The 144,179-nt window shown below is 37.8% G+C and overlaps 3 protein-coding genes across 4 annotated transcripts; 2 read left to right on the forward strand and 1 right to left on the reverse strand.

Moving 5' to 3' along the window:
- The first annotated feature begins 14,477 nt into the window (after positions 1–14,477).
- Positions 14,478–83,811, forward strand: LOC149238178 (putative lysine-specific demethylase JMJ16). Of its 2 annotated transcripts, XM_089372930.1 has the most exons (13): positions 14,691–15,079; positions 15,398–15,485; positions 20,913–21,228; positions 21,503–21,574; positions 21,660–21,737; positions 21,905–22,435; positions 22,536–22,760; positions 23,114–23,275; positions 53,201–53,569; positions 53,741–55,715; positions 55,871–55,974; positions 82,768–82,965; positions 83,137–83,811. In XM_089372930.1, the coding sequence occupies exons 3-13, from the start codon at positions 20,923–20,925 to the stop codon at positions 83,539–83,541; spliced, it is 4,425 nt and encodes a 1,474-aa protein (XP_089229056.1). In that variant the 5' UTR covers positions 14,691–15,079; positions 15,398–15,485; positions 20,913–20,922; the 3' UTR covers positions 83,542–83,811. The 2 variants fall into 2 exon arrangements, with proteins under 2 accessions (XP_089229057.1, XP_089229056.1); XM_089372931.1 differs by lacking the exons at positions 14,691–15,079; positions 15,398–15,485 and adding an exon at positions 14,478–14,665.
- A 10,377-nt stretch (positions 83,812–94,188) lies between these two features.
- Positions 94,189–112,036, reverse strand: TIF3H1 (translation initiation factor 3 subunit H1). The gene is made up of 12 exons (XM_089372932.1): positions 111,880–112,036; positions 111,615–111,694; positions 111,409–111,525; positions 111,180–111,289; positions 110,071–110,137; positions 96,243–96,376; positions 96,090–96,138; positions 95,810–95,881; positions 95,585–95,686; positions 95,398–95,465; positions 95,047–95,199; positions 94,189–94,756 (listed from the first exon to the last, which is right to left on the reverse strand). Exons 1-12 carry the CDS (start codon positions 111,899–111,901, stop codon positions 94,699–94,701), a joined length of 1,032 nt encoding a protein of 343 aa, XP_089229058.1. The 5' UTR covers positions 111,902–112,036; the 3' UTR covers positions 94,189–94,698.
- A 16,170-nt stretch (positions 112,037–128,206) lies between these two features.
- LOC149238180 (uncharacterized) lies at positions 128,207–129,478 on the forward strand. The gene has a single exon (XM_089369496.1). It carries the CDS (start codon positions 128,207–128,209, stop codon positions 129,476–129,478), a length of 1,272 nt encoding a protein of 423 aa, XP_089225622.1.
- The last annotated feature ends 14,701 nt before the right edge of the window (positions 129,479–144,179 follow it).

The following is a 144,179-nucleotide window of genomic DNA, read 5'->3' on the forward strand; positions in this document are numbered from 1 at the left end:
TGCATGCACACTAGTGAGCATAGAGTTTAGGGAGCAAATTAAGGGCATAGGCTTGGAGAACTCACTGATGTACTCCAGTTCTATGCAAGAGCTATAGTAATAAATATTCTCCCCATTTTCATCTCTCATGTTCGATGATATTTTACATGATTGATGTATTATGTTTTACACTAATATTGTTTTGTAGGAAGATCAAATTGGTTTCTTTCTCCGTGTGCAAGTTATCTAGGAGATCCAGGAGCAAGATCTCTAGCAAATATTCCTAGAGTTGGCATCGTTGTATAGAATTAAGGATCTAGGGTTAAGAGGTATGTTCTCTACTTTCTTCTTGCAATCAAGAGTGCTTGGGATTTTCTTGCTTGCTTACCTCCACTTCATCATTCACACACATCGTCTGGGCAAGGCTTGCAAGGTTTAAAGTAACCTGTTACTGCATGTGAAATTTTCCCTTAAATTTTTTATCTAAAGTCCTTTACAATATTTAGTTTGTGTTATAATATTCATTTTCAATGGATTTGAATTCTTAAGGAAATTTGGAGTTAAAATTGTTGAAAAATTAGTCTTTTCGTATATATATATATATATATATATATATATATATATATATATATATATATATATATATAATAGAATCTTGAATTTTTTTTAAACTATGATGAGAATATCATATTAAATCAAAATATTCATTTGGATTGTAACCTGTATAGAAGATGATTGCAATGAAAATACTTCAAGCCAAACTATACATGTAACCTCATAATGATCATTATTATCAATACTCATTAGTTATTTTACTATCCTAGAGGACATAAGGTATTTGGAGGTGTAGATTCTCTAAAACACTGATATATACAGACAAAATTTACAATGCATTAAACCCACTATTAAGGAATAGTTGCAAGGGAAGGAATACCATTTCTCATTAGGACTCTTGTGTCCAAGTTTACACCTTTATTGGTGAGATCATCTACAACATAATTGTTCATTCTCAACACATGAAAGAAGCTAATAGTAGAGAAGGCTAGTTTCAGATTCTTGATTCAATCAATAATGCTTCACAACTTGTAATCCTTAGGCAAAGATCCATGAACAAGGTGATGGATAACCAATTGTAAATCTCCCAACACTGCCAAATATTTGATGTTTGATTCGTTGGCCAAAAGGATCCATTGTAGTAATCCATATGCCTCTGCCACATTATTTGCACAATTACCTAACCCCAAGTATACTCAATTTCAATTTTTCCATTGGGGTTGAGAATAACCTCTCTTGCTCCTTCCACCTCCAACTTTGATTTTTCAAATTTAAGCAAAGAAATCTATAAAAGTTATGTAGAAATAGTTTTGTATTGTTAATTTTATTTATTTATTTAAAATTTATAATGAGAAGTTCTTCAAATGCACCTCGAACATATCTTGTTTCATATTTACATTTCAATGAAACAATATAATACACCCTTGAAATTTAAACAATTGCTTTTACAGTTATTCCCCAAAATTCAATAGTTAAGATTTCAACTTTTCCTTCTTCTCACCCTTCTAGTGTTTTGACAATGAACATACTTAAAAATAATTTAATACATCTCTCATTTGTGGTTCTCTTCATTGACCAATACATATTTAATATATCTTAAATAAGAATCCATGGTACAAGGATAAAGCGATAAAAAATATCAGAGAGTTAAAATTTTCTCTCTCTCTTTCTTAGAGTTGGTTGATAGGTTAAATATTGTTAGCACAATAGGTTTGAAGGGCCTAATTCTACATGGTGACCTAGGTTCAAAACCCTATGATAACCTAGAGGAGACACCTAGAATCCAACCATGTTAATGTTTGGTTGTAACAACCCTAGGTTAAAATTTGATGTAATAAAAGTTAATAAAGGCAAAATAAGACCAAGGTCAAGGGACACTTATTCCAAGTTGAATGTTGGGAAAAATATCCTAGTGGCATCACTTGCAATGTTTATGGCTAAGGGGAAATTGGCAAAGGAAATGACAAAGGCTTTAAAAAGGCAAAGAGACATTATTGGCATTTTATTTATGAAAATAAAGGAAATTAGGAGAAAAGGGAGGTGAAAGGTCACATGTTGCATGTAAGGAGGAAATTGAAGGAAAATAATGGAAAATGAAGGAATTAGAGGCATCAATAATAAAAATACATCAAAGCATCAGTTGGGGGCCTTTTGTCAGTTCAATTTTGGAATTAGTCTTAGAGAGGAGAAGAGCACCAAGAGGAGAAGGAAAGCAAGCAAGTAAATGAAGGACAAGGAAAGCAAAGGAAAGCAAGGAAAAGTTGGATGAAGCAGCTTCAACATGAATACTTGCAAGTAACAGGTTGCATGTATGATTTCCTAGCTGGTTTTGACATGTATGGTATGTGCATGTTGGTATTTGGTTCTTTTGTTGTTACTGGCATGGATTTTTCCTGGTTTCGATAGTGGATTTTAGCCTTGCCATTTCTAGATAGCCATGGTGTGATGGGATTTTTCTCAGATTGAGCTTTGGATTGTCGGAAGATTTTGGATCTGAGTGAGGTGGTATCAGGAAAATTCCTGAACGCCTAGGAATCCCTTGACCGGTAATGGTGAGATACACGGTAGAGCCTGAGGGTGGAGACAAGAAAATTCCTCAAGGTATTGGAGAAGAAATTATGAGGCATCCATGCTCGATTTGGTTTTGTGATCTCGACACTAGTTTAGGTGAGATCATAGTATGGTGAGGGTGGAGGTGGTTTAACCTCTAGATTCACTTAGTTGTTTATGGATTGGTTTAGCCCATGAGATCCCACATTCATGCTTGGAATATGGCATAGGGGTGATTGGCTAGAAAAAGAATAAAAAGTAAAAACAATAATAATAATAATAATAAATAAATAAAAGTTGGTTCAGCCAATCTATGTTCGGGTGGTACGTGGAAGTCCCGAACCTGGTTAACTTTTGCCTATGTTTAATAAGAGCTAGTTTTCTCTTGATTTTGATGAGTAAATGTACTTGTTATTATGTGGCTCTAGTGGTTGTTCTCTCAATGTTATTTATCCGGTTATATGTTGGTTATAAGCATGGTTGTTTAACGATTCTTAATCATGGCTCTTTCCATGTTTTTACTTGTAATTAAATGAATAATGAATGAAAGACCTAATTGATGTTATGACAACTGATGTGAGAAGGCAATGATCCTTCTTGTTAAACCTCAAATAATTTTTCATCTCCTTATGTTCAAACTTGCATTCAGGACCTGTAGGTTGCATGTTTACCAAGTGTTTGGCATAATGTTAGTCCCGGTTTGGGAAGTTCCATTCAAGTCCTTGATCAATTTTGTTATCAAAAGCATTGCCTTCGTGTATTTTATGAGTTTTGGAAGTTTCATGGAGTTCTGGACAGTGACTAGGTCCTGGCCCTGGAAAATAGCCTTAAATGTCATTGTCACTGGCATAACACTGGCAGAAAAAGGCTACAGTCCCACTCAGGTAGTCTCATCAGTGCGACTAGAGGGATATAGTCGTTAGCATGCCTTGGCAAGGGAGCGACTGGGGATTTTGGTCAGTGTAAAAGAGAGTTATCTCAGGGATTGGACTCTTGGAGGGGTTGGGTTGCTCTTGGAGGTCCTATAGACCCTGAGGGAAGTCGGTAAGGTCTCAAGTGGTTGACTCCATTTCCTTAAGGTCATATAGGAGGTTGAGTCTTATCATAGTGACCCTAAGCTCATGTTTACCCTGGGTAAACCAATGAAAGTGGGTAAATGTGGGAGGAGGCATTACAGGGTGGTATTAGAGCGGGTTGTGCTCTCTTTGGGTAAAGTATGATGTTGTCAAGGTTATGGTTGCCATGCATGGGGTCATGGTATACAATTGGTATGTTCATGCATGATGTTGTTAGGTTGTTATGATGTTGATGTGTTGATATGATTATATGGACATGCTTATGGTTATACATTTACATGTTAATGTGGATTGATCTTGTAGATGAGGTAAGCCTCCCATGAACATCACTAAGGTATGTATTTGGTTTTGGTATCTATTTGGTTTATCTAACATGGCCTACTTGCAGGAAGAAGAGAATCAAAGATGATGAGTAAAATGGTAGACTACAGTTCTCGTGACTCTCCCTATAGGTCAATTGGTCAGCAATGAGAAGAGTATTCTCTTGGTATGGCAGATACATTAAGGAGCTTGAGGGCAAAGATTAAAAGTTGCAAAGAAAACAATGACATGTTGGTTGAGGTTGAGGAAAGATTTGTAAAGGCTCAAGAGAAGCAGGTAGAAGTTAATGCAACGATCCTTTAGAGCTTGTCAGAGTTGTAGAAACATGGACATATGGGAATAACTCAAGAACAGGAAGAGAAAACTAATGGAGCCTATGGTAGCAGGTCTAAGTCCAGATACAGGTTGGATAGAGCGGACACAGTTAGCGGTGGCAGATCACTGGATACACCTGACAAGAGGATTGGTATGTATGGGCATCACTCTAGTTTCTCATCCAAGAGACATCATCACAGTCATCACTGTCACCACTGTCATCATCCTTATAGGAGGGGTGAATACTTACCTGTGGAGTTCAAGAAAGTGAAGCCTCCTACATTTGATGGAGAGATGAAGAAGGTTGAAGATGCAGAGGCACGGTTGCTTGGGATGAAGAAATTATTTAGATTGCACAATTATTTAGAGAACATGAAAGCCAAGATAACCATCTTCAGTCTCAAAGGGAAATCATATATTTGGTGGGAAGATGTGAAGAATGTCAAGGGAATTCGAGAAGACGGGTTGACTTGGGATGAGTTCGAAAGAATCTTCAAAAGACTAGTACTTGTCAGAGAGGTATTATGATGATGGAGCCAAGGAATTTGATGAGCTACATATGGGTTCTATGACATATGATGAGTATACCAATGGTTCTTGGATCTGTTGAGATATGTGCCATATCTCACTTAGGAGAAGGCTAAGATCCAAAGGTTCATCAGTGGGTTTCTAACAACATATAAAGACCAGGTTGAGTTTGATGAGCCTATTTAACGCTAGAGGAAGCCAAACAGAAATTGAAGCATCGTTATGAGTAGTCAAAGCGCAAAGTTGAGCCTAAACGGGACTTGGAGGGAAATGAGAATGTTAAAGGGAAGTGGACACCGAAGCGGGGAAGACCTCAAGATGCAGGTGAGAAAGAAAATGTGGTTCCTTACAAGAAGTTCAATGTAGTTGAGAAGGGACATGGGTAACAACTTGGAGAGCAGTAGACTAGAGGTGATGGTAGAAGACCATTGCAATGTTGGATATGTGGCAAAGATCATCATAAGAAGGATTGTACATTGTACCAGTTAGGCAAGCCTCAAATCTTTAGTGCTCAGGAGGCGCAAACAATTGGGGATGTTGGTCATAATATTCCTCAGATTTACGCAGTTGTGGACAATAGGTAGGTGGATCACCAAGTATCTATTATTGAGATGGGCGGTAAGATTTGTGATCCCTTTATTTCTATTTTGATTGATCTTGGATCTAATTATAGTTATGTTATTCTTGACCTAGTGGATAAGTGTGACTTGAGAAAAGAAGTGCATGTATTGTCTTAGTTGGTGCAGTTGGCTATAGGTACTAAGAAGAGAGTTCATCACTGGGTAAGAGCTCGTGCATTCGAGTTGAATGGTATGCCTACAACAACACATCTGAATATACTTCCACTGGGATCATATAGTATGCTTTTGGGTATGGATTGGTTGTATCTTCACAAGATCAAAGTAGATTGCTACGACAAGGCTACTAAGTGCCTGGATGATAATGGCGAAAAGAGAATTTTGCAGGGAAAGAAGAATCCTTCATCAGTGAGGATGGACACAACTATGCAGGCCAAGCGCAGTTGTAGGAAGGGATGTTTGTTATTCGCAGTGCATATTTCTAGTGACAAAGGTAAGGATGTTGAGGATGTAGAAATATTCAAGAGGTACACTGTATTGCAACAATTTCAAGATGTGTTTCCAACAGATTTTCGAGAGTTGCCTCCTTGCAGGGAAGTGGACTTTTCTATTGAGTTGGTACTAGGGGAAACACCAACATCAAAGGCACCTTACAGAATGAGCACACCAGAGTTAGTGGAGTTGAAGTTGCAACTGAAAGAAATGCTTGATAAGGGATACATTAGCCAAGTGTATCGCCTTGAGGTGCACCAATATTGTTCGTGAAGAAGAAGGATGGCACTCTCAGGTTGTGCATTGATTACATGCAACTGAACAAGGTGATGATCAAGAACAGGTACCCATTGTTGAGGATTGATGACTTGTTTGATTAGTTGAAAGGAGCAACCATGTTCTGGAAGATTGATCTGAGATCATGATATCATCAGGTACACATCAAGGAAGAGAAAATTTACAAGACTTCCTTTAGGACCAGGTACATGCATTATGAGTTTGTTGTAGTTCCATTCAGTTTGACTAATGCTCCAACTACTTGTATGTGCTTGATGGATAGCGTGTTGCGTCCTTATCTCGACAAGTTTGTTATTGTATTCATTGATGGAATCTTGATATATTATAAGAATGAGGAAGAACATGTCGAGCATTTAGCACCAGCATTGACGTTGCTAAGAGAGCCTCAATTGTATGCCAAGCTTAGCAAATGCAGTTTCTTTAAGACAAAGGTGCATTACTTTTGACATGTTGTCTCCAAGGAAGGCATAACAGTAGATCCAAAAAGGTAAGAGCTATGATGGAGTGGGAAGTTCCTAAGAATGTGGATGAAATCAGATCATTCACGGGGTTAGCAGGTTACCATAGGAGATTCATATGGAACTTCTCAAGTATTGCCTATCCTATTACATCATTGTAGAGGAAAGGTAAGAAGTTTGAATGGATAGAGGAGTGTGCAACCAGTTTTGAATAATTAAAGTAGTTGTTGATGAATGCTCCAATTCTTAAGATTGCAAATCTGGATAAAGAGTTCGTAGTGTGTATAGATGCTTGCAAGAGAGGGCTTGGTGGAGTCTTTATGCAAGAGGGATAAGTGATATGATATGAGTCTAGGAAACCGAATGAGCACGAGCATAACTGCGTGACTCATGATATTGAGTTGGCAGCTATTATTCATGCCTTGAAGATGTGGAGACATTATCTTCTTGGCAAGAGGTTTGTGTTAATGAGCGATCACAGTGGGTTGAGATATCTATTTTACCAACCAAATTTGAATGCTAGGCAAGCTAGATGGTTGGCTACCCTTAGTGAATTTGACTTCGAGATTAGATACATCAAGGGTAAGGAGAACAGGGTTGCAGATGCTCTTAGTAGGAAAGTGCAATTGAACCATGTTGCAATAATGAGCTCATATGGGACAGATTTACATGATCAGATCTTACAAGTAGTACAACAAGATGATAGGTACAGGGAACTTACGCACAAGTTGCAACAAGGTACATGTGATCAGGATGCAGACTATCGTCTCACAACAGATGGCTTGGTGAGATTCAGGGACAAGATCTATGTGTTGGATGATAGAGAACTCAAGAAGATTATCTTGAGGGAGTTTCATGTAAAGCCATATTCAGGTCACCCAGGATATCAAAAGATATTGACAATAGTGAAGAAGTTCTACTATTGGCCGAATATAAAGAAGGACGTGGCAAAGTTTGTGGCTAGATGCTTGGACTGTTAGTAGGTGAAATTAGAGTGTAAGCATCTAGGTGGATTGCTTCAGCCTATTCCAGTTCTAGAATGAAAATGGGAGGTCATTTCCATGGACTTCTTTACAGGTCTTTCGATGACATCGAGGGAGCATGATTCTATCATGGTTGTGGTATACAGGTTGAGCAATGTAGCTCACTTCATTCCAGTGAAGACTACTTATTCAACTAGTGAGGTAGCACAGGTCTTCATCGGGGAGATCATGAGATTGCATGGTGTTTCGAAGAAGATTGTGTCAGAAAGGGATACTAAGTTCACTTCCAAGTTTTGGAAGGAGTTGTTTGCAAGTTTGGGGACAAAGTTGGCATTCAGTACATCTTATCATCCACGAACATATGGACAGATAGGGAGGGCCAACATGATTACATAGGATATGTTGAGGATGTACGTGATGCATCAACCAAGGAGATGGGAGGAGTACCTTCCATTGGTTGAGTTTGCTTACAACAACGGTTATCATGAGTCACTGAGCATGAGTTTGTTTGAGGCACTGTATGGGTAGATTTGTAACACTCCCATTAGTTGGAGTGATCCAGAGAATAGGGTACTTATTGGACCAGACATGTTGGCATACATGGAAAAAGAAATGTAGGTTATAAAGAATAATCTAAAGGAAACACAGGACAAGCAGAAGATTTATGCAGATCAACATAGAGAATTTAAGGAGTTTCGATTTGGGGAGCATGTGTATTTCCACATTAAGAAGAGCTCCTTGAGGATTGGATCATGTTCCAAGTTGGCACCATGATATTGCGGGCTTTTCAAGATCCTTGAGAGGATTGAATAGTGGCCTACAAACTTGCATTGCCTCCGACAATGAAAGTCCATGATGTTTTCCATGTTTCATTACTTAAAATATATGTAAAGGATGTTAATCATTATATTGACTGGTTTGTATTGCAAGTGGAACCAGAAGGAGAATTCCAGTCGAACAACTCATGCTCCGGAAAAGAGCAATTGAGCAAGTTAAAGTGCAGTGGAAGCACTTTGGGTCTGATGAAGCTACATGGGAGATGGTTGACCAGACGCGGGCTATGTATCCTTCATTGTTTCTCGGTTGATGAAAAGTAGTTTTGGTATTTGTACATATTAATGTATGGTTGTTACTGTAAATACCACCATGAGTTGTGTTATAAAGGTCCAATAAGCGGTATGGTTGTCATGTTGTCATGATGGTTTTGCTTTGAGCAAGTTGTTCATTGTAAATACTGCAATGAGATGGATTATAAAGCTCCATGGGCAATATGTTTTGTTTTTCAATGATTTTACTGGTTGTAGGTGTCATAGAACGCCAAGGATGGTGTTCCCCTAAGGGAGAGGGGTCTGTAACAACCCCGGGTTAAAATTTCGTGTAATAAAAGTTAATAAAGGAAAAATAAAACAAAGGTTAAGGGACAATTATTTCAAGTTGAATGTTAGGCAAAATATCCTAGTGGGCATCACTTGTTGTGTTTATGGCTAAGGGGAAATTGGCAAAGAGGCATTATTGGCATTATATTTATGAAAATAAAGGAAATTGGGAGAAAAGGGAGGTGAAAGGTCATATGTTGTATGTGAGGAGGAAATTGAAGGAAAATAATGGAAAATGAAGGAATTAGAGGCATCAATAATAAAAAGACATTAGAGCATCAGTTGGGGGCCTTTTGTCAGTTATGTTTTGGAATTAGTCTCAGAGAGGATAAGAGCACCAAGAGGAGAAGGAAAGAAAGCAAACAAAGGAAGGACAAGGAAAGCAAGGATCAAGCAAGGAAAAGTTGGATCAAGCAGCTTGAACAGGAATACTTGCAGGTAACAGGTTGCATGTATGATTTCCTAGCTGGTTTTGACATGCATGGTATGCGCATGTTGGTATTTGGTTCTTTTGTTGTTATTGACATAGATTTTGTCGGGTCTCGACAGTGGATTTTAGCCTTACCTTGCCATTTTCAAATAGCCATGGTGTGATAGGACTTTTCTCAGTTTGAGTTTTGGATTTCTAGAAGATTTTGGATCCAGGTGAGGTGGTCTCTGGAAAATTCCCAAAGGCCTAAGAATCCCTTAATCGGTAATGGTGGGATACATGGTAAAGCCTGAGGGTGTAGATGGGAAAATTGCTCAAGGTATTAGAGAAGAAATTTTGAGGCATCTAAGCTCGGTTTGGTTTTGTGATCTCGACACTGGTTTAGGTGAGATCATGATATGGTGAGGGTGGAGGTGGTTTAACCTCTGGATTCCCTTGGTTGTTTATGGATTGGTTTATCCTATGAGATCCCACATTCATGCTTGGAATATGGCACGGGGGTGATTGGCTGAAAGAAAGATTTGGTTCAGCCAATCTATGGTCGGGTGGTACATGGAAGGCCCGAACCTGGTTGGCTTTTGCTTATGTTTAATAAAAGCTAAGTTTCTATTGCTTTTGATGAACAAATGTAATTGTTATTATGTGGCTCTAATGGTTGTTCTCTCATTGTTATTTATCTGGTTATATGTTGGTTATAAACATGGTTTTTTTACAGTTCATAGTCATGGCTCTTTCCATGTTTTTACTTGTAACTGAATGAATAATGAATGCAAGACCTAATTGATGTTATGACAACTACTGTGAGAAGGCAATGACCCTTCTTATTAAACCTCAGATAAATTTTCTACTCCTTATGTTCAGACTTACATTTAGGACCTGTAGGGTGCATGTTTACCAAATGTTTAACATAATGTCAGTCCCGGTTGGGGAAGGTCCAATCAAGTCCTTGTTCAAGTTTGTTATCAAAAGCATTGTCTTTATGTCTTTTATGAGTTATGGAAGTTTCATGGAGTTATGAGCGGTGATTGGGTACTAGCCCTGGAAAATAGCCTTAAGTCTTACAGTCGCAGGCATAACACTAGTAGAAAAAGGTTACAATTGCACTCAAGTAGGCCCATCAGTGAGACTGGAGGGTTATAGTCATTGGCATGCCTTGGCAAGGGAGCGATTGGGGCTTTAGGTCAATGTAAAAGAGATTTATCTCAGGGGTTGGACCACTGGAGGGTTTGGGTTTCTTCTGGAGGTCATGTAGCACCTGAGGGAAGTCAGTAAGGTCTTAAGTGACCAAATCCATTTCCTTAAGGTCATATAGGAGGTTGAGTCTTATCATAGTGACCCTCAGCTCATGTTTTCCCTGGGTAAACTAACAAAATTGGGTAAATGTGGGAGGAGGCATTACATTGGTATAGGCTAACATAAGTGTAATCCTCAGGTGATTTTGATGACTTAAGTGCCTCCAGGTCATGGTTTCTTAGACCACAAGGTAGTCCTGCAAGTCATGGATACACTAGTAAATAAAAAAGTAAATAAGTCTCCTCGTGGGACAACATGGTGGTTGGCACAATGGGATGTTATCCCCTTCACTTAGTTTCAAATCCCACTGTGGGACATCTTTGGCTCATTGTGATAAGGCTCAAGGAGTAGGCTCCCCAACCCTCATGGAGTCTTGGCTCCTGATAAGTCATAAATTCCTGTTATATTTGGCTTATGGGTTGTTGGATATACTCCTAGTGTTATAGTAGTAGTGGCTAGGTTTGATCTTGGGCCTCGTCCAAATGACTCCAACCAGTTTACCAATTCACCATGGTAAAAAAAAAGAAAAAAAAAACGTTAGTTGCTATAATACTCAAAAGAAGAAAATGATAGATAATTTTTTAAAAATTTTAAACTAATAGTTTTGGTAAACTAGTGGGTTAGTTCTATTAAGTGGAAAAAAATCATAGAAAAATTCCTAATGTTGCTGGCCTACTACTAGGAAAGCCAAACCAACAACATTGGAATAATTCATTTGTTAGAGAGTCTAAGTTAAGTTATTTATCAAGAAAAAAACCACAAAAGTCTATTGATAGGTGGAAATGTTTGAAAGATCATAATTGACAAAACTAAGATGTCTAAGCAAAAGAAACAGAGTAGCGAAAGACCTATACACACTAAAGATTAGTCGAGGGAATTGAAATCAACACCTACATGGGTTCGTGGCAATTTTGCTAAGTGACAATAGGTTGATGGACATGAGGTTGTCGAGGTGTGGCTAGTAGCGTGGAGCTCATGTTCTTGAGATACAACTAGACTTCATCTGACTGCTACAAGATCTCCTCCTTAGCTTCATTAAGATCCTACAAAAACTTCCCCATAACTATTTTGAGATGCCAATAAAGGTCAACCATTTTCTCCCAGTGTCCTTGGCTCTTGAACTTCAGGTATTTGAGATCTAATTACTTATTTCTACATTGGTATCCCAATCGTGAATGATGCCCATCTCAAGAAGAACCTTGACCTCCATGGACTCATTTTCCTCACAAATAAGAGGCAGAGTCTGCTCTTAGTATTCATTCACAACAACCTAAGCTTCTTACTGAACCCTCGTGTTGGAGGAGCTAGATGAGCACCTCGGGAGTGAGATATACTTGATCCACCCTTGTGACCATGATGAGAAGCTTTGCCTCAAGGCATTGTGAAAATTGCACTCACTAGGCTCAATGGTGTTCACTTCACAACAGACAATAAACAGGAAGGAACACTGACCCTAGAGGCAATTAAAACTCCAAGGACTTGGAGAGCCCATCCTTTTGACATATGGACAACCCATGACTTCAATGAGAGCTCATGAAGCAATACTATTTGGATTAACAAGTTGCCCATTCAATGCCATGAAGTCTAAAACCTACATATAGTACCCCAAAATCCTTGCCACTCAAGTGAATGATGCTGAAATCCATTATGAGAAGAGGGTGCTATTACAACATACTCTAATTATAGGTATGACAATATGCCAAAGCAATTGAACCAATAAACACAATCTATCTCAAACCACGAATCATAACTTGTCCAGGAGAGTGCATTTGCCGAAGGGGTTCCATCTATTCGAACATGAGATCAACAGATGAGAGGTGGCAATGTTTGGTGACTATCATGATGAGGGATGTGCATCCCTTTTCACCACATCCTAAAGTTTAAATTGAAAATTTTAGTTCACATTTTTGTTAGTAGTTGTTTTACACAATCATACAAAAAAATTTCAATATTCTTCTTTTACCCAATAAAATATAAAAAGTTCAAATTAAAATATAAAAATTTAATATTAATAACATTTATCTCTTAACACCCATGGGACGTAGAATAGAGGGTGAGGGGGTGTATTGTTAAGTCACTCCATGATGTGAAAGGTCATGGATTTGAAACTTCGTGAGCAAAAATCCAATCTTGTTAAGGGTTAGTGTTGCCTAGGCCGAGTGTGATCCTCAAGTGATTTGAATAATATAAACTTAAATAATATATATATATATATATATATATATATATATATATATATATATATATATATATATATATATATATATATATATATATATATATTATTACATTGGGATAAAGTTTCTAGTTTCCTAACAACTAGTTTTCTAATTGGTCAACCTCTAACAATAAAATGATATAATTTATTAATAAATAACTTCTTTTCATTATTAAAATTCAATATTTTATTTTTGATTATTTTAAATTATTCCTCAATAGCTATTTTTAACTGAACATAGAATATTCTAATGGAATAAGTCCTTACCACTAACTCCCTAATAATTAATTTCTTTACATTTTAATTGATTCACCAACACCTAGTTTTTAAGGGCTACAACTAGTTTTTAAGGGCTATTTCTGGGCAATGTTGCATCCTTACTATTTATTCCTTATGATTTCTCACCTAGTCCTGAGGATGAACCACATTAGCTGGTTCAAAACGTCGACCAAATCCTATCAATGTGATTAATCCCAAACACTTTCTTCTAACTTAAATACCCTTGGCTCACAGTTTTTCAACCCAAATCTCTAAAAAACAAAGATATATATATATATATATATATATATATATATATATATATATATATATTATTACATTGGGATAAAGTTTCTAGTTTCCAAACAACTAGTTTTCTAATTGGTCAACCTCTAACAATAAAATGATATAATTTATTAATAAATAACTTCTTTTCATTATTAAAATTCAATATTTTATTTTTGATTATTCCTCAATAGCTATTTTTAACTAAACATAGAATATTCTAATGGAATAAGTCCTTACCACTAACTCCCTAATATTTAATTTCTTTACATTTTAAATGATTCACCAACAGCTATTTCTGGGCAATGTTGCATCCTTACTATTTATTCCTTATGATTTCTCACCTAGTCCTAAAGATGAACCACATTAGTTGGTTCGAAATGTCGACCAAATCCTATCAATGTGATTAATCCGAAAGACTTTCTTCTAACTTATATACCCTTGGTTCACATTTCTCAAGCCAAAAATTATACTTATAGTCATCTCTAAAAAAACAAAGATAATTTCACACCCAATTTTTTTAAAATAAAAATAAAAATTTATCTCTTAACACTTTTAAATCAGAACCAATAAACATTTCAACCCTTAATGCATTTAAAAAGCTCCATATAAATATCAAACACTTCATTATATTTACAACTTTCCATAATATAAATTTCAACACTTACTATATCTACAAATTTCCATAATATAAGTTATGAATGGGCAGTTGATTCCACCCATAAATTTATACCAATGTTCTCATTTTCATCGAACATGCTCAAATTGTTTATATTATTTTTGTATTAATAATGAATTAGATAACTTATTTTTACAAGTCGCTCACATGCGCACGATAACTCAAGAAGTCCACACACCCTGAACTTGGGGAATTAGAGGGGTAGAAAAAGGCAACTTAAAACATTATGAGTACTTCTGCTGTTGCCGGTATAAATGCTGGCGGTAGTTAAAAACTTTGTACTAAAAATATAAATATAAAAATAGGTTTGTGCGAGGCCTACCTCCCCCGTGGGTTTGGTTGTCAGTTACCGTGAACGATAAAGCCTAATTTTAGGTACCAGCGATCCTCAACCACGGGATCGATGAAGCCCCGCCCAATATAGCTAGCACTGACTGCTACACAACATAAGAGTGCATGAATTAGGAGCAGTTAAGGGTTAGTTATCAGGATCTGGTAAATGTGCTTGTCCTTTATATTTGTTAATTTTTTGTAAGACTTGATTTTTTAACTAGAGGGTTTAAACCCAACTGGTCAGAAATAATTGACTTTAAAGGACTTACACGTAAGCGGAAAGCCACCTGTACATCTCTATATAATCTAGATGGTGGCAATTTCGCTGGATTTGAGGTAAGTCTGTGGGCTCTTAGGCATTTTTTTTTAAGGGCACACACCCTTAGGTAGGGTTAGGTTATATTACTCCGTTTCACTCATTAATTGGGCTGCTTTGGTTTGCATTTTCTTTAATTTCCCTTTTATTAGGTTCCTGATTGGCTTTTCCTTGCCGTTATTTTGGTCGTTGATCTGGATTTTTCCCATTCTGCAATTTTGAGAATTGGGTTTTCAACAGGATTGATTTTTTTTGGTGGGGTAAGTCCATGCTCTCAGAATTCATTCTTTAATGGGCTTCAAATTTCTAATTTTAGGATTTGGGCGTTTATAATTGTGAGAAAATATTCTTTAAAAACAGAATTGAAATGCCTTCCCTGTAATTTTATTTAATTGATTTCCCAAGGCCCTGGAGGGACAGAATTAATTCTTTTGGTTTTTCCCTGATTTTTTACAAACGATCATCTGCGTTGCAACACCACCCTTATTGAGATTTGATCTGCCAAAACCCAATTAGGGTTGGATCCCCTGCCTGCCAGCATAATACATTCGTGAAGGGTATTCATATGATTTTTGCAGAGGTTGCAGAGGGTTATAGAACACCATTCTTTGAAGGTTAGAGACTAGGACGGAGTTCTTTATAAGACCAATCGGACATTTTAAAGAGGTATGCTGACAATATTGGGCTCAAATTTGTGTTGTATGAGATGTAAATGGTGCAACCTTTCTATGCTTTTTTTCATCTGTACTTTGAACCATCTCAATCTGTGATTTGTTTCCTAAATTATGTGGTGTTTGCTTTTATTCTCTCTTTATTCTTGATCTTGTAATTCCAGTCAATTTTGCATAATTTGAAACTGTTGAGACCACCAGGATTGCTATCTTGATTGTAGAGCTGATCTATCAATTTTTCTAACTAGTTAGATGCTTTTGCAATTTGTAAATTGACCTTAATAAGTTCTTGAGTATAATGGATCAATCAGAATTAGGGTTTCTTGCACAGATTATATCTTCAAAAAAATTGTCATGAATAATTTCTGATAAACAAATTAGATGAACCAGTAGCATGTATGAAATTCTTCAAGTGGCTAATACGTTTCGTAGGAGAGTGGAAAAGCATGCATTTTAGTCAACTTTCCGAATGGGATTAGTTGAATAAATCCCGTGTAAATAAACAACAAACCAAAGAATACTCATCTTAATTCAACAAGGATTGGACAATGGCTCTTGCTTTAGGACTAGTACACAGATTATCATGTCTGGAATCCAATATAATTGTTTTTAGGGTTTATTGTTGTTTGGCAAACATTTCTGCTTTTATTATCTTTGCAATGTGCTGTAGGGAACGTAGGTATTAATTTTGATTTGCTGCCTCTTTGAAGGACTATTGTGTTTATGGCTATTTATATATATCTGACCATGGAGGCTAGTCAAACAGCTCAAACAGTACGTGAAAGATTATAGCTTCAAATAACCCAAATGCGACATCTCAATGGAGTAATCTAATCACTTGTGAGTAAATGATGGATGGTCAGGCTAATCCGTATTTACCTTGCTCATGTAGGTGCTAGCCTGGGCTCACTTACATCCCATATATCTGGGCACCTACACACCACTGCCTCCCCCCTTTAGTTGCTTTGTCCTTAAGTATAAGATGTGATCCATTTGTAAGATCTGTGGAATTTAGACTGGATTTATTGTTGTTCTTGATGATGGATCCATTAAGAACAAATCTTTATTGGTCTGCTTCTTTGGTACATTCATAATACATCTTTGCTGGTGTTGTCCTTTGAGTGTCTGTCATATATTTACTTTGATTTTGTTCCCATGTATGTTACTCAGCATCCTATCAGACAGTTGCCTTTCATTTTATTCCTTGTGTATCCATGATTCTGCCATTTGATTCCTTGGAAATTTGGGTGTCAATATATGTTTGCAGATTTTTCTGAAAATTAGGATGTTGATATGTTTTGCCCTTTTGCCAGTTTTTCTCATTATCCTTAAGATTTATCTGCAGTCTTCCTTTCTGGTTTAATATTATATTGTACCTTTTCTTCTATGATCTGATAGGGTCTGCTAGTTTACCACCTATAGGGGTTGGAGACCGAGATACACCTCATTTTTTTGGTGCCCCATATACTATGAGATCAGAGGAGGATATCATTGCCTATATAGAGATTCCAGAGGATCCCTCTCTACTTTCTCTCGATATCCTGACTAGAGATGCCTAGCCCTCTTCATTAGGGAGATATTTAGGCACAAATCTCAGATCCTACATACCCCACCTCATTCAGGTAGGATTTGGACGATCACATCATACTTTCAGGTCGATCTGGCTAATTAGAGCAACAAGTGACGAGCTGAGTTTTGGGGTATTTTAGATAGTAGAGCAGTGAGACCTTGGGTCTCCCCTCAGCCCCCACACCCCCCCAGTTTGGGAGGCCAACTGGTACCCTCAAGAAAGTTGCGAAGGTGTCGTACAACACATCTGTTTACTCACGTCAAGAGCATCAAAGAGTTTAGTACTAGACGATTACTGAATGGGCCCCCTCCACCTTCCCATGGGTTCCTCTCCAGCTTCAATGAAGCAGCTAGAGACTTATCTAGAGCTTCTTTCCTTTGGTGTCGGATGTTAGGAGTATTCCTCACTCCTACATCCCCTCTAGGGTCATGTAGCTAGACTCCTTTTTGGATCCAAGGGATTCTGATAGCGAGCCAGCGCCACTGTCTCCCCCCTTGCTGTCGGCTATTAGACTCGGGCATTCTTGACATCATCAACCTCCAACCCTGGACTTATTCACTTAGTCCGGTTATATACATGTTTATGAGGCTGTCCTATTATTATATCCCCTTTTTTACTTCGTTTCATCCTAGATTTAGCTTTGGCATTTTCTAGGAGTTGCGTTTCCACTCCCACACTGTACTCGTACTGGCTGTATACTTCAGTTCGGACTCCGGTTGACCTTTTCATGGTAATTTGTTGGACATTAATAAAATTATCTTATCTTATCTTTATCTGCTTTGTCTTGTATGTGTTTTGGAGAGAATATCTTTGAGTATTATCTTTTGGCTTTCAATTTTGGTTTTTACCTTCTAAAGTTGAGGCTTATCTACTTCAAGCATTTTCTGATCACCTTTATCTTTTCTTTCTTTTCCTTTTGAAGTTGAAATGAGATACTCCATGCATTTTGACTCTTATATATATATTTTCCAAGGGAACAATGTGGGATCTCCTCTATTATATTTAATTGAGGAGAGGCTTCCATTATGAGCTTATAGGTATAACGTCAAGGGCAACAAGGCTGCTAAGATGAATGTGGCTGTACCACTACAACAATGAGCCAACACCATGTATTCATGGGTGGAGCATGCCCTCCCAGGTTTTGGTTTCACTGTAGGTTGTTGTGACAACTGCTCCAAGTTGCTACTAGATGAAACTTGATGAACACACACACAGCAAGGGGACCTGTTCCCACCCTTGAAACACACCTTTTGTGGGTCTATCATTCCAGGGGACTTTGGTACTCGTTTGGAACATTCCAATAAGGGTAGGAACTTCATTGGGACTTTAAGAATGTTCTCCTGTACACACCCTACCCAATGACCAAACTGGGAACTTCCTAGGAACTGCCCCCCTGTCCCTTGACTAGTTTGCGGACAAAAATATAGGCATGAAAAGTGGGTCCCCCTCTCCAAAAGCCTAAATCCTAAATAAAGCACTTGATGAAACTCTAAGTCATCTCATTGTCATTCATTTTTCATTTGGAAATTGCCAAATTGAAAGCTGTTTACAGTGACACTGTCATTAGCTGTCATATTGTGTCTGTTGGAGCTAACATTAGCTGTTTATAGGGGCAGAGTTTCATATTTCTGATCAGCTATTTGAATGGCTATTAGTTTTGGATTCTGCTGCACTCATCATTCGACTGTTCAAGTGTTGCAAACTTGGCCATCCAGTTTCTTGTTTATTCTGATTTTGTTGGTTAAATTGTGAAAGAGCATATCATTATCTTTTGGGCACACCTAGGTCTGTAATTAAGTTATGCCAATGTTCAAATGAATAAAAATTTGAAATTATCTAGGATTACAAAGCTCATGTCTTGACTCTTTAGAATCTAATCTGCAATTTCATAAATTCGGACTATGTATGATGACTCTCGAGTATCAAACTTATCATGTTATAGTATCATAACTTGTAATTTTTTTGAAGTTTTGAACCTTGGGCATATGAATATGCATATTATGATATCTTGTTTTGTAAATGGTCCTTGCCACTTGGACTATGTACTTGGCACTTGCTTATTCTTGTAAGCTAATAGTTATGCAGTCAATCAGTTTTATTTCATCATTCATGTCTTTTGAAAATTTAATTATCTTTAACATATTTTAAAATTATTTTTGCTCTCTCTCTCCATATATATATATATATAATGCCGTCCAACCTGCCATCCCCTGAAAAACTTAGAGTTGTGCTCTAGCTGAAATAGACACTGCCTCTCTGTTCCCCATTATAGAGACTGGATGTGGCCCACAGCCTGGGCTGAGTTACATCGTGTATCTCAAGTCAGGTGCACACCAATGTCTTGCCATAGTGGTCACTAGAATAAACTTACATTTTTAATTTTTTGCAGGGTTGTTAAGGTTGTGACTATATATATATATTTTTCTAGATTCTATGCAGTCATTTTATTTCATCACTCATGTCTTTTGATTTTTTTTTTAATATCTATATATATATATATATATATATATATATTTGATATATCTATATTTATCTATCTACCAATCTATTTATCTATCTATCCATATGTGTGTGTGTCTGTGCAATGTAGAGATGGCGTCCAACCTGCCATCCTCTGAAAAAACTTAGGGTTGTGCTCTAGTTGAATCAGACACTGTCTTCCTGTTCCCCATTCCAGAATCTGATGGAATAAGAAGTCAAATGTGCTGGAATCTGCATCTTTTTAAAGCATAGTATTCTTGTATTGTAAACAATTGAGTGGGTGAAGTTTTTGCAATTGTATAGGTGAAAGAGTATGGTTGCCTAAAGCATCTGACTGAAAAAATTACTATACAAGTATTGAAGTGTAAATATTTAAGTAGTGATTATTTTTCTATGTTAGTGCACAAGTTAGTCATCTTATAATCAACAGAATGGGCAAAATCTTCATAAAGATGTAGGTAGAAGTTTCTGTGCGAAATATACCTTGGTTGAGTGCAAAATATATTATGTTTGCATTGTGCAATGCCAGAGTGAAGAAGTATCATCCATTGAAGATAATATTTCTAGTGGGTGAGCACAAAGTGATTAGCATTATTGCATTTGATCCTGTTAGAGATCCACAATGGAGCATGTTTGGGATAGAGAAATACTAGAGTGGTTGACTTCATGATATAGATGGGAAGAATTCTCTTAAAGCCTAAAGGTATTGACACAGGTCAATGTTTGATAATAGCAGAGATGCTTAGTAGAGCTTTAAAGAGAGGTAGAATGGCAAAGGCATTAGTATAATCTTTTGACAGGGCAGAATGACAAATGTATCAGTGTAGGTCGAAAATAGATGAAATTGATAAAGCCACTAATAAACACCAACATTTTTTTTTTGAATTATTCTTATTCAATTTTATTAAGAGATGATTTATTATCTTCATGAAGTAGCAGTGCATATGCATTCTTTTTTATTATACTTCCAGGGCTAAATTTTTTTGTAGTTTCTGGTCATGAAGGTGACAAATGCTGGCAGTTTCATGTTTAAATCCTGTTGAGTGCTTGCTGATTTATGCTTGAGGTAGCTTGTGGCTCTGTCTCTAAGGATAGTTCAAGATTATTGTGACACACTGAAAAACTTATTCAAGCTCAGACCATATGTACATATTTTGCTGTCTTACACATTTGAGGCATATTCTGAGATGCCTATGTAGAGTTCAGTTATTTTGACATTTAAATTCCTTGCTATGAGAACTGTTTGGTATGGCAGCCTTGTTATCTTGGCATTTTTAATGCCAATCAAAAATTTGTAAATTGGTATATGTTATCCATGATCATCTTTGGTAAATATGTACACTTAATGAACTTGTTTTCCATGCTTTGCAGCTAAGTTACAATGGGGAGTGAATGTCTTGAAGCCTGCATAAAGGAGGAACAAATGCATAGACTGCATACACTACCAGAATCTGCTAGTTCCTTGTCTCGAGCAGCATTTACTTTGAAAAAAGTTCGAAATGATCCAGATTCGAATCATGATCGCACTCCAGGGAATGGCCCTGCACAGCAGAATCAAACAGATGCAAATTGCGGCAGTGATGATGAAAAGAGGTTTGCGAGGGCTCTCAGACGGAGGCCATGGATTAACTATGGAAAATTTGATATGAGCTCAGATGATGAATCAGATTGTGAGCAATCTTATCAGGTAAAGATTCTTTTCTGCATTTACTAATTCCATTTTCTTTTAGACTGTTGATGCCTATTGCTTCTGTTTTATCAAGATAAGAATAAGCTTTTAGCATTCCCTTTCAAAAAATAGAATTTTTTGAATGCAGTGTTCTGTTTAGGAGTATTTGTATAATCTGTAAAGTAGAGATGATCTATAATTAGTTTGTTTTGTGATTTCTTGTGTCTAAGAATACTTGTATAAGCTTTTTCAGCATGGCTTTACTAATTGAACATATTTGATATTACTGTAGGGTCGCTTTTCTAAGCCATCTCTACCAAGAGGAGTCATCCGTGGGTGCTCAAGATGTGATGACTGCCAGAAGGTGAAGATGAATATATATCTTTTATATATTCTTGTGTATTGTTATGCACACATTGCATCTATAATCCTCCTGTTTGGTTATGCAGGTGATCGCAAGATGGCATCCAGATGATGGATGCAGGCCTATGCTAGATGCAGCACCTGTGTTTTATCCCAATGAGGAGGTTAGTGAGCTGACTTACAAATGCAAGGATCCATACATTATTTGGGCAATCCTTTTTCCATGTCTTGTTACAATTATTATCTTTTTGAATGCTGATTGGTTTAATGCTTTTATTTTCTTCAACTTTAACATATTTGGATGTTTTTATCACGACGGCATGGTTTTCAGGAGTTCAAAGACACCTTAAAATACATTACTGGCATACGTGCAGCAGCTGAACCATATGGAATTTGTCGCATAGTCCCTCCTCCTTCTTGGCAGCCACCATGCCCCCTTAAAGATAAGACTACATGGCAAACTGCCAAGTTTCCCACTCGAGTTCAACAAGTTCACAAGCTTCAAGTTAGGGAACAAATGAAGAAATATAGGAATGCTAATGGTGGAAGACGGAAGAGAAGAAAGCATTCGAGGATGGAGAGGTCTTCTGGACGGGGTCATTATCTTTCAGAAGCTGATTCTGAAGTTTCAGTCCCTGATGACGAAGCGAGATTTGGATTTGATTCTGGGTCAGAGTTTACATTGGAAGGCTTCCAAAAGTATGCAAATGACTTTAAGGAGCAGTACTTTGGTTTACATGAGATTAAAACAGATTTAATTGGCATGGTATCTGGTGAATCCAAGTCAAAGTGGGAACCATCTGTAGAGACTGTTGAAGGTGAATATTGGCGCGTGATTGAGAAGCCAACAGAAGAAATAGAGGTATGATCACAACAATGAACAAAGTAGATTGGTTGCTTTAGTGAAATCATGTTTAATATTCTTTTAAATCTTATACAGATTCCACGGTTATCTTTCACAGGTTTTATATGGGGCAGATGTTGAAACTGGGGTTTTTGGGAGTGGGTTTCCAAAATCTATACCTGGAACACAATCTAGTGAAGCTGATCCATATGTAAGATCAGGTTGGAACTTAAACAACTTTGCTCGGCTTCCAGGGTCAGTGCTATCATATGAAGGAGGAGACATATCGGGGGTGTTAGTCCCATGGCTTTACCTTGGAATGTGTTTCTCATCATTTTGCTGGGTGAGTGGAGCTCATATCAAGTCAGTCTGAGTCATAGTATTTTCTCTGCAACATTCTTACTAGCTGGATGCTACTGTTTGCTGCACTGCATTTATAGCATTTACCATTGTTCTTTTGTCGAACTATATATGTATTTTGTGGACAAACCAATATAAGGAACTTGAAATCGTGGATCTTTTGCAGCTTTTATCTTTTGTACAAACCAATATAAGGAACTGGAAATCGTGGAACTTTTGCAACATTTATCTTTAACACTGGATCATATCATTTTCATGCAGTATTGTTAGAATGATTGTGTATTTATTGAAATCTCTTGTATATTAAAACCTTGATTACACTATTTATGATTGCAGCATGTGGAGGATCATCACTTCTACTCATTGAATTATATGCATTGGGGTGCTCCCAAGGTGTGGTATGGGGTTCCAGGTTGTGCAGCTGTGCAGTTGGAGCAAGCAATGAGAAAGCATTTGCCACATTTGTTCGAAGAACAGCCGGACTTGTTACATAAGTTGGTGAGTGATGTTTCTCTATCATTATGGATTGCGTTTTACTTTCTGATGCAATTGATTTTTTTGTGATAGATAGCTTTGAGGCTTCTATATACATAGAGGTGTGTCTTGATGTGATTCTAGAATATCTTAGGATAGTTGACTTATTGATAGCTATCAGGTCTAGATTTTTTCAAGATAATTTGAAGAACAATTTTTAGCATTTGCAAGAATATGCAAATATCTGCTTTGGTGTTCTGGTCCAACATTTTGAACCTGCTGCAAATTAGCTCTTGAAATAGAGTTTTATATCTGTTATAAATTCTTTTGTGTATCTATAAATAGTTTATGTAAACACAGACTATCTTGGGAAAAAATGAGATATATGGGAGGAAAAAATATGTATATATAATGCTTGTTGCATATTTATTTATTTGTCATAAACATTCTGAGGGAATAACATACTCATAGATGCCTGATAGTACTATTCAAGGTCTGAATGCATATTAATTAACATCTTACTCAAAAGTTATTACTGGTAAAGACAAATGAGTCAATGAGGTCACAATAAATTATAAATTCTATGTATACATACTAGTGACTATATTATGTTAAGCACATACATGCAAAGGTCACACAATGTTAATATGATGTAAAAGTTCAAAAGCATGATGTGCACACAGAGACACACTAAAACTACATTAGGGTAAGAAGATACAACATGTAAAGGTCACACCATGTCAATATGGTGTAAATGTACAAAGCCTGATTAATTTATACCTTCAATTGGTATAGATATTGGGTAAATTGAACTTCTATAAAGTAATACTATTATCATCATAAATTGAAAATGGAGCGGGGGGGGGGACATGACAACTCTCAACAACAACATTTGATGCAATAGGTAATGTATAATGTACTAGGAAATTCAACTTTTACTGGTGATTTTAGTGAAGGAAGTTCAAACAAGATAAATAATTATCTGCAAAATGATTAAGGACATGGATGTGGTCTAAATTTCTAATGTTGAACTGCTTCAAGGGCTTGGTTGCATGTTATAAGTTTCATTCTCGTAACATTTAAGACCTGTTGTGGGTTGCTTGTCAAAACAAGGTTACTGTCAGAATCTTTTGCCTAGCTGCTGATCCTTTATACTTGGCTGGTTTGGTCTCTTGTATTTACAGCAAGTGGTTCAATGAGAAAATAATAGTAATCGAACAGTTTTCCAGCAACATAAAAAAGCTGGGAAATACGGAAGGTGATAAAAAAGCTTACAAAACGTAGCAACTTTGCGTCCTAAATATATTGCATCCATTGTTTGTTTTTTTTTATTAAATTATTTTTTGGGGGGACTTACAACCCATGGGGTTTCGAACCAGTTATCTGTTAGAGAATATAACTACTAACTAGTTTTAGTCTTCATAATTTGTACCATTATGGATTTTATGTAAAAAGCAAAAGAAAAGAAAAAGAAAATTTATTATTATTTTTCTAGAAAAGCATGTTCTTCATGCTTCTAGGTTTTGAGTCAAAGAGTCAAAGTCCTATTTTGGACCTATTGTAAAAGAAAATATTTTTTTTTTCCTAAAGTAATTTTGGGACAAAAACCCCTCTAGATACCAAGTCAGCCCTGCCCCAATGGACATGTCTGTTCACAGCCCCTCTGAACTATATAAATAGAGGGAAGATGGAGCTCATTTGGACATGCACACTTGATGATTTGTGGTCTGAAATATCGCAGAAAGGACAGAGAAGAAATGGAGGGCTGAAGTTTGAAAGAAAGAAGTTCCTCTTGAGTTGGGGTTTGTGGAAGATCTGCCTTGGTACATCACTTGTTGCTGGTCTCTTGCTGATGGATCTGCTGGAAAGAAAGAAGTCTTGAATTGGCATCTAGAGGTGGAAGTTTTGTGGCTATGGATCTTGGATATCTCATTTGATCTGATTCTATAAGAAGATAAGCTTTTGGGTTTTCCCCTTGGAAGGGTTTTGCCTTGGCTTGGAGCCTATATCTTGTGTTCTTTTGTTTTTGTGATCGTCATGTTCATGTTATGGTAATTGTCTGATGAAAGAATCAGAATAAAAATTTAATAAGAAGCCAACTAAATTCAGAAGCAACTATTGTGGAAACAGAAATCTAAGTTAAACTATAAAGTCTTCCGATTTCTAACATGGTATCAAAGCTAAGGTGGCTTGAAGTTGGAGGCCTGAAGATCACACTTTGTTGGCTTTTGATCGCAGTCTTTTCTCTATATGGATTTCTTTGATGAATTGCATTGGAGATCAAGTTTCTAGGTATATAAATCTTGGCTCATTGGTTTTCCTGTGGCATACTCTATAATGGACTATAGCTCAGTATTCACACCTGTAATTGCTCGCACTACTCTGTGACCTGACAGGGATATTGCATATAATTTCCGCATCTATTACAGAGGCTGTGACCTCCAATCTTTGTGGCACATCAGCTCATTCTTATGGTTAAAGGCCCACATAGCTCTGCGATAATCCTAATAGTTTTGATCATGTGGAAAATTAGGACTATGTGGAAAAAGTACAATACAAGAAACTTACATATGCTATGCGGTCATTACTCTAACAAAAGGCGCATTGTGTACACCATGGTTCAGATAGGTACAAAGATTTGGTAATCATGGATCTCGCGAATTGCATTACTCAATTCTGGGATGACTCGCTAGGGTGCCTTTTCGTGGAAGGGCATGATCTTCTTATCATGACCTTTCCCTAATTAGATTATAGTTACATATTAACATTTTAACATAACATTGCCTTCCTCTTGAAAATATGCTTTGTCCTCAAAGCATACGTAATGACGGGTGTTGTTGACGAAATGCTTTCGTCTCCTAGGAAGTTTCTTCTTCTGGTAAGTCTTTCCACTTAATCAAGTATTCTTTGATTACTCGTGATCACAATTTATTTCCCTTGGTGGAGATGATACCTTCTGGTTCTAAAATGATCTTCCCTTTGTCATCTAATGTCAGAAGTGTTGTTTGTGCTACTTGGTGTTTGCCAAGTGCTTTTTTAAGGCAAGATACATGGAAGATGTTGTGAATCTGACTTTTATTAGGAAGGTTTAAACTCTATGCTACTTGGTTGATCTTTTTGTTAATCTAGAATGGTCCATATAACTTTGGTGCCAATTTGTTTTTTCCCTTTTGTTTTAAGGACAATTGCTTGTACGACTGAAGTTAACAAATACCCATTCTCCAACATCAAATTGTCTCTCTTATGTTTCGGTCAACCTGTTGCTTCATATTATTTCTTGCAATATTTAGATTTCCTTTAGTGCTTGGAAGACTTTTTGGGTTTCTTCTAACCGATCTTTAATTGCTAGAAGTTTGTTCTCGATAATGGCAAGGTCCTTCCATTTAGGAGGTTCATAATCATACAGAGCTTGAATGGAGTCATCTTCGCTGAAGTGTGGTAAGTGGAATTGTACCACCATTCGGTTAGATGTAACCATTGAACCCACTTATTTTGTTTGTTTGTTGCATAACAATGTAGGTAGGCTTCTAAACATTTATTGACAACTTTTGTTTGATTGTTTGTTTGAAGATGGTATGTTGAACTCATATTGAGGTGGCTCCTATATGTTTGAAAAATTTGTTCCAGAAATTGCCTGTGAATTTGGCATCTTTATCGCTAACAATGACTTTGGGAAATCCATGTAGTTTGTAGACATTCTTGCAACATATCTTAGCGATTTGTTTTGTTGAGTCTGATTTCTTCATTTCTATAAAGTGTGCATACTTGGTGCGTCTATTAACTACTACGGGAATTTTGTCTTTGTCGTCAGACACAGGTTGCCCTTTGATAAAATCCATTGATATTTCTTCCCACTTTTGGTTAGGAATATTTAAGGGATGGAGCAGACTGAGTATCATAATGTTCTCATTCTTATTTCTCTTGCATTGATCACACTCTACTGCATATCTTTGAATGTCATCACTCATTCCTTTGCAGAAAAATGATTGGCGTGCATAATAGTAGGTTATAAAGAAACCTACATGTCTTGCTGACAGTGAATCATGGGATTCTATGAGAACTTTGGTTTTAAACTTGGAATTTGGGCTTAGGTAAATTCTTCCCTTGTACCATAGAATATTGTTTTTCCATTCAAATTTTGAATTCTAAGGAAGATTATTGATTATAGCACTTGTTTCTGGGTCTTTTGCATACTCACTTCGAATTTCATTAACCCATTTTGGAACTACAATCGAAATTGCAAGTATTGATGACTCTTTGTCTTTCCTAGAAAAAGCATCTGCTACTACGTTGTCTTTCCCTTTCTTATGTAAAATATCCATTTGGAAGGCGACAAATTTTTTGATCCATTTTTGTTGTTCTACAGAGAGTGTTTTTTGTTGGAGGAGGTGCTGAAGGCTATTATGGTTTGTTCGTATTAAGAATTTACTTTCCAAAAGATATTGACTCCATTTAGCTAATATTAGCATGCATAATGGCGAGCATTTCTTTGTTGTATGTAGACTTGAGACATGCTCGCTTGTTGAGCTTCCCGCTTTCAAATGCTATTGGATGACCATCCTTCTTCAAAATTGCTCCTATGCCAAAACTTGAAGCGTCACATACAATTACAAAAGGCTTTGAGAAATATGGGGTTGCTAATTCTGGTGCCTTGGACATAATTTCCTTTAAGTCTTCAAAACACGTTTATGCTTTATCATCCCATTGAAAGGAGTTATTTTTCAACAGATTTGTTAGGGGTGCGGATACATGAGCATAATTTTGAATAAACCTTCTATAGTATCCAATCAACCCTAAGAATCCTCTTAATTTGGAGATGTTAATTGGTCTGGGCCATTCTTTTATAGCTTTGATCTTATTAGGATCTACTTTTACTCCTTCCTTGGATATTATGTGTTCGAGGTACTTTATGTCTTCTTTTCCAAAGGTGCTCTTGGACATCTTTGCATAGAACTGATGTTCTTCTAATATAGTGAGAACTTGCTCCAGATGTTGTAGATGCTCCTTCCATGTTTTACTATAGATTAGAATATCATCAAAGAACACTAACACAAACTTCCTTAGATATGGACGAAATATCTCATTCATGGTCGCTTGGAAGGTTATTGGAGCATTAGTTAATCCGAAGGGCATCACCTTAAATTCATAATGACCTTGTTCGAAAGGCGGTCTTCGCTATGTCCTCTAACCTTATTCTGGTTTGGTAGTATCTCGATCTCAAGTCTAATTTTGAAAAATATTGGGCTCCATGCAGTTCATCTAGCATTTCATCTATAAGGGGAATCAAAAACTTGTTCTTAATCGTTACCTTGTTTAGTCCTCGATAATCTACACAGTCTAAAGGATCCATCCTTTTTTCCGACTAGAACCATTGGAGCATCATAAGGGCTTCTACTCTTTGAGATGATTCCACACTTCAAAAGATCTTGGAATAATATATCAGTTTCAATTTTTTGATGATGTGGATATCTATACAAATGACTCCCAATTTGGTTCTAGGAAGATGAAAGCTCAATTTGATGAGATGCGAAGAAAAGGAGGAACCATGCAGCGACTTGAAGATCTTCATGAAGGACTAGAAACTGATATATTGATGAAGACCACTAAAAGAACTTGTGGTTATGACTCCCAATTAAAAGGAAGTAAGGAATCTCCTCTATGCTTAAGAGGGAGTAAGAAGTCTCCTTAAATGTTTAAAAAGGAGCAAGGATCTATTCCCTGATCAAGAGGGAATGAGGATCTCCTCTCTGGTTGAGAGTGAGATGGACATTATATTCTCTTCTTCATGTGTCATGCACTAGGCTAGGACTAATAGTCGTATGTCTAGTGAAGGCCATGGACGGAGAATGGGGTCCGAATGATTGGATAAGCATCTAAGATTGGTACTCCTTGAGGATAAAGAATCCAAGATACTAAGTGGATCGACACTCTTTGAGAATTGGACAGGCATCCAAGATAAGCGTGCTCGAAGAGGACTGGAATTCTTTTAGGGTGGGTAATCCAAAATAAGAATAGTCCTAAAAGGACATGTCACATACCTAGTGAACATTTGGATGGGGTATGTGCCTTAAGAGGTAGCGTGGTGTCTCATGTAAAGCTTCTCAACATTATGCTCTTATTTAAATAGAGCTTGTCAATTAAAGGCCTTACTATGTTGACAATGTTGGTTATGATATTGTTGCTTAAATATGGCTTCTCAATCTGATTCTTCTTATGAGAATATTTCAGTTTGAGAGTATCCATATACTGTGTGTACAATTATGAATACCTCCCTGTTGAAATATGTAACTAGGTTCAGTCTTCATAAATGTATTTGAGATATACTTATCAAAAGAATGAAGAAAATCTTTTTATTATTATTGTTATGACTTATTAAAGCATGGGTTTCATGCCTGGGTCATCATTTTTTAGGTCAAAGTCCCCATTGAGGACTTCTAGAATTTATTTTGAGTCATTAGAGCCATTGTACTTTAAAAGAGACCCTTCTTGGGCTTTCGAATCATGTAAAAAGAATTATTTTTGAGTCAAAAATGAATTTAGTCTCCTCCACACAAAGTCGGCCTCAAGAAAGGTAATTCGACGACATCATTGGAAGGCTATATATACAAGGCAGTTTGAATTCATTTGGAGCATCTCACTCTCTCACACATAGTTTGATATCTGAAGCTGGAAAAGTGCGAAGTTGGTAATGGGCTAGAAAAAGAGCTGGAAAGGAGTGCAAGTTTCTGGAGGAGGATAGAAGGCCTCAAGATTGAAATTTTGGGACAACTCTCTTACTTCTAAGGTGTATCAAGGGAGATTGAAGTTTTTCTAGTTTGGTTGAAGTTGCTACTGCTATTGTTATTAGGTCAACGCTGCCACTAGGTCGAAGTTGTTGTTGATGCTGCTAGGTCAAAGTTGTTTTTGAAGGACTATCATTTGCAAGAAGGATTGAAGGTTGACTTGGTGTGGAGGAAGTCTCTGTCTGGGTCTAGAGTCTTGGATATTATCTTGAGAAACTATTGAAGGAAGAATTGTTCATTGGGTTTTCCTGTAGATAGGGGTTTTGCCCTGGTTGTCCGCCTACATCTGTTGTCCTTGTGTTATTGTTTTGGTAATTGATTGATGAACTAAAAGATAAAAGACATAAAGATAAAAGAATCACAAGTAATTATCTATATAAGAAAATCTTTCCGCCTTTCTGATTTTCTAACATGGTATTAGAGCTAAGGTGGAGGAGAAAGGCAGTTTTGAATATCCACTAGAAGGAATCTAAAGGATTGATCTAGGGATCATATAAGGAGCTCTTACAAGAAAAAAAGCTCACCATCTTCAAGGACAATGTCGAACACAATAAAGAGTGAGAACAAATTGGAAGGAACATCAAACTACAGATCTTGGAAGAAGAGAATTGACCTCATCCTTGAAAAGAACAAGGTCCTAGATTTGGTCAAAGGAAAGGTGAAGAAACCTACCTAAGAACCCAGTGATGCAAACAAGGTGAAGTATAAAGAATTGGAGATATTGGCTAAGACACTGTGGTAGAAAGCATAAAGAACAATCTTGTCCTGTACATTTCCAATATAGACCATGCTCAAGAAATGTATGAAGCATTGTCAAAATTATTCATTATCAAAAATATTGGTCAGGTAGCAAGCTTGAAGAATGAGTTAAGGACTACTAAGATGACAAAGGATGATATCGTGGACTCTTCCTTCGTGAGGATATCTAGAATTAGAGATGAACTTCAAGCCATAGATGAAATTGTACCGGAGAAGGAGCTAGTAATCACTGCACTATTGGGATTACCACCTACTTGGAGTTCTTTTGCTTTAGGTCTCAATAGTTGGAAAGAAGCCCCTACCTTTGAACAATTGTGGAATGCTTGCACCCAAGAAGAAATGAGAATTTCATTAATATCCAACAATGAAGAAGAAAAGGTGTCAACTGCATACTCCACCTCTCACAATAAAGGACACTCCAAGAAGTCAAGAGGACCAAGAAGGAAAGTTGATATGTCCAAGATAGAATGCTACTAATGCCACAAGATGGGTCACTATAGAAGTGATTGTCCTGACAATTCGAAGAACAAGAAAAGAAGCAGAGACCAAGCCAATGTTGCTGAAGAAGGATCTCCAAAGAAGACTAAGTCCGAAGAACTGAATATAAGGAAAACTTGTTGAAGACTCAAGGAAGAACGCGTCACAAAAACAAAGCATTGGAATTACAAGGTTTGTTAAGAAACAAGAGGTATGTTTTGAATTACAAGTTTTGCTCTCTCCATATTCATTCTTGATAAACTATTACTAATTTATTTTTGTCTAGCTTTCTTGAATCTTATAGATTCTTGACTGGGTGATTCATCATTAGATAAATCTATCCTCGTGTCTTTGATTACTTTTGTGGAACCCTAGAAAGGTTCCTTGTGAAAACCCTAACTTAAGGGTATGTCGATGATTATGTGTGAAACCCTAACCTACTTAGGGTTATTATTGAAAGAAAATGTCTGATGTTTTGATGAAGTCATGTTTGGGGTTTTGGTATGGTTATGGAAACCCTAACTTGTTAGGGTTGAATGGTAATGTCTGAAATCTTGAACCTTTGAAGTATTGGTAATTTAGGGTTTGCTATGTTTTGTATTGAAACCCTAGATCATTAGGGTTTGGTAGGGTGTATAAGCAAGACCCTTATAATGTCCTAGAAATGAAATCCTTGGTATGTGTGTGTTTGTTCGATCAAACCTTTAATCAAGTTTGTTATATGTCTAACTTTTATTGATATTTGTATCTTTGGGTTTGACTAACACATGTTATGATATGCTTGTGCATGATGATGGAATCCTAGATATATGAGTTGACCTAATTGTTGATGGTCATGAGTCCTAGGGTTTGGAACTAAGCCTTAGTCGAAGTTTGATTCTCTACGATGATAATATTTCTGAATTCTAGGGTTTTGTAAACAAACCTTAGTAGAAGTTAAAATCTATGATATATGATGACAATGAGATAATCTGGGATTTATGTAAAGTTGAATCTGAATTTTTATTGTGGTTGTTGAGAATTAGTAAAATCTAGAGTTTACAACAAACCCTAGTGGAAGGTAGTCATGTTGTTACTTTGAGTTGTAATTAGTTTTGATTGTTAAAAATCATGAAATCTAGGGTTTCCCACTAAATCCTAGTAGGAAGTCTAACATATGAATTCTAAAGTTAGATGCATTATAGATCTATATTTGTTTGAATTGCTTCTAGGGTTTGCAACAATTTGTAGTAGGGTATGTCATATGTCTAGAAGAAACACTGAAACCCTAGATGTAATGAAGGTTGTTATGAAATTCTCGAAGTCTTGATGATATAGTCTAGGGTTTATGACAAAAACCCTAGCAAGAAGTTGAAGAGTATGTATTTGTTGTTTGTAACTAAGTTTGGGTATTTGATGTATAAAGTTGAATGCTTCCATTATTATATGATTATGATATGGTTAACTTCATGCTTCTATAGATTTGGTTATACTTGCTCTCTAAGTTGTGCAGGTACATAATCTTGAAGATGGTGAAGATGCTCGTAAAGTAAAGTTGATATGATAAGCATGATGAAGAAAGTTATAATGGTCATGATAACTTTTATAAGAAGGATGAAAGCCATGAAAGATTCTCCGATGTTGTAAGAAAATAAGTGAAAATCCCGAAGTTAAGTGGGAGCCTGGATGAAATCTCCCTAGATTAAGAGGGAGCTTGGATAAAAGGAATCTCCCTAGTTGAGAGGGAGGTCATATCATAGTCATGATGGACACCTTGAAATTGGAGAATGTATTTTGAAGGGTTTTTGAGATATGAAAAACTGGATCAATTTGTGGAATGTTTCTGCATGAGAAGTAGGAAATGATGTTGTATGGTTGAGGAATCTTATGTCAAGATTTGTTGGTAAAGCTCTAAGTCCTACTATAAAAAGTTGAGCAACATCAAGTTCTCTGGAAGACCCCGGAGATTTGTATCTATTTATGTACATTTGAAAGCTTATTACTAATTGGGGTTGTGTTTGAACAGGTAAATCTCTCGAAGGATGGATAACATGTTTTACATGCTTAGGGTTTGATTGGAGAGATTTGTTGTAGATCTGTTTAATCTCGGAGGATTTGTTACCGATCGGAGTAATCAAGAAGTTGAGGCTTTGTGTGTGAAACATTGCCTCAGAGGACATTTGGACGACACTATGTGTTGATGTCTAGTTCCCGAAGTAGGGGGGTGGCGTTGGTCATGGAGCTTTGACCTCGGATACGCACCTAGATCCCTGGGTTGATGGTTAGTAAGTAAGACTGATGGTACCTAGAGAGGTTGAAAGCTTTATTCCATTTTAGTCCCACTTGGATAGATTGCCCTGGTCAGGAATCTAGTCCATGGCATTGCGGTGCCTAAAATTCTTCATGGTTCATGTGTTCTGAGATCTTCCTTGTACTTGTACTGATGAATACCTTCCTTGTTAAGAGGAAGTGTTGAAATATGTAACTAGGTTTGATCTTCATAAATGTATTTGAGATATACTTATCAAAAGAATGAAGAAAATTTTATTATTATTATTATTGACTTATTAAAGCATGGGTTTCATGCTTGGGTCATCATGTTTTAGGTCAAAGCCCCCATTGAGGACTTCCAGGATTTATTCTGAGTCATTAGAGTCATTGTACTTTAAAAGAGACCTTTCTTGGGCTTTCGAATCATGTAAAAAGAATTATTTTCGAGTAAAAAATGAATTTAGTCTCCACACCAAGTCGGCCTCAAGAAAGGTAATTTGACCTCATTGGAAGGTTATATATACAAGGTAGTTCGAATTCATTTGGAGCATCTCACTCTCACACATAGTTCGATATTTGAAGCTAGAAGCTGGAAAAGTGCGAAGTTGGTAAAGGGCTAGAAAAAGTGCTGGAAAGGAGTGTGAGTTTTTGCCATCTAGAGGAAGATAGAAGGCCTCAAGATCGAAATTTTGGGACAACTCTCACTCACTTCTGAGGTGTATCAAGGGAGATCGAAGTTTTTCTAGTTTGGTCGAAGTTGCTGCTGCAATTGCTACTGGGTCGACGCTGCTACTAGGTCGAATTTGTAGCTTATGCTGCTAGGTTGAAGTTGTTTTTGAAGGACTATCATTTGCAAGAAGGATTGAGGGCTGACTTGGTGTGGAGGAAGTCTTTGTCTGGGTCTAGAGTCGTGGATTATCTCGAGAAACTATTGAAGGGAGAATTGTTGATTGCGTTTTCCCCTAGATATGGTTTTTGCCCAAGCTGTTCGCCTACATCTGTTGTCCTTGTGTTATTGTTTTGGTAATTGCTTGATGAACTAAAAGATAAAAGAAGAACATAAAGATAAAAGAATCACAAGTAATTATTTATATAAGAAAATCTTCCTGCCTTTATTATTTTCTAACACTCCCTAGTTAAGAGGAAGTGTTAGAGAATGTAACTAGTTTCGGTCTTCGTAATTTGTACCATTATGTATTTTATGTAAAAAGCAAAAGAAAAGTTATTATTAATTTTCTAGAAAAACATGTTCTTCATGTTTCTATGTTTTGAATCAAAGAGTCAAAGTCCTATTTTGGACCTATTGTAAAAGAAAAGTATTTAAAAAAAAATGTAATTTTGGGACAAAAACCCCTCTAGATGCCAAGTCAGCCTACATGTCAAGTTGGCCCTGCCCCAATGGATGTGTCTATTCACACCTCCTCTGAACTATATTTATAGAGGGAAGATGGAGCTCATTTCGACATACACACTTGATGATTTGTGGTCTGAAAAATTGCAGAAAGGACAGAGAGGAAATGGAGGGCCGAAGTCTGAAAGAAAGAAGTTCTGGAGCTAGGGTTTGTGGAAGATATGCCTTGGTACATCTCTTGTTGCTGTTCTCTTGCTGATGGATCTGCTGGAAAGAAAGAAGGCTTGAATTGGCATCTAGAGGTGGACATTTCTGTGGTTATGGGTCTTGGATATCTTATTTGATCTGATTCTATAAGAAGAGAAGTTTCTGGGTTTTCCCCTTGGAGGGGTTTTTCCCTGGCTTGGAGCCTATATCTTGTGTTCTTTTATTTCTGTGATCTTCATGTTCATGTTATGGTAATTATTTGATGAAAGAATCAAAATAAAAATTTAATAAGAAGCCAACTAAATTCACAAGCAATTACTATGGAAAAGGAAATCTAAATTAAACTATAAAGCCTCCCGATTTCCAACATGATCATCATGCAAGGAGTTTCTTAACAGTGAACCCATTCACCAATTGTTCTATGCCCGTGGGCTGCATCCATTGATGTTATAGTAAAGGATAAAAGTAAATAAAGATTAATGTTGTGAATATTAAAAATAACTTATACAAGTAATGAAGGTTTGTCTTTTATAATATGGAGTTCTTACGAAGATTTCTCAGAGAGATCATGTATTGATTAGAAGATGTTGAAAAGTATTTTGCCTCATGTAATGTATTTAAAGCTATGTTTCAGATGACATGTCCTCAGGTGTTGTACATCGTAACTGTGCACATTTTTTGAGTCTCTTGGGATAAGCTATGTGTCTGGCACCTACTAGGTGATTCATTATAGCATCCAATAAAGAGTATATAATTCATACACATCAAATAGCCTTTTTTCCAAGGAGAATGTCATAATTTCCTTTATTTCAATTAGAAACACTGGAATCATATTTAACAATCTGTCTGTGGACACTGTGTAATCAGTGGAGATAAGTATGGTTATTAATCATGCCGAAAAAACTTGTCTTTCTCCGCCCAACAGTTGAAACCAACTAAGATCCGGTAGCACAGGCTATGACAGTCAAATAGTGTTTCAACAAGGAAACTAACATAATAGTAACCAGGCTATCACTGACAATGACTAACTAGAGCTTATCAACCAAAGCACTAGGTGTCCACTTAAAATGACAGAACATCATCTAGACAAAAATCTCTCTGAAATCAGAGAGTGACTGGTCTCCCTAACACACGTGGTCTACAGTAAGCCTATTATAATTAGAGCATGGGCATCTCTTTTGGAGATACTATCAGCAGTAACATTTAATTCTCGATCTATGTGACTGCAAGAGACATGACCCACACCACTTAGATGTTCGAAGACTTGCCTGATGAGATGCCCAAAGCCCAGGTTGGACTGCATGGAAAGTCCCAGAAATCCAATTGATGACTAGATGAGAATGCCCAAAAATTTTTAGATCACTAAACTGTCCCTCCACTGCTAATTCCACCAGTAACAAGACAGCCTTCACTTCAGCAACATTGTTGGATCCATACTTGAGACTACAGGAAAAGGAGACAGTGCTGGTGTGAAAGATGTAAAATGCCACTGACCCTAGAGAAACCAGGATTCCCCTCAGAGATCTCATTGAGGAAACCCCATGGTCTGGAATCATCAATAGACATAATCTCTATTTGCCTGCAGTTTAGCAATATTCCCCTTTTGAAAACCCTCAAAAGCATATCCAAGTTGGAAAACACTTGAATAGTGTTAAAATTTTCTCCAAACCCTAGGTGAATAACCTCCTTATGATCTCAAGCAAAATTACTTGCTGAAATTTAATTTTTAAACAGAAAATTTCTGACCATAGAATTATCACACAATTGCTGAAAAATAAATCACCGGAAACAAAATAAATTTCCAAATACACGGCTATTTTTCTGCCCTTAAAATCAGTTTTTCATTAAATTTTTTCCAAACTTGCAAGGTCTTCCCACACTGGGAAAACTCACCCACTGATAAAGAAAACCCACAGCAAAAATATGGCCCGCTGATCTGTATCATGTGGCCTCCTACCTGAAATCGCATGGCTGAGTTGGTTGCTGGATCGTATGGCTGAGTTTGTTAGGTTGCACTTTTGCTGTAGTTGTTGTGCCCTATTTGTACAATCCTCTCCACTCTTGGATCTTATGATCTTCCCAAATGTTGAAGTTGATTTCCTAGCTGCAAACATGTTTCCCTTCTCTCCTCATTTGCACACTGAGCAAAATCTTATGTTTGTGCAAATTGAGTTACTGTGTCTTTTCCTTTCACTTGTTCTTCCTTTATAATTTTGAGTTGATGACTAAATCTCCAAAACCCTAATCACTCATTGAGATCAATGGTTGAGATTAAATCTCAATCTCACTAGCGATCAACGGTGGAGATTTATCTAAATCACTAGTGTAATTAAATTACACTTTATTAGACTTTTCATAACTTAAAATGAAAAGACATTTATATTTTGTAATTCACTTTATTAATTTACTATAATAAAGTGAATTACAAAATATAAATGTCTTTGGATAAATTCATGCATGGTTGACACAAAACCTGTGCAGAAGTTCCTGGCTTAGCTACAATCATCAACAAATAGGAGTCATCACCTTGTTTCTGAACATGTCATTCCTAGAAGACCAGATAGCCCAAAAGACCAATGTTCCACCATATTTCTGGGATGGGGGGACGTGGAAACTGGGAGATGCGCTGGGGGGACATGTGGAAGTACCCCCAAATTTTAGGGAAATTTAAAGGGAAGGGGGACATGTCGGGTATATATCTATATATAAACATGATTAAAATTCAAATTCAATAATAAAATAATTTGTTCATACATCATATTTGTTTTGATGAAATAGAAAAGTAAAATAGTGTATACATTGACTTAAATCTATCATTCATCATTTTAGAATCTACATTGATTGAAATTCATCATTCGTTATTTTATAATCTGATTAGTACTAAGCAAAATCATAGATACTAAAGTTTGAAGACTGCAATAGTAAACTGAGATTACTCAATCTCAAAATAGTAAAAAGTGACAAGTCAAAGGCTCGATCCGAGGTCATCAATATCTAGAGTTGACTCAAAATTTAAAACCGAAAATGAACAATGGACAATGAACCAATGTTATCAGAACCTAGTTGGTCGACCCCAAAATTGGGAACAAGAAAAAAACTGATTGACTGGAAAATACATAAAGACAGAAATTTTGAAGAAAAAATGTAAATTTTCATGTGCATCCATATGAATCCAAACCATTATACGTAAATATGTGAAGTTTCTGATATATATATATATATATATATATATATATATATAGCAAGCAAAGGTGCAGATAACCAAAATAGCATTGAGTGCAATCCATATTTGAACCAAAAATACATCAACAAAGAGGTTGTAGATGTCCACTTTAGTCCAAAAGAAAATCATTCTACAACAAATACCTACATATCGTAAAAATCATTGCCTATATTTGGATCATCATTATCAATATAACCCTCTAAATATTAAAATAAGATAGAAAAAACTTAATATGTCAAATTGAGGTTATGTTTGAGTGACAGGAAGATTTTTAAAAGGCTCACGACAGAGGATTTCAACAACCAATGCCACCAAAATTGAGGTACATAGAGGGCTTTTCAGTGATCTTGATTAAATGCTAGTTCGATATGCTCATTCATGATAGAATCTGATGAAAATTTTGCAATCCCCTAATCCTGATACCCTGAAAACTATTAAGTCTGTTGGATTTTGTGTGGGATCTAAACTTTTTACTTTCTCCATATGAAATCCAATGAAATTGGAACCACTCTCAAACAATCTGAAATAATTAATGTGAATGTTAAAAATTTAAGTAAAAGTGACATCAATTTTATTTTAAGAATTTAACATTACCAATAATTACATAACATTAGTAGGGCCCTAGGGTTGAATATTAGGCTTCCTCTCATATATTATTGTTTTTAGGGAAAATTCAGGGGGGATGCCCAAATGCACCTCTCTTGGGGAAAAATATCCCCCCACATTGGGGAAATGCATCCCCCATACTGGGGAAACATTTAATTCGACTTTTTCTCGAGTTTCCCCGAAAGAGGGATGTGGCGAAATGTTTCGCCAAGCATCTCCTTGCCCCAGGGGTGCGGGGAAACATTCCCCCAGGCGTCCCTCCATCTTGGTGGCATGGAAAACATGGGGAGCACGTTCCCTAGTGTGGAACATTGCAGAGGGATAAGAGAGGAAGAGCTTTAAAAGCCTCCAATCTCTTGTTTTGCCATCAATGTTTCAGATACTATTCCAAAGGATCCCCTCTCCAACAATGAACCTGCAGAGTGAGAGTAATAACATCATCCCATACTTCCAATGTAAAATAAAAGCCAACAAGCATGTGGAAGATTGTTTCTATAACACATCTACACATTACACACGTGGTTGGGCCCTCGAAGGAGCACTTCAATGGATTGTCCCAAGTCAAAATTCGGTTTGAAAATGCCATCCATTAAAAAGGCTCTACAATGCTCTACACTTGAGGGGGGTCGTAACCTTCCAAAGTTTTGATCACCACCACTAAGTAACATGTTCTAACTTCATTGAGAACATAACCTGATAACTGAGCTTCAACATGTAGAAACCTCTTGCAGTGCTTTTGGCCCACTCTAGAGAGCCATCGTCTCTTAAGACAATTTAGTTGGCAAACAATGCTTCAACATAAACATCCCATTTTATGGTTTCTGTGTTTGCCAAACCCAAATCCTCCGAGGATAACGATTTGCCTCTTGAAATGCCATCATCCACTCCTCTCTTTATATTGGACAAATAGAACATCTTGAGCTCCTTGAAGGGGGACTTGAAGACTCACTGAAAGTAAACATAATTTTTTCTCCTCTAATCCACCAATCCACCCTTGAATGAATATTTTAACCATTTCCTATTTTCCAAGCAAGCCATCTTCCAACCATAGTGGAATGCCTGGGCTAATGCTTTTCATATGATAGAAACATTAGAACAAGTTTTATTAGGTCTGCTACTCCACTCCAAAATCGAGAGGGGATGAAGTAGAGAATGACCTCTCTCGAAAGATCGTCCCTTGAAATGATTTTCTACATGCTCTTTGTAGCAAGGTATTTTTGTCCTTCAAGAAAATCTCGTGCTTGGAAAGGAAGGAGAGCTAAGACAGCTCTTTCTCGATCCTAACCAATGTATGGAACATAATGCAAGATGTCAATTGATTGATCTCCATGCCTCTAATATCACAATAAAGCTTTAAATATTTTTGGATTGCTTTTGCATCCCTTAAGGTTCCATCCCCAAATAACAACATTTCATCCACAAATAAGAGTTGAGTGATAGCAATGAGGGCTTCCATTGTAATACCCTTTAGCCTGCTTGCTCCTCTTTTAGTGATAAGAGATATGCTCAAACCTTCAACAATCATTAAGAAAAATAAAACGTACATGGGGAAACCTTGCTTTAGAACTTGGAAAAAAGGATGAAGTAAAACCATTGATCAGTGATGAGAAAGATACAAAGGAAAAAAACGTTCCACCCAATTAAGAAACTCACAAGAGAAATTGACATGGAGCATCATCAGTTGAAGAGAAGCCCAACATATCATATCAAAAGCTTTGTATGAGTCTAATTTGATTACAAAGAACAAAATTTCATTTACCTTTATTGTGCAAAAACCTTTTGAGTAATTCCTTTGGCCTCATGGATGAGGTGTGCATTTAGAAATCCAAATTCAAAATCTTGGGTTCCTTCAGAACTAATAATAAGTTCTTTCTAATAAGCTCCAAAACACCATCATAAAACTCAATGGGGATATTGTCAAGGCTTGGGCTCTTATCATTGTGAAAAGGATTGATGACCCATTGTAACTCCTTTCAAGTGACCTCCATTAGTAGATATTTGTTATGGTCTTGGTTCACAAAGTTAGGTAAAAAGGCAACCAGTTTTACAACCTCAATGTTTTTGCTAGGATGCTTCTTGAATAGATTGCTAAGATGATTTATTCCCACTTTTGATGTATCCTTAAAGATGTGCACTTAAGCTCCTTGTTTATCCTTGATATTCCATATCCATGTTGTAGGAAACACCTAGTTTGGCTACATCTTAGTGTCTGAAATGCTTGTAAATGTTGAAACGAGCACAAAATGCCTTGGAAATGTCGTTGGTTGTATCATATGGCATTTCCAAATTTGTAAATGCCATGTGGTACATCTAATAGCATTTCTAAAGCATTTCGACCATTTCTAGTTATGTTTTGGGCACTTTGACGCATGTTTTTGGCCCACCCAAGTGCGCATGAGGCATGGGAAAATATTTCCTTGTCTGTGCCAATGATTGTTTAAGGCAAAATAGAGTAGTGGATTGAGCTCTGAGAAGTTTATCATCTTGGTAATCAATGGTAATATCAAATTCTCAAAATTCTAATATTACCATTTATTTTTTCAAACTTCATATGGGGAAAGTGTAATTTTATGAGTTCCTAAGAATTTTGTTTTGAAGGTACTCTTCAGGTCTCTGATATTGTAACAGTACAATCATTTTTTTTTAACCTCAAAGGAAGCTTTGCTTGCTCCAACGATCCCATGAAATGTATTTGCCTGAATGAACTTCGCTTGGTTCTTTGCATGGGAAAGGAAGGATTTCCTACTAGGATGAGTCAAGCCTTTTAAGGAATCGAAACCTAACCCTCCTTCCATATCCCTCTTTTTCAACATAACCTCCTTTTTTTGGATTATCTAATAACATATTTCCTTTGTGTGTGTGTGTAATATTCATTGCACGAGGACCTTCAGTGCTATATGTTGCATTGGGTGTTGCGGGGGGGGGGGGGTGCGAAACCCTCCCTTTTCAGGGGTAGGGAATAGTGCCCCTGAAAAATTGTTTTTGGGTTGTTTTTTGTGTCTGTTTTTGGTAGTTTTCGAGACATGGTTTTTGACTTTAGTGGTTTTGTGGTGGTTTAGCCCATGGTTTTGTAGTTTTGGTGTTAAGGAACTACAATTGTATTCTAATCTAGGTTGAATGGATTGTTGGTTTATGCATGCCATGTGATATATATATATATATATATAGATACACACACACATTAAATAAGAATAATTGAAAATCCTTTTGGATTTTAGGGTAAAATCTTTATGTTAATGTGCGTGTTTGCCATTGCATCTTTTCTGTTTTATTACTAATCTACTTGCAACAATTAATTGTACATGTTTAAAACCTACATTTGGTATCAAAGCAATTTTGGATTTAAGTGGACGCTTTTGTGGCTAAAGGGTTTTGCTTGGGCTTGTGGTAGACGTTGTTACAGTGGGAAAGGGCATTGTGGAACAAGCTAGGGACTTTGTATCAGTTTAATTCCTTGGTGAACAAATTGTTCCTACAAAGAAAATTGTATTACTTGAGGATGAAGGATGGAGATTCGATGACGGAGAATCTAAATGCCTTCAATACTGTGATATGTCAGCTATCATCTATTGATATTAAGATTTCATATGAAGATAAGTGTATTTGTTTGTTGTGTTCTTTACCAAACTATGGGATAGTTTGTTTGTTGCCCTAGGTAGTAGTGCAACTACTTTAAGTTTCAATGATATAGTCTAATTCGTGTTATTAGAGGAGATAAGACAAAAAAATATGGAAAGTCAGGACATAGATGCCTTGTTTGTAAGAGGACACTCCTAAAATAGAAATAAAAATAAGTCCTCAAACAAGAGATCTAAATGTAGAGGAAGATCTAAATCTCTAGGAAAATTTGTAAAGGTATGTTGGAGATGTGGAGAATAAGGGCATTATGAGAAGCACTATAAATCCAAAATTGTTGAGAAAGGGAAGGGATCTAATATTGCTCCTACAAAAACAAAAATCTCCACAAATGGAGTGGATGCGTATTTGAATTCTTCAAGTACACATGTAGATTATGAGGCATGGTAGGTTGACTTAGGCATATCCATAGTTTTAAAAACCGGAATTGGTGACCGGACCAGTCCACCTGTCAAACCGGGTTTCAAACTGGAACCAGTCAAACCAAGACTGGTTAGATCTTAATGAACTGGTCTTTAAAAAAATACAGGAAATAATTAGTTTTTTTTTTCATTTTTAATGAAAAAAACTATCGTTAAGATTTAAAACCATGATTCGAAACCAATAGAGATAAAATATGCAAAGTTTGCTCATTTATATACTAGGTAAAGGTGAATATATCAAATTGGCACTGAGTGCAATAAATATCAACAACATAATACATAGTCAATGAGGCTCTAAATGGTCTCTAGAGTCCAAAAACAATGTTATAAGCTATGGGATCACTAGCGTACTACAAGTCTACATATCAATGATCAAAATGATCACTCCTCATCATGATCAAACTCATCACCACTACTAGACAAGGGATCATCAACATGAACTACATAAATAATCTGGTTGAGTGTTTGAGGACTCCTAAAACTCCTTTGCAACCTTAGCAGTAGTGGTAGTAGTAGCAACAGAAATAGACATCAAAACTACAAATCACTGATCAACATGATCACTCGCGAAACTCATCATTGATTCAGTGCTACTAAAAATGGGATCATCAACAAGAGATATATTAACATCATCTCGCTCAAAGTCTTCAGACTTGGATTGCTCAACCTTATAATATGACAGAAATTAAAAAAGTTTAACATGCCTAACTAGTGATTTTGGTTTCAGTGAAGGGTTCATCTCCTCAACCTTATAATGTTGTAGAAAAAGCTGAGTGTCCCTAACCAATTATTTTCCTTTGAGTGAAGGGTACATTCTTATTAAGGTCATGGTAGAGGAGTTCAACAATCAATACCACCAACATCAACAAAGTTCAAAAATCAATGCCACCCACATCAAGGTTCTTAAAGGGCTTGATGCTCTTGATCAAATGCCAACCTCATACCCTCATGCATGATAGAATCAAATGGAAACAATGTAAACCCCCAAGCCATGAAATCCTGAAAACCATTAAGTCTGTTGAATTTGGAGTGAACTCTAAAATTCTAGTTTCTCCATATGAAATCCAATGAGGTAGAAACCACTCTCAAACATCCGGAGTCATTTCAGGGTAATGTTATAAATTTAAGTAAAAGGATGTCCTTTTACTTTAAGAATTTAACATTACCATTGATTGCTAGTGTTGCTAGGGTTGATATGCTTGGGGAAAATGAGAGGGGAGGCATGTTTTTCTTAAAGGGGTTGTTTTTGAGGGAAACAACTGCAAATTTCCCTCAAAACGACATTAAAACTCACAAAATTGCGTTATGTGGGTTCATAGCTGGCCTGGCAATAAACCTGTCGGTTTATGAGGAACTGACCAGTTATTGAAGGAAGCGACCAGTTTATGGGAGAACCAACCAATTTATGGGAAAGCCGATTGGTTCCTTCATAAACCGACCGGTTTATGGTCGGTCAGACCAGAAAATTGGGGTTTTCAACCGGTTTGATGGCCAGGGCTAATGAACTAGCTAGTTTGATCGGTTTCCGGTTCAGACCAACCGGTTTTGAAAACTATGGGCATATCCCTTTCACTGTTTCACATGATGCTTCATAGAGAGTGGTTCTATGAGTACGAAAGATATGATGGTGGTGATGTTCTCTTTGGAGATGACTTGATAGCCAGAATCTTAGGATGAGGGAAAGTCAAGTTGAAGCTCATGGGTGGAAGGATTCAAACAATCCTTGGTGTTACTGCTTTGTGTTTTGCACATCTCGGGATTGGCTAGAAATTTTGTCTCTGTAAGCAAGATGAGCAATGCAGGTGTAAAAATCGTGCTTGAAAAGGATACATGCAGGATGGTTCAAGGAGCAATGATATTGCCAAGGGGAGTTCAGATTGGAACTTTGTATAAGTTGTTGTGAAGCATTGTTAGTGATAGGTGAAACAATTTCATTGTTCCTGAGAGTGAAGTGGAAGGAAAAACTCCTACTATCTTTGGAGATAAGACTATGCTGTGGCATTAAATACTGGGACAAATCAGAGAGAAGGGCCTTCAAGTAGTACATGGTAATGGTATAGAAGGTACGTCTTATAGCTCTTTGGATTTTGATTTTTGTGAACATTGTTTATATGGGAGGATAAATCAAGTAAGATTCTCCTCTCATGCTACAAGGGAAGAGAGAATGTTATAGTTGGTGCACAATGATGTGCTTGGAACTGTATCAGTTCCATCATTGGGTAAATTTATGTAGTGTGCCTCATTTATAGATGCCTTCTCGAGAATACACAAATTTATTTCCTCAAGAAGAAATATTAAGTCTTTGACAAATTCAAAGAGTTTAAGGCTCTTGTGGAAAATTAGATAGAGAAGAAAATTAAGGTGTTGAGGATAGATTATGGTGAAAATTTTGTGGGAATGAATTTGAAGAATTCTGTAAGAAGTGTGGTATAGCAAGGCATGTGACTACTACATACACACCTCAGTAGACTAGAGTTGTAGAAAGGATGAACAAGACGTTGATGGAGAAAGGAAGGAGCATGTTGAGTGGTATTGTGTTAGGATAAAAATTATAGGCACAGAGGCAATGGATCAATTGGTGGCTGTGAATAAGGATTAAGGATGTTGATTTGATAGGCTCCCTTTTTGTCGATGACTTACAATGTCGAGGCATGATGGACCATGGATTGAAATCACCCCCCCTCAGACTCAAAGTATGGAGTGATAAGACAGTTTGTCACCCTAATACCAAATTGCAATTCCATGGGAAAAATAGAAAAGAACAATTGAAAATACAAACCATGTTACAAAAAGGGACTAACATGAATTATGTTTGTGCATACCTCTTGCCTTCAGAGACAAACTAGAAGATTGGGCCATCTGCCATGAAACCTTCTTAAAAACCCGTATGTGTCAAATTGTCACCAATGACTATCTACAGTGTCTTGTAAATTTCTCTTATGAGGCCATCCTAGTGGATTTGTATGATTTCATTAGTCATACCCTAGGCTAGTTTAAAGATCTCATATGCCTCTAGCATCTTTGGCATTATGTTTGGTCCATTTATCATAGTTCGCTACATGGACAATCTTCATTACTACCAAGTTCTGATCTTTATCAACTAGTAGCTATCCTTAAATTCTCTATATAAACTAGTTGATTGTTTCCTAAGTTTTTAGGGAAAGTACCATTGAGGTGATTTTATCACTTGGACCTCTTTCATCATGTGGAGCTCCCCTTATAGAGGTTGTAACCCACTTTAATTGCATACCTAGAGCACATTATGAGATATTATAGCTATAACAACGTACTTTTTCCCTATATTAGCCTCATCATTGAGTTGTTTAGCGTGCCCATAACTTGAAAAAGAGTTTGAGCAGGAGCTACCCTTGTAGAGATGCACATTCTGGTAATGCTCATGATAGTCTAAGGTAGTTCATATGGTTTCCTTATGAAATGGCCAAAATAAGTAGGTCAACAGGACTAATTTTTTTATCTTGTATACATATATAGTGGGAGGGTGAAAGGAGCTCCTGTTGCTACTTTATTAATAGCAACATAAAGAGCAACTCCTATTGCTACTCTTTTAAAAGAAGAAAAAGAGCATAAAATATTAGGTCCTAGGTTAGCTAAAAGTAGTTCTCTATGGGAACACATCCCCTAGGGTGGGGTGCACACACTTTCCATGCACATGGGACTGGGGGGGGGTGCTTGGGGAACACATCCACCTTTTGTGGAGACGTGGGGAAACACAGGGGGAAACGTTTGGTGCACACACACTTTCCATGCACATGGGATGGGGCGGGTGCTTGGGTAACACATCCCCCTTTTGTGGAGACGCGGGGAAACATTTCCCCTAGTCATTATTTTTCCCTTTGTAAATAAGTTGTAATTAAATTAAGGCTGAGAGAAGGGACACAAATTCTAATTACTTGAGGAATTGGCAAAATTAAATGCATCAACCATGGGTTGGCAAAAGCTTAAATGAGTTGATTGTGCGTTAAGTTTAACTGAAAGGAAAAGGACAAGCCCAGGTGTCCTTTAAATCCAACAACAAGCAAGAAGAGGACAAAATATTAAAGGCAACATGGGTTGCACTGTCCAAGGTAGTTTTGACTACGTGGAGCATTGGAAAGAGACAGACGGTTGGGTTGTGGGCAGGCATGAAAATAGGTCTACGAGGGGGAGAATAGAGCTTTTTTATTCACATTTGCACAGTGGGGAGGCAGAGAACAGGTGCTCATGCATACACAAAGTAAGAGAGTTAACAGAATAGCAATAAAAAATTGATAGTAATCGAACTTTGGAGAAAGTGAACTAGCTGATGAACCTTCAAAGAGGCTTGCTGGGTGAAACACATTATCGAGAGTGGTGCCCTAATTGAAGGTTGAAGAACCATTGTAAGCTTGTGGATTGATGAACCGCTTGCTAGGAGAGGAGCACCCGAGTACTTGGGAGTTGACAAACCACTAGGTGTTGAGGGAATTGGTGCATGCTCTCACTGATGAATTATCTTGTGAAAATGGCTTCTATGCTCCTACAATGACTTATCCACTGATGAACCTTCCTCAATCTGGACTCCTCTTGAATGTGAGCCAAAATCTCTTTGCACTGTGCTATCCTGGCATGGATGTTAATTGTGTCTAAAGGGACTGGGTGAAAACTTGTGTAGTTGGAGTATGAAGGTAGTGTGGCCTTGTGGCATCCTGTTTCAACTGTTTTGTTGGTTGAATTTCCTCTTGAGAAGCACTCCACCTCAAGCACTGGAATCTGGCTCGAGGGTGGCAGTGACAAGTAACAGTGGTTGTAGCTCGTCTATGGATGGGTGGAGAGTTAGAGTCCCACTCTCAATTGCCACATCTCGTAAAAGATAAGTATGTATAACCATGTTCATTGTCTATGCCTCTCATGTCTCTATTTATGGCATTGAAACAATGCAATGTTAATGATAGGGATACTGTTTCTCGTATGAGCAAGAATGCCACTAGTGTATGTACAGGCTTTATGGAATGCTTCATTTTCCTGTGAAGAGGTTAATTCCTTGTTGTTGTGTTGATCTAGAATAATCTAAGCCTACCTGAATATGAAAAGATTGAACTCTCTACAAAGGGGTAAATCATTGTTATCCACTTGTTGGTATATCTGCTTTATAAACGTCTTGGCTACTAGACAAGTTTCCATCCATAAGCTCATGAGGAACAATGTTGGTCATATATATATATATATATATTTGTTATGCAGGTTGTAGGCCATGGGGGCCTTATAAAAATATACGTATGCTAGGCCATTATGTGATTAGAACCACTGTAGCCAAGCCTTGGATTAATTTCCTAGCCTATTATATATATATATATATATATATATGAAACAGGCGCTAAGGGAAAGGTCCCTTGAAAATCACTAGATTCAAGCTATAGTGCATGGGGATCAAGTAGTGTTGCGAACATCTCGATAGCATCCCGATTTTATCTCGAAATCATGTTTTTTTAGCCTAGCCGATGTTTGTCGATTTTTACCGATATTTTGATGGTATCTTGATTTTGCTGATTTTTACTGATATTTTCCCAATTTTCCCGATTTTTTTTGTTTTACGGACTCGTGCCGATTTTATCTCAGTGCTGATGTTCGCAACATTGGGATCAAGTGAGGTTGAGTCATGACACTTTAAGTGCTGGGCGCTAAGTCTCGATAGGCCCAGGTGCCATAGAATCGTTGTTTTCGAGCTTGAGTGCGAGAATAGCCCCAAACCATTTATATTTCACGTATGCCATGAGATGGAGTCAAGGCTTGGAGGAGCCAAGGGGATTGAAATGCATAAGCCAAGTGATTGGGCACAACGACCATAGGCGAAATCGAAGAAATCTGGACTGTTGAGAGTAGAGAGCTCTTAGTTGCACATGTAGCCCGGAAGATTGTCCTTGGAAGATCTAGAGGTTAATATCTGTAAACCCAAGAGCCACGGTGGCTTGGGGCTTCATGATCCGGAAACCATCAGCAAGGTCTCGGGAGCCAAACTTTGGTGGAGATGGATCAAGGAATCGGCTACTCCCTGGGCTAAGCTATGGAAGGAAAAATATGCAAAGAATTGGTAGGAGAAAGATCACATCAGAATGTCCAGGCACATAAAGGGCTCCCACATTTGGAACCTTGCCTGGGACAATAAAAGTATTGTTCAGCAACATAGTTTCTGGGAAATTCAAGCTGGGAACCTAGCACGATTTTGGGAGGATAACTGGCAGCAGGAACCCAACTTGTACAAGGATGAATTAGCAGCTCTCAAGAATGACACAGATAACAAAGGTCTACTTATGGTAAAAGACTTCTGGGACCAAGAAAGGAACAATGGAAAATGGAGAACTTGGAAGGATCTAGGCCACAATGAAGAGAGTCCTATGAGGGCCCAGGCAGACTCTCTTACCCAGGATCTAGAGCATAGGAGAATTCTGGTATCCTCCTTGCCTGACCAACTAAGATGGGGAAAGAACAATGAAGGAAACTTTAATCTCAAAGAAGCTAAACAGGTAGTAATAGGATTTAACTATCCTAATCTTGATCAAGTTTGGAAGAATCTTTGGCAGAGCCCCCACTGGATGAAAATAAAACTATTTATTTGGCTAGTTCATCATAGGAAAATCTTAACTTGGGAGAATCTTCTGAAAAAAGGATTCATTGGACCTTCCAAATGCTACCTTTGTGACTCACAAGAGGAGATGATGGATCACCTTCTTAACCTCTGCCTGTTCACCTCCATCGTGTGGGAATGGGTGGCCTCAATCTTTAAGCAAACTGATAGGGACAGACTCAGCATCTCCAAAATATTAAATTATTAATAGAGCCTGGACCCTAGTTCCAGGCTTTGTCATCTGGAATGTCTGGAAAGAGCGCAATAGTCGAATCTTCAAGAACAAAGCAAGCAAGCCACAACACATATTTGACCAAATTTTAAGGGAGCTCAAAGACATAGTCAACAACTTGTTGAGGACACTTCCTAAGGACCCTCCTCTACCCCAAGATGCAAGTATTCTTCTACATTTGGGTCTTCAATCCATAAGCCCACATGGCATTATCAAGGGAGTGAGCCAAATAAATTCAGATATAAACATTTGTCCTCCATATGGTTTCTTAAAGGTCAATATAGATGGAGCATCTAAGGGCAACCCAAGGTTAGCTAGTTTTGGGGGTGTTAGAAGAAGATGAACATGGTCAAATTAAGAAAATCTTTCATGGCCACTTGGGAAAGGCAACTAATAACATGGCAGAACTCATGGCCCTAGAGCAATGCTTGGAAATATTGGTGGATTCAGATTCTCATAATATCATCATTGAAGCAGATTCAGAACTGATTATCAGAGCAGCCAAGAAAATATGTAATGGTACATCACCGAATAAAGTGTCGAAACACTGGAGGCTCTCGCAAATATTTCACCTTATCTACTTCCACCTACAAGTCCTAAAAACTGTAAGCTTTGTCCATGTGAAAAGAAAAGCTAACATGGTAGCAGATCGTTTGGTGAACGAAGGTGTGATTAAAAAGGAAAGGGATACCCGGTACTTCTGGGAGATGATACCCCCAAGAAAACTGTTAGAGGACTGTCTAGGTCACGCTGCCAAAGATATGGAACAATGGGAAAGGTCGAGATCAGAGGAGGAAAACGAAGGAAGCAAGGGCGTAAGGACAAATTCTGGAAGTGTGGCAGGTTCGTCACAGTGATTCAATGGATCAATGGATACACAGTGATTCAGCGAAAAGCAGAGAAAATGGGGTTTAAGCATAAATCCATCGTAAATCCATCCAAGGAGCGGGAAGCGTCTGAAGGGTGGATCGACGGTCATCACTTGGCGGTAAAGCGCGAAATTCCTTTAGCGAGGAAGTGGTTTCTTATACCACAAGTGGTATTTCGGAAGGGGCATAAGCGGGAATTGGTATTCAGAGGATGGCTTCTGATTCCACTTGGCAAGCGACACGTAGCAACGAGAAGGAAGAGGATACCGCTTTTTGGGCGGGTATTCCTCAAGCTACATGTCCACCCGAAATATATGTAGACCGTTGGATCCACAAAGGGATGATCAACGGTGGAGGGTCAGATGCATCGGGAATGCGGACCCGCCTTTTTATGGTCGCGAATCTAATTATTTTGAATTCCGAACTTTCAGGTAGTGTGGTCGGGTGTTTTTTTATATTATTTTACCTGGGTTAGCCATATATACCGATTGTGGGGTTGGTTCCAAGTGTTAAAGGTTCAAGCCAATTCTGCTTTAGTTAGGTCATGTGGGTCATTTTTTGGTAAATGCAAGGAAGTTTGGTTTACCTTGTAAAATATGTAATGTAACTGTTTCAGTTAATAGAAAGATCGACTCTTATTTGACCAAAAAAAAGAAGTCAAGATACAGGAATGTCTGAAATTAAATATCGCCTGGAAAGAGAGGCACATATTAGCATAGATAATGAATAACTCTCACAGGTTCAGATATGAGACAGTTGGATTGGATGAACCCAAAGAAGAGTGTTATTGCAGTATTTGTCAAGCATGCAGAAGAGATGGTTAAAACAGGAGCATTTCCTGGTCAACTGTGAGGCATACAGACACATCAGAAAGGGGTTGGTGTCGCAGGAAGTTAGTTGGTTAGCAGTATTCCAGGATGGGCATCTAAAAAACATCACATGAAAGCGGCTTCAAGGATGATGTATCTAGGGGACAAGTTGACAAGGTCATGCCAGATTGGAACAGTTGACCCACCCCAAAGGTTTATCCAGATACATAGTTCAATGACTAATGAAGGCGTGCCTCTTGGGGGGGATTTTTATTTCATCTTCTTTCCTCATTCTTCCATTTTTGCACTAAGGCTTCCTTACTTTTCTAAATGCTCAGTCTCACAAGGATGTAACTTTTCTGCCCCATAGAACAATTGGCCTCATGGATGTTTATTAAAATCATATTCTTTTCTATTCCCCTTGTCTTTATATCTTAAGATATGTCTAACTGCATGTCTCTGTGTACTTTTTGGAGCCTGCTATTTGTGGATGACATCTATTCAGTAAAAGAGCCTAGAAAATAGATGAATACAGCAACCCTTTGTCACATATGACTGACAACCTCTCTTAAATTTAGGATGTTCACCAGACATCGTGCTGATATAGATGTTTAGCAGAAGTCGCCTTCCAGAATCCTCTTGTTAGGAGAGGTCTTTTATGGGTTGTGAGTCATGACTAACAACACTAGGACATGGTGATGCCATACTCAATGACTTTCTTCTTTGTGAGTTGACACTGGGCATAGTTACCACACAGCAAGACAAGTTTTTATTCTACATTATTCTGCATGGAGTGGATTACTTGCACTCGATAATAAGATAAAACTCCTTGGGGCTAGCTACCAAATGCCACACCAGCATTCCACGTTGTAGTCATAATGCTGAATCTGTAGAAGAAGGAATTTGATAGGCCATAGGTGGCTTCTCAGAAATTGATGATGGGCAAGAGATTTCGTTGGTTGTGTTGATTTGCAACATCCTTGATTCCCTTACATAATATATTATATTCAGTATATTTCCAGTTTGTTCATTGATTTTTTATTTTTTTTTACCTTATCCTAAGGGACATTGTGCATACCATAGTTATGGCATGTCAAGACATAAGTATTTATTCGGGCTGTAGTGGATTTCTTGCACTTGATGATAAGATAGAATTCACTGGGGATAGCTACCAATTGCCACACCAGCATTACACATTACAGTCACTAATAATGAATCCATAGAAGAGGTCATTTGATAGGCCATAGGTGGCTTCTCAGACATTGATGACAGGGAAGATATTTCTGGTCTGCAACATCCTTTATTTCCTTATATAATATATTCTATTCATTATATTTCCAGTTTATTCATTGATTTATTTTTAGGTTATTCTATTTTGATGTTTTTTAGACTTAGGATGGAGATGCGTTATGCACACCTCCTTTGGCTCTTATTCATGATGTACTTTATATTATTATAAACCCTTATATTGCTGTCTGCCATTTAAGGTTATTGATATAGATTTTTTATTTACTTTATTTCTTAGAAATGTCAAATGCCTATTTATCTGAATTGTTTCAATTAGATTACTCTTTGAAAAGAAATATTAGCTTCTTTGAAAAAAATACTAGCTAGTGTGACTTTGCAAAGTGTTTAATACATTTGAAATGAACTAGAATTAAAATGTCCCGTTAAAGAATCCTTAAAATATACAGTTCTAATATTTTTAAAATGATGTTGAAACAGGTCACTCAGTTATCTCCCTCAGTTTTAAATTCAGAGGGTGTACCAGTTTACAGGTGTGTACAAAATGCTGGAGAATTCGTACTTACCTTCCCCCGAGCATACCATGCTGGCTTTAACTGTGGTTTCAATTGTGCCGAAGCTGTAAATGTGGCACCAATTGACTGGTTGCCACATGGGCAGAGTGCTGTAGAGCTGTATCGAGAACAGTCTCGCAAGACATCTGTATCACATGATAAGTTACTATTAGGGGCATCAAGAGTGGCTGTGAAATCTCTTTGTGAGATCTTAATATTGGGAAAAATGAACTCTGCAAATTATGAATGGCAGGGATTTTGTGGACAAGATGGCTTATTGACAAAGGCTGTCAAGGTAAGAGTGTTATTAGAACATGTATAACAACCGTCTGGTGTTTTTTCTTTGTACCTTTGAGTCCTGAATGATTCTTATAGAAGGTTTAAACGTCTTACTGTGGGATCTTCATTATTTGACTTTGCAAGATATATTGATTTAGTTTCTAATCATTTTATTTGGGTTCCTTAGACACGTGTTGAGATGGAGCGTGATAGAAGAGGCTATCTCTCAAATCCTTCAAGGGAAAGGAAAATGGACCGTAACTTTGATGCAACAAATGAAAGAGAATGCTTTTCATGTTACTATGATCTGCATCTTTCTGCTGTAGGCTGTGAGTGCTGCTCAGAGAGGTTTGCATGTTTGCAACACGGAAAACAAATTTGTGCGTGTCCTTGGAACAGGAAATTTTTCCTTTATCGGTATGATATTACTGAGTTGGATATACTCGTTGAAGCTCTAGAAGGAAAGCTGGATTCTATTTCCAGATGGGTCACTATGGATTTGGGATTGGCTCCAAGTTCTTATATAACCAGTCCAAACACGCAAGCAGGGGTTGAATCAAAAGCAATGTCTCTCTGTGTGAATTCTCAGAAAAACAATAAGGATATAAATGTTTTGGTGGGAGAATCTAAGACCTCATTTACTAGTATGTTAAACTTGGCATGCAGAGCTAATGTTGGAGACCTGATGGTATCTTCAGCCTTGCAACGTCAGGAAAGTAAATTAATTGACCATGCACCTACATTAGTTGTGGGAAATGATGGTTTACAAACACAGATTTCTGCAGCTTCTCCATGGAAAGATACAATTATGCCATTGGCTTTGCAAACTAGTTCTGTAACTGTGACCGTATTTTCTGCTATGCAACAACAGGATAGTAAATTACCTGGCTGTGTGCCATTGCTCATTAAAGAAAATGATGTCTCTCAGACAACACATAAATGCTCGACATCTATGGGTTCTCCTAGGAAAGTTGCAATTCCAGATATGAACATGCCTTGCAGAATTGAAGAGAACTATCTGTCCAAGGAATCTGAAGTGTTGCGGGCAAAGACTATGCTTGTCAGTGAAGATTTTCCTGATGAATACTTGTCTCATGAATCAAGTAATAGGCAGCATTGTTCAAAGCTCAGTGAAGTGGGGCCCATTCTAAATGAAAAAGTTAAAAGTGCATCATGTAGTCAATCCTTGCAAGAAGGTGCACCTCATTTTGTTCATTCCAAAATGACATCTGCCTGTCAGAAGAAATTTGTTGCAGGTTTACCTGCAGTTAGAACTGCAGATGATCAAAGCAAGTTGAAACATGAATCTAGCATCAGTGTAAGGGATTCGGCATCAGCAAATGATTATATCCTTCTCAGTGATGATGAAGAGAACACTGAAAGGGATATTGTCTCGGCAACAAAGTCGGAAGTCATGCTTGAGCATCGGAATGAAGGAATTCCTGTAAATGCACACAGCTCTGGTAGGATATCTATTAGTAATCTACCAGCAGAAAAGGTTTATCAAGCAACTGTACATCATTCATCCAGAATGATAGGACAGAAGGTTGAAAGAATGGAGGTCTCCATGCATGGTAGAGAACAGCTTACTGTTCTAGAGCCAGAAAACACAAAAGTATGTACAATGGGTGAAAGCCATACTAAACACTTTGACTTCATGAGTGGGAAAGATTTCTCTGTTGGATCAGGCTGGAAAAGTAATGCAAGTATACATCCAACCTTTTCAGAAAATGTTTCAACTCAGGTGGGCTCTTCTCAAACATTTTCGGCAACACAGCTGCAAGGTTTATTACCTGAAGGAAGTGATATGTCTCCAGGAGATTCCATCGATTTAAGATCTGCAGGCAACACTGCTGTCACTGTGAATTTCCATCCTTCCAAGGCATATACCAGCATGGCAACTGACACTCTGGATATGAACATGATTAATGGATCAGACTTTTCTTTCAATCACATGAGCAATGAAAGAAAAGCCCAATCTGTATTTGTATCAAGTTCTTCAGCTGGAACAGTCAATTCAGCAAAGTTAATCCAGAACAAGGGTCCTCGCGTTGCTAAGGTTGCCCATGTTCAGAAAAGCAGTTATGATGTTGAACTCATAGCTATTGGAGTTATGTGTCCTGACAAGCCCTGGCACAACAACCAGACAATATTTCCCAAAGGTGCTGTGCATTATGTATTTTATTTTGGAGTTTAGGATCTATATGCAAGGATTTGGTGACTCTGAAACATATTAATATGCTTTATTGGTTAAAGTCACTCAGTTTTCACAATTTAAACTTTTGTGGACATCTAATGGTTTTGCATCCTTGAGCAGGGTTTAAAAGCCGGGTGAAATTCTACAGTGTTGTAGATCCAACACAGATGTGCTATTATGTTTCGGAAGTTCTGGATGCTTGTCATGTTGGACCTCTGTTCAAGGTACTGCCCACTGCTACTTTATTCTCATTGAAAATATAACTTCCTTTTGGTTAGATGTATAACAAACTGTGGGGTCCTTTTCTAGTTGTAATTTCAACTCTATAAGCACGCAGTTCAGTGTAGGCATATGTAAAGAGCTTTAGTATTCCTTAAAGCCTTGATCAACATCCTGTAATTCTAGAGGCCTCTCCAGCCATACCCCTATCTCATCATACGAATTTTCCAAACTAGGCATATCTTTTTCAAAATAGCAGATCATTTGCAAATCTAGCTGAGAAAATGCAAGTAGGCAGTCCACTCTAGCCCAGTCAGCGTCATCAAGATTGAGTCTCTTGCAGCTTGGCACTGCCTTGGAAGTCCAAACATTGCTAATGACCATCTAAGAACTCTTTGACCTATGGAAACCTCCTCGAGATAATATTATGGGAGAAACAAGTTTCAATAATCTGAAACTTTTCAGAATCTTATTTAAAAATAAATAAATAAATGATCTAAAATATATCTAAGGAATTTGGAAAATAATCTTTTTAGAGATTAACATTTAGGTATGTCTAGTGGAATTGCTGGGGATATATACTCATCATAAATCCTCCTAATATAGTCAATTTTCCCCATATTGATGATCATGATCACGAGGCTGATAAAATATACAAGGGGTCCAAAAATATGACGATATTTTCCCTTCACAATTAGGCTTGCCACTCTGAACACCTTTGTCTTGTTCATGATAAACTGGACAACGTTTTATGCCTCCATCAATTCAGATGTTTCAATCAAAATGTCAGCAATAAATAAGGCATCCTTCTCCTCTCTGTTGCAATTCACAACCCTGAAAAGCATTGCCCCTTTGGGGCATATTCAGTTACAATAATTGGTGATCAGTTCCTCTAATCTTTCTATCCACTTGAAATAAAGAGAAGACAAAACTCCAGAGATTATTGACAAATGATGGATTTCGGATGTCCCTTACTTTCTGAATGGGAGGGCCTTGATTTGACTTGTGTAACAAAGTGTACACAGGAAAGTATTTTAATGGCTCTTATCGGATGGATGCCACAAAGCTTGAATCAACACTAATGGGTGCTCAACATTTTCTGTTTCCATTGTCAAAGGTGTAGTGTAGATCTTTCTATAACCATGGCCTTTGTATCCATTTGGGGTTTGGGTAGTCCTCTTAAGACTCTTGTACCCATTTGGGGCCTTCATCAATTTTTCTAATCATCTCAAACCGAAAACATTATTGCATCAAAATTAATGGAAGCCGATTTACATATCATAAATACACTGTGCTATAAGCTTGTTTGTCTCCTCTAACCCTTGGGTATTAACCCCTTTTCGAGGGGTCACAAATTTGACCTCTTAGGAGGCTAATTGGAGTTACCTAGGGATAATGGAATCTTTGATGTGGTAACCCTTGATTGTCATTTAATTTAAAAGGGGAGGCTATTTTTTAACACTTAAACCTTCTTCCTTCTGAAAGTCTTCATGACATCTTGGTGCTAGTTTTTGGGATGGACCCTTTGTATTCTTTGCTATACTCATTGCAAATTGATGATACTAGATATGCTAGGGACGAGGGGGTGCGATCAGATACATATCCTTTTGGATATAGGTTTAGATACAACTAGGATTTGCTATACGACTAGGTTGTGCCTGATATAGATTCCCAACTATATCTAAAACAAAAATTTAAAAAGGAACAAGAAAGAAAAAACTAATCCTTTTTCTAAAGTTGTAATATGTTGAAGTTATAAAACTGATAAAACACCCACAAAACAAAGACAATGGAAACAAACTTGAAAAAGATCGTCCACAAGTCTAGAACAGCAAACAAGTTCTTATAGTTGGACGGAAAGTTGTTGTGATGCCCAATATTCATTAAATGTTCCCAACTCCAGAAATACATTACAAGAACACCCATGTGCTTCATTGCAACACTCAACATAAGAAATATGCTCTAAAAAAGCTTGGGAAATTTCCATGAAACTTTGGGAAATTCCTTGACTCCTTTTTTTTAACACCCACAAACTTGCTCACAATTGTCAAAAAATGTGCTAATTTGCAAGGTAAATGGGTTTTAGGTTTTTTCCCCTTTGTTTTATTGTTTTTTTTTTAAATAAATTTTTTCGGGCGATATGGCTTGGGAACTGTTTAAAATAGTACCAAGGAGAGGTGTTACTAGGCTTTTATCCCTTTTAGCTTAGTGAACACATTAATGACTTTTGTCTCGATGACATTTATGAGTTATATCACTGTTATGGGTGGAAAGGGTACTTAAAAGTGTTGTACCATGTACTTTTCTAATATTAAAGTCACTTGTACTTTATAAAGTGACTTTATGTGTAAAGTACTAAATGTACTTTTCTAATATTAAAGTGAGGTGAAAAATCACTTTATGAAAAAAATTAGAAAGGGTACACAACTTGAAAAGGTACTAGGAGACTTTTAAGTGATGGGCCAATGTATGAGGGGGGGCATTTGGGAGAAATAATCTCAACTACACATCTTGAGATTTGAAGATGAAATCTCAACGATTGGATCCTAGGTTTAGGGATTCAATCTTTTCCAAGGAAACAAAAGAGGAAAAGGGAATTCACTCTTCACTTCACACTTGAGGGAGAGCATGAGGAGAAGAGAGGAGAAGAGAAATTTCATGGAGGAGGAGAGATTGCAGTAGTGAGAAAGGGCATGAATTCCAAGGAGGAGGACGTATAGCAACATGAAAATCGAGGAGAAAAGCAACATGAGTTTTGAGGAGCAGAGGCATGAAATTCGAGGGACAACACAATTTTCAAGGCAGATCTAGGCACGAGTTTTGAGGAGGAAACTGCTCAATTCAAGCCCGAAATTCAAGGCACAAATTTCGGGACAGTTGCTACAGGTACTTACAAGGGACAATGCATTATGGTTTGCACTATGTCAGATGTGATGGGGTTAGATTGATTGGTTGCACAGACTCAGATTGTGTTGGCAATGTCAGTGATTGGAAGAGTACTTCTGGATGTTGTCTCTCGTTGGGCTCGACAATTGTGTCATGTTTCAACAGGAAACAAAGATCAGTGACATTGAGCAGCGCAAAGGCAGAGTATATGGCAACTAATCAAGCAAGGTGCAATGAGGCTTTATGGCTTCGCAAGATGCTTCATGGTTTATTTGGTCAGATGTTGAGACCAACTACGATTTACTGTGATAATCAGAGTTCTAAGTCACATGACACGAGACACCCAGAACACATAAATATGAGTATTCAATACAAAACGCAGCGACCCGGAAACATGACACGAGGGACACGTTATATATATATATATATACACCGAAATATAGTTTTTGATCCATATTAAATTGCAAGTTGCAGCTTATCTAATCAAATTAAAATATAATGAATTCAAAGTTCATACTTCATTTAAAAAAAAATAAATAGAATCAGAGTTTACTATTTAGAAATTAGAATGTGATATGCTTGGTCTTGATTCTTGAATATTCAATGTTCATTGAGGAAGATTTGATGAATCTGGGAGAACTGGGAAGATGACTGCCACCTTCAATGCCACTTTTATAGCCCTAATCTTAAATCTGATGATACACAAGTACACAAGTAGAAATTTGTTTTACTTGAATTATAGGTGAGAAAGTCAAGAAGCTTGCATTTTATGATATTATAATCATACATTACTCGCAAAATAAAATTACCATAGAAGTTCCCATATCTTAAAAGATGACAAGATGGGCAACTACTTGAATTCGCACTTCATACACACTGCAAGCATTAGGAAAGAATTCTTCTTCTGTCCATTCTAAGATGTATTTTGATTTACGATCGAGCAATTACGGAGTTATAATTACAGACCACATTTATGAATTGCCCATCTCGAAGAATAGTCTGATAGAATGACACAAGTTTTCGAAGTGCATTTCTTTAAGGCTTAAATGTCTTTTAGTGATAGCACATTCAATCCATTATTGTCGCTTTAGGTGCTTGCTTGGTGAAGTAAGTGATTTTATGATTTCTTTCCCAAGGTTAACTTAGCAAAAGTACAATAATTAATTTAATTAAATATTGTGGACTATTACGCCAAAGTTCTAAAAATAAATAATTCAAGTGACTTGGATATAATTTCAATCGTTGATCTCAGGTGAGGCTTAGGATTTAATCCTAACTATTGATCATGTAGGAGATTCAGGTTAGGGATTTTGGCATAATGAAATTATAAAATAAGCTTAAGGGAGTGGTAAAGACGCACTATGTTGAGGAAGCGATTTTCTTGAGAGTGAGAGGCTCAATTTGGATAAGGAGAATAAGGAGAGATCACTGAGAAGATTTAGGGAAGAAATTCAAGGAAGTCGAGTTGGAAAAAGGAGAGGCTGAGTATAGTAACGAGGAGGCTAATTTTGGAGAGGTTGAATTACCCAAAGTTGCACAGGTGTGCAAGTCGTACAATTGGTTCCAGGAGGCTGTGAGGGTGAGGAGGTTGAGCAGCTCCAAAGGAAGCCAATAATTTCTTGGGGCTGATTTCTAGTTGACAGGTTGAATTTCAAGAGGCCGATTTCCTTGGGGGCCGAGTTTCAAGTTCTCATACTACTAAAAATTTGTGTATTTTCTCTAAGGGTCTAACCCAAAATTTTCCAAAGTTTAATAAACTGAAGGAAGATTGTTATTGGGTGATTTTCTACTGTTATATGTTTGATTTCACATGATATTTTCCATTGCAATTTAATTTTCCGAGTTAATATAATATGTTTGTTTTATAAACAGTTTCAGAATTTATTTGAGATAAATATTTTGGGCTTTTAATAAAATTATCGAAGTAAAATAAATCAGATCTGGTTTAAAAGAATTAACAGCTCAAAGCATAGTTTTAAAATTTGGATTTCAAACCAGAACAAGATTAAACCAGACTGCACATGATTTTATGAATCAGTCTTTAAAAAAATACATAAAATAATTAAATTTTTAATGAAAATTTTATTTTTAAGATTTCAAACCATGATTCCAAACCATTAGAGACAAAATAGGCAAAACTTGCTCATCTATATGCCATGTAAGGGTGCATATCAAAATGGTATTGAGTGCAATACATATCAACAAAATAGATAATCAATGAGGTTCTAAATGGTGCCTCTAGATTCCAAAAACAATGCTACAAGCTACTGAGCCATTGGCCTTCTACAAATCATTGATCAACGAGATCACTCATCACCACTACTAGACATGGGATCATCACCAGGAGAAACATAAACATCATCTAGTTTAGAGTCTAAGGACTTCTCAAACTCCCCTGCACCTTAGTGGTAGTAGTGGTAGCAAGATAACTAGGCCTAACAGCAGCACGCGTTGGTAAAGTTGCTTGACTAGTGCTTCCATGTGCCATGCTTGGTGGTTTTCTTTCTTCAGCTTCTGGTTCCACTACCAGATCTGGATTGGAGTCAACCCTCCCCAACTCTATGGCATCAATATGAAAATTAGGATCGAACCAAATTTGTTGTGTCTCCGACACCCATTCTGAAGTTGGATCAATATCCTCCAACACAATGGGATTTGTATCATGGCTTTTGTTCAACAACTAATTGCGCCCTAGTCCAAGGTTGTACTGCACAAAGACAAGATCATTTAACTCTTTTTGTTCCAAATGATTTCTCTTCTTCGTGTGAATTTGCTAAATAGAGCAATTGTGCTCACATCTAGAAGCACTACAAGTTTGGTTGAGGACTTTAATTGAAAACTTTTGCAATTGAGGACATTGGCTGCCAAATGATTCCCACCGATGTGCTGTAAAGACAGACTAAAGTTAGTTCATCTTTCAACAATTTAGATTGTACATTTGTCTAGAAAAGCAAGTATTTACAGAATGAATTTTAACAGTTCAACTTGTTAAAAATAAATTGGAATTGCTTAGCTCAGTTACCTAGTTGATCCACATCCCTTGCAACCTTTGATAGGTTTTTGCCAAAGGTACTTGAGGCCCTAGTGAAAGCATTGATCTGTCAATGTATTTCCATCCCAGTCTCATGTAGTCATATTTGAGCAACAAGTTCATGGAGCTAGTTGATGCCAGGGGGGCGCGATCCAACATTGGAAACAACCTTTCGATCATCCATCCAGTTGCCCCGCCATGTAATCCAACAATCGTGCATGGGGAGCAAGGGAAGCTACTCAAAGAGGCCCGAGGTAAATGCCGTGGTATAAAAAGATATATGAAAACTATGAAAAGCTAAGTTCGTTCAATTAATCGATTACCCTGAGTGGCTAGTAAACATAGTTCCCATATTGAATCCAATTTGCTATTATATATGTCATTATGCATTTCTGCCGTCATTACGTTTTTCCTTGAAAGCTCTCTAGCTACGTTACCTAAATGGCACGTGTTACCTGATGCTTCCTATCGCACCTATGGGGTGGGAGAGACACGAACCACCCCATTAGCCCTCACCCCAACAGCGAGACAACGAACTCCTCTTTTGTCCCCTCCATCTGCATATCTCTGGGTTAGGGGGAAATCATTCTGTAGGTGGCTTTCTGTCTTACAAATAATGCACCATAGTGCCTCTCTTGCGCAATACTTGGACTCTTTAGGGACCATGCACTCCAAGCACTAGTACAATCCATCTCTGACCTCCATAGTTTGATATTTTCCTATTTGAGTTCTATAATGATACCTTGTGCTCAAGAAATACCCAACTGCATGTATCAGATGATGGATTTGATTGTTCCATTTGTTGGTAGATTAAGAGTTCGGATTTTCCATAGTGACCATTGTTGAGTGTCTACATTTTGGATTCGAAATAGGATCCATCATTAGGACAAAAAAGCTTGGGGGGAAAGAATGCAAAGAGAACCATAAATGTATGAGAGAATTGAATGGATGAGGAGAGTTAGAATGAAAATATTTAATCAAAAAGTGCATATAGTTATGGGGTGAAACAATAATAATAAATAATGTATTATTATCAATACTAATGTTAGTAATAATCAAATAAAGCTATACTAATAATATTAGTATTTGTTTTCAAAGAAACAAATATGAGAGTTTCTATTAAAAAAAACTAGGATTTGGCCCAGAACCATTACATTACTTTTTGATTTAATTTTGACTAGCTTCTGGTTGTCCTTGGTGAAATATTTTTACCCTTCTTTACCACTTGAAACCAACCTGCATTTTCTGCTATGTCCGAGACTCTGATGTATCACCCATCAAAGAGTGAGCGTTGCTGTCTTCAATTTCTTGTCTACCTGATCTGCCTAAGAAGTTGGTTTTCTGGCTTTTCCCCTAGAAGATTTAGAGGGACATTTGGCTTTCACTGGATGGAGTATGTTCTGCTTTCACTGTAGCTGAATCTATAGGGTCCTATGTTAGTTTTTGTAGCATCAGATGTGTTCTAACCTTGAAATTTTGTGGAGAGGCTAGAATACATGAGATCTCCAAAATCCAAAAATCGTTTCTGGAAATTCCGCCTACAAATGACTTAATTAGATTATTAGTCAGTTTTTAAATATTTCCCAAGTCTAAACTCTAGAGAATATGACTAATAAATCAGAATTAATTAATTCAAGGTGTGAATGTTCTAAGAATTCACACGGATTGACTTCAAGTTAATCCTAGCCATCGATTAAGATCTAATGTTGGCGTTGAAGTCTTAACAGAGGATTATAAGAAGTCAATGCCAAATGGGGCTTGGAGAAGACACTTGAGCAATTTGATTTCCAGAGTTGCAGCGGTCAGTTGCCAGAGAGAGAGCTAGTGAGATCGAAGCAGTGAGAGGGGTAGAGACAATGACGCCGGAGGAAGTTTTCCAGATCCAGCCAGTGCATATGCAGAGAGGCAGAAGAGCCACAGTGAGGCTAACGCTAGGGCAACACAGTAGCCTCTAGAGGCAATTTCGAATTTGATGGGGAAAGCCGAGTTACAGTGCCTGAAGCTGGACAGAAGTTCTGGAGGCCAGGACAGACATTTTCCTAGACAGCGGCAGAACAAATTGCTCGAGGAGAAGTTGGTTCGAACTTGCGTGCAAATGAGACTGTTTTAGGGTGACGTAGTAGCAGCGTAGAGCCAGTTTGGACAACTCAATTTGAGTTGAGGTCAGAGCCCGAATTTGCTTGTGGAGTGCAGAAATTCCTCACTAGATTTTTCTTGCCAATTTTTCTCTGTAGGATTGCCAGTTTCGGCATCCAGTTGTACTAAGATTATTTCACTGCTGCATAATCATAAAACACTCGACTGCTGCACCGGTTTTTCCAAGTTGGGTTTTCCGTGGACATTGGTCCAAAAATAACTGTCATTTTATGTGTGTGCTAGTATTTCTTCCAGTGTTTATTTCTTCCGCAGTTTATTTGTGTAGGTTGCAGTGTGATTGATTCAGTATTTGCTGTAGCACACAATAAATAAATTGTTAAAAATTAATTTAACAATTAGGAGAATTATTTCCAGTTGCTGCAATAGGATTCAGGTTTTTGAATTTTCACATGGTATCAGAGCACAGATGATCAGCTGGAGAGCTTAGTAGCGAAGGAAGAGGGAGTTTCGTTGTTCATTGAGGGGCAACAGATCAAAACCCCAAAGGCAGCGCAATCACCTTGGCCAAGAGGTCGAATTTCTTGAGGAGAATCGATTTTTTTGAGAGAGGGACAAAAAATTTGATCTCTCTAGATCGAGGGATTCCAGAGGCAGAGGGAGCAGCTAGTATTTTTTCGCAAAGGAGATCTCTTGCTGGACGCATTGGTTTTGCAGCATTTTGCTAGAGCAGAACTAGCGACGAGTGGAAGAAGAGCACACATTGAGGGAAAATTTTCCTCAAGGAACGTTTAGTCTCAAGAAGTTCGATTTTCCTTACGGATCGTCAATCGTTGTGAGCAGAGTTTCTCACTCCAGAAGGGAGTGCGAATAGCTTAGTAGCAGTTGAGCAGAAGGGAAGAGGAGATTTTCAACATTGTTTGAGATGGCCACTGCTGGACTTCGAGATTAGGACAAGTTGGATGGTGCTTCCAACTATGTCATCTGGAAGGCAAGGATGTCCTTCCTTCTGGATGAATATGGCCTGAAGCCTTTCATAGATGCAGTGGTAGCTATCCCCATAGATGCAGATCAGCTAAAGGAGTACAGAAAGGAGATGGTGCGGGCGAAGAGGTTGATCCTTGATGGTGTTCGGGATCACATTGTTTCACACATAGCTAGCAAAGGGACTGTTAGAGAAATGTGGGAGACTCTCACCACGTTGTACCAGGGCACTTCCGAGCAGTGGAAGATGTACTTAGAAGAGAAGCTGAGATGCACCAGGATGCAGAAGGGGGAAGGCATAGACCCCTTCCTCACTAGTATTCATGAGATCCAGGACCAACTTGCAGCTGTTGGGGTAGCACCTCAACCCACGAAGCTAGTGTGATTTGCACTCAACAGTGTCTCAAAGGAGGGGCAAGTATTTGTCCAACGTATCTTGGGCAGAGACACCTTGCCAAGGTGGGATAGGATGTGTGCCAATTTGCAACAGGAGGAGTTGAGACGAGCTCTAGTAAAGTGCTCCATCAGTGGTTGCAGTAACGGATCGAAGTAGGTGAAAGAGGAGGAGAATGTGGTCCCTGCATCGAAGGGTCCCATTCAAGAATAAGGGGAGCAATGAAAGAAGAAGAAGGCCCTATCGAAGGTCAAGTGCTTCAGATGTGGTGAGCTTGGTCACTACAGAACCCAGTGTCCTCTCGGGAAGAAGGACAAGGAGGAGAAGCAGGGCCAATATGCAGCATCAACAGAGATCGATAGGCTGTGCTAGAGGTTGGAGGAAGACTTCATCATGTGTGTTGACATACCTCCAAGAGTGAAGTGGGGTGACTTGGTGTTGTAGCCCCAGAGTGCTACAAATGGGCAGGATCCTTAAGGAGGTCCACCTCTTGGATTGATACCTTCCTACGGGGGCCCACAGTATTCGGTAGCAGGATGGATCAATGGCAGTAGGTGCAGCCAGATGCTTGAGTGATAGATGCGAGTCTAGTAGCAGTAAGATGCTGGGGGCGTAGTGCAGAGTTGGCAACAGTGCAGAGTCAGCAACAACGCAGATTCCTCAGTGACAACGCAGATACTAGCAGCAGCTAGAGACTCGGGAGACAGATGCATCATACTGATCACAGTTGATTTAGTATTTAGGATGCTTCTTAGTTGCAGTTGTTGCAGTTACAACAACAATAGATGAGAGGAAGTTGTAGTGCAGACGTAGTGTTGGCAGCAGTTCAACAGAGTCGACAGCAACACAGATGCAACACATATCAGAGTTACGCTGTAGTTGGTGGGAAGTAGAGCCAAAGATCAACAGCGTGGTAAGAGATGATGCAGAGACATGGTGTTGACACAGGATGTGCAGTAGAGCACTAGAACACATTCCTCGCTAAGAGGGAGTGTTAGTTTTTGTAGCATCAAATGTGTTCTAGCCTTGAAATTTTGTGGAGAGGCTAGAATACATGAGATCTCCAAAACCCAGAAATTGTTTTTGGAAATTCCGCCTAGAAATGACTTAATTAGATTATTAGTCAGTTTTTAAATATTTCCTAAGTCTAAACTTAGAGAATATGACTAATTAATCAGAATTAATTAAGTCAAGGTGTGAATATTCTAGAAACTCACATGGATCGACTTCAAGTTAATCCTAGCCATCGATTAAGATCTAATCTTGGTCGTTGAAGTCTCAACAGAGGATTATAAGAAGTCGATGTGACTTGGAGAAGACACTGGAGCAGTTCGATTGCATGAGCAGCTCGATTTCTAGAGTAGCAACAGTCAGTTGTCGGGGAGAGAGCTAGTGAGATCGAAGCAGTGAGGGGCAAAAATAGTGAAGCCGGAGGAATATTTCCAGATCCAGTGAGTGCATTTGCAGAGAGGTAGAAGAGCCACTGTGAGGCTGATGTTGGGGCAGTGCAATAGCCTCTAGAGGCAATTTTGAATCTTTGGGAAAGCCAATTTTCAGTGCTAGAAGTTGGACAGAAGTTGCAGAGGCCCGGGGAGACATTTTCCCAGATAGCGACAGACCAGACGGCTTGAGGAAAAGTTGGTTCGAATCAAGTGCAGAAGGGACTACGCTAGGGTGATGCAGTATCTGCGCAGAGCCAGTTTGGACGACTCAATTTGAGTTGAGGTCGGAGCTTGGATTTGCCTGTGGAGTGAGGAAATTCCTCACTAGATTTTTCTTGCCAGTTTTTCTCTGTAGGATTGCTAGTTTCGGCATCTAGTTGTACTCATATTATTTCACTGTTGCATAGTAATAAAACCCTCGGCTGCTACACCGATTTTCCCAAGTTGGGTTTTTCCGGGGACATTGGTCCAAAAATAATTGTCATTTTATGTGTGTGTGTGCTAGTATTTCTTCCGACATTTATTTCTTCTGCAATTTATTTGTGTAGGTTGCAATGTGATTGATTCAGTATTTGTTGTAGCATACAGTTAATAAATTGTTAAAAATTAATTTAACAATTAGGAGAATTATTTCCAGTTGCTGCAATAGGATTCGGGTTTCTGAATTTTCACATCCTAAAACACTTATTCCTGACTGGTTTTTGTTCCTTTGATGAATCATCTTTGATAATAACTTCTTCATGTTCTTCCTTTTCTTTTTTCTTTCCTTGAATCCCTTCTTTGTATTCTACATAAATGTTCAGTCGAAGCTCCTTACCACCATTTGGGCCTCCGATTGTTTTTTTGAATTCTGTTATTCTGCAAAGATTTGGGCAATTTTTTATTACCTGCCTTGTTTGATAACATGCTCAACATCAAATTGAACCATTTTCATAGTTGATGTTCTGTACCCACACATAGTCTGGAGTTGTCAGATTAATCTCAGCAAAAAAACCCTTATTAAATCCATCTCAACACATATTCCAACATAAAGTGATTTTATAAAAAAATTCAAACTCTTGGCTACGACAATAAAACTTCCCCAATGCATTACTAGTGGAAGATAACATTGGGAGGTTCCAAAGATGCAAGGGAAGGTTTGGGAGCCTTACCCAAATAGTGTTGAGAAACCAATAGGCTAGCAAATTAGGGGTGATTTCTTTTACTTGATAATTGCTTGTGAATATTCGTTGGCTTCTTATTTCTTTTATTATGTTCTCTTCATCAAACAATTACCAAAACATAAAACATGAAGATCACTAAAAGACAAGAACACAAAGATGTAGGCTCCAAGCCAAGGCAAAACCCCACAAGGGGGAAAACCCAACCAACTTGTCTTCTTATAGAATCAGATCAAAGTGAGAAATCTCATACCCAAAAACCAAGACCAAGAGCTCCCACAAGGCCTAAGTCAGCCCTCCTTCTATCCTTCCTCAAGCGAGTCAAATCCAACAAAGTCAAAGTTTGTCAACGGCCTTCAAAACTGATCAAACTCTCAATTGTCGATCCCTGTATCAGATCTGAAATTTTTGGCCTCTGCAACGGTTTGAAATTTCGCACGTAGCGGACCCTTAAGGCAAAAATCACAAGGTTCTCTCCTTTGATCTTCGCTCTCGCTCCTTTGACTTTTATTTGTTTTTCTTCTCTCTTTTGCACAGAAATCAAAGTTGTGAATTGGTGCTACAATGAGGTCAAATTTCTCTCTATATATATACATCCAAGAGGTCGAATTGGTGCCTTTATGGACCAACTTGGTCTTGTGGGTGACAAATTGACTCCTTAGACTCAAATAAAAAAAAATTTCCTTTTTCTTCCAAAAGTCCAAATTGGACTTGACTTAAGTACAATAGATTGACTCATGACATTTTCTTCACTCAATAAACTCTAGAAGCATGAAGAACATGCTTAACTAATGAAATAATAATAATAATAATTTCTCTTTCTTTCTTTTTTTTTGTTTTTTACATGAAATACATATTGATACAAGTACAATGATAATTATGAAGACCGAACCTAGTTACATTTTTCAACAAATAGGAGATGTGGAGATTGATGCCATAACCGGATCAAAGGTGGGAGACCATGGCTGCATGAAAAGGCCAACACTTCCTCAAACAGGGGCCTCGATTCACAAATATTTTGCTTATCCCCAATATTATAAAAAAACCACAACAAAAAAACCTCGAGCCAAGGGGAAAATGTTCAAATTGTCAATCAAAAGAGGTTTCCACGTATCAAAAGTACTTTTCTGGAGATCAGTCAATCGCGGCCAAAACCCATTAAATTTGCAGGCCAAACCTTGATTTGAAAATAAATTTTCACCACTGAAAGCATCCTCTTTCAAAGAAACATTAAGGGCCTAAGCTTCTTGAACAACCTGAAGAAAATATCCAGATTTCAGAATGGCAATGTACGAAACTGAGGCTTGAGTTGCCATTCCTCCAATAGAAACAAATTTCTTCTCTAAATCACTGGAACTCAACATTTATCAATGAGTTGCAGAAACCCCAACTGTCACTTATCTCTCCAATAATATTAGTATTAATAAGCTCTAGATATTAATATTATTAATAAATCTAAGGAATAATATATTATCAAATACTTAAATTAGTAGATTATTAATAAGTCTATAATAATAATATTAGTTTTAAAAGAGTTACTATAGAATATTAATAAAACTATAGTATTAATACTAGTATTAGTGTTAATATTATTATGGTTGAGTTGATTTGATAAACTATTAATAAATTAAATTATTATTCTTATTAAATTAATAGGTTGATATATTAATATTATTGATAAAGTAATAATTGAAGGAGGATAATAAACAAACCTAGGTCACTACCAAAAATTGCCTAAATACTACGAAAACCCTGGAACCCAAGGCCATACCCAAAAGTCTAGAGGAAAGTGCTAAGATAGGGCATGTTATAACCTAGTGGTTATGAAGGCTAAAGTAATACCATTGTAAATTCTTAATGAAGGTTGTTGAAGTGATGGATATTAAATGATAGAATGTGTGTAACTTATTAATAGGGTAGGGTTGAGCAATTTTTCGAAGAGTGGAATTAAATGGGAAAATAAGGGTGGTGGGGTGGGAAAGGGATGTGGAAAGGATAAAAGGAGGAAGCTCATGTTAGAAGGAGTGAGGGAGGGAAAGGAGGACCATGAAGTAGAAGGGAAAGTTTAAAGAGGGAAGAGAAGAGGAGACAAGTACACAATTCTAACTATTCCTAAACAATGTTCTACCAAGTTTCATGGATGGGGGTATGCGGGAATGAGGAGATACACACAGGGCCATGTGCAAGCACCCACAAATTTTAGGGAAATTTAAGGGGGATAGGCGAATGTCAGGGTGTGTGCATATATATATATATATATATATATATATATATATATATATATATATATATTATAAGCATGATTCAGATTCAATAATGAAATATATTGATTTATACATCATAAATGATTCAATGAAATATAAATAGTAAAATATTGTATACATTGATTTAGATTCATGATTCATTATTCTAGGATCCGATTAATACGAGGAAAATAGTAGATGAGACTCAAATAGTAAATTGAAATTACTCAAACTCAAAAATAGTAAAAAGTGACAAGTAAAATACTTGGTTTGATTAACATGTCAATTCTATATTTTGTTGATAGGTACAATTTTACTCGTTTCATGATAGAGGATTTCAATAGTCAATGCCACCAACATCGAGGTTCATAGAGGGCTTGGTGTTCTTGATTGGATGCTACTTCCACTTCACACATGATATAATCTAATGGAAACGTTGCAATATCCCAAATCCTTAAATCCTAAAAATTGTTAATTCTGCTAGATTTTGAGTGGGATCTAAAATTCTACTTTCTCCATATGAAATCTAATGAGGTCAAAACCACTCTCAAACATCTTGAGTTAATTGACGGTAATGTTGAAAATTTAAGTAAAAAGAATATCACTTTTATTTTAAGAATTGAAAACTACTATTAATTACATAGTATTAATAGGGCCCTAGGGTTGAATATTAGGCTTCTTCACCTATAAATTATTGTTTTCATGCAAAATTCAGGGGAGATGCTCACAAGCACCCCTTTTGGGGAAACTTTTCCTCCTATGTCTTCTTGAGTTTCCTTGAAAGGGGGATGTAGGGAAGTGTTTTCAGAGGCACCCCCCCATATAAAGTGCGGGGGAAATGTGGGGCACGCACACCTCACCTTGGGGGATGTGTCCCTATGGAACACAATTTCAGAGTAGATTGACAAGGGGAAACAAATTTACTTTTAGTTGGGCCATGGAAGATAAAGGACTTGAGGTTAGTTTCATGAGAAGCGAGGTAGCTGTTAGGCGAAAAGGGCCTAATCCTAGTGTGTGGTGAGTTATAGGAAGTAGGGAGAATAATGTATATTTGTTGAGAGGACTGCTAGTGAAAGCCCTACTACATAACAATGATAGCTAGAGTGAGATTTGGCATGTGAGGATGGGAAATAATCATTGGTTTTCTGGAGTTCAGTGTAGAGAGCATAATGGTGTGTGTAAGGAATGTGTGCTTAGCAAGCAACCCAAGCTAATGTTACCTAGTAGTGAGAGTAGGTCTAAAGGTGTGTTGGATTTGGTGCATTCTAACATCTATGGTCCTATGTGAGTGGAGTCTATCTCGGGGAGCAATTATTTCGTGACATTCATAAATGACTATTCCAAGACACGAATTTGCTTCTTGAAGACCAAGGATGAGGTCTTTGGTCAGTTTCAAGAGTTCAAAGCTTTGGTGGAGAACCAGACCGAGAAGAAGATCAAGGTCTTGAAATCAAACAATGGAGAGTATACCTCCAATGAGTTTAAGGATTTTTGTAGGGAAGCAGGAATTAAGAAAGAAGTCACATTGCCCTACAATCTACAGGAGAATGGAGTGGCAAAGAGGAAGAACAGGAGTATAGTTGTAGCAACTACGACCATGATCCATGATTAAGATCTAGCTTTGTTCTCGTGGGTAGAGGAATGTAATATGGCAGTATATTTGCAGAATAGGATTCCTCACAAGGTAGTGGAGGACATGACTCTTGAGGAGGATTTTATAGGAGTGAGACTAGAGGTGAGTCATCTTCGTATATTTAGTAGTCTAGTGCATGTCCACATTCCTTTAGAGAAGAGGACTAAACTAGAGTCCTCATCAAAGAAGGGCATTTTTGTTGTATATCATGAGACTTCAAATGCCTATAGGGTCTACATTCTAGGCCAAAGGAAGATATTTGTTGGGGGGGGGGTTAGATTTGAGGAGGTAGGACCTTTAGGTGGTTGCATGGGATAGATCCAACAACAATAATGGATTGGGAGCTAGAGGTTTGGAAGGTTGAGTAGGGACTAGTAGCACCAGCAACAGGGGTACAACCTTTAGATTAGGAGGAACGACCTGTTGCTTTGAGCTCTACTAGGAGAACGTCGAGATGGGTTGAGTAGACCTTGAGGGATGCAAAAGAGCATGTGGAGGATCTCAACGGGACCTTTAAGGAGAGTAGACCACTGATCAGATTTTCCAGTTATTTGGCCTTGATGAGCAATATCAGTGAGTTGAGCCTTCTACTTTTGAGGAGGCAACAAGTTTGAAGGGATGACATGGTGGAGGAGTACAATTCCACCATGAGGAACGATGTGTGGGAGATAGTGTCGAGGCTTGAAGGGAAGTCAGTGGTCACTCTTCTTCATGGATCTATAAGATCAAGCATGCAACAGATGGCAATGTCAAGAAGTATAAAGCAAGGTTTGTGGCAAGAGGGTTCTCCCACAAGGAGGGAGTAGACTACGAGGAGACATTTGCACCTGTCACCAGATATGCATCTATCAGGGCAGCCATATCTATTGCTTCAGAGATGGGGTGGAACATACATTAGATGGATGTGAAGATTGTCTTCCTCAATGGGGTAATTGAAGAAGAGGCGTATATTGAGTAGCCTCAAGGATTTTGAGTTGCATGAGAGGAGGTTCCATGTATGCAAATTGAAGAAGGCCTTATATGGACTTGAGCAGGCACCGCATGCATGGTGCTCCAAGATTGATGGTTACCTACTTGGATTGGGCTTCGCTAAGAGTGAGGTATACTCCAACGTGTATTATGTACTTGTTGACGGTGAGCCACTCATCTTGGTATTATATGTTGACAATCTCTTTCTGACGAGGTCAAAGAAGCTCATAGGGACGGGAAAGGAGGACTTTACCTCAATGTTCGAGATGAAGGACACTGGATTGATGCACTACTTTTTGGAATTGGAGGTGTGCTAGCAGCCAACAGAGATCTTCATAGTGCAAGGCAAGTATGCGGTTGAGATTCTGAGGAGATTCAAGATGGAGAATTGCAAGTTGATGTCTATACCTATGATCCACAACTTGAAGAAGCTAGGTGCTTTCGAAGGTGAGTTTGTGGATCTCACTTTATACAAAGAGTTGATTGGGTCCTTGATGTATTTGGTCAACACTAAGCCATATGTTTGCGTTGCTGTGAACACACTCAACCAATTCATGATGTAGTTGAGAAGGGTTCATTGGATGGAAATGAAGCATGTGTTGAGGTACCTTCGAGGTACAGTGGACTAGGGACTAAGATATGTTCGAGTTGGTGGAGTGCAGTTATAGGGCTACATAGATTCAGACTGGGTAGGTAGTGTAGTAGACAAGACGAGTACTTTAGGTTGTTTCAACTTTGGATCAACTATGATCTTGTGGTATAGCAGGAAGCAACACTTAGTGGCACTTAGCTCAACAAAGGCATAGTACATGGTAGTGAGTCTAGCGAGTTGTGAGGCCATATGGCTTTGCAAGATGCTCACAGGATTATTTGGTCTTGAGATGGGGCCAACCGTGATTCACTATGACAATCAGAGTTGTATTAAGCTCTCTGAAAATCTAGTGTTCCATGATAGGTCCAAGCATATAGAGATCAGATACCCCACTTCATCAGAGATAGGGTCCAGAGAGGTGTTGTGAGATTGCAATACATTTCCACGAAAGAGCAGGTAGAAGATATTCTCACCAAGCCTATAGTAAAGGGGAAGTTTGCATTTTACAGAGACAAGTTGGGGTTGGTAGAGAATCCCTTGCTAGGAAGGACTATTGAAGATTTTGTAGCTTTGGAAGGTCTTCTACATAGGTTTGGTGTCTTTGCATGTAGAAAATGTTTGATTGCCTCTTTAGGTGCTTGCTTGGTGGAGTAAGTGATAGTATGATTTCTTTCCTATGTTTAACTCGGTGAAGCATGACTCGTATTAGACCCGCGAGTATTCACGGGTCTTGGCGAGTTCTATACCGAGCCAAGTCACTTGCATAAAACTCGTGTTTAAGACCCAGACTCGGCGGGTATCTTATAGAACCTGTCTACCCGTATAAGACCCGTAGGTATTCTAAGACCTGTATCGAACCACTATAGAATCTGTCGAGCCTCAAAAGACACAGTTTGTTCCATTTTTTGATCTTTTTTTTTCCTTTTTGTAAATGAGGTGGAGGGAAAGGGAAATTGGAGGGAAGAAAATGCTTTATAAGAACCTCTCTCCCTTCCATTTGTCATTTAAGTGTTTGGCTAATTTGTATGAGTGTTGAGTGACTCCATTACACAGTGAAAGAGCTCTTGAAGGAGGCTAAAGGTGGCTTCATCAGATCAAACCCAACTTCAGGTAGGCTTCATGAACCTTGTTTGAATGTTTTCCATGTAATTTTTTTGTATTCAATTTAGTTTTTTCTTTTTTGAAATTTTTTTTTTTATATTTGCAATTTTTTTATGTTTGGGCTTGTGGCTGGGAAACTCAGCCACAAGGCCAAAAAAAATTTGCAAATTAAAAAACCAAAATATATATATAAAAAACGTCGAGATGGGTTGAGTAGACCTTGAGGGATGCAAAAGAGCATGTGGAGGATCTCAGCGGGACCTTTAAGGAGAGTAGACCACTAATCAGATTTTCCAGTTATTTGGCCTTGATGAGCAAAGACATTTGCACCTGTCACCAGATATGCATCTATCAGGGCAGCCATATCTATTGCTTCAGAGATGGGGTGGAACATACATTAGATGGATGTGAAGATTGTCTTCCTCAATGGGGTAATTGAGGAAGAGGTGTATATTGAGTAGCCTCAAGGATTTTGAGTTGCATGAGAGGAGGTTCCATGTATGCAAATTGAAGAAGTCCTTATATGGACTTGAGCAGGCACCACATGCATGGTGCTCCAAGATTGATGGTTACCTACTTGGATTGGGCTTCGCTAAGAGTGAGGTATACTCCAACGTGTATTATGTACTTGTTGACGGTGAGCCACTCATCTTGGTATTATATGTTGACGATCTCTATCTGACGAGGTCAAAGAAGCTCATAGGGACGGGAAAGGAGGACTTTACCTCAATGTTCGAGATGAAGGACACTGGATTGATGCACTACTTTTTGGAATTGGAGGTGTGCTAGCAGCCAACAGAGATCTTCATAGTGCAAGGCAAGTATGCGGTTGAGATTCTGAGGAGATTCAAGATGGAGAATTGCAAGTTGATGTCTATACCTATGATCCACAACTTGAAGAAGCTAGGTGCTTTCAAAGGTGAGTTTGTGGATCTCACTTTATACAAAGAGTTGATTGGGTCCTTGATGTATTTGGTCAACACTAAGCCATATGTTTGCGTTGCTGTGAACACACTCAACCAATTCATGATGTAGTTGAGAAGGGTTCATTGGATGGAAATGAAGCATGTGTTGAGGTACCTTCGAGGTACAGTGGACTAGGGACTAAGATATGTTCGAGTTGGTGGAGTGCAGTTATAGGGCTACATAGATTCAAACTGGGTAGGTAGTGTAGTGGACAAGACGAGTACTTTAGGTTGTTTCAACTTTGGATCAACTATGATCTTGTGGTATAGCAGGAAGCAACACTTAGTGGCACTTAGCTCAACAAAGGCATAGTACATGGTAGTGAGTCTAGCGAGTTGTGAGGCCATATGGCTTTGCAAGATGCTCACAGGATTATTTGGTCTTGAGATGGGGCCAACTATGATTCACTGTGACAACCAGAGTTGTATTAAGCTCTCTGAAAATCTAGTGTTCCATGATAGGTCCAAGCATATAGAGATCAGATACCACTTCATCAGAGATACGGTCCAGAGAGGTGTTGTGAGATTGCAATACATTTCCACGAAAGAGCAGGTAGAAGATATTCTCACCAAGCCTCTAGTAAAGGGGAAGTTTGCATTTTACAGAGACAAGTTGGGGTTGGTAGAGAATCCCTTGCTAGGAAGGACTATTGAAGATTTTGTAGCTTTGGAAGGTCTTCTACATAGGTTTGGTGTCTTTGCATGTAGAAAATGTTTGATTGCCTCTTTAGGTGCTTGCTTGGTGGAGTAAGTGATAGTATGATTTCTTTCCTATGTTTAACTCGGTGAAGCATGACTCGTATTAGACCCGCGAGTATTCACGGGTCTTGGCGAGTTCTATACCGAGCCAAGTCACTTGCATAAAACTCGTGTTTAAGACCCAGACTCGGTGGGTATCTTATAGAACCTGTCTACCCGTATAAGACCCGTAGGTATTCTAAGACCCGTATCGAACCCCTATAGAATCTGTCGAGCCTCAAAAGACACAGTTTGTTCCATTTTTTGATCTTTTTTTTTCCTTTTTGTAAATGAGGTGGAGGGAAAGGGAAATTGGAGGGAAGAAAATGCTTTATAAGCACCTCTCTCCCTTCCATTTGTCATTTAAGTGTTTGGCTAATTTGTATGAGTGTTGAGTGACTCCATTACACAGTGAAGGAGCTCTTGAAGGAGGCTAAAGGTGGCTTTATCAGATCAAACCCAACTTCAGGTAGGCTTCATGAACCTTGTTTGAATGTTTTCCATGTAATTTTTTTGTATTCAATTTAGTTTTTTCTTTTTTGAATTTTTTTTTTTATATTTGCAATTTTTTTATGTTTGGGCTTGTGGCTGGGAAACTCAGCCACAAGGCCAAAAAAAATTTGCAAATTAATAAACCAAATATATATATATATATATATATATATATATATTCTAGATTCTGTCACCATGCCACCAAAGGGTTCTAGAAAGTCTTGTGATCTGCCATGGGCACATGGTCAACGAATCATTGTCGGTAATGACCACCATGTCAAGTGCAATTATTGCAATGCCACAATGCATTATTGGGAATGGTGTGGGATGTTGTCAAAATTGCCCTAATGAAGTCACTACTGAAATGGTAGCTGCTTTGGAATCCATTAAAGAAGAAAGTTCTAAGAGGGCAAAAAGGAAGGATGAGATTATTGGGATAATTAGATCTTCATCTCAAAGTGAAACACAGATTCAAAGTCCAGGTATGGGTAACTCCTCTTCAAGTGTTGTGGCAAACAAGAGTATAACCTCTTCTTTCTTTAGTCCTCGTACAACTCTAGGATCTCAACCAACCTTGGATAGTTTTAATGAAAAGAAGAGGAAGGAGGCAGATATGAAAGTGAGGAGGTTTTGGTACCATAACAGTTTTTCATTCAACTATGCAAAGTTTTATTTTTATCAGCCCATGGTGGATGTCATTGCAAGTGTTAGCCCTGGATACAAAGCCCCATCTTATAATGCACTTACAGGGAAAGAGCTAGATGAGGAGCTTGAGTGTGTCAAGGAACAATTGGAAAGCATTAAAAGCTCATGGAAATTTACAGGATGTACAATTATGTTTGATCGGTGAACAGATGAGAGGGGTAGAACAATAATAAATTTTGTTGTAGCTTGCCCTAAAGGAACCATGTTCCTAAAATCCATTGATGCATCTGCAAATGTAAAAGATGCACATTTGATTTTTCATTGTTGGATGATGTGGTGGAGGAAGTTGGAGTTACAAATGTTGTCCAAGTAATCACGGACAATGCAGCAAATTATGTGGCAACTGGAAGGTTGCTTTGTGCCAAATATCCACCATTTTTTGGACTTTGTGCGCTGCCCATTGCATAGACTTGATGCTAAAGGACATTGGGAAGTTGGAGTGAGTGCAAGATGTTGTGCAAGAATGCAAGCAAATTACCAAGTATATTTATAATCATGCTTGGGTGTTGAACCTTATGAGGGAATTCACGTAGGGTGAGCTTAGTCACCCAACTGTCACACAGCTTGCTACAAAATTTCTTTCCCTCCAAAGCCTTTTGTGTGAGTACCAAGTTTTGAGAAGAATGTTTTGTAGCAAGCAATGGGTATTTTGGAAAGACAGCACAAAACCAGAAGCATTGTTTGTGAAAGCATTTGTCTTTGGTGATAGTTTGTGGGACAAAGTCATTGAGATTGGCAGCTTCACTGAGCCCCTTGTGAAAGTCTTGAGATTGATGGATGGAGAGAAACCTGCAATGGGATATATTTATGAGGGCATGGAAAGGGCCAAAGAGGCCATCAAGACTTTCTATAAGGGAAATGAATCTAAATATCTCTCTATATGTCAAATTATTGATTCCAGGTGGGACAAGCAACTACATTCACCATTGCATGCAATAGGAGCATATCTCAATCCGAGCTTATTCTATAATGAAGGGTCTAGCATTCAAAGAGATCTCGAGGTGATGAGAGGTGTCATGATATTCATTGAGAAGATGTTCCCGGATCAAGATATTCAAGACAAAATCAACATACAACGAGATATGTACAAGGAAGCATTTGGTATGTTTGGATTCAGCTCAAGCCAACGTCTCAAGGACAAGAAAATGCCTTGTAAGTGCAAATTGTTAGAACTTAGCTTGTAATTTTGCTAGTTCTCTTTTATATGTTTGGCATTGCAAACTGATAATCTTTGTTGTTATTTTTTTACAGCTCATTGGTGGATAGATTGTGGCACTGGGGCACAACAATTACAAGAATTCGCCATCAGAGTTCTGAGTCAACCCTGCAGTGCTTCTTCTTGTGAGCACAATTGGCTAGTGTTTGAGCACATCCACAACAAAAAGAGAAACAAGTTGGAGCATGAGAGGTTGGAAAAGTTGGTTTTCATACTACAACCTTCGAATGCTCGCAAAACAAGTGCAACCAAGGATACAGATCCAATTTTATTGGATGCTATTGATTTAGAGTCTGATTGAGTTGTGGAGGAGTCCCCTGATTTGAGTTGGCTTGATGAAGAGATTGAGGATTTCTCTAGTTTGCCATCTCAAATGGAGACTCCAAATACACCTGCCTTACAGTTATTTCAGCCTTCCGATGTTAGCACTTGTTCCACGAAGGCTTATTGTAGGCACACTCGTCCATGAGTGATGAGAATCAAGATTGTTATGAACTTATGAGACAATCATTTATCATTTATGACATATGTATTTGAATTTTGAACTCGCTGACATTTTATATTTTAATTATGGAATCATGAGTCATTTTCTTATTTAGTATCTAAATGTTTTTCTTACAAAAATCGAATATATTATGTTGTACTTTTATAGATATGGGATGATGTTATGAATTATTGCATATGTTGTGATTTTTATAACTTACAAGGATTGGAATTGTCATTAGTTTCTTTTTTGTGCTTAAAATTTACCATATTTTAGCATTTTTTTGTATTTTGACGAGTCTTATACGAGTCGACGAGTCAATGTCGTGATGAGTCTTATATGAGTATGAGTCTTGCAACATTGGTTTAACTTAGGAAAAGTACAATAATTAATCGAATTAATCATTGTGGACTGTTAGACCAAAGTTCTAAAGATAAATAATAAAATTATTTAAATGACTTACATATAGTCTCAACAGTTGATTTTAAGTGAGGCTTAGGATTTAATCCTAGTCATTGATCACTTAGGAGATTGGGATTAGGGATTTTGGCTTAATGAAATTACAAAATAAGCCTAAGGGTTCAGGGTGGTGAATAAATATACACAATTGTGGAGGAAGCAATTTTCTCTATAGTGAGAGGCTCAACTACACTGAAGAGAGGTGAAAAGAAGTGCAGCAGGGAATTTCGGGAGAAATTCGGAGGCCGAGTTCAGGAAAGAGGGACACCAAGTTGCTGAAGAAGAGTTCCAAAATGTGGAGGCAGAGTTCGATTTCTCTAGTACGGAGGGGCCGTTTGAGATAGGGCGAAGGGGAGGCCGATTTGCTGGTGAAAAGTTAATTTTCTAGGGCAGATTTGCTTCAGGAGATTCGAATTCCAGAGGCCAAATTCTTTGGGGCCGATTTTCCTAGTGGGCCGAGTTTCTAGGTGCTTAGTGACTATTTTTTCTATGTATTCTCTGTGGGTCTAACCCAGAATTTTCCCGAGAAATTTATTGAAGGAAGATTGCATTGGGTGTAAATTTGTATTCGTGGTGTGATTGATCTCTGATGCACATTTTAAGTTAATATACCAGTGTATTTATTTTTTGGCAAGTTCAGAAATATTTGAGATAAATATATTCTGGGGTTTTAAATAAATTTTTGAAGTAAACCCGTTCCTGAGAGCTGGGAAACCCATTCCGGTGGTTCCCACGCTCCTTGGAACTTTGGAGCTGCACAGGAATGTTCCATTTTCTGTGGGAACGGTAAAAGAAACTTTGGACGGTTTCCGGAACTGGTCAGACTTAAATTTGCAACGCTCCAGCGTTCCCATGTGAACCCATGTGGAAATTGGAATTGGCAGCGGTCTTTTAGCTATGACAACTAGTTTCGAACCAAACATGTTGAAATTTGGTACCGGAGGACAGGTGGTTCCCTTAGGCTTTGATCTTTGGCCTAGGGAAAAGTGTCCAAAAGAATTTAATTTTTCTCCTAAAGTAACTTTATAATTTTTATAAAGTTAAATCTAATTTAAAAGTGACTTTAAGTGATAAAGTTACTAAGTCTAATTTTAAAGTGACTTTTATAAAGTCAATGAAAAATTAGAAAGGAAAAGTGACTTTGGAAATAAATGACTAAGTGGGTCTTTATTAAAGTGGGGTGAATTAAAAAATAGAAAGTGAGATTTAAATGAGCATTTAATCTCAGCCATTGGATTTAGGGATCACCCAAAAGTCACTTAGGGTTGGGTTAAGGGAGGAAAAGGAGGAAAAGATCATTCATTCTTTCATGAGCAGATTGAGAGAAGGAGAGCAAGAGAGCAAGGGAGATTTCTGGACAGCTGAAAGCGGAGTTTCAGCAAAGCGGAGTTTCAGCAGCCGAAAGCGGTGTATCAGCAACAGCGGCGGTGTATCAGCAACAGCTGCGGTGTAACAGCAACAGTAGCGGTGTATCAGCAACGCTGAGTTTCAGCAAGGCTGAGATAAGTTGTAAAAGTCTGTTTGTTGATTTTTTTGCTGAACATTTCTCCTACTGTAAAAAGGCATTTTCCAGAAATAAAGAAGAGCTCTCAAACTGGTTTTCCCCAAGAGTTGTAGGGGGTTTTTCCAGGGTCACATTGACCAAAAATCTCAGTATTTAAATGTGTTTTAATGGCTGTTTATTACTGCTGATTTTTATTTCTGCAATTTCCAGCATTCTGTAAAATTTCCAGAATTTGTGTTTTCAGCAAATTTATTTTTTTCAGCTTGTTAAATGTATGGTTATGGGAAAGGGCATTTAACTATATGGGAGAAATAAGGAGAAACTGAAAACCGGGGTGGGAAATGAGAAATTTCTACAAAACATTCCAGTATGGTTTCGGTGGAAACTGCTAGCGTGATATGAAAATTGGCTACTTGAATTCATTAATTTAGTAATTTTCACTTTGAATTCACCCACAAAATTGCAGAATTTAGTAATTGAATTCACCCATGAAATTGTATAGTGGATTAAGAACAATATGGTAAGTCAAAAATACTGTAAACCCCAAAGAAAAGGACCTGGGCAGAGAAAGACGCACTTGCTGTTACACATTATATGATCATAGAGGGAAATACGCACTTGTTATTAATAGACGATGCACTATTCGTCTTTCCACCAGTTTCTGTGGATATGAATGGGTGGGAATGATTTTGGCGCCAAAAAAGCCCTTCAGTTTTTCCATAAATGCTGGTTGCTACACCTCTTTTCACTGAGAGCTTTAGTTGTTGTTTGGCGTTGAGAGCGGAGAGCTAAGTGTGTTGAGAGCGGAGAGCTGAGTGTGTTGAGAGAGCTAAGTGTGTTGAGAGTTGGAGCGCTGCCCTTCAGCGATAAACTACTTGTTTCATTTTCACAAGTTCAGGTAAAAAAACAAATCAAGCATATTTTATTTTTGTTTTTGTTTTTGTATATATTCGAGTTGTTTGGGAATGCAGCGTTTAAAAATTTAGGCGGAGAGCTCATGGCTTAAACATTTACATGTACGATCCAACATTTTACTCAAATATGTTCATGGATACAACGCAATGATTAATTCAAAAGAAAATAATAAGACATGGCTTCAAACTTAAAATTGGTATCTACACTACACTAGTAAAAAAGTGCCTTTAAATTTGTTATGGATCACTAAATTTTTTAAAGAAATATCTGCAAATTCTTTTTCTTACCTCTGTAACTTATATTAATGTAATTTTAGTAAAGGTTCACCCTATTGGTAAATATTATATCTTTTTGGTAAAATAGGAGACATATGTCAACACTTATTTTTGGTAACATATGTCAACATATATATCTTTTTGCTATGGCAGCGGTCTTTTTGATTATATATATTATTTTTTTATTATATAATATTGCCGCTCCCAATTAGCCGTTTCCTGGGAAATTTGGGGAAACCTCTAGCCATTCCAGACACCCGTACCCAAGTTCCCAACGTTCCCAAGTTCCAGAAACTCGTGCAACATAGCATTATCTGGGTTTTATTATTCCTCATTTATGCTACAGAATTGCTCAAACATTCGAAACCACTCTGGTTTTATGGTGTTAAAGAAATTGCTATTCTTTTTCTTCAAAAGTTGAACGCATTGAAGATTTTGGAACTTAATGTTACGGTTTCTCATTTCTGATGCCATGAGCTTCTAGTAGATGACTGTGATGTTCGTTTTATTGCCCAGGTTATAATGGAGGGATGCTCGACAGAAGTTTTTATACAAGATTCAGTTTACAAGTGCTGGGAACTTGTGCAAGAGAGGTTGAATCAAGAAATTATGAGACAGCGCAGCCTTGGCAAACAAAATCTTCCTGCTTTGCAGCCTCCAGGGAGCCTAAATGGTCTTGATATGTTTGGGTTTACCTCACCTTTGGTCATTAAGGTAGAACGTTGGGGTACTTTTGCATGTCACTTTTCATGTCAATTTTTGTCAAAATGAATAAGAATCATGAATTGGTCGACTGATTGGTTGGTGTGTGTACATTCACATTGCATATCTGTTCAATGTGCTCATTTATTCTCTCTGATATTTATGGCATCTTTCTTGTGACAGGCCATAGAGGAACTTGTTCGTGATCACAAATGTGAAGAATATTGGTGCAGAAGGCCAAGCAATGCAAGTAAGAGACAGTATCCTGAGACGAATGATATATATGAGAAACATTACAAAACTTCAAACTTTCAAAGCGGTGGTCAATCCAACCCTGCAGTGTTGAAGAATTTTCTGGAGGAGATTGATAACAGGGGCAAATCAAGCATAGTCAACCTGCAGCAAGCGGAATCAAACCCTCTAAATCTTACATCACCGGAAAAAATATATATGGTTCTTAAGGGTTTTTTCAGAAAAGCAAATCCCGATGAACTACGAACATTGCATAAAGTTTTGAGTGATGAATCGTGGAGCACAAATTGGAGGGCAGCACTTAGGGCTCTTGTAGAAGAGCTTCAAAATATGTGAATATAAAAAACCTAATTTTGGGCTTTTGGATTTTTCTTTACCAAGAGACCCCCACTCAAATGAGTCTTAAGTACTTTGTATATCTAACCATCCATCATTTAGCATTCTTTCATCAGCATGCAGCTGCTCCTTGTTAAGCAATTTTAACATTGGAATGTCATTGCTTTTCAAATAGGCTCTGGGTAGATCTTGCCCCTTCATTGTTTCTCCACATGGAGATATGACAAATCCGAGGATAAATCATAATATCTTGAGAGGAGTTGAAATCAATTTCAAAAGATCTTTACATGTATTATATTATTTTGTAAAATAGTCACGGAGTGCTCATGATGAGCACTTTAGTCTAGAGGTTTTTTTACTATTGATTGTAAATATACGTTTTTTTTATAGGACATGTTTGTCCTTTGTGTCATGTTTCACAACGTTTTTGTTCAATTATGTTGGTGATTTCCATTTGAGAATTTAATCTTTCAAATAATGGCACGGGAATGACATGAATGAGATCGTTTCTTTCCTCTTTAAATCGAGGAGGCATCAGATCGTTTCTTTCACAAATGCAGGCGCAAATCGATCAAATGGGTATTTGATATGGTTTTGAATGCAATAAAATAATTAATATTTTTATTTTGAGGAAATTCAAGGGATGCATTCTTGTAAAGCCTGTGTGATGTGAACTTGTGCATTTAAACTGAGATTTCACATTGACCGTGTTTGAAATTAACAAACTGTCCAAAACCTTTAGACCTAATTCATTGGTAGGGAAAATTTTAGGAGCTAATATTTGCAGATGGGTTAATTTTCCATGTTTTTTTTCGAAAGTTATTGTTATTAACCAATTTTAGGGACACGGCAAGCCAAACACCAAATTGGTATATGAAACTCCCTTGTTTGTAGAAAAAGGGATCTACCTCCGCATTGACTGCCAAGTTTACGAAAGCATACATACACATGCTCTTAACCATTAAGCCCACTAGTTTCATTAGTTCCAACATTTTTTTAATTTAAAAAATGTGGTTTATGATTAATGAAAAAATTATTATTAATAACTGTCTGGAGTAATAAGGTAGTTTGCATAATTATATAAATAATTTTAAAAATCCAAATTTGCATTTTTTACAAAAAAATAAAATAAAATAATATTGTAATGATTAAATTATATTCACAATTTGAAATTTTACACTACTAAATAAAAAAATATTGTAATGATTAAATTATATTCACAATTTGAAATTTTACACTACTACAGTTTTTTTTTAAGATTTCTAGATCTGTAGAATAATAGTTTACGCATGCAAATTAAAACTATGCAGAAATTAAAGAACAACAAAATAAAAGCTCACAAACACATTTGACACAAGATATGCCATGGGAAACCCTTTCGGGAAAAAAACCCAACGTGAAGGTGAGGTTGTTTAGCTATCTTTCTCTATATAGAAAATGGTTGCAAGTACAAAGAAGTGTAGCATGTGACTTGTGGCTTGCTACAATGCACAAATTCTCTTTGTGCTCTATCTTCTATTCCTTTGGGCGAATTTTTGCTTACTAGTGATTAGGTTTGACTACTTCAATTTTTAATCAGATTTACAATATAGACTCTTCTAGAGTTTTTTTCATCACGTTGTTAGCCTATTTTTCATAAATAATGGTGGTTGACATGGCATCTTCTCGAATTATGGTCGTGAAAACTGTAAGGTCAACATTTGAGTGGCATAAATTTCATTGACATAGGTAAAAATAGGCATGAGCATTGATTCTCGAATTATGGTCGTGAAAACTGTAAGGTCAACATTTGAGTGGCATATATTTCATTGACATAGGTAGGTCAACATTTGAGTGGCATATATTTCATTGACATAGGTAAAAATAGGCATGATCATTGATTCTTCCCGATAATAAATTTGATGATATAATAGAATTTGATTTTAAATTAAAAGAAATAAATAAATAAAAAAATTTATAAAAAAAAAAAATATTATTATTAATTATCTTAATGAATGGGGTAATTTACATTAAATTATATGTGCAAATTGATTTAGAAAAATAATATTATGTTTTAAAAATAGTATGAATTTGAGAATGCTTTCTTCCCCATTGTTTTTTCTTTTCCTTCCAATTTTATTTATTTATATTGTAAATTTAGGAATCTTGTTACATTATAAGTATTGGTTTTCTAAAAATCTTCTACCAAATGTACTTATTTATTTATGTAGCGGTTTTGAAGGTTTGTTGACCTTTTTTAAGATCATCGAATGAAGTGTTATGTTGGTCATCTTTTGACCTCACAAGAATTGCTAGAGGGATCTCTTCATTTTTTCCATTCATGTTGCCAAAAATATCCCTTAGTGGTAGTGGGCATTAAAGATGAGAGGTCGGGAGGTAGAGGCACGGGAGTCATTCCATTCATGTTCAAGATAAGTGGAACCATAATTGCAAAGGTAACACTCCACAAAAGTTGCAACTTGAAAACATGACCAGAACAAAACAAACACACACATTCATCCTTAGGCACTATGGTTTCTATAGGTCGTCGACCAACTACTAGTGTAGTGAACACTATTAATTCATTATTCCTTCATTCTTCACTGTTTTGAAGTCTTCTATTAGTTGGATCCTCAAAACTCAAGATATCTTCTTCTATCTTCTTTTGCCACTACCATTCACTTCTAAGTGGCAAAGTATGGGTCTCACTAGTCTAGTGTCAACACCATTGTCCTCATTAAAAATGAAACGGCCAGCAAGCCTTAGCTCCACCTCCAAATTCCCTTACAACCATTTCGATAGATTCAATCTGGATCCTCCAATGAAATTAAGAACCTTCTTGTTTTTCATTGTTGGTTTGGAGCTTCGCACTGTGTTCCATGCTATCTACAAAATTTGTAAATCATTGTAGCTCTCCACACTTCTTTATTGGATCTAGGCATAAAGAGCACAATTCTTATTGTGTTTCTCATAACATGAAAAATATGGTCCATTTGTTACTCCTATTAATCAAAACTTTCTCGCTTTCACTGATAGACTGCAAGGTCTCTTGTTGATTCAAATTTTACCTATAAATTCAAAATTCCTCTTTTGTGGTGCATCTTCTCATGCCTCCCTTTGTACTTTGTAGGTTTAATATGGGAAAATCAAGTTAAAATTTTGAGAATTGTCATTTAATGAAAATTTAGAGATTTCACCCCAACATTGGGGTTCCTTGGATCTATTTCTTGTCAACTTTTGGCCTTAGGGCTAGCTATGAAATATAAATTACAATGGTATATATTTCATTGTTGTCCAACGAAAGTCACTAGGTAGCATAACAAATAAATACTAAACAATCATACTTCAAAGGAGCAATGCTTTTGGCCCTTAGGGGTACACTTCCCAAAATAAATCACAGTTGGAAATTAAGTTATTAAATGGATTCATAACATCCATAAATTTTCCCACTTAGCTTATATGTTTTTGTCAAATCATTTACAAAATATTCTCAATGTTATGTCAAATCAATGTGCATATCTAACACTAAAAACTGCTCAATCATCACAACACTGTAAGTTAAAAATTATATGCACAAGTATTTAATTAGGATAAGAATTCTTCATATATATACAAGATAGAAGTTACAAGTACATACCAAAAATGTAACTCCAACCAATACAAGTCATTTACTCCAATCCCTAGCTTGTGCATCCACGATAAATAGCAAACCCTAGCCAGCAACTCCTCACTAGCGATCCTCCAAAAATACTCAATTCAAGTGTCCTCAAGTTGAGCACTAGCCTCCATGTAAGCAACCATGTATCTCCATGCTACTAGGTTTCAACACCCTCAATGCCCAACACTCCTCCAAATGAGTTTCCCTCCAAAGCAAGCGACCAAGCCCTCCATGTGCACCTTGTGAATAATTTTTGTATGCTACATAGGTTTCCAACCTCCTAAAAAATTGTGCCACATAAGAATCTAGTCAAGGTTTAACAATATATGAGTAAGTTATCTCCAATGGGTATGTTTTTCATGGTACAACACCTCAAGCATGGTGTAAATACTTCCACATTAACCGCAAAGCTAATGGTACCTCTTTACAAGGAAAGTGTTTTCCCAAACACCAATATTTCCCCCTACATTTGAAAGAAATTTTCCATCTACAAATATGAATCGATTGTAGTCTTAGAATAACTATCGGCCCTTGGAAACAAATATCGCTTAAACATCACTCTCCTTCATCAAGGCATCACATCTCACCTCCTTAAAACAGATAGAAAGCTTAGAAATGGAAGAATCTAATGCAATATGGTTAACATATCTTTGATGAAGTATACTTTCCCTCAACAAAGATCTGGGTGCTCCTATATGCTCTTACGCGTCACGCAATGTTTGAGTAAGCCACTTTGGCTCCTTACAAGTTGGACTATAGGGTGAGGATGTATACTTACTTAGACTCTTTTTACCCACCCTTGGATCTAAATCTTCTCTTATTTTTTAATCTAATTTTAGAACCTCTGCCTCATTCCCTTTAATCACTAAAAGAGACATTTGTGATCTATAAGACCATACATCCTCATCAAACTTCACATCTCAACTCACCATAAAGTTTTTCCATGATGGAATGTGTTGATTTTTCCTTGGCACTTCAGAACCAATTCTATGTCTAAGAACACGATAATAAACACACTGAAATACCGCAACGCTAGTACTTTTCATAGCGGAAAACATACAACAATGAATCAATGTAGTACACAATAAATGTTTTCAACCAAAAATTTGTTATATTATGAAAACATAGGGCTCTTGTACCAAGGATCATGGCTCTTACAGTTAGCCCTGATACAAGAAAATACTAGGGCTTGAAGTCAACAACTTATGACTATCAATCCGCCCTTAAACAAAGTACACTTGACTTACTCACTGAAGGAGCTCTCGACTCAACCCTTTCGGTCCATATACCTGAACACTTGGTAGGTCCTTTGCCACCTCTTCTAGGAATTGGATAGGTTGATCCCAGATACGCTAGGAGGAAACAATCAGTTTAATAGCAGGAGCAAGAGCAGCAACAAACCAGAAGCACCTTCAAACGAATAACTAGATATTCCTTTGCGCCCCAATTATTTGAATGTATGAGTAAATTGAAACACTGGTATCTCTCATGGAATGGTCTGATTTAATTTTTAAAATTTAGGGCACACATTTTACATTTTGGTTAAATTATAAAATTTGGGTTCACATTTTTTCAACCTACATACCAACTCTTTCTTTCCCTTTACTACAAATCCTTCTAGTTGCTTCATGTAGATTTCTTCTTCCAAATCCTCATGTAACAATGTTGTCTATGTCCATCTATTTTACTTCAAAATCAAAGGTAACAATATATATATATATATATATATATATATATATATATATATATAATTGAAGTTAATTTGGACACGAGAAAAATATTACCAAAGTCAATTCCTTATACCTGAAAATAACCTTTTGCCATCAACCGAGCTTTGTATTTCTCCACTTTGTCTTCTGCATTCAACTTCTTCTTAGACGCCCATTTGCTACCAGTGGGTTTTCTTCCAACTGACAACTCCACTAAATCATAACCCTTATTCTTGTTCAAGGATGTCATTTCTTCAACCATGACATTTTTTCATAGTTTACTATCCTCTTAATCCATTATCTCCCTAACAATTTTTGTATTATCCTTCCTAGTAAGTAAAGCGAAATTAGAACAGAAATCAAGTGGAATATACATGTTTTGCTATCTTATTTCCTGAATCAATCTCCTCACTAATGGAGTACAAGGTTCTCTTCTTATTATTAATGCTCTTCTATAGAGTATGATTCATCATTCTTCAATTGAAACTCTATTTTTCTGTTTCTATCATCCTCTATAAGACTTCTTAACATGTTTGACTTCTCTAGACATCACATCTTGACTATATACAACCTTCTAAAGCTTATAACTTTTCATGCCATCTTTATATCCAATAAAAACATTTTTCAACTTTTGTATAGAGCTTACTCATATTCTCCTCTAAAATGTGTACAAGCATCACAACCAAATACCTCATGTGGAATATTTCCATCCAATGTTGATAAAGGTAATCAATTTACTAAGTAACATACAGTATCCACATTCTTTGCCCAGAATATATGTCCTAACCCAACACCACTAAGCATGCTACTTGCTCTTTCCATTAGCGTCATATTCGTTCTCTTTGTAACTCTATTTTGTTGAAGTGTATATGGAGTAGTATTTTACCTTGCTATATCACACTTTTCATGGAATTCCTTAAATTTATTCCCAAATAATTCCACACCATTGTTTGTCCTTAACACTTTGAATTTTTTCTCTATAGGGTTTTCCACAATATCCTTCATAAATTTCATATTCGCAAAACTACTCTCTTTGAGGAGTCATATGAAAAGATGCACCTTAATCAACTATTCATGCCTTATGATCTACATGTGTGCTTGAAAAAGCCAAGTACACATCCCCTCCTTCGTCGAAGGAGAATTTTGCTTCTATAAAAGGAGCATCATCATATCCCTTCTCTTTCTCAACACTTTTGGATATAAAGTGTTTCTTGTAATGCCCTTATTTTTCACATTTTCAAGATACATTTACAAATTTTCCTAAAGATTTAGATTTCCCATTTGAGGACTTGTTTTTATTTCTATCATGGGAGCACCTTCTTACAAATAAGGCATTTTTGTTGACTTTCCATCATCTTCTATCTCATTTGCTCTGATAGCAAGGGTGAAACTTTCATCTTGTAAAGAATAAAATTATTTGATACACTTATCTTCATTTGAAATCTTAATATGAGCAAATAATCACTCACTTACTATATTATTAAGGTGTTCAAAAAATGGCATTGAGTCTCCACCCTTCATCCAACTTCTTCACAGTGATTCATTGATCTTTGTCCACCAAAAGATCTTCCATTTTGAGATTCCGCAGTGGAAAACTCTACCCATTGGATTTCTCAATCTCTATCTTTAAATTGCTCACCATTTTCTTTCACCAGAAAAAATGACACCGCAAATCTCCAACTGTAACTAGATTTTCCACAAGCATGAGCCAACACCCTTAGCCAAAAAAGTGTCATCTTGAAGACAAATTGCTCTTATACCAAATGTTGGTTTTAACACTTTACAAATAATTGTTGTAAATGCATTGTTAATAAAAATATAAAAGATGCAATTGCAAATGCACACATTTAACATAGATATTTTGCATTGAAAACTCCAATCGAGAAAACCCAAAAAAATAATAATATATTATTTCTTAACAATACAATATAAATATCAATCCATTAACCCTAGATTAGAATATAGCCATACTTCCTTTACCCAAAATTACATTGCAATGGATCAAAATATCATGTGCCATGACGCTATGAAAAGGTGAAAACCATACCGACAAAAGCTACACAAGAAAAAATGCACTAATTATGCTCTACGGCCCCCTTAGGCCTTGCACAAGGCCCTTCATAGCCTCATACGAGGGCTATCACTCCCTAAAAGGGGGGATGGAGCCCCCTTGTATCCTTCACGATGCCCAATGCGACAAATGATGCATGGCGCTAATTGTGCATAAAATATAACACATACCCAACAAAAATATCAACTCACCCTTTCTTCTTATGCCCTTGTCCCTTTTTTAATGCTCAAGGTGTTTCAAGTTCCATGATTATCTGCTTATTTTTCTCAATCTATCACATTTCAAATCTCACAATGTGCTAAAATGTTAGAGATTAGATAATCATTTTGGAGAATTTGTTCATATACCTACCTCATATGTTGTGGCATTTGATGGGAAGACTCGTCAACAATGGCCTATGGTTAAGAACATGTGCTTTCTCGTAAGACGTCAAAAGTTCAAATCCAAACAGGAATAAAATATCTACACCTTCGTAGAGTTTAGCATTCAAATCATTGCACAGAGTCAAGTTTCTTGTCCCATAAACAAGAGTAGCTCATACACAAATTTGATGCTTGACTTAACCATGACTTAAACTAGTATATATATATAGATGTAGAAAACTTTTTTTTAGAGTTGACTTTCTTCTCTAATAAGGTATCTTCCGTTTTGGCACAAAGAAAAAGAATTGAAATATTTAAACTCAAAGATATAGAAAACATTTTAGCACAGAAGCAAAGTAAAACAAAAAACCAAAAAAAAAACTTTTTTTTTGCGTCTTCTTCCTTCTCTTACAATGTTTTTTTGAACCAGGATCTTTCATTATAGAAGTATCGAATATAGAGTTTTTACCTCGAAAAGTGAGCTTTCAATATTCCAGTAAGTGAGATTTCAATATTCAACGTGTAATTCTTTGATTATTAGACCTTGAGACTCAAGCCTTCCATGTAGCATTTTCCCACCATTATACTTATGTCTAGCACGAGTAAACAAAGTGAGTATAATGTCTAGCACGAGTATACAAAGCGTTGAATAGGGTAAATATAGAAGAGAACTTTTTTCCCACTATTATACTTATGTCTAGCACGAGTATACAAAGTGTTGAATAGAGTAGATATAGAACAGATTTTTACATTGAAGCACAAATATATCCTTCATTTTTTATCCCGGTGTTTGGACAACCATGCATATCCAGATGGTTATGGAGAAGTCAGAGCAACGCATGAGCCCACCATCGACTAAGTACTTGAAGCAATGTCAGATTTCAGTGAGAAGGTTTAGAAATTTCAATTATAACAAAATATTTACTAATTTCAATACATTACTTTCGATTCAAACTAAACCTTCGAGTACAATCATACCAACCACATACTAAACCTTCGAGTACAATCATACCAACCACATACTTGAATATTGATAACTTAAATAACAACTTAGCAGTATAATAAGCATTAATTCATTTCAAATCGTTAAAATTAAAATGTATATATAAGAATTATTTAGATTACAATTTTATTTAAAATAATAATTATTATTATTATTAAAAAAATTAAAAAAATATACATATATATAAACAACAATTTTAACCATAAAAATTTATCTCATTTTTATTATGGATATTTTTAATCGATAAATATAATATCATTTTTATTATGGATATTCTTAATCGATAAATAATCTTTGTTATAATATCATGGGCCAAGACAATAATTTATCAATATTACATACCCAAAAAACCACAACTCATTTTATATAACATTTATTCATATAATATATTTATAGTTAATTAATGTAGTTTTAAAAATTAATCTCAATTTTTTATTTATAGATAATACTGAAAATATTCTAAATTAAAACTCTACTATCCAACTAATAAAATAATAATTATTGATGATTAAGTTAAAATTCTAAAAATTTTATTCAGAATAAGCATACTTAACACTAATTATTAATTAAATTATATTTAAAACTAAATATATATTTTAAATATTTTAAATTTTGAATGCTTAACTTTCTTATTTAAAAGAAATAAATATCATTTTGAATACTAATTATTTCACATTATCCAAACTATTAAACATATTTTATATTTGGAATTAATTATTTCACATTATCAAAACTATTAAATATATTTTATATTTTGAATACTAATTATTTCACGTTAATGAAATATATTTAAAACTACTTGAATATATTTTATATTTTGAATACTTAATTTTTCTATTTAAAACTAAATAAATATATTTTGTATTTTGTATACTTTATTTTTCTGATGTCCAAAGGTCAAACAACCTTCGCTGTTTCTTTACCAGCGCTGAAATTTGCAACACTAATTTCATCTCACTTGAAGTAAGGATGTGAGGTGCGATATAATTGCTCTGGTTTCTATTACATACTGCTACCAGAACCAATCTCACCATATGCATATGCTGAATCTGGAACAAGATTTAAATCGGGCTTAATCCATTGTTACGGCCCGCGTGCACTACGATTAACACGGCTGCAGAATTATAGGGGCAGCTGGGAGAAATTGGTGTAATATTAATAGCCCAAGCTCAATTTAGCCAATAGTACTATAACCACCTTGACAAGCAATATTATTTGTTTTATAGAAACTACAGCAACCAGACCAAAGCATCTTCAGAAACACAAGTCACCATGGAAAGATCCTAAATTTACAAAACAAATAGCATGATCTAACTTTTTTTACTGTTCATGAAATTAAATTTTATCACTCATTGATATTTTGCAACCACTCTAAAAAATTGAAATATATAGATCTGGTACACCACAACCATATTCAGTATAGATTATTATGCTCCTGCTAATTTCAGGTCAGGCCTCAGAAAAAGACATTATCTAGTAGAAGTTTTGCCAAATTCCTTGCCAGATCAACTCTAACCGTATATACGATTACAGAAAATCACAAAATGGGCTTGTTCTAGTTGTATGAGAACATTTCCAACGATAGATGATAGTAGTTCTACCATCTTCAGTTGCATCACTTCTGCACTTTATTTACAAAACACAGGGCCACAGTGCAACGGTTGTTTAAAACTATTTCAAACAAATTTCCATGGTTCCCCTCTGACAAAAGCCATTTGATACTGACAGTTTCGGAAGTTCTTTAAATTGTGAATTTTCGAGTGATCGCAGACAGTAAATCTTCTAGTTTTGTAAAATATCATTGTCATGGTAATTTTCTAGAAATCAGGCAATAAGCATAGCAAGTTTGCCCGATGGACCAGCAATTTACTGACTAAATCACATTCAAATTGATAAGATTGCTTTTCATATGAATTGCCAGTGTTTCAAGCCTTCCAGCATTGTCAGGTCTTTCCACGTGAAAATGGAAGAGAATCCACGGCACTGAATCGAAAAGGACTTGTTACCAGCTTCAATGGCAACGTCCCTAATTACGAAATTGAGACACTAGCATTTTATCTACGAGGACATGTTGCAAGCAACACTGCGATTGCAGTGCTGCTATCTAGAGTAAGAAAAATAATGTCATTGTAAATTTTAAAAACAATAATAATTCAATCACAAAACTATCTGCTATGAACCACAATTCAAAACTGGGGACTCGTGAACTGTATCTAATTCGCATCTCCTTTGGCCAGAACCCTAACTCCACAACGGTATAATTTATGTAGGAGTTCCATTTGCGAGATTAAAAAAGCTTGTGCTCTCTCGTCAATTTCAATTACAACTAATTAAAAATCCTCCATTGCTATTTCAAAATGGCCGCAATCAGATATTCAACTCTTGTGAACTGCTTCCATCAGATAAAGTTTGCTGAAACTCTGTCCAGAAAACCTGCAAATTTGCCAAAAAGATAAAAATCTCGGTTAACCAAAAAAACAAGGAATGCCAATAAAATGGATAGTGTCTACTAAATAGTATGCTAATGTCCAATATCAATAATTTGCGTCTTCAAAAAATTATAATTTTCTAATTAAAAAATCCATACATCTTTATCTAATAACTGGCTATTTAATTCAATGAACAAACTTCAAAGGACTAATGAAATGACTATGAGGATTGCTGATATAGTTTTTATTTGTAGACATTCAATTTTTAAAAATAACTGCTATACGGAAGAGTACCCCTTTATTTGGTCACAGTAGTTGGCAACTTGATTGGTGATGAGATAGCTCTCAAGTCTAGAGGGTTCAATAATTGGCTTGAAGAGAGGGTTTGAAGAATCCTCTTCAGGTAATGGTTCCTCACCAGCAGCTTTACGTGCCATGTTGTCTGCTCTGTTAATCACAAGCAATAGCAAGTCAGAAATCCCAAGGAAAATAGAAATGGAACATTACAAGTATGCTCTAAAAGAGAATACACAGACACAGACCATGGGTTCATTGAATTTACATAACATTGTTCCAAAAAATGCAACAAAATATTTCAGTTAAGAGATGACAAATGAGTATTCTGGCTCTGGGTGGGAAATTTACCTTCTTTTTTGCAACCAAGCCTGCTGCTGAGATTGTTGTCGTGAAAGATTACGATAATAATATTGAAACTGAAAGAGGGTAGAGGCTATTAGAGTAATATCTACATTTACAAGGAGTAGCGGGTAATATAAAAGACACCAAAAAGGCAGTAACAAAGACTAAATACCCCATCAAACAATACACATACCTTCTGTTGTTCCATGGAAAGATCATCCATGCAATCAATTAAAAACTCCAGATTTTTTTCCATAAAAGGATTTGTGGACAAAACCAGCCTGTCATAGTCACCCTGCCAAGGGAAACCAAATGAAGAATCAAGACCAGTATTCATAATTGGAAGGCGGCACTGAAAGTCATTAATCCTAATTCGATGCTATAATGTGTTACTCATTTAAAGTATAAACATCGATACCTGGGAAACAGGTGAATCAGTTTCCAACTCAGCCATAATAGAACTAACAAGTACAGAGTTTGAAATTTTAACCTGCATTGCAGCCAACCAATAATACACCACTTCAAATAAGAATATCACTTTACTCTTAAAAGAACAAAAAAATTGTAACCAGAGATGCATATGTTCAAAACTGAATTAGACAAGTTATCAAGGTAAGAGATATCAATTATTAAGTTTTCATAAAGCAATGACAGACGAATGTTTATTTATAACATCAAACAGCATAATAATTACATACAGGAATCTCCTCAAATATATCCACCCATGTCAAATTCTTCTCCCTCAACCTGTACAAAAGATCGACATTCAAAGTTATTTGAAAGATACTCTCGGATCAACAAATCAATGTATAACTGCCAAAATTGCTAGGTGTCACAAAATAAAAGAGTACTTTTCTCCAGTGAAATCGTTACTCTTATAGAGATCCATGAAAGTGTCTTGAAGCTTCAGCGCCTTCATTGCCAAAACGCCCTGTCCTGAACGTTCTGGGTCGTAAATAATACAGACACATCTTCTGATATTCTCCTGCAACAATACAGTGGGGAAACTGTTAATTTTAGGCAACAATGGTATGTTGCTTTAGAGCAATTTTACTTCAATTTCTTTATTAGCCCAGTGTCAATATTCAGATTAGCAATCACATCAATATGATAGTAAAATGCAAATAGAACGTAAACATAAACAGTAGAAGGCAAAGCCAAGACAAGAGGACACAGATGTGGCACCAGCCAGGGACAAACCCCAATGTGGGGAAAGCCTTGATCAAATCTTCCTGTAGTCTTCAATAGTTCAGCAGAGAGAGATAGTACAATTTACAAATCTGATCATTTATAACAGCAGCAAAAGAACCCTAATCAGAAAAGTCAACACTAGTCAACAGGGCAGATTTGAACCTCAGCAAATCAGTCAACTTCAGCCTCCAAACAGCAAGATAAAACAACCCTCAAAACAGTCAGAGTCTGGTCAAACAGCCCATCTGCAGTCAGCCCTAACTGCAGTCAACATTGGTCAAACTGTCCAGAAATTCAGTTTCCTGAAATTTTGGCCTCCTGAAATTTCAGGTGTCAAGAGAGAGAAACCCAAAAATCCGTACCCAATCAATGAGGAGAGAGAGAGGTGTGAAAATGAATGTGTCCAAATGAGGCTAAGTCACCTTCTATTTATATGCAACGTTGAGGATGAATAGACGTGACTGTTGGGCTTCTGAGCCTACATAAGTTTGTTGGCCAACCTTGACAATTTGACCATAATCAAAATTAATTCATAACTTCATTTGTACATGTCAGAATCAAATGATCTTTAGATCAATCCTACACCTTTTAAAGAGAGGAATCCAAGAAAAATATCAGCTGTCATAAATAAGATGACCTATGTGAAGTTTGGCCCTAGTTGCCAATTCTTACACTCCCTTTCAACTAAGTAGAACTCCATTTGTTAATCCATCTGCCAATCTGTACTATCTCTACCATCAATGCACTGCTCTGCTCTGCTAAACTATGAGGAAGAAGAAGTGATCGAGAAAGTATCATACCATTCTCTACTGACCCGAAGTCAGTCTCAATCAAAGGAGAGTGTGTCATACCACTCTTACTGACCCGAAGTCAGTTTCAATCAAAAGAGAGTGTTTCGTACCACTCTTACTGACCCGAAGTCATCCCAAATCAATATCAATCATCCTAGCACAGGGAGTACAGTAGTACATGATGCGTCCATCGGTAGTACTATGGTCCTTATCCTCATTTCCCTATTCATTGGCCAGATGGGAGGTACTTCCCATGAGTCCCAGATGGCATGGATAGGATGTCTCAGCAAGAGAAAGATGAACCACTCATCCTGCCTACATGTCGCCAAGGGGTATCACAGCGAAAGGTTGAACCACTCACCCTGTGCACAGTAAACCACTAGGGGAAGACTTAACCACTCACCCTATGGTTGCTCATTGCTCCAAGCCCCTCAGAGCTCCTAGAGCTCAATATCCATCTCATACACGACCCTCATAAGATGATCTCTCCACGACTAAGTCGTTGACAGAAGGTCGAGAACTTGACCTTCCCCAGGGGCTTTGTCAGAATATTGACGACCTTCTCATCAGTCCCAATGTGATGGAGTCTTATTGCTCCTCGTTGTACCATATTCTGGATAAAGTGGTACTTGATATCTATATGCATGGAGCGATCATGAAACATGGGATTCTCTGATAATCAGATCCGACTCTGGTTGTTACAGAGGATCACAATGATATCCAACACATGTCCAAACAGCTCATTGAAGAGCTTCCTCAACCAGAGAGCTTCACAAGAGGCCATACTAGCAGCTATGTATTCGACCTCAGCGGTGCTCAAGGCAACCGATTTCTGCTTCTTGCTCATCTAGGGTATTGAAGCAGAACCCAAAGAAAAACCGCATCCAGAAGTGCTCTTGCGATCCACCACAGTGCCAGCCCAATCAGCATAAGAATAACCATGCAGCCTCACATCTCTAGCAGTGTATCTCAGTCCATGAGTGATTGTGCCCCAAAGATATCTCAGAAGATTCTTGGCACCAATCCAATGTATATGATGAGGCTCAACCATATATTGGCTCAATGTGTCCACTGCAAAACATATGTCCGGACGAGAATTCACCAAGAACATCAGTGCTCCTATGAATTGACGATACTCAGAAGCATTTCCCAATTCAAGTCCAGCAACACTACCACATAACTTCTTAAAGTTAAGTTCCATCGGAGTAGTCACAGGCTTGCAGTCCACATCCCAAATCTTTCCAGTATCTTCACAACATATTTTCCTTGAGAGAGGAAAATTTCACCTAGCTTTTGCGAGATCCCCAACCCTAGGAAATAGTGCAACGGTCCTAGGTCCTTCATCTCAAATTCATAAGCCAACTCCCTCTTACATTTGTGAATCAGAGGGTTTGCACCTGTCAAAGAATTCCTCCACATAAAGGACCAGAATGAGAGGTTTATCATTTTCAACCTTAAAGTAAAGGTTCGAATCGGCTTCACTTCTAGTGAATCCCAACTTCATCAGATAGCTATTGATCCTCTCATACGAAGCCCGAGGTGCTTGCTTCAATCCATAGAGAGCTTTCTTCAACTTGCATACATGAGATTCCCAATCATGAACTTCAAACTCCTCGGGTTGTTCCACACAGACTTCCTCTTTGACTGAACCATGCAAGAAAGCGGTCTTGACATCCATCTTATGTAGGTTCCATCCTTGCAAGGCAGTAAGGGCTATGATCGAGCGGTTGGTGGTGTATCGAGAAACAGGTCCAAATATCTCATCGTAATCTACACCTTCCTTTTGAGAGAAGCCTCGAGCAACACAACGAGCCTTGAACTTTTCTGCACTTCCATCAGCTCCATGCTTGATTTTGTAGAGCCACTTAGAAGTGACAACCGATTTGTCCTGGGGTCTAGGGACCACATCCCATACATCATTCTTCATAACTGACTTGTATTCTTCATTCATAGCATCCTTCCATACTTGATGCTTCACAGCTTCTTCGAATGATGAAGGCTCATTTTGAATGATAGTGCTCATGGCAGTCAAATATCCTTTATATTTGTTCGTTTTCTTGCTTTCTCAGAAAGTCCCCCTTGGTGCAATGTGTCTCTTGGCATCTTCGAGAGTCTCCCTAAGCGATGAGGGTCTCCTTTTGGAGGAGGAGGATCAATAAGATCCATAGGTTCATTAACATCAGGCATTGTTTCGTCTTCTTTTGCACCCTGATTTCTGGTGTCAACTTCTTTGTCTTTCCTTAAGATGACCACATCCCATACATCATTCTTCATAATTGACTTGTATTCTTCATTCATAGCATCCTTCCATACGTGATGCTTCACAGCTTCTTCGAATGATGAAGGCTCATTTTGAATGATAGTGCTCATGGCAGTCAAATATCCTTTATATTTGTTCATCTTCTTGCTTTCTCGGAAAGTACCCCTTGGTGCAATGTGTCTCTTGGCATCTTCGAGAGTCTCCCTAAGCGATGAGGGTCTCCTTTTGGAGGAGGAGGATCAATAAGATCCATAGGTTCATCAACATTAGGCATTGTTTCGTCTTATTTTGCACCCTGATTTCCGGTGTCAACTTCTTTGTCTTTCCTTAAGATAGGAAGGTTGTTGATCTTCTTAAGGGTCATATCTTCGTCGAAGGTGACATCATGACTTACCTCAACTTCCTTTGGACCAGCCACATAATTTCTATATCCCTTGGAATTTTCACTATAGCCCACAAAGATTCTTTTTTTGGCACATGAAGATATACGGGACTTCCAAAAATTCTAAAATGAGAGACATCAAGTTTCTTACCAGTGAACATTTCTTCGGGAGTCTTGGAGTCCAAAGCTTGATGAGGGCATCCGTTTTGAACATACACAGTGGTATTTGCAGCTTCAGCCCATAGGAACTTCAAAAGGCCTTGATCATGAAGCATGGCACGAACTGCTTCTGCAATAGAGCGATTCTTCCTTTCAGCCACACCATTCTGCTCAAGAGTGAATGGCATTGTAGTCTCCCTCTTAATGCCAGCGTCTCTGCAATAATCTTGGAATTCATTGAATTCGTAATCGGTCCCATTATCAGCCCTCAATATCTTGATTTTCTTCTCGAATTGGTTTTCGATCAAGGCTTTGAAGTGTCAAAACCAGGTGAACACTTCATCCTTCTTCTTCAAGAAGTAGATCCAGGTGTTGCAAGAATAATCATCCATAAAGGTGAGATAATATAAGTATCCTCCCAAAGAGTTTACGAGCATCATACTAGATATGTCAAAGTGGATCAATTGCAATATAATTGTGGTCTTGCTATTACTTGAGGGGAATGGTCCCCTTGTAAGTTTTCCTTCGACACATCCCGGACATATACCTTCATGCTTTACTTTGAACTTGAGCATATCTATCACCATTTGTCTCACATCGAGTAGGACCTTATAATGAAGATGGGCAAACCTCTGGTGCCATAGTTCAGATTGTAGAGATGTGTCGCAAAACATGGCTCCCAATGGACTTCTTCCAACTTGATACAAAGTGTCAACCCTGAACCCAAGAGTGAAAGCATCTTTAAAATTTCTTTTCCAAATACATACCTTTCCATCGATGAATGCCACCTTGAATCCTTTGTCCTCCATGGCTGAAATGGACACCAAGTTTTTCTTGAGATCAGGTACATATAGTACTTATTGCAAATGAATAGTGTTATCTTGATTCAATTGCAGGGTAACATTGCCTACTCCCTTCACAGGATAGGTGGCATCATCTCCAAGGATGATCTCCAAGTTTGTCTCCTTTTCTATCAGATTAGAGAAGGCTTACTTGTATCTGATGAAGTGCCTTGAGGCACCATTATCAATCAGCCAATTTCCCAAAGTGTCTAGAGGAGAGGCAGTGGAGAAGGCCACGAAAAGATAGTACTCTTTTCGCTTATTGTTAACAACATTTGATTCTTCATACCTGGAGTTCCTTGATTTCTTGGAGGGTCGACCATTTCCTTGATCCGGCATTCCTTTTCCTTTGCCATTGGCCCTGCCATTCCTTTGATCGTTGTTGTTGAAGTTGCCCCTGGAATGATTATGATCATCATCATGCGATGTGTCCCTTCTATTTGGACACTCCCTTGCATAGTGGCCAAACTTATTGCAAACAAAACACCTGCCCTTCCTTCTTCCCTTAAATCCAGGCTTTCCATGGAAATGAGACCCTGCATTATTTCTCCTTTTGGCATGAGCAGGGAATGCAGTGGGGTTGCTTCTATTAGAAGGAATTTCTTACTCCACCATTCTTGTTCCTTCTTGAATGCATCTCAACATCAACTCTTCAAACCCTGGAATTCGATCATTGTTGAGGACGGTGGCTCTAAATACATACCACTCATGTGGGAGTCCTCCAAGGGTGGTGAGAGTAAGTTCCCTGTCAGGAATGGCTTCTCCAATGAGAGTAGATCATTCTTGATCTCAATAATCCTCGAGAAATAGGATTGAATATCCTCGTCCTTGCCCTTCTTAATATCCTTCAACTTATTCTTGAGAAAGAGAATTTGATTAGCATTACCAACCTTGAACATGCCAACCAACCTGTCGTATATCTTCTTGGAGGTCTTCAATTTAGAGATATAGGCCACCAAATGCTTGTCAATGGAATCCCTGATAATCTTCTTCGCTTTGACATCAGCCTTATTGTACTTGATCTTTGCAGCAGCTGGTGCATTTGAAGGAGGTTCATGGATTTTACCTTACACATAGTCCATCACTTCTTTTTCTTCTAAGTTCAAATCAAGAGACATCTTCCATCCATGATAGTCAGATTTATCATGGAGCTTGTCTTCAGCCGAGAAGTAGGATGAGGAACCCATTGAACCTTTTGTCCTTGTCCAACTGTCTTTGGTGATTGCTCTTTCACTCTTGCTTGGTCTTTGTCTTCACCTCAGCTCTGATACCATTTTAATTTTAGGCAACAATGGTATGTTCTATGCTTTATAGCAAGTTTACTTCAATTTCTTTATTAGCCCAGTATCAATATTCAGATTAACAATCACATCAACATGATAGTAAAATGCAAACAGAACATAAACATACATAGTAAAAGACAAGCCAAGACAAGAGGACACAAGAAGTGGCACCAGCCAGGCACAAACCCCAATGTGGGGAAACCCTTGATCAAATCTTCTTTTAGTCTTCAATAGTTCAGCAGAGAGAGAGACAATACAATTTACAAATCTGATAATTTATAACAACAGCAAAAGAACCCTAATAAAAAAAGTCAACGTTGGTCAATAGGACAAATTTGACCCTCAGCAAATCAGTCAACTTCAGCCTCCAAACAGCAAGATAAAACAACCGTCAAAACAGTCAAAGTCAGGTCAAACAACCCACCTGCGGTCACCCCTCGCTGCAGTCAATGTTGGTCAAGTTTCAACACTTAGTCAAACTGTCCAAAAATTCGATCTCCTGAAATTTTGGCCTCCCGAAATTTCACTCTCCTGAAATTTTGGCCTCCCGAAATTTCACTCTCCTGAAATTTCGGCCTCCTGAAATTTTGGACGTGTGGAGAGAGAGGGGCCCAAAAATTTGTAACCAATCAATGAGGAGAGAGGGAGGTACGAAGATGAGTGTCCAAATGAGGCTAAGTCACCTTCTATTTATATGCAATGTTGAGGATGAATAGATGTGACTATTGGGCTTCTAAGCCTACATAAGTTTGTTGGTTGACCTTGAAAATTTGACCATAATCAAAATAAATTCATAACTTCATTTGTAAATGTCAAAATTGGATGATCTTTAGATCAATCCTACACCTCTCGAAGAGAGGAATCCAAGAAAAATATTAGTTGTCATAAATAAGATGGTCCATGTGGAGTTTGGCACTAGTTGCCAATTTTAACAAAAAGTCATCGTATTATACAAACTAACATAATTCAAATCAATTTAGAAAACAAACTACTACTCACAATTTGTACGTTATGCTCACTTGACATTAAATTAGGATAAGTTTGATGATATGTCAAACTTTGTACTACTTGTTAATTGTTACTTTACATCTAAATACAGTGTGATTGTCTTCGTTAAATACAGAGATGGGCAAAAGTAAATAATAAGGCTCTACAACTAGCCTCTTGACCTTTCCTGCCCATGCTTGTCGGAATACAAATTGATGCATGGGAATGGAAAAGATTTTGGTCTTTCATATCTTTCAGACTAGTTTGGTTTGAGATAATAGAATAGCTTACACAAGCCTAAATTGCAAAATCAAAAGATTATTGTAAATCTCCTGCTTAAAGTTGTTGAAAAGTGACAACAATTTATGTAAATAATGTAATTATGGGTAAATTTAGTTTTTACCGGTCAGTGAATTTTATAACGAGAAGTTATCTAACAAAATAACTCATATTTATTGGTGATTACCCGAGAGGCTCATTGTAAGTTGGAGAAACATTCTTGAGCAATAAGATTTCCAATCCTTTGTCCCGTGGAGGTTTCCTTGACACACTGTCAAGGTTTTACCACGTAAAATTCTTTGTGTTACATTGTGTGTTTGTTTCAATTTCCTAATTTCATTTCATTTATTTCTTGATTGAATGATAAGCTCTAAAACCAAAAAGTGGTATCAAAGCCATGATGTGAAGACTATTAGGTGTAACAGAGAAGAAATATCCAATAAAGAGCTCAGACCCCGTTCCAATTGAAACTCTATGAAGACCAATGCTAAGAAACTTGCACCGCAATAAAGGAGGTCTGTCGAGTCAAGAGACAATCGCAAAGGGGTAAATGTATTGTTAGAAGTCGTCGGTCGAAATAAAGCCTGACGTCATCGAGTCAATACACAGAGTCGCGAAGGGGTCGTGCTCATGCATAGACCCGTTAGAGAAGTCTCGAACTCTGACACTGTTGCTGGAGAAAGGAGTTGAACTGAGTCTGAAGAACCACCAAGCCTGAAAGAAAGAAGGTCGTCGAGTGCATTTCCTTAGTCGTCGGTTGAAGAGACACTGCCTGCAGCCGAGAAAGGAAGAATCGTTCTCTGTTTGAAGCCTCAGCCACGAAGAAGCCGACCGCATTAGCCACTGTACAATTTTTTTTTAAGAGCCGAGTCAGAGCCAAGAAGAACTCTGCCTGCTCGAATAGATGATCGTCGGTTGAAGATTTTGTCCATGTTGCTATAGCCGCCTATTTGGAAGAGCCTATCTAGAAGGAGAAAGCCGCAACGAAGAAGTTTTTTTTTGTGTGGGAGCAATTCAAATCCAGTCATTGGGTAACCTATTTTTTTAATTAGCAATATTTTTTTGAAAAAAAATGGATAGGGTTTGAAGTTTTGTGAAAATTCTGGAAATTTTTCTGGACAACCTCAAAAAAAAATTTAAATTGGTTGAAAGAAAAATGGAGTAGGGTTTAAAGAATAGTATGAGGAAGCTTGAATAGAATTGAAAGAAATTCTAAAATTTTATTTAAAAATAAAGGGAAACTAGAAAAGAAAAGAAAAATTAAAGAAACCCTTGCTAAAAGAAGGGAAACCAGAAATTTTTTAAGAAACCCTAGTTGAAAGAAGGAAACCCTAATAAAAGGGTTTAAAGAATAGTATGAAGAAACTTGAACAAGATTGAAAGAAATTCTGAAAAATTATTAAAAAAAAAGAAACCAGAATTTTTTTTTTAAAGAAACCCTATTTGAAAGAAGGAAACCCTAGTAGAATGATTTGTAGGAAGAAATGGCAAAAATGACGAATGCTAAGTTTGAGGTGGAGAAATTCACCAGCAAGAACAATTTCGCATTGTGGAAACTGAAAGTTAGGGATTTGCTAGTGCAACAAGGGTTGCACAAAGCTTTAGATGGGGTGAAGAAGAAACCTGTTGGCATGACAGATTTGGATTGGGAGGACTTGGATGCCCGAGCTCTCAGTACCATCAGGTTGTGCCTAGCAGATGAAGTTCTCTTCAATATTGTTGAAGAAACCTCGGCATTAAGTTTATGGGGAAAACTGGAAACTTTGTATATGACCAAATCTTTAACCAACAGAATTTGTCTAAAAAGGCAATTATATAGCCTTCGAATGTAGGAGGGTAAAAAAATTACAAAACATTTAAATGTTTTTAATACACTTATTTGCCAATTGTCAGATATGGAAGTTCAATCTCAGGGAGAAGACAAAGCTATCACCTTGTTGTGTTCTCTGCTCGAGTCCTGGGACCACTTTGTAACTTCTATCAGTTTGAGCACAATTGAATCTTTGGAATTTGATACAGTTGTGGGAGCTCTGTTATCTGAAGAAGTACGAAGGAAGTCCAGCATTGAAACCTCCGCACCAAAAGCCATGGTAAGCAGAGTTCGGTCAAAGGAAAAGAGGGGTGAAAGTAAAGAGTTCTTCTAGATCAAAATCAAAGGGAAAGAAGTGTAAAGCCAAATGCTGGTACTGCAACAAAATTGGACACCTCAAGAAAGATTGTTGGAAACGAAAGGAGTTTATTGAAAACCCAAAGAAGGAAGCAAATCAAGTTGAGTCAGGTATGATTGATGAAGTTTTATCTATTGAATTGGGTATGGTAGATGAAGCTTTACCTGTTTGTAATGTCTCTCAAAATTATGAAAATTGGTTGTTAGACTCTGGTGCTTCTCATCACATGAGTCCACACAGAAGTTGGTTCACTTCATATGAAGTTGTGAATGGTAGTTTTGTGTTTATGGGTAATAATGTATCTTGTCAGACTGTTGGGATGAGAAATATCAAAATTAAAATGTATGATGATACAATTATAACATTAACTGATGTTAGACATGTACCTAAGTTGAGAAAAAATTTGATTTCTTTGGGAGTGTTGGACTCAGAAGGTTATAAATTTACAGGTCAAAATGGAGTGTTGAAAGTTTCAAAAGGCGCTCTGGTTGTTATGAAGGTAGGAAACCTTTACAGACTCAAAGTAAGTACTCAAGTCAGTTAGGCAGCCATTGTATCTGAGAAGGAAGAAGAAGGTACTCGCATATGGCATCACCGGCTGGGTCACATGAGCGAGAAGGGTCTTCATATACTGATGAATCACATGTTGCTTCCTGATTTGAAATTCTTGAGGTTGGATATTTGTAAACATTGCGTACATGGTAAACAATGTAAACAGAAATTTAAAACTAGAAGTCATAATAGTAAAGAAATTTTGGACCATATTCATTCTGATCTTTGGGGACCATCTCCTACTATATCTTATGGAGGTGCATTATACTTCTTAACGTTTATTGATGATTTCTCCAGGAAAGTCTGGGTCTATATGTTGGAAAGAAAAGCCGATGTATTTAATGTTTTTAAGCAATTTAAAGCTACAGTGGAAAAGAAAATATGCAAATCAATTGAATGTTTAAGAACTGACAATGGCGGTGAATTTACTTTCGTAGAATTTGACCACCACTGTAAGGATGAAGGGGTTGTTAGACATTAAATTGTTGTTTATACTCCTCAGCAAAAATGGCGTTGTTGAACGTATGAATCGAACTCTTATGGAAAGAACCAGAAGCATGTTCAGCAATGCTAACCTGCAAAAAGACTTGTGGGTATAAGCAATATCTATTGTTTGTTATTTAGTTAACAGATCACCTTCAGTTGCCATTAATTGTAAAATTCCTGAAGAAGTCTGGTCGGGTCAATCATGTGATTATTCACATTTAAGGATTTTTGGTTGTGATGCCTATGCTCTTATTCCAAAGAATCAACGTTCAAAGTTATGTCTTTGCTGGGTATGACTATGCGGTGAAAGGATACAGGTTGTGGGATCCATCTTCGTGGAAAATAGTCATTAGTAGAGATGTAACATTTGATGAATCTTCTATTCTAAAATCAAATGTTGAAAAAGTTGAACGGGAATAGGTATCGCCGAATCAGCGACTTCAATTGGAGGCTAAACCTTTTTCAGAAAATCGAAAGAAAGGAGAGACTTCTGAAGAAAAAGGTGAGGAAGACGCAAAGGAAACTATTGGAGTTCCAAAACCAGTTCAGCAACCAGTCACTCTAATAAGGGCTACAAGGGAAAGAAAAACACCCAAAGGATATGAAGATTTTTCTTCATCTATAGCATGGATTATTGAAGATAGGGAATCTTCTTGTTATCAGGAAGCAGTGGATGATGCAGATAGCGAAAAGTGGAAAAGGGATATGGACAAAGAAATGGAATCTTTATAGCCAAGAACAAAACCTAGGATCTTGTAGAACTTCCTAAAGGGAGAGTGTCGTCGAATGCAAATGGATCTTTAAATTGAAACATAATGTTGATGGAAGTATCGAGAGGTATAACGCGAGGTTGGTAACAATAAGGTATTCTCAGGTTGAAGGTATTGATTTTCATGAGATTTTTTCACCAGTTGTAAAACTTGTTTCTATTCATACTGGATTGGCACTAACTACATTACTTGACCTTGAGTTAGAACAGTTATATGTTAAAACAACTTTTGTACATGATGATTTGCATGAAGAAATTTATATAGAACAACCGAAAGGTTTTGTACAAGGTCGCAACAGAATATTAGTTTGCAAGCTCAAGAAATCATTGTATGGCTTGAGGCAGTTTCCCAAACAGTACAAGAACTTTGACTCCTTCATGGTGAGCCAAAACTTTACTAGAAGTGAGTATGATCATTATGTGTACTTTAAAAGTTTCAATTGCATATTCATTAGCTTGGTCTTGTATGTTGACAATCTGCTTATTGCGAGCAAAAGAATGGAAGAGATCAACAGGTTAAAGGCTCAGCTCTCTAGGACGTTTGATATGAAAGATCTTGGAGCAGCAAAACAAATATTGGTCGGAGATACATAGAGACAGGAAAAATGGAAAGCTTTGGTTATCACAGCAGAAGTATGTGGAAAGAGTACTTGAAATGTTTGGTATGAACAATGTGAAACCTGCTAATATTCCATTAGCTTCCTTTTACGCTTTCTTTGGTTTTGAGTCCTAGAACTGATGAATAAAAGAAGTATATGTCGCGTGTACCATATGCAAATGCGGTAGGCCACTTAATGCATGCGATGGTATCTACAAAGCCTAACATTTCACATGCAGTTGGAGTTGTCAACAGGTTCATGGCAAATCCAGGAGAAGAACATTGGCGAGCAGTGAAATGGGTGCTTCGGTATTTGAGAGGCACAAGTGACCATTGCATCATCTTTAATGGTAGTGAAGGTTCAATCTGCGGATATGTGGATGCTGATTATGCAGGTGATTTGGACAAGAGGAGATCTACTACAAGATATGTCTTTACTCTTGCAGGTGGAGCAATTAGCTGGATGTCAAAGCTTCAAGAACAGTTGCTTTGTCCACTACTGAAGCAGAGTATATAGCTGCTTCAGATGCCTGTAAAGAGACAATCTGGTTGAAAGGTCTACTTGATAAGATTAGAAGGATGCAAGAGAAAGTGAATGTGTTCTAAGAGTGTTATTCATTTGGCTACAAATCCAGCTTATCACAGCAAGACCAGGCACTAAGATACCATTTTGTGAGACATGTGATCAAGGTGACAAAGTAGCTCTCAAGAAGGTCCATACACAGTAGAATCGTGTAGACATATTCAGAAGTCAATTACAGTAGAGAAGTTGCGATGGTGTTTGGCTTCTCTTGGCTTGCAGAAGAGATGATGAATGGGTGGGCATGGGCAAGGGATTAGAAAAATTGTTGTCAATGTGGAGATTGTTGAAAAATGACAACAGTTTATGTAAATAATGTAATTATGGGTAAATTTAGTTTTTACCAATCAGTCAGCTTTATAACAAGAAGAAGTTATGTAACAAAATAGCTCATATTTATTGATGATTGCGCAAGAGGCTCATTGTAAGTTGGAGAAACATTTTTGAGCAATAAGATTTCCAGTCCCTTGCCCCGTGGAGGTTTCTTTGACACACTGTCAAGGTTTTGCCACATAAAATTTTGTGTTACAATGTGTGTTTGTTTCAGTTTCCTAATTTCATTTCATTTCTTTCTTGATTGAATGATAATCTCTAAAACCAACAAAAGCATCAATAGCAAACAAAAGATTGTTAACCTCTTTAATTCTTCAGATGATATTCTTATTTACAAACTAATACTAGCCACAATCTACACCATTTGAGCCCAGTAAGGTAAAATTCAACAAATCAAGGGCTTTTTTCATAGATCAGCTGAATAATATTTACACATTAAACCTTTGAAATGAATTAAATCAAAATCCCAAAACTATATATGGCAACAAAGAACTCCAGATAAGGTATGCAATTTTCAAATTTCTTTCCATAATGATCAATACCTACTAGAAGTGAAATCAAAAGCGCAGAGTAAAATCTCAAGTTCAAAGTGTAACTAGGATAACAGAAAATTGTTGATTTCTCTCGTGATAAATGTTGATGTCCTCCAATGCTCTTTGAGCACTTAAACTAATCTACAGTCCTTGTAAAATAAAGCTCAGAGTAAAATATCCTGTTCCAAGTGTAACTAGGATAACAGAAAATTGTTGATTCCTCTCATGATACATGTTGATGTCCTCCGGTGCTCTTTGAGCACTTAAACTAATCTACAGTCCTTGTAAAATAAAGGCAAGCAACCAAATTTGTTTCCATGGAATGTTCACCCTTTAATTCAACATTGAGTCAGTAAAAAGACATCAAGTGTCTGCAACAGTGTTTATTTTCTGAAGATAAAAGTGTTATGAAGAATAGGCTGATGCACGGTGCACCATGAATACTTGCAATTTTTAAAAGTAAATGTGATAATTCTTAATAAATACCTGGTAATTCATAAACGTCTCAATCAGTTCCACAGTTTGAAAGGAACCCATTAAAGTTGACTGGTACCTGTTAAAATTTGGAAACATTAGTGGTATAAAAGAGGAAAAGAGATCACATATTTACTATTCTATAACAATAAGTTTTCAATGCAAATAATTCTGGAAATTCCTGCCGATTGTCAAATCATGGCCCAAAAATAACTTGACTTCTTTAAACATGCATACGATATTAAACTCCAAAGTCTATATGACCAAAAATGCCCCCCAGTCATCCAATTCTCTCAGAAAAATGCTTATGGAATGAGAACGTCCAAGAAATGACCTGGAAATGCTTCCCAAAAATCCAAAATGACGTATAATTCTTTCAGGATGATTCCCGGATGTTTCTTGCTGACAGATCCATTAAAATCCCTCCAATTTCGACTTGACCAAATCTCAATATTCAATGAGAACAGAGTTTACAACTTTACATCAGGTTCGGCAACACAAGAAGCTACCTCCCTTGTACATGAAAGCCAGTGGCTCTATCTTTTTTATTGTAGTTTGACAGCGTTGCCCTACCTCCTCCCTCTGGTTCACTCTAAAGGCTATGACAGTGAATCAGCCACTTTCAAGACACACATAGTTGGTAATGTGATAATGCGAATGACAATGCCTTCTGAGGTGTGGCTCGTATTGGTGCAGCAACACTGATTCAATTGGTAATATATGAAAGTGTTGTTAAAGGCAATCCCTGTGCTATTGTGGACCTCTGTAATAATATATAATGCTAGGTGCAAGTTCTGAAGCTAGCGGAATCGATGCCTAAAGTAGAGACTTTAACCTAAGGTAGAATAATTGTAAAGATCCTTTAGGGAGATCTGTACTCTCTTCAATCAAAAGGGTTTTAAACAACCCCAATAAATAACATAAAAAATCCCAGGTTTTACCATAGTTAGCAATTTTCGTACTTGCTAAACTAAACTATATATGTGAGTTTCCAGATTTGTCTGCCCGCATATTACTTTCCAGGTTCAAAAGATGCACCAACTACACTGTTTCATGTCACATCCTTCAACCGTGGAAATTTTGCCCCAAACCAAAAGCAACTTGATATTAGCAAAACTCACCATCCAACAGTGTTGTTATCGACATTCACTTCTCTCAGGCATCGCATCATTTCAAGTTGATAATTTGCCCCATCAGCATCGGCTTCATCTTCCTCTTCCGCTCCCCGGCTCTAATTATCAGGACAGATAATCAGAACAACAAAACTCCCACCTTAAAACCATTCCACTAAACAGACTTAGCAGGACGGCACAACAAAATGATAATATTACCGCGACTATAACCACATACCGGGAATGGGAAACAGTTGGTGACCTCCAGAACGCTTCCAATATCCAAACCCAAAAGTTGCCCGGTGACAAGAGCAGTCGAACACTCTTTGCAATGCTTTATGATTTTCAAAACGACCTGAATGTATTTGTTCACTTCAATAAATCAAATCAATATTGCAACATACAGAGCGAAACGAAAACCATATTTCTGAGAAGAAAAAATACCAATCCATCAATCTGAACCGATCTGAGTGGAGCGGCCACCTCTTCCGTGGCAGCAGCTTGTGCAAACGACCTCATCCCAGCTGCAAAAGCGAGAGGGAGATCCCATATAATTTAGACTGAAACCTGATCTCCAAATAAAGTAAAAGAAAAGACCAAAAAGACTAATTTTACAGACCGTCATAACCCTAGAAAACAAAATCCTCAAACCCTCGAAACAAATAAAACCTTAGAAGGTCACAATATATCATATCAAAATGGTACTTACTTTGTGCCATGAATTCCGCCATGGCTGTGGTGCAGACCGAATCAATGAACAGAAGCGAGTTGCAATGCCGGGGAAAAGAGAAAACAGAGTGTATCTGGTGGAAGCCGCGAGTATGTGTGTGAAGTATTTGTTTTCTCTATCTATACTTTGCCTCGTTAATGAAGCGGGGAAATTGGAGTATGGTCATATGGAGGTTTTTGGTACATAAAAAATAATAATCACAACCCTATACTTTGCCTCGTTAATGAAGCGGGGAAATTGGAGTATGGTCATATGGAGGCTTTTGGTACATAAAAAATAATAATCACAACCCCAAACCAAAGAGGGTTAAGAAGCCATTGCTCCAAGATTGTCGGTAATTGTTTTTTGTCAAAAACTTTGGTGTAGGTGATTCCTCGTTACTCACTTTTACAAATTTATGTGGAATTTTGTTACTGATTTAACTCGAGGTGCTTGGCTTGCCTCTAGTGGTTGAAACTATTTATGGCTCAATCAAGGCACAAGTAATTAATTCAAATTGGACATTAGGTTTATATATTTAGTTTACTCGAAGTAATTTAAAGAGTGTTTTCTAAAGGAACATTATAAGTTTGCTCCAAAAGTTATCATGAGATAATGGCACTTCTCGTAAGAGTGTCTTCGATGAAATTTTATTTCTGAATTTGAAATTTTATGTGGAATTTAAAGTACACCTTGTTCTAAACTATTTTTAAAGTGGATATTTTTGATGTTTTGTAAAGGCACTCCTCATGTAAAGTCATCGGTTCAATTCCTTGTTCTTATTGGAGTGATCTATTGGACATGTTGAAGATGTAGTTTTGTCAAGCTTACAAAAAAAGTCAATAGGTCTTAGATAGATGGTGATTGGATGCTTTGTTAAGACACTCCTTGATGTGAAGTCATTGGTTCAATTCCTCGCCCTGATCGGAGTGATATATTGGACATGTTGAAGATGTAGTTTTGCCAAGCTTACAAAAAAAAAGTGGATACCTTTGAAGGTTATGATACAATGTTGGGATCAAGGTATTGTAGCCACATTGTTGACATTAATAGAGTATCCCATTTTTTGTTTTTACTTTTAGCTTAATCTCATTATGTTGAAATCATTACTTGTAATCCTTGAGTTTGTCATAACTCTTTTAATTTTTTTCTCATTCATTTAAGGACTTTTGGACAAAGCAAAGTGCTCAATTTTGTTTTCCATTTGGGTGAAATTAATCAAAATATAAATAATTCATTAGGTAGCTTCATATGTCTTGAACCGAATTGGTCATTTAACACTTCTTCCTATAAGAGACTTTGACTCAAATTTTACATGTTTAAGGATTTTGAAAGAATTTTTCATGATCCAAACAATGTAGTACATCAATTTTCATAACATATATATTTTTGGTGTTAATGTTCACACCATAAGATCTAGGACTACACACTTGTGGTTAAGGTTGACCTATCTCAAATCCCAACCAACTAAGCTTAGGCTCTATTAGTGACTCAAGCCACAAATGATTCTAATGGTTCACATTTTTAGGTTGTTTGTAAGAACTCCTAATAAAAGAAGTTTTGAGTAACCTAGAAGGATTACCCTACTGTTTGGTCAATTTAGAGTGTCCTAAATTGCTATATTAATTGTCAATCTGGGAGTCGTAAACTGCTGAAGTGAGGCGCACTATATATGCAAGATAATCGATTTCTTACTTTTTGTCGTTTTTGGTTTTTAGTTTGTTTTTGGGTTTATCTTCGTTGATTCCCTATTGTGAGACAGCAATCCTAAAAGTCAAGTATGGATAAAAATGTTCAAGGCAATGATGTCCTTTGAAATGATTTTCAAAACTTCAAACTTGCAAAAAGGTTTTAAAACATGCAATGATGAGATTAACTCCTAAAAGATAATGAAAATGTGCCACTATTCTAATTAAACAAACAGTGAACTATTGATCATGAAACCCAGTATCCTTACTGCTATATAAATATAAAAGAAACTGAACTCAAAGAAATCCAAAAATTGCAAGCAAAGTAAACTAAAATCAAATTACATCAACTCATATTCTGACCCCTCACCATTCATCTCGCTCTGGCTTTCAGAGGTAATCATAAACAACTTGAGCAATCTGATATCTAATTTGCAGAAAATAAAACTAATATTAAACTACACACTCATACTTCAATCCCTCACCATTCGTCTCGCTCTGGCTTTCAGAGGTAACTGAAAATGACATGAGCAATTCAATAACTAACTTGCAGAAAAATAAACTAATATCAAACTACGCACTCATACTTCAATCCCTCACCATTCGTCTCGCTCTGGCTTTCGGAGGTAATTGAAAATGACATGAGTAATTTAATATCTATCTTGCAGAAGAGTAAATGAGCAAAACTGAAATAAATAAAACAGTGCTGGAACTAAGAACTAAGAAAAATAAATCAGCAGAAGGACAAGAATAATTCCATGTCATTAGTCATTATAAAACTATGTGCAAATGCCCGGGCTGCCTATTGTAATCTGAAACAAAGACACTGATCAGTTAACAGCATTATAAAGTATACAAACTATGGACAGAAGTAAAACGTGAATACCATAAGCAATGCAATATGTACACGTGAATGATTTATGGCATAAGGAACGTAAAGAAATAAAGCATGAAACTATACAGTGATAAACAACACCTCGGTGTGTACAGGGGCCCTCTGCACAACCTCGGGTAGTCAACAATCAACCACGAATTGAGCTTATGAACAGAGTCTTCTCATGTATTAAAATGCAGTCATAACACAGAAATAAAGTTATGGCACAATGGGCTCGTTAACAGTCAAAATTACATTACCAAAAACTAGCTACTATGCGTATGAGAACGCTTTATTTATAACAGAGGATGACATAACTACTTTCCTAAAATCTGCGCTGATAAAAGACACGTGAACAACCACGTCCAGGAATCTAGCATTATGGCAGCCGTGAAGATTAAATCTATGGAGGGTGGTTGTTGGATTCGGTTCATGGAGCAGTCCACAAGTGTTGATATGTCCCCAGAAGTCTAGGAACAACCACGCAAGTCTTCACGTGGTGAAAAACAGAGTTTTATCACCGTAGGACTCTTAGGTTGACCACCGCTTGACTACCTTTGACCACGGCCTTCGTTGGTGAATTCGACTGAGCCAATAGGACTCAGTCCATGTCCTCGTCATTTGCAACTTGCCCATGTGGCCGAATTTGCCTGAAGACGCCTGTAACATAGACTTTAACAAAAAGGTTGCGGAAAGTGACAAGATTCCGCAATTGAATGAGCAAAAATCTAATTCAAACAGCAGACACAAAACATAGTTAGGAAACCACTTTATATGCTCTTTTTAAACTAATATGCAATGATTTGACAGTGTAGGAGGTCCAGGTAAATGGAAAAATGTTAGAAAGGTGTATAGGGAAGATGCAAGTTTGGGGCTCAACATACCCCCACTGTGAAGGTGTTGCATGTCCTCATGCAACCAAAATTTTGATCATCCTCCCTTTAGTCCATGTGCTCTGAAGCTTCTGCCATTACATCCAGTCCTCTTCTCCTCTTCCTTGGTACTACTACTATCCTGGGCTTCCTCATCAAACATCTGAATTTGAGACTGATCAATTCCCTACTCAACTTCCTGCACTTTTTCTTTAATTTCCTGTTCTTTTTCTGCCACAGTCCCAGATGTAACATAGTGTTGTCATGAATGATCTTGTCCAATCTGCTTTGCTCCTTTAATGCTTCATTTTCTTGTTTAATGTGTCTGTTTAGGACCTCCAATTCAAACACTTCTTGTTTCAATGATTGGACTTGTGCTTCTTGTGTTGTGTGAGGCAGAGTGGATGACGTGCTCGAGCCTGCAGCTGTATTCTCTAAGGATTCTAGATAATCATACACCTCTTGCTGATTTGGGTCTATTTCGGGTGTTTTCCTTGGGCTGACCCCAAAGTCCTGTTGAGGAGGACTGATTTCTAACTCTGGCCGAGAAGGACTCATGTCAACATCTGGAGGACTGGTTTCAATATTTGGTTGAAGATGAGGTGGGCTACGGCTAGCTGGAGGTTTCTCCGGTGTTTCCCCACCCAAGTCAATAAAGTGGGGTCCTTTTATTTGTGCTTTCCTCCACTTTACTCTAAGCCTGTTGCTTCTTCTTAAAGGCTATGGGCTAGTACTCTCTTCTTCCATACTTTGTATTCCCTTTTCTTTCTTCTTGGCTATAGCTGCTTATTTTCAAAGATGCATTAATCTTTCAGACAACACTTGATGGTCTTCTTTTAAAGAAGGTTCTGGTGATTGGTAGACATCCTCTATGTTTCTTTTCCCTTTCAATTTTCTTTGTTTTCTATCTTTGGTTCTTTTCTCCTTCTCTTTTTGATCAATTTCTTTGGTTTTAATAATAGGAGGGTCTTGAATTATTGCACTTTTCTCCTTTCTCCTACTCCTTCTTGGTGTACTGCTTTCAGGTGCCTCGGATGGCTCTTGAAAGTAGTTTCTCACCAAAAATCATTCCCAGGTATCCCTATTTTTCTTCAATTGGTCCTCAATTAAAATTCTCACAAGCCCATGATGATACAAATGAGGTTCTATGTCTTCTATGTTCTTTTGGACTGTTGTGCACATCTTTTTCAAGCTCAGCAATAAAAAGTAGGGCAGATTGAGGGTTTGGTTCTCTAAAAAGTTCATCAATAACCGAGTATGATACATGTACATTGCCCCAAAACGGCCTTCACAAGTAATGAACTTTTGAATGATTAACAGTAAGCTAGCCCACTCCTCTTTTAAAGCATGAACAGGAATTCCTCTTGTGAATACAGTTACGTCCATACCTGGGTTACGTAGCATGACTCTCCAAGCCTGCTCGTCCAAGCTCTTGTTCTTGAACCAACGTTCACCTTCCTGGGGCAGGTCTATAGCAGCTGCTATGGATGCCTCGGTGATTGTAAGCTTAAGGTCCCCAATTTCCACCACCTGGCCGTTAAAAGACCTTGCAAAAGCTTTTGTAATTTCCTTATTGTGGCCCTTAAATTTTTGAATGAAACGTAGCCATTTTGTCTTCTTCAGTAAGTCTTTCACTTGAGGGCATCCTTCTAAAAACTTGGGCCCTTCCGGTTCTGCCCTCAATAACCGACCCAACATTTCTTTTGTTTGAAATTCGTCTGCGTGTGAGGGGTTTAGCAGAGGTAAGACGGCTAGGTTACAGGGTTTATAGAGAAGAAAACAGTGGCTGAAAATAGAAACTGGAAAACAGGTAGCGGGAGCATTCAGGGACTGTAAGTGGAAAACAGAGGACAGGCAGCCGAGGTGAGTTCATGAAATGGAGTGAAGACGTATGTGAAAGAGGTGGTAATGTAGTCGTGGCTTCAATAAAATGGGAGTGGAGTGAAGTGAACCCGATAGAATTTTTAAACTAAACAGTTGCGGAGGAGATGTTTGTTAGGATATTCCGACACATAGGATATAGTTAAGTTCAACTTGGTCTAGCATAGAGTTAGGTTAGAGTTAGGTAAAGTGTGTTTCTTTACCGTTGTACATTTTGTAACTTACAATCCGACGGTCACGATATGTAGTGATCCGACGGTTCACTCTCACCTCGGTATTACCGACACTTGATCCGTGGCTTGACACCCGATTGGTCCATGAGTTCTATTTAAAGCGCATGGAGGGTCATTGTTCGGGCAATCCGTGCATGAGAGAAGCTTATGTAAATTTTCATTCTTTGATTAATAAATTGTCTGTACCCACGTTGGGACAGACCGTGGACTGTTTCCCTCCTTGCACTCTGAGGGTTTTAACCACGTCAAAAATACTGGTGTATTGATTTGAGATCTGGTTGTGAGCGGTGTCCTTTTGGTATTCTTTCTGAGGAACTTACCCTGTAAATTCCTACATGGTATCAGAGCTATTTGAGGGCCGCGTCCGTTGGTGATCCAAATCTGAAGCCGGTAGAACTGCATGCGGCTGTCGTTTCCTAGATCTGCTGTTTCTGACTGCTTTCGGGCCGAGAGGACTGCTCTGTTGCGTTCGGAGCATCTGTTTCAGTGAGGAACCCCTTTCGTTTCACGCGAAAAGGTTTCCGGTAGCCCTAGCTGCGTCATTTTTCAGATCGGGAGGTATACAGTGTTTTTTTTGCAGTTTACTGTCATTTTCTCTCTGCTTATTTCGGTTTCGGTTTATTTAGCCTTTTTTTTTCCCGGATCTATACCTTTCATTTCTGCGTATGCTCTTTGCCCTGCGACTCTGTGCGATCTGGGCAAATCAGAAACAGAAAGAAAGGATTTTTCTCATGCGTATGCTCTTTTCCCTGCACCTTAGTGTGATCTTGGAAAATCAGAAACATTGAGAAAAATATTTAGTTTTTCGGTTAAAAGCTAACTTTGAGATTTTTTTTAAAAATTCTAGTTTTTTGGCTAAAGCTAACTTTGAGCCGTAAGGTTCGTTTTTCTTTGCATATTCGTGTTGGGTTTTGTGTTTTGTGTTTTGTAGGGGAAAAGAGCCTTCCCAAGGCAAGCACGCAAATCGAGCCCCCCCCCCCTCTCTCTCTCTCTCTCTCTCTCTCTCTCTCAAATATTTTGTATAGATCAATTGGTTCAAAGACTTTTTAAGAGAGTAGAGGTCTTGGGTTCAAGTCTCCATTTTGTGGGGGCGGATTTTTTTCATTCCCGCACATTCGCGCACTTTGCCGGCAACGTCAACAATTTTTTTTCAAAAAGCCATATCTTCTTCATCCGGAAGCCTTTTTCAGAGCCGTTTTTTTTAAAACCGCCTATTTTTTCGAGATCTATCCATTGGACCACTTACTTTCAGCATCTTCAGCTTCAGGATTTTTTTTTCAAAAAATGGAAAGTCCATGCCAAGTCATTCTTGACAGCACTAACTACTTCCAATGGGTAGCCTACATGGGAGATTTACTTAGAAGTAAAGGTCTCTTCAGAATAGCCACAGACCAAGAGAAGAAACCCAAAGATGAAGACAAGGCCGAAAAATGGGAAAATAGACAAGATCAAGCACGTGGTTTGATAGGAATGTCTGTTTCTCCTGATCTTAGATTCCACATTGCAGAAATTGAAACTCCTCATGAAGCATTAGAAAAACTTGCTAAAGTTTTTGGGATTAAAAATGAAATTAGAGCCCATCAACTTGAGAATGAGTTGCTTACTTTGGATCCTAATAATTTTTCTTGCATTGAAGATTTCTTGTCCAAATTCAAGACCCTTAGATATCTCTTGGAAGGTGTTAAAGTTAAGAAAGAAGATGGTAACCTTATTTATTCCATCCTTACTAAGTTGGGACCAGCCTACTCTGTATTTGTTTCCACTTTCCATTCTACAAGGGAAGCTTTCATTTGTCAAGGCAAAGACTACAAACCCCCTTCCTTTGACTCCTTTTGTGATTCCTTAATAAGAGAACAAGAAAAACTCTTACACCTTGGTCTTCTTAATCTTGGAAACTCTTCCTCGAAAGCGTTAGCCGCCCAGCAGCAACCAAATTCAAAGAATCCTAAGAAGTCTTATCCTCAAAGGAATGGTCCTAAACCAACTCAGCCTCAAGATGAAAGATCATTTCAGCAAAATGACAAGACCAATAAAAACAAATGGAAGAGGACTGACAGACATTGTAACTTTTGTAATCGAGATGGCCACTTAGAATCTAAATGCTTTAAGAAGATGGAAGCCTTGGAAGCCGCAATGAAGAAACATAACATCCATCTGGAGCCTACTTCAACTTCAACTTCCGGAACGGCACTTTCTGCATGTCATCGTCAATCATCTCAGTCTGGTTATGCATTAAATGTATCTTCTTCTTCTTCTCATTCTCATGAGTGGCTCATTGATTCTGGAGCCTCTTGTCACATGGCCAAAAACCAAGCCATGTTTTCTTCTTTAAATGATTGTAACACCAAAAATATATATGTTGGTGATGATAGATCTCTTAATGTTGTAGGGACTGGAACTGTTCATCTAGACAATGGTCAGTTCAATGATGTATTATGTGTTCCAAACTTATCCTGCAACCTTCTATCTGTCTATCAGATAACTCATTCAGGTGAAGGTAAAATTGTTGAATTTTCACCTCATGATGTTGTAATCAAGGATCTAAAAGATCCTAAACAGATTCTAGCTACTGGTCTTGCTGATGATTCCAAAAGGTTGTATAAGTTTCACAACTTTGGGTCATCCCATCTTCCCTCAGTGTTTGTTGCTCATAATGATGAAGTGAGCAAACTTTGGCATGAGCGGTTTGGTCACTTAAACTATCGCTCCCTTCAGCATCTATGTAAAGAAAATATGGTGACAGGTCTTCCTATGGTATCTTGCAAAGATGGTGTTTGTTCCGGATGTGTACTCGGAAAACATCATCGGGACAGTTTTGACAAACGTGCCTCTTGGCACGCCTCAGCCCCTTTACAGCTTGTGCACAGTGATTTATGTGGTCCTCTTCCTGTTGCTTCATTCTCTGGCTGCAAGTACTTCTTAACTTTCATTGATGATTTCTCTAGACGCACTTGGGTATACTTCTTAAAACTCAAGAGCGAAGTATTTAGCACTTTTTTGGCCTTCAAAGCATTTGTTGAAAAACAATCTGGACATCAAATTCTTAAGCTAAGAACTGATAATGGTGGAGAATATGTTAAAAACGCATTCATCAACTTTTGCACCGAAAATGGAATTCAAATGCAACATACTGTTCCATACACTCCACAACAAAATGGTGTAGCTGAAAGGAAAAATCGCACCTTAAAGGAAATGGCTAATTGTATGCTGCAATCTAAAGGACTCAGTCTTAGTTTTTGGGCCGAAGCAATTAATTGTGCAAATTATATAATCAATCGCACTCCTACTAAGGTTCTAGAGAATATCACTCCAGAAGAAGCTTGGAGTTCCATTAAACCAGATGTAAGTCACTTTCGTGTGTTTGGAAGTGAAGCATGGGCCCATATTCCAGATGAAAAGCATAAAGCTTTAGAACCTAAGAGTGAGAAATGTACTTTTGTTGGATATTCTGAAGATGTAAAAGGTTATAGACTTATTCCATTTAAGTCCAAAAATGTTATCATTAGAAGAGATGTAAAATTTGATGAAAATAAATCGGCCTGCGAGCCTAGTCCGGCGGATGTGCCACCTCTTCCTATCTCTTCTATCTTTGAAAACATTTCTTCTTCTGATGATGAAAGCGAGGATGATAATCCTCCCCCACCTTCTCAGGATCCTCAACTTCCAAGATGGGTCCGTGCTACTCGGGATGCAGCAGGTGATCTTGCCGGTGATCCTACAGATCAGCGACGTACACGTTCTCAGTTTGAAAGAGCCTCTTCTTTACTGGCTCAAGCTCCAGTAAATCATGATCCTGACACTTTTGCAGAAGCTTCAGGCCATCCACATTGGGAAGCAGCTATGAATGAAGAATATCATTCATTGATGACAAATGATACATGGGATCTTGTTCCTCTACCAAAGGGACGCAAACTTGTTAGATGCAAATGGGTTTACAGAACCAAGTATGGACCAGATGGGAAAGTTGATAAACATAAGGCTCGTCTAGTTGCTAAGGGCTTTTCACAGGTTGAAGGCATTGACTACACTGAAACCTTCTCTCCAGTTGCCAAAATGAACTCTATCCGCCTTGTTCTTTCCCTTGCTGCCTCTTTAAAATGGGAAGTCCATCAAATGGATGTTAAATCTGCCTTCTTGCATGGGGACTTGCAGGAAGAAATCTATATGGAACAACCCATTGGCTTCATACAAACAGACTCCAGCCTCGTTTGTCGACTTAAGAAATCCCTTTATGGCCTCAAACAAGCTCCTCGGGCTTGGTATGCCAAAATGGATAGCTTTCTTTTAGAATCTGGCTTTTCTAGGTGTCATTCTGACAATACTGTCTACACCAAGAAAGTGGGCAACTCTCTTATCATCCTTGTTCTTTATGTTGATGATCTTATTCTTACTGGTAGTGATCCCAACCTTATAAACCATGTGAAGTCCAGCCTTAAAAAGAAATTTGAAATGACAGACTTAGGACACTTACACTATTTTCTCGGTCTTCAAGTCTTGCAATCCCAAGAAGGTATTTTCCTTTCCCAGTCCAAGTATGCTTGTGATATTCTTCGTCATTTTCACATGGAAGACTGTAAGCCAGCCCCTTCTCCCTTTCAGTCTGGAGTCAAACTTTCAGTCTCTTGTACTTCTCCTGAAGTTGATGCTACCTTATACCGTCAACTTGTCGGAAAACTCTTGTATTTAACCCATACTCGTCCTGATCTTTCCTTTGCTGTTGGCCTTGTTGCTCGTTTTATGCAAAACCCCCGTGAAAGTCATTGGAAAGCAGCTAAAAGAATACTTCGTTATGTTCGAGGTACAGTACAGTTTGGGATTCATTACAGTGCCAAAGCAACTCCTCTGTTAGTTGGTTTCACTGATTCTGATTGGGCTGGTGACCTTGATGATCGGAAGTCTACTGCCGGTTATGTCTTCACTCTTGGTTCAGGACCTATTACATGGGCTTGTAAGAAACAGGCTGCCATTTCTCTTTCGTCAGCAGAAGCAGAGTATCGTGGTGCCGTGGAAGCTAGTAAGGAAGCCTTGTGGCTTCGTCAGATCCTATCAGAATTTGGCTTTGAGCAGCAGCATCCAACCACACTTTGGTGTGATAATCAAAGTGCCATTCAGCTATGCAAAGATCCAGTCCAGCATCAGCGCAGCAAACACATTGAACTACACATGCACTTCATCAGAAAGCTCATTCATGACCATGTTCTTGAAGTGCAATATTGTCCAACGGATGATCAGGTTGCAGACATCTTCACAAAGGCTCTCACAGAGGCGAAGTTCACTAAACTTCGATATATGCTTGGAGTTCAGGAAGTTGTCACTAAGGGGGGATAGGCTCTAGTGCCTCCTTCCTTCTCCTATTGTGTCATATTTGTAAATCCTTCAATCCTATCCCAAGTTGTTCTTAAGGGGGGATGTTAGGATATTCCGACACATAGGATATAGTTAAGTTCAACTTGGTCTAGCATAGAGTTAGGTTAGAGTTAGGTAAAGTGTGTTTCTTTACCGTTGTACATTTTGTAACTTACAATCCGACGGTCACGATATGTAGTGATCCGACGGTCACTCTCACCTCGGTATTACCGACACTTGATCCGTGGCTTGACACCCGATTGGTCCATGAGTTCTATTTAAAGCGCATGGAGGGTCATTGTTCGGGCAATCCGTGCATGAGAGAAGCTTATGTAAATTTTCATTCTTTGATTAATAAATTGTCTGTACCCACGTTGGGACAGGCCGTGGACTGTTTCCCTCCTTGCACTCTGAGGGTTTTAACCACGTCAAAAATACTGGTGTATTGATTTGAGATCTGGTTGTGAGCGGTGTCCTTTTGGTATTCTTTCTGAGGAACTTACCTTGTAAATTCCTACAATGTTAACACGTTTATGAAATGGCTGCGGAAATTATGCAGTGGAGAGTAGCCGTAATTAAATCGGTCACGTCCCATGATTACAGGTGGAATGTGAAAGTGCAGTCAAATACGAGTTAAACTCGAGAATTAATCATGAGACCATTTGGGAAATAAATGCATGGTTCGTGGAGGAATATCGTGGAATGATTATGGAGCTATCATGGCAATCATTGCATATAGTGGAGCTTATGGTTTAATAACTATGCAAAAATGTGTTATGATTGCTATTTGAAATAAACTTTTACTCGTACCTTGGATTTTTGCCATTTGTTTGTCCATGATCAACTGCTCCTTATTGATGCCTTTAGGTGCTCCATGTCCTCATAATATATCCTTGGTCATACCTGCATTTTGATTTCATGATTATTGAACTAACATCTTGACTGTCAATTTGAAAAACAGAGTGGTGGCTGCAGAAACTGCGTCTAGCTGCGGAAACTGATTCCAGCTGCGGAAACTGACACAGCAACCACTTGATTGAATAAAGATGGATAGATGATAACTAACTGAATGAAAAAGGTCATGAAAGAGACTTTTATTGATGAAATGAAATGAAATGGATGAATGGAGTGGGATGAAATGGAGTGGACTGAAATGAAAATAAAATGGAGTGGAATGAAAATGAGGTGAAGGGAAATGAAAATGGGAAAGAAAGAAATATTTTTTTTTTTGGAAAATATAGGGTGTCAGGTGTTCCTGATTTTCACTCTATATTTTCTGTATAAGACTGCCAATCAGTGATTGGTTTTCAGGCTTATACAAATTATTATTATTATTATTATTATTTTTATTTTTTAACAGAAAGGAACAAAGGTTAGGCTGGTGGAGAAGAATGATTCTTCTTCACCAACCTTATTGCAGAATTCTCCTGAAACATTTTGACAAATTCATCTTTTGAGAGCAGCTTATGATAGATCTTTAATCTGTGGCCATTCACAATAAGAGGAGTTTGAAATTTATCAATGGTCTTGATTCTTACCGCTCCATTGCTAAAGACTTTGTCAATCTCATATGGCCCGAGCCAATGAGTCTGAAATTTACCTTTGAAGTCTTTAAACTTGGAATCAAATAGTAATGCCCAATCTCCCTCTTGAAACTTTTTCTCTTTGATGTATTTGTCATGCCACTTAGCTCTTTGATATTGAACTAGATCAATTTTTAGGATTGTTTCTTGTCTGATCTCATCCAGTTCATTCAACTGCTCCATTCTGTGCTTTTGGGCTTCTGATAGATCCATGCCCAACTGAACAGTCATCTTGAAAGTTTTGACTTGAAACTCAATGGGGAGCAGGACTTCTTTCCCATAAACAAGTTCATAGGGAGAATGTCCTGTTGTATTCCTCCATGTAGTTATGTAGGCCCATAAGGCTTCAGGAAGCCTTTCTGCCCAATCTCTTATGTGTAGATGAACAATTTTGGTGATGATGTCTTCAATAACTTTGTTTGTAGACTCCACTTGGCCATTTGCTTGCGGATGGTAAGGAGTAGATTTTTTGTGCTTGATTTTGTATTCTTCCATCAGCTTTTCCACCATGTTGGATGTGAATTGACTTCCCTGATCTGTCACAATTTCTCTTGGAACACCAAAGCGAGTAAAAATATCCTCATAAAGAAAACTAACAACTGAATTTTCAGTAGCAGAAAGTAATGCTTTGGCTTCTACCCATTTAGTGACATAATCAGTACATACCAATATATACCTCTTTTGTTTAAATGGTGGATTAATAGGTCCAATGAAATCTAAAGCCCATTTTTCAAAGGGTTCGATGAGTACTTGTGGTTGTAATGGCATTTCATTTGAAAGAGTCGGTTTCCCTACTCTTTGGCAGCTATCACACCTTTTGACATATTCTTTTGTATCTTTGAAGAGGGAAGGCCAATGATATCCTAAAGAAAGGATTTTATAGGCTGTCCTTTTGTCAGCAAAGTGTCTGTCGCATGGTTCGTCATGGCATGCCTTGAGGATGTCAGGCATTTCATCTTCCTCAACACATCTTCTGATCACAAAATCTGGCCCTGTTTTAAACAATTCGTTAGAAATCCATGAATATTTTGAACTCTCTTGAATAATCTTTCTTCTTTCACTAGGAAATAGATGTGGAGGTAGTTTCCCTGTAACCAAATAGTTAGCAATATCTGCATACCAAGGAGTCTTAGTAGTTACTGCAAATAAATATTCATCTGGAAACTTATCCTCTATAGGAGAATCCTTGGATGGCACTAGGTAACTGTCCTCGTCTAATGCCCGATTGAGATTGCAAAAATCGACACACAGGCGATCTCACTAGACTTTTTCTTGACAGGGACCAAATTTGAAATCCAAGTAGATTGTCTGACCTGAAAAATGATCAGGGCACCCAATAACTTCCTTAATTCCTTTTGGATTAGGGGCTCAAGCGTTGGATGGAATTTCCTCAGCTTTTGTTGGAACAATTTTTCACCTTCTATAATAGGAATAACATGTTGGATAATATGAGTATCATATGTCTTTAAATCATCGTAGGTCCGTGCAAAAACGTAAAAATAATGTTTGAAGAGAAGAATAAATGCTTGTTGCTCTTGTGGAGAACAACATGTATCGAGGTTCACATATTCCAGATCATCTTGAGTTTCCAATTTGACTTTTTCATATCATAACTTTGAGCTTTGAGTCTTAGTGTTGATTTGTCCTCTGAATTGGTTTTGCAATTCGTAAAGTTTTTCCAAAGACACCACTTTAGGCATAATATTCCCTTTCATTGCATCAGTTGCTTCGTGCAAAGTCTTATCGTGATCATCTCCTTCAATGGCCGCATCTTTAAACATGTTTTCATTGGCCATAAAATGCAGTATTTGCTAGTTGTCATTAACAACACGAAATTTAGTCACATTATTAGACAGTGATGGTTTATAAATAATCTTTATAGAAAAGCCATTTTTTAAAGGTGACATATTAGCAGTTACATTAGCTAGTCTATTTATGGTGACATTTCTAATTCAAGGAACATAAATAATATTAAAAGCTTTAAAATGAGAAATAACTTGCCATACTTGCTTTTGGTAGTTTTTTAGACTTGGTGAAACACAATGGATAGTATTTTGTACCTGACGGGTGACAACATATGAGCCACCAATTACCTTGAGTACCTCTACCTTGACGTTAATGGATTTCCTTAATCCTAGGACAAGTGCTTCATATTCAATAGTGTTATTTGTGCACTCAAACTTCAAATGGCATTATAGAATGTACTTCTTGTTGTGTGGGTTTGTCAAAATGCAACCAACTCCAAATCCATCCCGAGTTTTTGAACCATCAAAATACAAAGTATAAATATCATTAGCTACTAAGTTAGTTCCTACATTACTACTACTATGTACGTCTATATTACATGATTCATTTGCACTAGTTGGAGTACAAGGAAGAAGCTCCAAATATGTATCTGGTGGAACAGGTGATGGTTGTGCTTGATAACACCCTTGATCAATTTCATCATTAACATGTATAGTTTTACGGACTGCTGTTGCGCGCGCGCCTGAAGCCTGCGCCTGAGCTTGCCTGGAGCCGACTGATCGAGCTGAATCATGGATCCTCCGAATCCGCCCAGTGGGGATCCAGAGCTGCAACGAGCTTTCTCAAACCTGGTGAAGTCTCTCCCTCCGCAAAGACCTCGACCAACAACAACAAAGTTTGTGAAGAAGCTGGATGTTTTACAGGAAGTCCTTCTGCCTCCGACCATTCCACGCATGGCAGCCATTTCCTTAGCAGAGAAAGGGTTAATCGGGCAATTTACAGGACTATGGCCATCACCCAAGACAGTGCAAAGATGGGTAGAAAGAAATTGGTCGGACAAGATCCAGGGAAAAATATCCATTAGATTCTGTGGTAGAGGATATTTTACCTTTCATTTTGAAACCAAAGAGGATAAAGATCTAATATTCAGAAACGGGCCTTACTTCATGGATTCCAGGGGCCTCTATCTCAATAAATGGACCCCGGATTTCGATCCTGAATTAGATATACCAAGTGCGGTTCCAGTCTGGGTCAGACTTCCTCACCTCCCACTTCACTGCTGGGGGGATGACTCTGTGAAAGCAATAGGGAACGCGGTTGGAAAATACATAGACCGCAGTGAACCCAAAGACAACATGCAGGCTTGTGCACGGATTTGCGTTGAGGTTGATCTGGGTCGAGGTCTGCTGGAAGAAATCAAACTGAAAGTAGATGACTGGTGCCATATTCAACAGCTGGACTACGAGCAAATACCCTTCAAATGCAAGGTATGTCACGAATATGGTCACTTTGCAAATAGATGTCCTAAAATAGTCAATGTTGAACCAGAAGAGTAAGATGGGCAATGGGAAACTGTGAAAAGGAAAAAATCATCCCTTCCCCTCAAACCTTTGGACTCTGAAGCCCCTGGTCCTTCCCATCAACACCCTCCCATCCAACCCTCTTCCCTTCAGCATCCTTCTTCCTCCTCCCAACAGCCCCCCCTTCATCATCCTTCTTCTCCTCCTCGGATTCCCGATCCTCCCATCCCTCCATCCTCCAATCCCTTCGCATCCCTCTCTGAGGAAGAATCAGTGCCTGATTTCCCCTCCTCTGACCCTCCACTCCACCCCTCTTCCCCTCTCATTTCTCATCCCTCCCCTGACTCCTCCTCCACCAGGATCACCAGAAGTTCATCAAGGGATCATGGAGCGCCCAGTGATGTTCCAAAGAAACATGGGCCTGGCAAAAAATCGGCCAAACAACAGAGAGAAGAAAGTACCCAAAAAGACATTGCAATGGGCTCTCAGACTCCTATAGAATCCTTTATTCTTGGGCACTCGGAAAAAGAAAATAATAACAAGGGCAAAGAGAGGCGAGCACCTCTCCATGTAACAAGTAAATCATGATGAAAATACTGTCATGGAACAGTAGGGGACTAGGGCACCCCTCCAAGATAGCAGCCCTCAAGGATCTAATTCAAAGTGAAAACCCTGAAATCGTTCTTATCCAAGAAACAAAGCAAGATCAATCAGAAATTAATAGAGTCATCAACCAGCAAAAGCGTTACAGTGGATGTGCAAGCGCAGCAAGAGGAGCCTCAGGCGGCATTCTAACAATGTGGGACAGTAATAAATGGAACTGTAACTCCACCAGAATACACCAGAACTGGATCCGTGCCAATCTAGAAAGTAAGACAGATGGAGCAGCGGTAGTAATCTACAATATTTACGTTCCGAAACAGTATAGAAAGAAAGAAGTATGCTGGAACACTTTGGAAACTAGTATAGAAGAAGAGCGGGACAACAATCTTATTATAGCAGGGGACCTAAATTTGGTATTGCATGCAAACGAGAAAAGAGTGGGGCATTTCACCCCAGATCCTTTCAGAAATCGACTTGAGAGCATTATGCAGGAGCAAGACCTTGTAGATATCAGGCCTAAAAATCGAAGATACACCTGGAGCAACAGAAGAATAGGAGTCGACAATATCATGGAGCGTCTTGACAGGTTCCTCATAAGCATAGCTTATCTGTCCACTTTCACTACTGGTCAGTCAAATATTCTCAATGTCTCCGCCTCTGATCATTATCCAATAACGCTCACTCTGCATAGTCAATGTCAGCTAGGACCCCTCCCCTTCAAATACTGTTCCATTTGGAATTGTATCCCTGCAGCAAACGACGTGGTGCGGCATGTTTGGATACAACACGTGGAAGGCTCCCCAACTTATATCTGGGAGACAAAACTAAAGAGAGTAAGACAGGCCTTAAAAAATTGGGCAAAAAACAATTACCAGGAGCCTGAGTTGATCAAAAAGAAAATTAAGCAAGATCTGGAGGAAGTGCAGCGAAACATTGAAGCCTTTGGGCTGACCCAGCAAGCCAAAGAGAACGAAATAAAACTATACTCTCAGCTGAGACAAACTATAAAGGACGAAGAAACAAAATGGAGATTGAAGTCAAGACAACTCTGGCTCCAGGAGGGGGACAAAAATACTTCTTACTTTCATAAGCATGCTACAGTCCGAAAGGCTAGAAACACTGTGAGCACAATTAAGGATAGTGAAGGGTACAACTACAATACTCAGGACTCCATAAAGGAAGCAGCCACCAATCACTTCAAGAACCTTCTGACTGAGGAAAAAGGTGAGGAGGACTACTCAAGTTTGTTATAGCACCTGTTCAAAGGAGTCACACAAGAAATGAACAGCAACCTCAAGAAAGAAGTAGAAGAAGAAGAAATCCAAAAAGCGATTTGGAGTCTTCACCCAGATAAAGCAGCCACCAATCAGCTTTTATAGAGAGCATTGGCAGATGATCAAAAAAGATCTCACCAAGATGATACGTTGGGTTTTAAAGAAAGGCAAAATGGGGGGATTTACCAACTCTACCTACCTAGCTTTAATCCCAAAAGAGAATAAATCTTCCACCTTTTCAAGATTTCGGCCAATGTCTTTATGTAACTCCGCATACAAAATAATCACAAAAATCCTGTCAACCAGGCTCAAGCCCCATCTTCATTCTCTGATCTCAGAAAACCAAGGAGGTTTCCTTCCCAATAGGCACATTTCTGACTCTATCCTTCTTGTGCAAGAGGCTATTCACTCAAGCATAAGCAGAAAGGAGAAAGGGTTTGTCCTAAAGCTAGACCTGCCAATGCCTTTGACAGAGTAAGGCATTCCTTTCTATTTGTTGTCCTTCACAAAATGGGTTTTGACTCCTTCTTCATCACAATGATCAAAGCTTGTATATCGGAACCCTGGGTCTCTCCTCTGATCAATGGGAGGCCGTGTGCTGCCTTTCAATCCTCTAGAGGCCTTAGGCAAGGCTGCCCCTTGTCTCCTTACTTGTTTATCCTTATGGCCGAGTCCCTTAGCCAAACCCTGGACTTCAATAGGAGAATAGGTCTAATCACGGGCATCAAATTTGAGCAAGGAACAAAGAACATCAACCACTCTCAATTTGCGGATGATACCCTCCTAATTGGAGGAGCGTCTACCACTATAGCAAGGCGCTTTAAAAAGATCCTAGACCAATTCATGGAATATTCAGGGGGGAAGATCAATCAGCAAAAAAGTTGCATATATGGTTGGAATACATCAACTCACACCATCCATAGCATTGCAAGTATATTAGGAGTCTCCTACAATCTTGTCTGGAGCCACTTCACCTATCTAGGGATGCCAGTAAGTATGGGACCGCTGAAAGCTGACACATGGAATGAAATCCTGGACAAAATAAAGAGAAAAATCCAACAATGGGGCACCATGTGGCTGAACCCAGCAGGACGACTTGTTCTTCTCAAATCAAGTTTGGCCTCTCTTCCCATTTATCGTTTTCTTTATGCCAAGCCCCTGTTGTTTTCCATCTTAAAATGGAAAGAGCTCTCAGACATTTTCTTTGGCAAGGAGGGAAAACGAAAAAAAAGAAAATTCAACCTTGTCAGCTGGAAGAATGTCATCCAGTCTCAGGAAAAGGGAGGATTAGGAATAAGATCTCCAAAATTGTTGAATTTAGATCTTGGAGCAAAAATAATATGGAGAATGATCACAGGACCTACAACATGGTGGAAGAAGGTATTAGAGGCAAAATACTTGAACATCTCAAGGCAACAACTTCTGGATACCAATATTCCCAATAGAGATAGTACAAAAATTTGGCAACTCTGCAAGAAAGTCATACCCTTTATGTCTCAAAATATCTCAAAAGTCCCAGGAGGGGGGGATAGCATCAATTTCTCCACACACAGAGTCCTAGGACAACATCCAATTGAATCAAAAGTGGAGGCAACCCCTGCCATAAACTGGCTAAAAGGAAAAGGAATATGGTATCTAGCTCAAATATCACAATGGGACAACCATTCCCAAGCATGGATAGGTTGGAAGTTCCCGGACTTCCCCAGGGAGCTAGAACCCAGTCTTGTTGCCTTAAAGAACCTCCTACACAGCAAAGCTCCAATTCAGAAAGGCAAGCAAGATGGTTATCGTTGGGACCCAACAGGAACTCAATACACGGCCAAAGCAGGGTACCAACATCTATGTGATAGCAACTTCCCACAGGATATATGGAACCAATGGAAACTTGTATGGAGAGCAGAAGCACTCCCCAAAGTCAAATTTTTCATTTGGTTGCTCCTGAAAGGGAAAATACTAACAGCAGAGAACTTAAATAAAAGAGGCATAATGGGTCCATCCAGATGTCCGAACTGCTGCAGGTCAGAGGAAACAATACAACACTTGTTTATAGATTGCCCGGTTGCCGATGAATGCTGGAGAAATTTGGCCTCAATTGGGGATGTTCCATGGGAGCCTCAGGCAACTATTGCAGAAACAATCCACAAATGGAGAAAGAACTGTCCATGGAAAGAGAAAAGAAGTAAATTGACGCAAAGGATATGGAATGCCTTCCCTTTAACCCTCCTATGGCGCATTTGGTTGGCACGAAATAGAATGGTTTTTCAGGAGAAAGGCTATAACATCAGAGCTATGTGTCACAAGGCAAAGTACTTAGCGGTGGAGATAGTCACAACCCACACCAAAGGTAAGATAGAGACTACTAACTACAGCATGGAGGAGAGGAACCTGGTAAGTTATGCCCAAGAAAACATAACTAGCACACAGGAATCAAGTCAAGGAAAGACTCAGACGAAAGAAACAAACAGGGCTTGGAAGCTGAGACTAAAGGAAGCGGAATTTGCAAGCTGGCTGAGAAACTGCAATAAGTTCTATTTATTCTTCGATGGCGCTTCTAAATCAAACCCGGGCCAAGCCGGTGCAGGGGGTCTCATCTGCAATGCTAACGGAGAAAGAATACTTCAGTTCGAATGGGGACTGGGGGAGATGTCCAACAACAAGGTAGAGGGATTGGCTTTGTACCAGGGCCTCACTCAGCTGATTAAATTAGGAATAAGGAAGGTAATAGTATTTGGGGACTCAACAATTATCATTAGACTCATGGCGCAGATGCTGAGCACACCAAACATCCTTCTTCAGCAGATAAACTACAGGAACCAAATCCTTCGCGCCTCAATGGAAGAAGTCATCTTTTATCATATCCTCCGTGGACTGAACAAGGAGGCTGACAAGTGTGCCAACAGGGCATGCGAGCGCTCCAAAGGTATTCTGTGTTGTAACAACCATTCCTCCCTACAACCGTTACCATGAATATTCCACATCTAATCAGTAGCAGGTGTATCGAGGATAATAGAATCTATGACAGCAGACAAACAATCAATTCAGTTGGCAGAACAGGTATGGTAGGCAAGATTTTGATCAGAAATAAGATTGGGAGATCTACTTAGAGTATGGGAATCAAGCGAAACACAGGTGAAAACCGTCCTTGTAGACATACCACTTGTGCAATTCAAGGCAAGTCTTTGACCATGAACTGGAGCATTGGGAGATGTAAATGGGCTCCTTCCCGCTCCTCAAGCCTGCGGACAGTTTCTATTTATAGCTTGGGCTACATGACCCTCCAATACACTGAGAAAGCTTGTGCCCACGAGTAGAAGAGCAAATCCGCATCCGCCTATCTTCAAGCAGTCCGTGGAAGTCAACAAAACCACAACAGCCCTACGCGCGCTGTGGAAGTAGCTTGCAATAAGCAGAGAGACTTGAGTTCCTGTGTTAAAGAAGTGAACAGCGCAGGCAAGAACTATCCAGCGTCAATGGATCGCCCTGAAGACTGCTTTCACTGTAGAGATCTACAGGCTGAATTTGAGGAACTGCGAGCTCAACAACGGGCCCTGGAGGATCAAGTGCGAGGTCTGGAGGCAAGACTGGAAGACCAATACCGAATTCTTAATGAGAAATATCGGGCTGAGATAAATCTGTTCCTTCACAGAGTCAGCTCCTTACATGAGCAATTTAACAACCCGGCCAATAGATGTAGCCATGCTGAAGAATCGATCACTCTCCTCAAATTCATGATGGACAAAAAGTTCAAAGATGCTCCTTCCTCTTCTAGTGCTAAACAGAATGAGCCAGATCCTAACCCAGAAGCGTCCACTGCAAGGAAGATCAACCACATAGAGATAGATTAATTATGTTATGTAGTTGTAAATTTTGGTGTCTGCAGTTTGTCCGGATTTACAGTAGTTTAAGAAGCCTCAGAGGCAGGAATACTAGAACAAGGATCAAGGAAGAGAACCTTTTTGTAATTCCTTGGATCCAGAATGCTCAGGAAGCACTATATGTATGGCAAACAACCTTTTCCTTTTTTCAGATCAATATATAGCACCCGAACTTTGTCTAAAAAAAAAAAAACACCCTTGATCAATTTCTAAGAAACAATTCCCGAATATCACATTTTCAAAGCCAATAGAATTGTTTTGACCCTTAATTGGTGTCACAATGTATTTCATGTAGGGCTCACTTTCTACTCAAATATTTTTATTTTTTTTATTTTTTTTTCCCTTATATGGAAGCCATAAATGTGTCCAGTATGTTGAATATTATCCTTGTAATTTACTGGGCCAATATCTACTCAACAATAAATCGTAGGCTTCAGGAATGTCCATAATAACAATATTAATATATTGAACTCTATGGTTTAATGACAGGCGAATAATAACATTGTTGAGTTCACCAATTTCCTGGACCATTGATCTGTCTAGCTGAATGATTCGTGCATCAATTTTATCCCATTTTGCATTGATTTTCTTAGCAATAAATAGAGGCATTATGTTTGCAGATGCACTAGAATCAACCAAATAATTATGGACATTATAATTAAAGATTTCAAAAGTTGACAAGAACGGGGGGCAGAGTGTTAGTATTTAAATTGACAATGTTAGCTACATATTTGAGAATTCCCGGAGACTTACCAGACGTTGTTTGAGAGGTAGAAACTTTGTCACCTAACAAAGGTTGTGACGAAAAGGCTTGGACAAGCAGCTCACGCTGGCTTGCTATATTCGCAGGCTCAAAGATTGAAATGTTAACATGAGTTATTTTCATGTCCTCAATTATGTTATAGCCAATACTTTCATTTATAATAGAAGTGCTGAAGTGTTTGGAGCTGTAACTTTATTTGAAGCTTTCGTAGTGATGGACCTTCCTTTACTGCTGGTGGAAGTGTTCTTAGAAGTAGTAGCATTTTCAGAGTTGTTTTTTTGCATACTGAGTAGGATTAGTTGGTGGTAGGTGATCTAGATTTATGCAGGAATGAAATGAACTATATATATAAACAAAAGCACAAATATACAACAAAAACAAAACTTCGATAGATTAATAACAAAGTACTAAAAACTATTTACATGTAGAATGGAAATAAACTAGCTCAAGCGATGGTAGCTTATCTCTGAGAAGAGATGTGGCAGCTACATGCCTTCTGAACTGTGTTACAATTAGGCTTGCAGACCTTTTTATTATTGAGAAACAAGGGAAAACCCCAAACATCCAAAAACCTGACCCTAAGAGATGAAGTGCCAAAAGTTTTTGGGCCCCATTGGGGTTAGTTGGTACACCAATTTCCTAGGGTCATAACTTTGGCATACGATATTTGTTTGAGGCGTATGATACCTCTTTAGAAATATATATTCGAGGCATACAACTTTCAATTCCTAACCCCTATTGCGAGCAATATGTTTTCCCATTTTCCAAAAAAACATTGTTTAGGTCCCCAAAACAACTTCAGAAGTTCGGGACCTGAAAAACTGCCAAAAATAGAAAATTATGCTACAATTAAGGAAAATGAAAGAAATAGTACTAGGGGTCCAAGTGGAATAGGTGGGTGGACACCAATATCCACTTGGATCATTCCTCCCCCCTTCTGAAGCAATGGTCCCCATTGCATTGAGTGCCTCCATGAGATGGGGAAATTTCGGTTGAAATTGGTCCCTAGTGAGCCACTTGCCTTGGTGCAAGAGTTGGTCAGTTTTGACAACTTGATATAGTTGGATCATCTATTTTTGATTATTATTGATATATGTGTCCGTGATTCAATCAATTGTGTCTTATTCAACACAGTCCGGGTTGAGATTTGTTGGTGTCAATTGCTCAACAATGTTTGATGTGTCCAACAATGGTGGAAAGCATGGTTGAAGGCGGTCCACATTAAATATGGGGTACAAGCCAATGAATGGGGGGATATTGAGCTTGAAAGCATTGTCTCCCAAAACCTTGGTGATGGTGTAAGGCCTATATCAGAGTGGTCGAAGCTTATAATGGGCTCCAACAAGGCACTCTTTCTGCAGAAGTAACCAAACTTTATCGCCCACCTAAAAATTATGGGGTACTTGATGTTGATCATGTCGTTGTTCGTATTTGGAATTTGCTTTCTCCAGGATGTCATGAACCTACTGGAAAATGTGTTGAATGTGCTCAATAAACCTGGTGACTTTATCAACTTCATATTGAACATGGGCAAATTCTTCCCGTGCAGTAGCAAAAGGTAGTGCAACATCAAGGGGGCGTATTGGTTGAAATTCCAAGCCCACTTCAAAGGGATTGTGGCTAGTCGAGCTATGGATAACTTTGTTATATTTTTGGTGCACATAGGGAAGACTCTCATCCCATGTCCATGGATGCTTAGAGTTATACATGTGTAGTATGTGCACAGTCATCATGTTGACAACCTTTGTTTGGCCATCAGCCTGGGGGTGGAATGTAGTCGACTTGGTGAGCTTGGTGTCCAATAATGACCAAAGGCTTGACCAAAACACACTTAGGAACCTGCTATCCTGATCTAATATAATGGTTTGCAAGATCCCAAAATGTACCCACACTTGTTCAAAGAAGAGTCTGGAAGTGGCCTCGGTTGTGATACTTTTCTTACAGGAAGCCAATATGGCCATTTTAGAAAATCTATTGATGACCACAAATACAGAGTAATTTCTTGGTAGAAGGAAGGCTATGCATATATTCCATGGAGATGGATTCCTAGGGCCAACTAGGAGTAGGCAGAGGAGTATACTAGCCTTTCTTCTTAATAGTTGGCTTGATGATGGCACATGCAGTGCAAGATCTGAAGTATTTTCCAACATCCTATCAGAGATTTGGCCAGTAAAAATACTTTTGTAGTATGACCAAAGTTTTATCCACACCAAAGTGTCTTGCAACCCGACTATAGTGCACCTCCAAAATAAACTTGGCACGCTCACTTGAAGGAACACAATGGTGGCCCAGGTAGCATAATAATGCATCATAGAGGTGGAAGTATGGAACTTGCTTCCCATCCACTAGTATCTGGTATGTGGTGGTGAACTCTAGATCAATTTTATATAGTTGCGGCCATCCAGAGGTCTCGTGGCCATAAGAGTTGAGAACAGTGGTCAGTGCTGCAACTGGTGGCCATCTAAGGAAATGTGAAACATGATTGGTGTTTTCCTTCTTATATTTGATATTCAAATGGAAATGTTGCAGATATGTGGACCACTTTTGATGTTGATCATTCTACAACTTCCCTTGGGCCTATATAAACTACAGGCGTCGATGATCTATGTGGATGACTGTATCCTTCCTAGAATGTAATGTTTCCATTACTGGTAAGCCTGCACCATGGAACACATCTACTTATCGTAGGTGGGGTATTTCTGAATTGTGTCGGAAAGTGTCTCGCTGTGACAGGCCACCAGATGCTCTTGTTGGGTGAGAACTGAAAGAATAGCATAGTCGGAGGCATTTGTCTCAATTTCAAATGGTTGTTGCAGGTTTGGCAATGTGAGTACTAATGCAGAGCATAGGTGGTGCTTCAACTCAACAAATGCCTTCTGTTGGGACTTGGACCAGAAAATTTTTGCTTTCGCTCTGCCCTTGGTAACTTGACTAAAAGGCGAAATGATATGAGAGAATCCCAACACAAACCTCCAATAAAAATTGCCAAGGCCCAAAAAGATGTGAATCTTTGTTAGAGTGGTTGGGGCTGACCAATCCCAAATGACTTAGATCTTTGTTGGATTTACATGCATGCCTTGCTCATCAATGATGTAACCCAAATATTGGACCTGGCTCATGTCAAAGGTGCATTTCTCCAAGTTGGCACATAACTTATGTTGTTGCAGGCTTTGAAGGACCTACCGAATGTGTTGCAAGTGCTCTTCCCAACTCCTGCTGAAGATGAGGATGTCATCCATATATACAACCACGAATGAATTGGTAAAGGGCCACAAGGTGTCATCCATCATCCTCATAAAAGTTGCAGGGGGATAACCCGAAAGGCATGACCAACCACTCAAAAAGGCCCTCCTTATATTTGAAGGTGACCTTCCATACATCTGTGGGTTCTATTGGAACCTGGTGATAACCAAACTTTAAATTGATCTTGCTGAAATACTTGACCCCTTTGAGCTAGTCAAGAAGGTCATCAATCTGTGGGAATGGGTACCTGTTCCTTACAATGATTTTATTTAGTTCTCGATAATCAATGCAGAGTCTCCAGGTCCAATCCTTCTTCTATACAAGTACAATCGAGATGCCATAAGGTGAGGAACTTGGTTAGATGTGACCTTTTTTGCAACAACCCCTGGATCTACTGCTTGATTTCTTCATTTTCTAGAATAGAGTGGTGATATATCGGTCCATTGGGTAGAGGTTCTTTGGGAGACAGATCAATTGAATGCTTGACCTAACAGTGTGAAGGTATCCCTGTGGGTGAGGAGAAGATGTCCTTGTACTCTTCCACGACCTTATCTACCTGCTTCTGTTGTGTAGTGAAACCCTTCGCGGGGGCCATTGATGTGGCCACGATCTTCCCTTTACTTTGAGTACGAATAAAAAAGAAAACAAATTTCCCAGTCTGGGAGATGATATTTTTGCATTTCTTAGCAGAGATTAAAGAGATGGCGATAGACGGCGCTACCTCCAATATTTTGTATAACTTGCTGCCCAAAGTAATAATAATAGTGTGAGGCCTCGACTCATACACAACATGGCGCTTCCACAAGTATGATTGGCCTAATAATACATCACAAACTCCAAGAGGAGCAACATCACATAATACCTCATCTGTGAAGGGTTTGATGTTGTAGGGAAGGTGACATTTTTGGTTGACGAGAGATTTTGTCCTTGTTGAAGCCACCCAATGGTGTACGTCTGCGAGTGTGGTGTAGTTAGTAGGCCCAACCACTTCATGAGTTCTGCTAAAGTGGTGAACCCTTCACCCACATCTATGAGTGGAAGAGATGCTACCCATCCTCTTGATATTCAGGCTCAATCTTCTAGATCTTGGTGGTGGAAACGGTGGCTCTGGGCTCCAAATAAAAAATATTATTTCCTTTGTCATTCCCTTGTCAAGTTCCGACTCAAAGGCGAAACATGCATCTAACTCTAAAGCCTTCAACTCGGCCACTAGTGACTGCTTGACTCAACACTCACTTGTGTTGTGAGTGGGGCTCTTATGGAATCCATACCACTTTCTTGTGTCCTTCTTTGTCTTCATGGTGTTTTAATTTGCTTGTGGCTTCAATGGGTTGTCTTAGGTCACCCTGCCTTGGCTTTGTCCTTTGTTCTGTGGTTTTGGGGCACCTTTCCCTTGCTTCGGATTCGCAAATCCAAATTCTCACTTCTTCTGTTTAAAATTTTGCTTGACCTTGACGGCGTATTGATAGGCAACACCAAGCGAGGAGATGTCCAAGAACTCCATCTTCTCTTGGATGTATTTGTGTAGACAATTGTGGTACTTGAGTACTAGATGCCACTCACAATCCTTGATACCCAACTTCATGCGAAGGGCATGAAAAATATTTGTGAACTCCAACACATCTCGGTCCCTTCCCTGCCATAGTGTGGTCCACTTTATGTACTTATCTTCATAGATCCCGATAGGATAATATTGTTCCATGATGGCGTCTTGGAAATAATTCCAAGTGGCTGCAGCTGAAAACAGTGGGGGTTCCCTCTCTTTCCTCTACTCACAGTAGGTTTCCCACCAGTCCTTGACGTGGGGGGTGATTTTGAGGAGTGCAAAAGTAATCTTTTCCCTATTGGAAAAATCATGAACCAAAATATATCCTTCTAATAGATTTAACCATTTATCTACGAAATCTGCATCTATATGGCATTCAAATATGGGAATGCCAAAGTTTCCTTGTACCTCAAAAGGAGTGGCACCTCTAGGGTGACTTTTGGATGAAGATGTGTCACCTATGGGCATCTATTGAAGGATCTGGGCAAGGTTGTTCATCATCTCGTTCCGTTTCTGCTCAAGGGCTTCTTTGAGCAATATTTTGAAACTACCTCCTGCTCCCTCGTCTTTCTTTCCTTCCACCATGGGAGGTCATCGGCATCGACGAGGCCGATATTGAAAAGGTTCAACCAGTTCAATCCCTAACTCCTTATACCTCGACCTTATTATGGACATGCACAAAAAATAAGAGAAAGAGCATCCGCTCTAATACCATTGATCTAGATTTATGCAGGAACAAAATGAACTACAAATATAAACTACAAATATAAACATAAACACAAAGATACAATGAAAACAAAACTTCAATTCATTAATAACAAAGTACTGAAATTGTTTACATGAAAAATGGAAATAAACTAGCTCAAGCGATGGTATCTTATCTCTAAGAAGAGATGTGGCGGCTACATGGCTTCTGAACTGTGTTACAATGAGGTTCACAAGCCTTTTTGTTACTTAGAAACAAGGGAAAACCCCAAACATCCAAAAACCTAACCCTAAGAGTTGAAGCGCAAAAATTTTGTGGGCCCCATTGGGGTTAGTTGGTACACCAATCTCGGGGTTGTAACTTTGGCATACAGTCTCTGTTTGACGTGTGCAATACCTCATTAGAAAGATCTATCGGAAGACTACAAATTTCAACTCGAAAACTCTATTACAAACAATGGGTTTGCCCATTTTCCAAAAAAAAAAATGTTGTTTAGGGCTTCAAAACCACTCTAGAAGTTCAGGACCCGAAAAACTGCCAAAAATAATAAACTATGCTACAATTAAGGAAACTAAAAAGAAATAACGTTTGGGGCCCTAGTGGAATAGGTGGGTGGCCACCAATATCCACCTCGATCAGTAGGATCCTTATTAAAGATTGTTTCTTCAACTCTTGCCTTTTCAATCCCTATTCAGAAATGGGTCCTTTTCTCCTTAAATTATAATGTCTAGTTGACCCCTGAGGAGGAGCTACAATTTTCGATGGTTCTTCAACACTTTTCTTGTCAGCATTGAAAATGATATCAAAGGCATCAATTGAGTGCCCAATACCTGAACTTTCTTTAGAAACAACATGCTAATTTGTTTCTTTTGTCTCCTCGGTCTGCTCATTTTCTAATTGAGTATCAACAATGTAGGTTGCCATAACATTCATGTTGTGATTCCATTGTGGGCATGTCTTCTCTGAATGCCTCTCTTGATGGAAAGTGCAATAGTTGTCCATGCCTAAGCTTTCAACATTTAACACAACATTTGAGCTTTGAGCAGATTTGGTAGGTTGATTATTGTTATTTCTTCTGAGTAAGAACTACTTAAAGGACTTGTTATTGGTGGATGCCTTGCTTGACTTTCTATTTAATTCAAATGCTTCATTACTAAGTGACTTCAAAGATTTGGACAAGCTTTCAATATCAAAAGATTCATTTTTCTGTAGCTTTATTTGAAGAGTCTTAGTTTTTCTTACCAACATCTTTAGAGTCTTTAGAATTGTCATGATCTTCAATCGATCTAATGGAGTGTAGGTCATTTTCAACGACAATGGCTTGTGCAAAATTTAAAGACAAAGTCTCCTTTGCAACTCTCTTAACAAATACGAAAAAGTTTCTTGGCAAGGTAGTTGTATAATAATCCTTTGTTATAGAATCATATGGTTGAACATTAGTAATGACCTTATTTAATATGTGATGAACCTCTGATTGAAACCCTTTACTTTCTCTCTGTTCTCCATCTTGATGTTCCCAAGTTCTTTCAATAGAATGGTGGGAGTTTTATCATCCGCAAACTTCTCCATGAACAATTTCTTAAACTCCCTCCAATTGTGAATTGAATTGGGTAGAAGACTATGATACCATACAAACGCAATACATTTTAAAGTGTACAAAAAAAGTCTACAAACAACATCTTCAAAGCGTACCCCAAACGTTCTTAAATGCATATAGAAGTCATCTATATGATCTTCAACTTTTGTTTTCTTGTCATGATCAAATTTAGATAGCAACTTCTCTGGATGTTTTGGCATTTTATGAAGATTTTCCGGAAGAGTGAGTGGCCTTTGAGCCATCCAATCCAAGTCTTGATCAACTATATGTTCTCCTCCTTCCTCGTTACACTATGAATTAGAAGAGTCTTCTCCTTCACCATTTAAGTCTTCGTTATGCCCAAGCCACTCCTCATCAAAAGATTGAAAATCTCCCTCGTCACCCTCTTCCCCAATAGGTGGAAGGTCCCCTTATTGAATTGTTTCTTTTGAGGATTCTGCTAACTCTTCAAGGGTGGAAAAAACTAAATCTTCCACTGATGAAACCAATACATCAGTGCAAGTTCTTTCTTTTAGTTTCAAAGTATGAGGAAGATTATGAGCAATAGGAAGTAATCCACGAGTTTTCACAAAATGACGAGTAATGGGCATGATTGTCTAGATTTGATCGAAAGTAACTTCAAAAGTCTCTCCCGGACTTAAGTGAGAAGATTCTCCAATTTTAGGAATAGGAGTTGGAGTGGAACTTAGACCATTATTGTTTTATACAGATGCTTTGTTGTTAGAGTGAGATGAATTATGAGCCATAAAAAGGTGGATGTCCTCCTTCTAGAACCAAGATGTTAAAGGTGGGTGATCTCCCCAATATAAAATCCCAATCAGACCTCACACTGTTTGGTATAGGAGTCCCATCCAGAAATATCGTCGGACTGCCATTTACTTAAAGATTTGCCTTGGCTTAAATAATTAGCATAAGAGAGTAGCGTGCATGTGTTGTTGAGTGAGCAAGAGAGTATGCCTTGTGAAATATTCAATTGTAAATGTATCAAGGTTCTTTCACTGCAAGGAACAAAGGTGGGTCTCTAAAAGAAAAGCAGTAGTACTAATCTAGTAAAGGTACACGCGCATAACATGGAAGGATCGTTAGTCATCAAATGAAATAGTTCACATAGATGCAACGATTATTATAACACTCGCAACACATTTCCAACAAGTTAAGCACCAAAGCTACCGAAATAGTACAATTTCTTTAGTACATATGGATTCCAACATAGATTGCAAATATTTGAATAATAGTCTCAAAACATCCACGATATATTCATGAAAATGTGTTGGCCAAATGGTTTCAAATATTAAGAAAAAGTTCCAAGATACATGAGTATAATGAACACTACTAGCTCCAACAATGGAGTGTTAGAGCCATTACTTTCTCCCCAAAAGAACTATCTCTATCTCTATAATGCCTTGTCGAATAAGGCAAGGTGAAAACTCTTTTTGCTTGAATCATGAGGCTTATTTTATAACAAGAGACGTGACTTTACATATCCCCATGACTCTTGAGTCTCATATGACTTTTCAACTCTTAATGACCTTTAGACTTCACTTCATGTGTTCTATGTTCTTAAATGCTTCCTTAAGCTACTCCCTTTGACATATATCTTGATATGTATTGGATCATTATAAACATAGTTACCAATCAAACGAGAAAATTACTAATTACCCATTTTTTTGAGGTAGCAAAAAAACATCCGATTTTCAAAAGTGGTTATTCAAAATAGCCCATTTTTTAAGGATATTTTTGGCACTTTAAATTTTCTTATGTAACTTTTTTTTAAATGTTACTAATTTTCATGTTGATTTTGAAAAGTGTTGATGTAGCATCAACCCATTTTTTTTAGAGGGATTATTTTTGACACTTAATTTTTTTTTAATGTATCAAGTATGAACATTTGTTTTAAAATGTTAGTGATTTTCATGCTAATTTTGAAAATTGTTGATGCAACATCAACCCTTTTTGTTTAGAGAGCTTATTCTACCCGCCGCAGGCATGGCATTACGCATTCAATTTTGCTTTTGACTGCCTATTAATTTGTCTTTGACCAAAAATTTATGTCACTTATCCATAGTTTAACATTGGGAATTCATTTTTTGTTATTATTTAAATTTATTTATTTGTAAGGTGATTGTTTGAAGCTTTATTATGGGTTGTTTAGTACCTTCCATTCTATTAGTTACTAATTTTTTGTTTTTAATTTTATTTCATTTTTATTTAACTTCTTCTTCTTCTTTTTTCTCACGAATTATAGGTTTTTCTCCATATTTTTAATTTAAAATAGCAAATTTTAAAGAGAAAAATATAATTTAGTATTTTTTTTAGTTTTATTATTTTTTAATTTGACACACACACACACATATTCTTTTTTGTATGGTTTTTTCTTAAGATGAAAATTTTTAAAGAGGAAAAAATAATTTCCCAATAATGTTTTTTTAGTTTTCTTACTTTTTAATTTTACTTATATATGTTTATTTTTTTCTCTATTTTCAATTCCAATTACATTAATCATATTTTTTTTTTTCTTGTTTACACACAACTTTTATAATTAATAACTATTATGATAATTAGTTATTAGTTTTTAGAATTTTGTCTAATTTTATTAAGAAATTTATATTGATGTTAGTTACTAATTTTTAGGATATTGTTAACATTTTTTCCAAACTTTGTAAATTCAAGAAATTAATGTTTTGAATTCAAGAAGTTTTGTTTTGTTTTGTTTTTCTGTGTCTAATGTCTATTATTCTCGCAAGTCAAAGGATTTGAAACTCTTGTTGGGATATTATGAGGATCCCACTTTGAAGTTTCATATTCTATTTCAAGTAGCTGGAGATTGTTCTGCATTTATTGGGATGTTAGTCTTCAATTTCTCATCTGTTTCAATTGGTTTGTTAAAGTTTTTTTATCTTCTTTCCTCGAATCAAACACAAAAGATTGGTCTCAGTTACCATGCAAAAAA

The sequence above is a fragment of the Pinus tabuliformis genome, chromosome 8, assembly GCF_031772625.1.
Source record: "Pinus tabuliformis cultivar Carrire ecotype Pingquan chromosome 8, CPIR1, whole genome shotgun sequence".
In the NCBI taxonomy this organism is placed as follows: Eukaryota; Viridiplantae; Streptophyta; class Pinopsida; order Pinales; family Pinaceae; genus Pinus; species Pinus tabuliformis.

Excerpts from the sequence above, each read along its gene's own strand:
- TIF3H1 (XM_089372932.1), bottom strand. The coding sequence starts at position 111,901 with ATGGCGGAATTCATGGCACAAA. Across the intron at positions 111,695-111,879 it reads GGCGGAATTCATGGCACAAA|CTGGGATGAGGTCGTTTGCA; the intron begins GTAAGTACCATT and ends TCGCTTTTGCAG. Across the intron at positions 95,687-95,809 it reads CTGATTCACCTGTTTCCCAG|GGTGACTATGACAGGCTGGT; the intron begins GTATCGATGTTT and ends TTCCCTTGGCAG.
- LOC149238180 (XM_089369496.1), top strand. The coding sequence starts at position 128,207 with ATGATGAAAATACTGTCATGGAACAGTAGGGGACTAGGGCACCCCTCC.
- LOC149238178 (XM_089372931.1), top strand. The coding sequence starts at position 20,923 with ATGGGGAGTGAATGTCTTGAAGCCTGCATAAAGGAGGAACAAATGCAT. Across the intron at positions 21,229-21,502 it reads ATTGTGAGCAATCTTATCAG|GGTCGCTTTTCTAAGCCATC; the intron begins GTAAAGATTCTT and ends ATATTACTGTAG. Across the intron at positions 53,570-53,740 it reads TATTGACAAAGGCTGTCAAG|ACACGTGTTGAGATGGAGCG; the intron begins GTAAGAGTGTTA and ends TGGGTTCCTTAG.